This window comes from Eucyclogobius newberryi, unplaced genomic scaffold (genome assembly GCF_026437365.1).
Source record: "Eucyclogobius newberryi isolate DKJ021-1_F unplaced genomic scaffold, fEucNew1.0.hap1 SCAF_16, whole genome shotgun sequence".
NCBI classification, from domain to species: Eukaryota; Metazoa; Chordata; class Actinopteri; order Gobiiformes; family Gobiidae; genus Eucyclogobius; species Eucyclogobius newberryi.
Window position 1 is genome coordinate 13,083,886 of NW_027315790.1, and position 122,842 is coordinate 13,206,727.

The following is a 122,842-nucleotide window of genomic DNA, read 5'->3' on the forward strand; positions in this document are numbered from 1 at the left end:
TCAATGTATTTATTTATACAGGAAAATCCTAATGAGAAAAGTTCTCTTTTTCACGGGTCTCTGCTAAAACACAGCACAGAATAAACAACAAACACAGCATATTAAAACACTAATAATAGATTCAATAAAATGAACCAATACATAAAAACACAATTACACATACAATATGAGATAAAACTAAATTAAAAGTGCATTGGTACTGTGGATAGTCCTTGACCAGTTCTTTAAAATCCTTAAAAGTCATAAAATGATTTAATTTAAAAAGTCTCTGTGTTTTGTTCCTCAGGGAGGGAGCAAAGTTGCTGAAAGCCTTTTTTCCTGTCTCTGTATTGATATGATGGGACTGTAAGATAAAAAATGCCCTGAGACCTCAAACGGTGAATACTTGCACTGATGTGCAATAAACTTGATAAATAATCAGGCAAAATGCCAGCTAGAGCCTTATACTCAGCCAGGCAGGTTAGACACTACAACTTCTTAGAGCCTTTGAGACTAGGCATTTTCTATTAACACTAGAAATGAGCTTTTGAGACTAAAACACGCAGAAGTGTTTAGTGTAACACCGTTATAGATCACTAATTGGACTGGCTGTGAATGAATCCCCTGATTTAACATCATTAATAAGTTGAAACAATAAGTTGAAACTTATTAATGATGATTAATGGCTTTGTATTTAAATGATCCCTGAACGGATTGAGACAAAATAAAAAAGAGCTAAAGGGCTAAAAATCTCTTTCTGTTTTGCTGTCTGTCATTGTACATCCTCCTCTTCCCTAAGCACCGGCAGAAAGCGCAATGTTTCTTCTGATCTAAGGCGCACTGTTCGAGACTCACAGGGCAGGAGCTCAGAGAGAAACTACAGGTGCAGTGGTTGCAATAGCACCCCCTGATGATTGGCTAGGGAACTGCAAGGAGGTTCATTGGTTGCTGGTTTTGCCTTGAGTAAAACCAGATATATTCTAACAGTCCAGATAAGTCCACATGACTACAACTGAATATTTATTTGCAATACACTATTTATATTATAATAAACTGGTAACATTGCTTTCCATTGTTTCTGCAGTAAACTATGTGCCTGAAGGTAAAATTCCGGGGAACCTGAACCTGCGATGCTGAAAGCACTGAGCAGAAAGCACATTTATCACTTTTTTTGTACTTTTTTTGTACTCACTGTGGTGGATTTTTGGCAAACAGAGGACAGACAGAGAAAATGACCACCCCGGGCTGGATTAACCTGTTACCACCCACCTGTCCGCCGGCGAACATTTTCTATATCTCAAATATTCTCTTACATCATCACTTTTATTTCCGTGGTCAATACCAGCAAGCCATACATCATTTTAAAGCTTATTTTCTCAACAAAACGAATATGTCATTGATTTACATTGAATAATATGCCCCAAGAAGCAATTGCCAATAGTTTGTGAGAAAGTCTCAACTTTTACAAACGCATGTCCTACCTGTTTGCTGTTTATGACGGACGAAACGGCTTTAATTCTGTACATCCATGTGCTCAGTCTGTCCGTAAGGAATCATTGAAAAACAATATCCACTTGTATTTTTCCTGAAGTTATCCGATTTCAAGATATTGTCAAGTAAACAAACTTTTCTTCGTTTCTCGCCGGACGAGAATGCGCTTGTTCGGCGCATTTCTCCGTCCATAACAAATGACTTGTTTGACCTATAAGATAATGTTGGATATCCTTCTTTTCTTCAGATTGTTACCTACAGAATGAGACCATCCACCAATTTTTCTGTCCACGGGTTTGTTTGCTACAGCCTCCGCAAAAAAAAATGCGCCGCTTGCGACGCACATGTATTAGTCTGTTTACATCTAAACAGCGCCGCGTGCGAATGACGTAGCTCAGATTGATTGACAGATTATTCTAGCCAATGAAAATAGCTTTAAAAAGAGAGGCGGGACAAAGGGCTGATTGACACAGAATCTTCTGTATTCCCGTGCGTAAGGCTCAGGGAAGGCTGTAAAGAGCCAGATTTCTCGGCAGGATTTTGCGCATAACGTTTTCTGATTTTATTAGCCTTTTGGACGTGCATATTGTTAGATATATGTATTATTATACCAATACAAAAATAAAATAAAAATAATATATATATATATATTTTTTTTTTAACCTCTATATGGGAAATTCATGGGTAAACTCATATTTACACATTTTCACATATTTTTTTTTTAGCAGTTATAATTGCTATTAGTGGCCTACAAAACATCAAAATGTATGTTTTATGATCATAGAGGTGCTAAAATTGTAATAAAACAGTTTGGCACAGTTGGCACATATTTGGATCACTTGTTCCGAATATACTTTTTGATACAAAAAGGTCAACAGCACCAAAATGCCTGTTCCTAGAGATCTGAAACTGTACACAGTTGTTGTCAACAAGATAAACATCATGTACAGTGAACAGCATATGCACACAATGAAGTATGTCATGCTCAGGACCATTACAAATTGACAATATTCAGGAGAGACTAAAAAAGGATGTTTTGTTTATGTTTGGGCCTCTGTAGTGCAAGTTCTGAAGCCCTAACAGTGTCCATGTGCACATCTGCAGAAACTAGAAGGCCTAAGCTTTCTAATGATGCATCACACTTGCATGTGGAACATAAGATCCTCTTTTAATAAGCAATGCCATTTGGGTATGTCCAACCATTGTGCACAGGGCGAAAATAGGTGGATGGTAACAGGTTAAGAAGACTAAACATACACTGTAGGTGCCTAAAAGTTTGCTGGAGTTATAGTTGGATGTGCAACAACTCATGGTTAAACTTGACAATATTTAAGGACCAAATGGAGTTCACGCAGAAAAACAAATACATTTTTCCTTGTCTCAGAGGTGGGACTGGGCTTCATTTGAGTGCGTCGCGGGGATTCTGAAGTTAGTTATTGTTGTTGCACCATGTTGCTGTTATAGCGCTGCATAATGTGCTAAACAATTATTACTATGGCATATGCCCTGTTGTCCATCGCCAATGTGTGGGGTCATTATTTTCACATGTAGAAGGTGACACCTGCTCGTATCTGTGTGTCTGTGTGTCTGTGTGTGTGCGTAAAGTGATGCTCCATGGGTACTAGAGATGCGTGTTCCCAACAAGCGGATCCTGCTCCAACCCGCCCCGCGTCTACGCCTATTAAAACATTTGCAGTTTGAAATGCAAAGTTATTTTGACTATGATGACAACCTACTATATGTCTATAGAGTCTTTCCTTCACATCCCCTCTCTTTCTCTCTCCCACTCGCTCGCTCGCTCGCTCACAGAGGGCAGCGGAGCAGAGCCAGATGTGGAGGCAGACACAGGTAATCAGTTCACATAGTGAGATCTAGAACAGGGATACACAGACATGTTCTCTACATGTTAAGCTGTTTTATTACAATTCGACTCAATTTTACGGAGAAACTAGTCTGATGAAGAACTGAATTTAGACGCGGCGGTCAATATTTTATAACCTTGAAGAAACATTTCTTGGCCCAATCCAAACCACGAGTCACAGATGGGTCTTGATTTCATATCAAAAGATACCGGTAGTAGATGGTTCCAAAAATGATATATAAACACATGCAACTGTGTGCAAAAAAACTGCACCCCCTTCCAAAATTCCATTCCCGGGACTATGCTTGAAAGAGTGAGTTTCTTGACAGTTTGCACTATCATGCTAATTGTGAGTCCATGCCCAGTAAAGCACTTAGTCACTAGTGTTATAGTCTGTTCTATCTGTTATACCAGGCCTAGACTGATTTTGTGAAGTGTTGGGTTATCACAATGTCCTGTACTGAATACTATGACAAATGTCTGTGGTCAGCTCTAGTGCAGAATCCTGATCAGTATTTTCAAAGTAATCTAATGATCAAAGTAATATAGTGAAAATACTGAATACTGAAAATAAATAAACAAAAAAGTAAGTAAGTAAGTGGAAATCAAACGTACCAAGCTTCATCCTTATAATAATAGTGCGAAGGGGCCTCGAGAATCTCTCAGCCCCAGGGCCTATAATATCTTAAGGCGGCCCTGACTGTACTGCATGTTTTTAAGACACTCGAGGTCTAGAACATTTTAATAAAGCTATACATTTTTGTTTCATTTTTCTCTTTTAAAGTTCTCACCTTTTGTGTTAGTAGTGGTAGTAGTAAAAAGGTTGTTTTGCATGGACCACAACAATGGACCACGCCTGGGCAAATGAGGGATTGAACAGACTGGCACATATCCAAAAGCGATTAGCATCATTTTCATAACTGTACTGAGAGCCCCATGTGCATCCCTTTCTCCATGCTAAATTGTTCTACAGTTGTTAGTAAAAACATGCCCACACCATTAAGCCATAAATTACAGCGTTATTATTTCAGATAGTGGCCTCTAATGAGGTTTCAAAGTCCAGAAGAGGTCCCTTTAACAGACTCTGTGGGTTTGACATTTTAGATGAGCTCCTGTGACAACTATTATAATGGCACAGTCTTTGTTTCTAAGAAAAACAAAACTGGAATAGGCCTTAGTTATTACATGCACATAGCATGTAATTATCCAAACTTTAGATTAGGGTTCTCCATGGTGGTCGACAAACCTATTGGCATATCCAAACCAGCCAGGTGACAATAACAGAAGAAATCAAAATGACAAAAAGAAAATAGGTAGTCATATAATACTCAAACAATACTTTTTTCCAACTCAATTCTCTCAGAATGTACACGTGGAAAGAACACTGAGAAAAAGTGCCTATGCAGCAGCGCCACTGGAAGCATCCACCATATAAAAGACTGGGCTGTCCTTAAAGGTTAATTCCACTTTGTTTTCAGAATACTACCACAAGATGACTCATGTTCTTCCACAAAGATTATTAAAGTTCTGCTTGTTTACGTTTGAAACTTAGAGGACCCAAAACTTTAAATGTGAATAGAAAACCTTCTATAGTATATATACCGGTACTTACAATTGATTCCCCAAACCCGACAGCAGTAAATTCTAGGTAAATCCATGACACTTTGTCATAGTCAGTAATCTCGGGTTCTTAGTCATACTGTACTCAGCCTATGTTTCATCCACCTTTCAGAACACTGCCTTTGTTCCTCATATTTTTTTTTATTTCAGAGCCTGGTGTAATTCTTCTCCCTTACTCCTGTCTCATTCATTGCAAATCTTTGCGGTGTTCATTGCTCTTTATTTCCCTCCATCTTAATATTTCTTGTGATTTGGCTTTTTTCATATTTCCTATTACTTTAAGTACACCGAGAACAGTGTTTGGACTAAAAAGGGTTTTACAGATTTGGACTGGCAGATTTGTATGAGCTCCAGTGTGTACAAGTTTGAAGAATGAAACACTATGAAGTAAAAGGTACCATAATCTAGGGGTAGAAGATCTATAAAAACTTGGATAATATCACAATTAATATGCATAGTTACAATAGCAAATATATAATTAAAAAGGCCCATAAGAGATACAGAAAAATACAGTGTTGTCGATAAATTTATGGTCTATTTAGGCTTTGTGCAATACTTGAGGTGCAATACTTTTTTGCAATACTTCTCAACCAAGACATTTACACTTGGCAAATTGTGTGCTGCCTAATTTTATTTTCTTATTTGGTTTTTAGTTTTACGTCAATTTCCCCTTGCGGATGAATAAAAATTATTCTGATTCTGATGTGTGTATTTATTTATTCTTTATTTGATAGGGACATATACAACACATTTATAGATTAACATATCACAGTTTATAGCCATGGCTAAATTGCAACACCAGTCCCTCAGAGGGCTTTTAACAGATCAGAATAATAACTATAAAAGCAATAAATACAGTGGATATGTCAAGTAGACCGAACATAAAACTGCAATATACATTCACACATTTGCGTTTTGTCAGTCCCCGCAACCATTTCTGATGCCTTGTTTAAATAATCTCACCTGAAGACTGTTATCGAGGTAATGCAAAACAAGACTCTAGATATTCCTTTTTGCCCATATCGCCCAAACCATCAACCACCTCAACCTTTACATCCGACTTCTTTACCACCACCTATATCCAAGCCTCAGAGAATATAAGTTCCCCAACAAAGCTATCCTACTCTTCCCTCATTTTAAAACTTGATTGTATAATTTACCTACCAACCCTGAATGGCAAAGCATCAAATAAATCAAATACAATTTAATGTTTTCCTCTCCATTCCATTTAGTTGGCCTCATCCAAGGTGCACGTACATGGGTATTTCGAGGAAAAACATTTGCGGCTTGATTAGACTAGACAACATAATAAAAAAATAATGAATGTAAATGAAAACCATGTGAGCTCAAAAAGCCACACTCACATTCTGCTTTCTGCTATTTTCTGGTTTAATGGGATTGGCCCCATGCCACTGGTCATCGCCATCCTCCGAGCTGCTGGAGAGTGCTTTGGGGCTGAGCTTACCCACTCGCCTCACCTGCCTGTATATTTTCTGAGCGACAGGCAATATGCTAATGACCAGGATGAAAAAGTGAGTCTCCGGGTCTTTTTCCCTTTGAGCCTGTAGTATCGCTGTATGTACGAGTGTGTGTTGGGAAATGCCGGGGTATCCAGCTGCTCTCTTGGCCAGTGCAGCCATTACCGAGCAGCAGCAAGGCATCAGAGCATGACACACACCAGCTGGAACTGCACACACCTCCACTGAGAGGCACAGGCCCGAGCCAATGAGACATGGAGGCAGTGAGAGAGTGAGAGTGGAGCGAGGAATGGGTGAAACAATGAGGGACAGAGGTGCCAGGGCCCAGACGAGGAGATATAGCTCTTCAAGATTTACAGGCAGGCAAGAACATGTGAGATCCAAATGTTACAGTGACCTCCGTGTCATCTTATGTGAGAAAATGTGTGTCTTTGTGCGTGGGTGTGTGCAGGTGAAAGAAAAAAAGAAAAGAAAATGTCCTCCATGTCATATTGTCATGGTGACCACAAGTGCTTTGGCAGTGGCAATGTCCAACGCAGGTGGGTGTGTACATTGGTGTTGGCAGGAAAGCAGGAACAACTAGTTTAAACTACTTTCCTTATTGTGCAAAATCAATATGTTTGAGGTCATAAATCTGTTGTAGGAATGGAACATCTTCAAATGTATGCGTGGAGAGTTTCATGGATCGCAGCTGACCCTTCTCACCCTGGACATGGACTATTATAGCCACTCCCGTTGAGCAGGAGGCTATGGAGCATTTTGACCAGAACCTGGTGTTGATTTATTTATCTCAAGCAGTTATTCATGGATCAGGTCATAGACTTTCTTCTGATATAAAGAATTAGAAGGAAAAAAAGTTACATTCTTGTAGTTACTTCTACTTTGAATGTATCACAAGTTTTTCTTTTAACACAAAATATCCTTTGCTCAAAAGGGCATGAAGTAATAATTATTGAATCCCACCCCCATCATCCCCCATCATATGCATGTAATATACATTTCTCATATACTTCCTGTACATGACTGAGCAAGTCCTATTGTTTACAAACATAATACTATCCACCCACAATACTCACTAAGATACAGTTTTACATCCCCAAAACAAAACTCACATGTTTACATATCCAAGAGTGTCTCGTGTCCTTAGATCTCATATTCTAGTTTATACTGTAAAAAATATAATATGTTTATGCATTGTTTTCAATTTGTGGATGCTTTTGCATTGCTTGTGCTGTTTGACCCCACACACAGACACACAAAAACTTATCCACAAGAACAGTTTTTGCATCTGTCACTTCAAATGACTTATTTCGACAGTACTTTCCTTTGCACCTCTATTTTTATTCCAACATCTAATTTTATGCATTGTGAAATGTTTCACGTCAATTAAGGGTCACAACGCTTTCCATACTCAACAACATTCAAACGCTCAAAATGGGTTATAGAAAGCCTCAATTTTCCATACCAATATATGTATTTATATGAAATGTTATTTAAAATTTACATTCTGATTTCTTTGGTCTGCCAATATGGAGTTGTAATTCAAATAAAAGACTACTGAAGTATTTTCTACACCATTTTTGTACAGGATGGTATAGTGCAGGTATATAATAGCAGAGTAAATAGCATGACGTTAAAAATAGATATGTTTTTCCACAAATGCCTATCTCTTTCCCACACACAGCCCCCACAACCAGTACATTGTCCACTATATATACACCCCCCACCTTTAATGCCCATTATTTAGCTCACCATCTCTCCTCTCACCGGTGATGAAGAAAAACATTATGCATGGAACAGGGATGGATGGAACAGGGATTATTCATATGGTAAGATGAATGTATTTTCTCTCCTCTCCCTCATTCGTAGGCCTCGTCCATTTCTCCCTCTCTCATTTCATATTCCTAGGTCCGGCCACATTATTCCTGCTCTCTTTCCTTCTAGGCGGCTGTCTGGCGGGTTGACATGAGACGATAGAGCATTCTGTCATGGTGTTTTGGAACACACAGAACACCACTTTTCAGCGGAGGGACTACAATGGCTGGCATGCAGGGAGGCAAACGGCAGCTTAAGCCAGGCAATCTCGGCAGGCTTCTGTCTTGGTTTAAATGCCATTGTACTAAGACTGGAGACTTGTTTTGTTGGCTGCATTTTAATGAGAGTCTCACTTTTCCTCTGTTATCAAAAAATACATTGAATTTGATACTCCACTGTTCTATAACACATTAATTAATTTTATAAACAACTCAAGCTGGACAAAGTCATTTTCATAGCATTTCTTATAGAGTATAGGCTGTAATTACGATGATTGATTTCATAAAACAGCACAACAAGTATAGCAAACTATTACCCTTTGTAACCTCACTTTGTATTGTTTCATAGTTAATGTTTAGTGTGGGAGACATATGTTGCTACACAGTTTTTGTTTTGTTCTAAATATAGTATACAATATTACTATTAAATATACGACTACAGTCACAACATTGATTTTTTGCGTTTACACATTCAGACACTTGACACTAAACCAGGACTAAACCCAATACTAAAAAAAAGTGTGAACGCATCCTAAATTTGGGTCTAATCCTGGAAGTAAACATGGACTAGACCAGGGGTGGGCAATTATTTTTCTCCAAGGGCCCTATTCGAATCCAGGCAAGTAGCGGAGGGCCGGCCCACAATCATTGGTGTGAAAAAAAATATATCAAAAAAATTAAATCACTTTTCTGTCAAATATAGGCTATTTGAATGTATTATTTAATTCCTTTCACGTCATATGTATTAAGGATACAAGTGCTTTTTAAAAAATATTACTTGGCATGTTTGGCGGGCCGGATTTTGCCCACTCCTGGACTAGACCATGACAAAACCAGGACTCAAACGGGACTTGACCCAGTTTACATTAGAACTAAACCTGCTCAAACAATCTTTACAAAGTTCTCTGAATAGTGCACATATTCTCATACATGTTGACTGGGTGTTTACAGACTATAAATGACTTTCTGACAAATAATAAGCAACATATCTTCCGCCCTCACAGCTATGATTGCCTTTCAATATTGTCGCATACTTAATTTCTTCATCTGCACCCACCTTGCCTTCTATTTACCTGATTCAAAGCTACGTGCTCGTGGTGGCTGATGCCAGTGCCATCTGTGTCAGTCAGGAGTGGCCTATTTAAGGGCAGCTAATTCATCACGGCCTGAGCGCTTACATAAGGCACATATAATTACCCCCCCAACGCAAACAGACCCTCTATGTCTGTGATTTATGGCCATGTCAGGGGAGAAGAGACATACAGGTAAAGTTAGGCACATGGGGCAAGTAGGAAATGGAATAGGTAAGCAATGAGCAAAGCTATCTAAAACTTGGCTTAGGAAATGTATGGTTTAGAACATGATTAGGGAATTTAAAGGTCCCACATTCTACCCTAAAGCCATTTGTGATCATATTTTTTTGCACTGTGCGACACAATCTGTAACAAATACCACTTATTCCTTATGGCAAAGTCTCTTAACCGGAAATTAAAACAAGTTGGCTTTGGCTTATTTTTGGCTCCTCTCCGCGAGCAGGCTATATCCCTCTGCCGTGGTTAAATACAAGCATACAAGAAAAATAAATTGTGTTCAAAGCAGATCTAGGTGAAACAATGCAAAACAATAATTTTGTACACATTTTACAAAACTCTCGATGGGAGACATAAGTGCATTTCTGGTGTAAATCTTGCTTATAAAGTCAAGACAGAGACTTCCTGGAGGAGTCGTTGGCAAACTCCTCCCCCGTTTCAATTGATTAGATCTGCTAAATGCATGGGTGAAAGGAAACAAATATGTTGGGGGTTGTTTCAAAACATTTAACTTTTTTGTTAGAAACCCACAAAAGTAAAACATTTAAGGCTTTGAAGGCACATACTTTATTTTGAGTTGTGTTGCTGGATAATGTATTCAAAGCTATTGTTAAACCTAAATGTGGTATCATAAATAACTATTTACCACTCACATAAAAAAAAAAAAAAAAAAAAACATGGTTGAAAGAATATGTGCTACATTTTGCTATAGATTGTAAAAACGTAATTTGTATTTGGGGACACATCTGGTCAGGCAGATAAGGAGATAAATTATAGAGTTTTTTGAAAATCACTTTTTTATGTATTATCATGTATTGACAACCCCTCTTTTAAATGCATGAAACCTGAAATACGTTTTTCCCATTAGTGCCAGTAATCCAGAAAACAAAATCTACTCTAATTCTTTCATTACTTATATTGTCTCATCTTAAGCCCAGGATAGGCACTTTTATTTACCTCTGCATGTCCTTGTGTTCAATCCCAAAGGTTCATTGCATTTGTTCTGAAAACATACACTTTGACTGTTGATGAACGTGCAGCTATTATTTGGGCAGATCTCCCTGTGGTCTGAAGTCACTTGTGCATGCTATTGTTGGGCAGTGCTGCTGCTGCAAGCTGGTGGAATGACTGCACAGAAGAGAGAGAGAAAACAAATAAACCAAAAAAATAAGAGGAGAAGAGAGATGGTGGAGACAAGAGCAACAATGAAAGATTTATGACAGGCATTGAGAGCAGACGGAGGATTTATCAGACTATTATCAACCAAATCACCCACACCAAGATGTATCTGTTGTGTGTACTCAGTGAGCTGGAGAGCTGGAGTTTGAAGCCGGACTATAGCCCATCCAGACCTCTTCAACCAAATGTCCAACCATATTTTTACTCTTTTACCCAACCAGTAATGGCCCCCTTACACCTGGAAGGTTATGGTTGACTACCAGGTCCCATGTTTAAAGCCATTGTGCTCTTGGGCAAGACACTTACTTAACCCCCCCTTCAATTATGAATGTGATGTGAATGAGTGATGATTACTGGCAACCATGATTTTTAATGTACATGAAAACCCAGAAGAATACAAAACTAACTTTAATGGCATTCATACTACTGTCCTGTCCTGAAGGTTTCTTTTGACTGGTGAGGTAGTTCATTCACTTGAAAACAAATCAATGTGTTGTATCCATTGTCATGTGCATAGGGACTGTCCTATTGCTCAAAAATCTAACATTATTGGTCTGAAATCTGCAGAGCATTGGCGTCCCACTGGATTTCAGAACTACGTATCTGGGCCTCAAAACAACTGCCATGGACACACTAAACGGAATTCTTTGGAATATTCTTCTGGCAGTAGAAAAAAAGGCCATCACAATAAATTACATGAGAAATGACACAAAGTGAACCGACAAACAAGGACTGGACCAACATTATAATTCTGACTAAATTGATACATTTAATTGACTTTGGATCAAATCGGATCATTATGTCGCTCTCTGTGCATAATGCTCTCGCTCTCTGTGCAAAATGCTCTCGCTCTCTGTGCATAATGCTCTCGCTCTCTGTGCAAAATGCTCTCGCTCTCTGTGCAAAATGCTCTTGCTCTCTCTGTATATGCTTTCCTTCTCTGTGTATATTGCTCTCGCTCTCTGTGTATATTGCTCTCGCTCTCTGTGTATATGCTTTCCTTCTATGTGTATATTGCTCTCGCTCTCTGTGTATATGCTCTCGCTCTCTGTGTATATAAAATAAGATATTCCTTTATTGTACACACATAGGAAATTTCGTTTTTGCAACGCAGGTAGATACAGAGGAAAAGGACAGATAACTTATAGGAAGTTTAAAAAACACTCTTAATAGAAAAACTCTTATAAACAAAAACTCCTATAGACAGAACCTCTCATTTCTTAATAAGGAATGGAGGGGGAAAATAAATAAAGATAAAATAGAATAAAGACAGCTTGCGTACGACAAAATAATACTAATAATAATGGTAAAATAAACACTCTATTTACATCAGTTATATGCACATGAATGTGACATTATTGCGTGTGAGTACGACAGTAATTGCACATGAATATGACGGTATTGCACATTAGGTCGGTATTTCACATGGTTAAGTCAGTATTGCACGTGTTCAGAGCTAGCAGTGTTTGTTATAAAGTCTGACAGCAGCAGGAAGGAAAGACCTGCGGAGCCTCTCCTTCACAAAGTGAGGGTGGATCAAGCTGTCACTGAAGCTGCTCTCTAGAGCAGACAGAGTGTCCTGCAGGGGGTGAGACATGGTCCAGCATAGATGCCAGGATTGCCAGGACCCTTCTGTCCCCCACCTCCTGCACCAAGTCCAGAGCGCAGCCCAGGACGGAGTTGGACTTCTTGAAGACTTTGTCCAGCTGCCTCCTCTCCCTCTCTGTGATGCTGCTGCTCCAGCAGGCCACACCGTACAGGAGCTGATGCCACCACAGAGTCATAGAAGGTCTTCAGGAGTGGCCCTGAGTCTCCTCAGGAGGTAGAGCCGACTCTGGCTCTCCCTGTACAGTGCGTCTGTGTTATGAGTCCAGTCCAGTTTGTGGTTCAGATGAACACCCAGGTACTTGTATGAGTCCACTCTCTCAATGTCCCGTCCCTGGATGTTCACTGGTGAGGGGGCAGTGGGGTGGCGTCTGCGGAAGTCCACCACCATCTCCTTGGTCTTCCCCGCGTTGATGAGGAGGTGGTTCCGCTGACACCAGTCCACAAAGTCCTGCGCCAGTCCCCTGTACTCCGCATCATCGTCGTCCGTGATGAGTCCGATGATGGCAGAGTCGTCAGAGAACTTCTGCAGGACACAGCTGTCCGTGTCGTGTCTGAAGTCTGCAGTGTAGAGGGTGAAGAGAAAGGGCGTGAGGACAGTGCCCTGGGGCGCCCCCACACTGCAGGTCCGAGTGTCAGACACACAGTCCCTGGCTCTCTGTGTATATGCTCTCGCTCTCTGTGTATATGCTCTCGCTCTCTGTGTATATGCTCTCGCTCTCTGTGTATATGCTCTCGCTCTCTGTGTATATGCCCTCACTCTCTGTGTATATGCTCTCGCTCTCTCTGTATATGCTTTCCTTCTCTGTGTATATTGCTCTCGCTCTCTGTGTATATGCTCCCGCTCGCTGTGTATATGCTCTCGCTATATTGTCTAAAAAAAATGAAAAAAATGAAAATGTATATACAAAAAAGAAAAAACATAGGCAACCTCTGTCGAGCTTTCTCAGCGTGACATTGTATTTGCTATTAGCTGCATTAACATGTAGAAAGCATGAAAGCAACTATACATCAGAAAGCATTTAAAGTGTTTAATGCTACAATAAATATAAATAATACATATATTTTTACCCTCCACCTTGAAGGCTCATGAGGGAAAATGCTAATGCTTGACCTATGTATGTAGATGTTGAGCGCTTAAGGTCAATGACAAGCAACACAATTGGATATAATGCCAAAGCGCCTCTATGGATCACTGAAGAATGAAATAGGAATTGCATGCAAAACATTTGCGGTAGCTTCCAGTTAAGTCCAATGAACCGGGTTCATTGGACAACAGGCTCAACACAAATCTAGCCCTCCTTCACATCTTTGCATTTTACTCCCATCTTTGCCTATTTGTACCTCCTCCATGTACCCTACAACCTGTATATCAGCGTTCAGTTTGTAACCCCAGGCTCTTAATCAATGGCAGTACTTCTCAGTCCCTGCAACGTTTTTCTCCAGCATCCCTCCCTCACTGCACCCTCCCCACCACCCAATCCTCCCCCCTGTTCAAACCCTAGCGCCCTTTTGGAGAAAAGCAAGGCACCTAAGGGTGAACAGGTTAATGTCTTGGCAGTTTGAGATACGCTTGTGACATTTCAATCCGGCATCTGTTTTTATCGTGGCTGATTTAAGGAGTGTGGGGTGAGTGCTGCTGAGGGGCGGGGAAGGGGGGTATAATGGAGAGAGGGATAGAATAAGAGAAAGAAGAGGGGGGAAAACATAAAGGCGAGACCCCCTGGGAAGACTTGGCGACTGTGGATTCTGTGGAAAAGTGCAGGGCAAGAGGACCTGCATTGGAGGTTGGGTGGAAGTGCATGGTTATGTCTCCCCCATGTGGTTGGGAGAGGAATTTAAAAGCCACTGCAGTGCGTTACATATCTGAAGCAAAAAGAAGTCTCATGGAGTATCTTGTTCTTACGATAAACTCTGAATGCAGAAAAAAAAAAAGGAGAAAAATTATGAAATGATTGAATAAAAATCTGTGAATGGCAATGTGGCAAAGTAAGCGAAACAAGGACAAATGTGTGGTTTTATTTGTGTGGTTTTGAAAGGAAAAAAATAAAAAAAAACAGACCTATACCGAGGCCACAGAGTTAGAGAGAAAAGAGAATTGATACTCAGGAGAGCATGGGCGGCTTTGTGAGCAGTAAAAGAATCCCATACAAGAAGCTCATGAGATTTGACCAAGAGAAAAGATGAGAAAAAACAACTCTGAGTGGGCAAGAAGACTTCCAATGAGAGCAAAAAGAGGCAAGAAAGAACAGATCAAGCAAGGGAGCGATATGACAGAATAAGTAAATTAGGAAGAATAGTGGTTGGGGGGGGGGGGGGTAGCAAGGGCTTTCTATGCCAGCAAAAGGTCCTATAAGCATTTCTTTCTCCTATCCAAGAGGGAGAGACTTTTTTATTTGATATGAATTCAATAAGCAGCAGACTCGATTCGTGCCTCGGGTGTAATTACCAGCGGAACAGCGGGGGCCATTGTTCAGCGCGCCACCGACTAAACGCTCCCCCCGCTCGCTTCCAGGTCAGCACTGATCTTGTCAGGGAATGTCAATTATCGTTTTAAAAAGCGACATAGGACAGAGTGTGGCAAATAAAAAGGAGATAGAATGAGGTGGAGTTGTGGGGGTGGATTGTTTGAGATATCTTTAAAAAAAGGCAAGTTATAGGGGAAATATTTGGCCAACATCCCAGTTTAAGAACAGAAGGAGGAAGAGGAAGAGAAATAAGGCTATAGGCTAGAATACTAATGTCTTCCTTACCAGACTCTGTTATTAGAGGGAATGCGGACTGTGTTTTGCCAAGTCTACTTCTTTTTATCTCGGTGAGCTGACAATGACCTGGATATTTAAGTGTGAGCTTTGATTTATAAGAGGTATGAAATAATTATTCAAGAATTTAAGTAGAATGAAACCTTGTGACTTACAAATTATTGGACCAAACCTTCACTATTGTCTTTATGACTTCATCTCTTTTGTCCCTTGCATTGTGCACCTATTATATTCAGAGCTGAAGCTAATCCACAAGCCCTTTGAGATACTAAAATGAGGATCAATAATCAACAAGTTTCCTGACCGCATAATACTCCTGGTGCTAGAATCTGATCGATGTGCGTCTTCAAGAGCAGCATTTATTTTGTTTCACACCGCTATAACAGTGGTGTTTATTTATATAGAATACTTCAAAGTTTCCTTGCCATGAGCACATTTTCTTTCCACAGTTAACTTTCTGACGTTCTTTGTAATATAAGTGCTGTTAATCTGTGTCGTTGTTGCTCTACGTAGTGCTTGGTCACTTGCCATATCATTCTCATATTGAATACTTGATCAATATCCATGGCTAATGTTATTTGATGAGCTCGGGTCTACAAGGTCCTTCACCGTGACTGTTATACAATCTATACATGACATGCTGCTATTGTCCATGTTTGTACAGGCAACATTCATTCAAGTGTCTCTTATAGAAGCCACACAATTATTGATCACAGAGAGAAAACCACAGTTCAAGCTATAATGTTTTTTTGTTTATAACTGTAGTTTTGTTGTCATACATTAAAAAACATGTTGCAAACTATTTAAAAAAAAATGACTAGTGTACATTACATGAGTAAGGCCTTATTTTATTTATTTAACACATTACAGTTTTTGTTTTCTTTCTTTTTAAGTTTGTTCTCTCATCGAATCTCCCAAACCACGAAACAAACTAGAAAGTCTAATCTGCACCTAAATATGTTATTCATCTAATCCACTTGCAATCATATATTCATAAGGAACACTGTATCTTCAATGATTATTTTCTCATATGCATTTTTCTCCCAAAGACATCAAAATCAGCAGACTTTATAAACGTGTACTTTCAACAGATCTTACTGAGCGATTTGGTGATATCTAATTCCAAGCCTGATTTAGTAACATTTTAACACCAAAAACTGAGGAATTTAAATGTGTGAATAAGATGTCCAAAACTATATCTGTAATACTTGCAAAAATGCAGTAAAACACTTAAACCAGGCTCTGTTTCATATTTGAATGTCCTTAATATGTGCAATTCTGGGAATTGTTACATATAACATGCCTCATTTTTATATGAAAATATGATGAAAAAAACATTTTCACCTCACATGTATGTGAATATGCAATACCTTTAAACATATTTATTTGTCCTACTCACCTGCAGTGTCTCACCTGAACTGTCCAGGGAAACGATTCACAATTCTTGGATCGGCTCCAGAATACCCCGGTCATATGGGAACAGATTCAAGTCTTCAAATATTTATGCAAATTGGTGGTATGGTCCTAAAGATTTACATACACACCAGTGACAGGACATGTCTAATCTGTTTCTTTTTTCTATTTGCTGCTTCTAAAACCATTGGGTTAATTTACAATATTTAGTGTTTATGCTTTTCATAAAATAAGTGAGCTTCTGTCACCATTTTTTTAAATACTGCTCCCCATATACTTTCCATCGCTCCCTTCTCCAAACCTCCTGCACTCCCCCATCCCCCCATCCCCCACTGCCCCTCATGGGTGCCAGTGGGAGTGGTCTGCTGTGGATGTGCTCTCTGAACAAACAGCCGGGTAAACATCATGAAACATTTAGTGGAGGCAGAGCAGCTCTCTCTAATTCACGCTGGCATCCCCGAGACGCACCACAACATCTGCTCCCCCAGCTCGCCGTGCAGCGGGAGAGTGCGCATCCCCACTGAGTGTTAGCAATACCGCTATGTGGCCTCTTATGGCTGTCAGAGGGCTTTACTGGCTGTTTGGGATGAGAATCGACAATAGATGTTTATTGGCAAGAACTTGGCAATGCAACAGCGATCACAAAAGTCATATGTGACGCTAACTAACACCGTCTATGTTTAATCAAATACTGTTCAGATTTGGGGCGGCCTGGTGGGGCAACAGTTAGCGTGGACCTCACAGCAAGAAGGTCCTGGGTTCCACTCCAGGGCAGCATGAAGCCTTTCTGTGTGGAGTTTGCATGTTCTTCTGAAGAGGGACATGCACATCCAAAGTTGAAGTACATAGCCAAAGAAAAAGTCTTCACAGATAAATTTGTATTATCGTGCACCACAAGTCAGTTTGTATGTTTGCATGTTCTCCCCAGGTTTCCTCTGAGTGCTCCAGTTTCCACTAAACCACTAAAAACACTTCTGGGGCCAGGACTCCCCTCTCAAAGAGATGACACATTTCAGTACAAATTCATGGTTAAATGAAGGTCAAATCTAACCCATAAACAATACTTAATGAGCTTCAAATTAATACAATCCTGTGCTTTAATTTGACATATTTTTACCACTTATGTTTTACATGACATTACATTTTACAGTCATATTTGTCAAACAAATATTGCAAGCATTTATCTGACTGGCCAGGTTAAATGCATATGCTATGATCCAAATAAAACAGCTATAGACATGAGTAACTTCATGCAACATTTTTCTATGTAACAACAAAATTACAGATATTACCGGTATATAAATAGAGCCAGACAATTACATTAAATATATTTGAATCCATATTTTTCCCCACCATGCATAGACAGGGTTTTTTGCAACACTCTTCTCTGTGTTGTGCAATAAATCAGAAAATGAACTACTTTGTGTCTGTGGCTGGGGAGAGCAGAGGGAGGAGAACAAATGAGGGGATTAAAACTCCCGCTCTCGCAGCTGGAGGTCTGAGACGATGCTTGTTCTGAACAAAAATCCTCCTTACGTTTCTTTCAAACTCCTGGCACCAATGACAACACTTGTGTTCTCACTGTTTATAGTTATTTGTGGGAGCGGATCGCCTCGGGGGCCGGAGGGGAGCAACACAATATGCTCGCAGATCTCACCTGCATGTCAAAAGTATCAGCCGTAATCCCACTTACTTTCTGCTCATGTCACACTGCTATCAGGCATTTTGTAACTTATTGCTCCTGTCAGTCCCATGCGAAGGGCTTTGTCGATATTAGATTGTGATGTTATTCATACAAAAAACTTTCAGTGATGAACAACATTTGACAAATAGTTAGACAAAGTATTACTGTTTCAGTTTTATGCAGCTGAAATCTGGAACAGTCTTTCTGAAGATGTGACAAAGGCCTCTCTGACAATGTTCAAATCCAGAATAATAAATAATAATAAATAATAAATTGTTGACTGTGCATATGACTGAAAGGATTATATGTTCTTTTATTTAAAACATAATTTAGAATGATGTTTAGTGTTTTTATTTGTATTGTGATTTTTATGCGTCTTTCTTTCTTTAAATAACTACAAAGTGTGGTCTAAAAATAAACTGTACATCCCTTGTCTGTGTCTTTTTAATATATCTGGATATATTTGAAACTCAAATAAAATAAATTGAAAACAGAATACAATGTTGTAATAAAATATAAAAGAAAAAAAATGATGATATGATTGCAACAAAACTGAAGTTAAACAAAATACTTGCCCCTCAAAAAGACAAAATATCTGATGAGAATACAATAGAGCCCAGCACACAGTAAATATTTTTTAACTGTTACACTGCACACAAAGGAATGGCCCGTAAGACATCGACCTTTTGGATTTTTGTGTGGACAGCTTCTTTTCTTGCACCCTGTCAGTTTCACAGTGGAATATCTATTAAAAACAATGAATAATGAATTAAGGCACATAGCCTTACTCCTTTTTAATAAAATGTAGCAAGCAGAGCAGCTTATTCCGTAATGTCATGGATAATTAGCCGCACTGCCTAGACCACCTTCATGCAGTAATCTTAAGAGACCTAACCTGCATTCTTTTTCCCTTTGTTACCTCTTATAACACCTGCTTATCTACAACATTTTTCCTTTAGCAGCTTATTTCCAACACTATGAGTTTGTTTGAGGTGGTAAAGCAAGAGAATCCCTTTAAATAAGCAGCATAAAGAACATTTCCTGCACAATACAGATGAAAGCACCTTCTCATCTCATTGTTAGTATGTATGATATAATTGAGACTGTACAAAATATGTTTCTTCAAGCCATTATTTTAGTTTTTAGAGAGAGATTGACATTGAAAACCAGTTTTGCATACAGTAAATATTCCTCGCAAAAATGATCATGATATTTTGGGTTTGATATATTTGATCCTGCAATTCCAACCACTCTCTCTGGTGTTATAGCAGATGCCATTAAGACATTTGTATTGAATATGTCCGTCTAAAGGTGGGAGGTGTATTGTTGTGTTGGAGACATACATATTTAGAATATCGAGTAAATCGTGATGGCCTCAAAACGAGCTGTGTGAAAATGAAATAAAATCTGCCCTTCTATGGTTTGTTTTATGGTTCATTCAAGTTTTGGTGTACTACTTGAATTTACAGACACATTTTTGAACATTCCTGACAGCCAAATTGTTTTTGAGAGATCAAAATTGAAACAGCTTTTCATTTTTCTATCCATCATAATAAATGTTAACAAAAGAAAGGAGTTCCTGTAACGTCAACAACTCGAGCCGATCGGTCTCTTGACACAAGACTCGCTCAAATGGGAAGCGTGTGGTGTAATGTAAAAACGTCGCTGCTGTTTCAAGGTGTGACTAAACACAAAAATGTTCAAACTAAGGCTGGTTTAAACACAGTGGCACTGAGTTAGCAGGTGTAACAACGCTGTGTGGCCTTCATCGCACACAACAGCTGGGCACAAACTTTACACGGCGATCAATGCAACTAGGCCCTGTTAGAGAGGAGATCGATCAGCTCAAGACTTGATGTGGAACAGCCTCTTTTCTGGCAATATTACTCCTGGCTTCTCTCTGTTTGCGCTCCTCGCTTCTGTTTCGCACATTCATTGATATCCGGAGATGCTAGCACACATAGTAGCGGAAGGGTCAGTGTGAATCCCCGGGAGTCCGTCTAATGACCAGAACAATAGGGGAAAAGAAATGCAGGCATGGCTAACAGGCCTGGAAGTGGAAAATATCACCTGTCAGGTTTGGGGAAGACGAGTAAAGAGGTTACCTTCTCGGTCCTCGTAATTAGTGGAATCGTGGATGCAAAGTTCATTCTCCCGTGAGTGACAGTTTGTAGTTTTAAGTTACAGAAATACAATTGCAATTATTTGTTCTTCATGGCAACTGTTATGCTCAAATGCATGTTTCCAAAGCATCGGCTGATTGACTGTTGTTGGTGATTATCCACTATTTCCCTACTGTTACGACGCAGAGATGTTGACATATTTGAAGTCTAAATGAAGAATAATCCCTTTCATCTTCAGCAAATCTAATTTCACTCAGCTAACTCTTTCTTATTTGAAATTCACAACTGCTAAACCAATTATCACTCGACTGTCTACATTTAAACGGATCCGTCTTTCTTGTGATTTGGTTTTGAAATTGAAATAGCACAGCGGCAGTGCCTTCACTAGTTTTACGCTCTATCCCCGGCTGAAGCAATTCTCTGTTGTTCGGACCAGATTTTTAGCAAGCAATCAACCCCAAAATATTCTGTCTTGAAGTTGTTAAAATATAACTTAATTGACAGACACCAATACCTACGTCTTCATCTACACATCCGGACAGATTGCTGACAAAAGACAGCTTTGGGCATCAGAGTGTTTTACCATCTGTTTTGTTGCTCGTTTCTAATTTCACCTTGTTCATTAACCCAAACACTTTTTTATACGGTACGGTCCGCTTTGGAAAAACACAGCGTTACTGAGGCTGGAAATGTTCTGTAGATCAGTTGGATAGTTGCGTTTTTTCTATGCTAAGTACCCATCAATCAAAGTTTTAACATCAGTGAGCTATTCATAAAAAGTACACACCAGACCGCATTATTTGAGGAAATCTCGCATGAATGACAAAGGGTAATAGGTCTGGAGGATCAAAAAGCCAAGGGAGCTTATTGTATCTACACTTCTATTCTCCACCTTTTCTATAAATTAAATACAAAGCACTCGGAGGTTCACTTGATCAGCTTTGCGGCATAAGTTGCCTCAAGCTTGTTCGCCTTCTTGTCAGAGGTTCTGCTTTTAAAGGGAATAGAAATTCTCTCAACCCAGGAGAGTTGGGTAAAGAAGTAATCGTTTGAGGTAATCATAAGATCTATTCTGTGAGGAGACCAAAGATTGCTACAGCGTATTGAATGGTAGGTGGGAAATAACTGCAGGCTTTTAATATAGCTGCAATTTCTGAAGTGTTGTAATTTTTTGACATTTCGCCCTTTACTTTTTCCCAGCATAATTTTGACACGTTTCCTCAACGGCACTGCACAATATACATTCATCCTGACACTAGAGAGGCATCGAGTTGGTCATTTCGCCCTGTTGTTCCCAGGCAGATTGATGTTAGCATAAAAGTAAAATAAAGGCAAACATAACCGGAAAATGGACGCATAGTATTAGTAGAACAGTAGTCAAAGTGATTTACCTCTTTTTATTACTGGAACATCCATCTTTTAGTATGAAATCATTGCACACCCTGAGGCGGAAGCTTTGCTCTGGTCAGTATTTTAACATTTTTACTGAGCGATATGACCATCTCTTCATACTTTGCAATAGAGATTTTGATTACATTGTACTTGCAATTGCTTTCTATATTAATGCACTGAACATAAACAATAAACACATTCAATCATTGCCATTTAAACACAGAAAATTGTTCATTTCCTCTTCCAAACTCAAAATCCACATGCTTTTTCTGACAGATAATGTGGACCTCTCGATTAAAAAGCCAAAAGCTGATCCCTGACGATTAGAAATGACTGAACTGACTGATTGAACGTGATTAAAATTCAGTTCAATTCACACAGCACAACTTTAACTTTAACAGCCGCGTGTCTCCCGTGTGTTGCAGCGCGTTACCTAAACGCTGTAGACAGAATTACACGCAGTTTTAGGTTGAATGCACGAACAATTTAGTCAATAAAGTCCGACCCCTGCAGAGCCACTGATTGCACAGTCCTAAAACAACCTGTTCTAACACCTCCTCAAACTACTGCAGAATGTTATTTTGTGCTGAAGCCAATTACAGCCATTACCGTGGAGGACGTCTCTGCAGATAACAAGCGCAGAAGGAAGCACAGTCTCGGCCCTATGTTAATGAGCGGGCGATTTCATTAAAGCCGCCATCATGAGCGGCCACCCTTCTCCTGAACTCCCGGTGTCCCGACTTGATTTGATTAACATAAAAAACTTCTGGCATGGGGCTGATTTGCATTCACGCTCCACTCTGCTTTCCAGTCTGGGAAGCCAGCCACTTGTGACAAGCGCCTACATCGAAACCTCTTTCACGACACATTCTGCTTCGTAAAATGCATGTATATTTGGAAAACGGGAGGTATTTCAAACGCGGCACACAAAAAAGTTGATTGTAGTCGCTCTGACACAAGCTAAAGAGGTTTTTTTTTTTTTTTTTTACATTCCAGTCTCCAGTTGAGTTAATAGAGCGGATAAAAGAGACAGGCATATGGATGACAGTTTACAGCGGCGATATACACCACTCATTGGTGATATCGATTCGCTGATAAAGTGGAGGTGTCTGTTTGCATGGCCCGACCGTGCACAGACTGGCTCATATTGATTCAGTCTGGCATTTGCTGTAGTATGTTTTTAGCATGTTTTTTTTTAAATCTTATCTCTCTCTCTCACACACTTTTTTTTTTTTTTTGCATGAAGCCCCAGGTGAATGGATTTGCCAGTATGTTATTTGTCTTTCTTCAATATTTGCTTTTGGGCTGTGCAGACACACTCTATGAACTTGTTGACAAAGAGAAACAGTCCTGCTGCTAAAAAGGTAATAGGTATTCTAGCTGTGTTTTTGTAATCTCTTTAAGTGCTGTTTGAATTGAAAGCAGATTGCAGGCTCGACCAGCCCCTGGCAATTAATAGGCAAGTGTCAACATTCGACCTTGACAAGGCTTAATCCTCCTCTGGCCACTTCTGATACGGAGAGCATCACTTCTGTGTCTGTTGTATTCATGCAATGTATTGTTTTGAGAGAAGTACACATTTGTATCTACGCTATTGGCTTTGAAATAATAGTGCTGATATCATTTAAGATTAGTATACACGGCTTTAACAACTTCCAAATCCACGAGATTAGATTTGGAGTACACACTCGGTTTTGTCAGGCCAGTAAAGATAGTTCTGATGTTAAATTCAGAAATGTTTGGTGTATGGTGAAGAGGTGAAGAGGAAAACAATCTTACATTTAGAGATAGTCTTAAAGTCTTTCTTCAAACATGTTTTTATATATTAATAAAGGCATTTTATGCTTATAATGTAACACATTTCACATATATTAAATCCAAATCTGAAAAATTGATTGAGCCAGGTTTAAATTTGTATCTTAATACGTTGACATATTAGATACAAAAAAGAAAACATACAAGGGAGATTTTAGATGTCTTATTTAGTTTTTGAATAAATCTAACTGAAAAATGACATATATAAATTATATGTCTATCTATTATAATATATAGATTTCCAGATAAGAGCCGTTTGATGTCAAAATGTCTGATCTATGGATGCAAGTGGATTTATTTAAACAACAAAACATATATAAGTGCAGATTGGACATTGTTTTTGCCTGTGATGTCTCGCTTTAAAGTCTCTGTTCAAGCTTCACAAAGTTTGCAATGTCAGGAGATTTATTACAGTTGTCATTCAAATACATGTTGAAGCACTATTGTAACATTCTAAGCAGGAACAGGCCAACTCAATGTGCTGAACAGTAATATAATAGTTGTAGGCCACGTCAGAGCTACACTGTGGCTCATATTTGAGAAAATCTGGACACAAACTTCCCCCACTCTCCAAGTAGTGTCTTACGTGGCTGGTCATGTGACAATAGCATATCAACTCTTTCCAGACTCCATGGAAAACTACAGCTACTGTACTGTCTTTGCTCTCCAGCCTCCAGCACGCCTCCTCTGTATCTGTCTTGTTCTCATTAGACTGTGTCAGCATATTCCATGGACCCTCCCCCACTTCCTTACTCAAGCTTTTCCTCAAATGGAAAAAAATAAGAAGGGGAAAACTTTGTTGTGCAGTTTGAACATGTGTCACTTGGCTAAGTCCTCGTCAGACCCAGCGTGTGCAGCCCTCCTCCTCCAGCCTCTTTTAGCCTCTATCTCTAACCGTTTGCTTTATAGATCCCATTCCCTGACTTTATTGTGCACTATTTTGTGCTTTCCTCCGATGTCGTGACAGGCAAATTAGACCTTAGCAAAGCATTACGGCGTACTCATGTGTGGTGATGTTGTAAGTTAAGTCAGCGTTTGCTGCTTTTGCAGCAGCAGTGGGAGTTTCTCAACCCAATAGCGGCGCTCTGACTTTATTCCACGGCTTATTGGGGCAATAATGCAGACCAGCAAACTGAGAAGCCCCACAAACACACACTGTTTTATTTATACTAAGCCCGGGCTTTGGTTACATTATCAGGCTGACAAGAGCTGATGTTCTGTGCTAAGCCAATTTACTGGGGGTGTACTGAAGCCTTTTAATGATTATCAAAACAAGTATTACACTAATTCACTGGTGTGTGCTACAGTGGCTCCCTGTGACCATTTATAAGCATTTGCAGCTATCTCTTTCCTTACTGATTGACTGATTTATATCTGCACTCGAGCTTGAAATAGAATCCACTGTTCTTTCCAAAAAAATAAAACGTCTCTCATGCACGGATTGCACATTCCCAGCTTTGTGTGTGTAGGAATTTCTGCATGTGTATGTGACTACAGTGCACACCAAATGCAAGGTTCAGTGACCCCAAGCGAGAGGGCAGCCATTGTATTCTCTACTTTGAACTATTTCTAAAAACCTGACCAACGCCCACCAACCCATCTCATTTGCCCCTTGGTCCTCATTCCTCATCCTTTTAGGGAGCCACAGGGGCATGCAGTGGAAATAACTGAGGCAATAAAGACACTGCCAGGATCCATCCTCCGCCTGCACTTCACACAGTTACTGAGGGTAGACGGAAAAGAGCGGAGGCTGCGGCTGGATTGGGCAGAAAAGAACTGGAAAACTAGTGCCACCGATGAGAGAGGCAGCGGCGGCTAAGACGTTGGAGGTGTGTGCTTAGAAGAAGATGAATGAGGAAGGATGGGGGTAGGATGGTCTGAGGAGAATGAAGATGGAGGACTTTGAATACTGGGAGGAGAGCTATGGGAGAGGAACATTTGCACTCACATATGGAGCTTTGATTGCCCGTCCTGACTGCAGGGTGTCTATGATGGGGAATCGACCGGGCAGATTCTTCAAGGCACCAGGTGCTCTTCCATCATATGTCCTACAGCAAATATAGAAACATCTATGAAGTAGAAGTTTTGAAAAAGTTCTGAGATGTTTAGGCAAGGATAACTACGTGTTTGTTAAAACTACACTTTAGTAGTTTATTACACTAACAATGATTCCGGCTTACAACTACTTCATTCATATCCTTACCATAAAACCTTAATTTAAGTAGTTACTAAGTCTGATACTAAGACTTAGTAACTGTTTGTTCATTGTGAATTAAGTCTTTATTCATGCTTTATTAAGGGAAACTAAGTTGCAGCTATTAACAGCTTGGTACTTATTTAGCCAAGGACGATATTATACAAACTCATGAGATTATTTCTTAATCGCTGTAAGAACGGTCATGGATGGAGAACTGCTTGGTCTGAGGTTGTACAGAACAGTGATTTCCAACCATTTTCTCCCAACGACCCCTATTTTACCTATTTTATCCATCTTATATTGTCTTATAAGGGCAAATACTGTATAAGGAGTTCCTGGTTAGTAAAGCTGTTATAGTAATGGTAGTAATGATTATACAGAAGCAATTAACATGTCATTAAAAATTCCCTTACGACCTCTTTTCTAAGGACCCTGGGGGGCCCCTGAGAATCTGGGCTGACCTTTAAATGTGTTGGACGGATAACAGTTTAGAGCTGCGATACACAGCACTCATTAGTACTGATATTGATTGATTGTACGTCATCTGCATGTCTTCAAAGATATGTACGTTTTTGGCCTGGAATGTTTCACAGTATGGCTTTAAATGGATCTATCCTGAGACAGGCCGGTGATGAAATGGGTCAGATCTGTGGAGAGCGATGAACCCTGCACACACAGCATTTCGGAATCGTTTGGAGCAGGCCTCGCACATTGTAAATCGTGAATATTCTCCAGCACCATATGATGCCACTTGACATGCTGGGATTTGGAAATATGCCAAGAACTCCCACAAAGGACAGCGAAATACTGCATGCTGTATGATTGTTTACACATACCACACCAATACAGCTAAACATACATACCCTAAGCCTTGAGGAGTTGAGGAGAACAAATACAAGGTAGAACGATGGAAAAGTGTTGTTCTGGTTTAATTTACGCTTTGATTGAAAGTATCACAAAGAGCTGCTTCAAAGCTGAACCAGACCTCTTTGGCAATGCTCTGAAGCTCCATGGCACAGCTAGCCTTGGAAGACAACCACACAGATAACCATTTGAAAAGAGGCCAATTTCATCTCGACCCGTCTCCCCTGAAGACCCACAAAAGATAGAGCTGACATCTTGGCTGTCAATCCCTCACTGAAATTTATTATTCTGCATTATTATTTGGTTTTGTTTCCATGATGAAGTGTTTATTATTCTGTCTCTCAGGGTTGTCATCACAATTTAGTCCCATCAGGCAGGAGGGGAGTGTGAATAGCTCATATGCATGTGAACTGGAGCATTAACATCAGTCTTCTGTGGAGCTGGAGTTACATGCTGCTCCATGGCCTGATTTCCCTTGTTCAGATAGAGACGCTGTGAAGAATCGGAAGACAAGACAAATCTGTTACCCATATGGAGCTCTCTGGAGGCCGCCGAAATGACATCCTTTCATGTATAATACAGAAAGTCAGAAATAATTGCATCGTTCTTGTCAATCCATATTCACTTTCTATTTCTTTCCAGCCACAAACACGCCTTTGAAGGAAAAGGTTTAGTAATTATTAAATGCACCGCTCGGCCGTATTGACAAGTTTGAAGCAGGCGCTATAATGCAGAAAGCTTTGGCGAAAAGATTTATCCCGACTTCTTAATCAATGGCCCCCGCATTGATGATGACAAAGTAGATCAGGCCTAATAACTACAAGTCGATTATGAGAAACAGAGAGGTGTTTCAGTAGGAATGTGAGCAAACAGCTTCTTCTAAGTGGTTTTACGTCTGTTTTTGTTACAACCGTGACAACAGGATGTGATAAACGACAGACGAAGTCGACACACGGGAAAGGGGGAGGAGTTTTTACAGAAAACATCACACTGCACAATAATATGGAAACTCAGACATAAACTCTAAAACAGTATAATAATTTGTTGCCTGGATATTTCAGAATGAGATATTTTTTGTATTTTCAAACAGATTACTTTCTTACGAGGGAAACAAAAAAAATATCTCAATATCACAATAGCACTCTATATGAGATAGATGGTGAATGAACTTCTTTGTTTCACATGTGTCAAAGAAACAAATCTGAATGCACGGTATTTTTAGAGTGTGTATTGTGGATCCCTCTAGAACTCAAATCCTATCATAAATAACAAAGAAAATGCACTTAAATGATATTGTTCCTTCTAGCATTTCTTGAACAATAAGTCAACATAGTAATTCTTGTGACTGGCCTAGTCTTTTAGGCATGGCAAAGTATACAAGGATTATATAGATAACACTTAATAGATACACTTATGTTATGCAAAAACTACTAATTTCATCTGTGCACTGCATCTATCTTGTATATCCTGTAGTTTAGATATTGTATTTTTGTCAATTTGATTACCATTTATTTTTGCTCTTTGTTCATATACTGCAATGTGGGAGCAATGTGGTAAGGAATCCATGATGATACTTATGCAATCTGCTTTTTAAATAAAAGAAAATATGTGAAATATACACAAAATAAATCCTAACTAATTGCAAGATGGGTTTTTGGTGTTCAAGGTATTATTTATAGATTATTTATAGGTTACATAGTGCACCTTCTCATTCGGACCAGAGTATGCAGTTGTTGCACCCTTGCCTGGTGTGTGACTGCATGAATGGCCACCTTATTAATAATGCAACATCTAAAAAAAAAGCTCTATAAAGACAAATGCAGGATCACTTTCATACTCAGTGAAAAAATGGTGTTTAAGATGCTGTTTTATGCATGTATTACCACATTGTACATGGATTTAGTCTGGACATTTGAGCCTCCATTGTGCAGATAACATGATATACCAGAACATTTACACACAGAAACACACGTGTCTCCATTCTCCACATGTCACACAGGCTACCATCACACGGTTTAAATACTTCCAGCCTGTAAAGTAAAAAAGGTTACACCCAGGTCAAACATGAGCCGACAGCTACAGAGTGAGCGCTTGCACACGAGAGTTTGTTGGTCTGAGCAAGCGTGAGAAAGAGGTGAGGAGGAATCGTAGACCACGGACAGTAAGGGAAAAGTGTGCAGCGCATATTCAGCCACCAGCCAGGCCCCATAAATCAAACCCCAAATAGACATTTATTTAACACCAGAACCATTTATTTACAGACAATAACTGTAGGATTTATGTGGCTATTACAGAGTGTTTCTGTATGGTCGAATGTAGCGATCAAGGCCAAATTCCAGGTCTAATGTAATAAAAGCCTGTAATAAAATAATATTCATACCAAGGACTTGGCCATCAATCAAAAGTATTTATAGTAAGTTCATTAATTATGTTTATGCATATATATAAAGGTAGCTCGCTATAAAATACATGTGGTGCTGTCATAACAGAGAATTATATCTGGTGTCAAAGGTGAAAAGTAGCTAATTATCAAGCTGATTATTCTCAAGGTGTCGTAAGTATAAGTGTTGAGTGACTTGTCATGTTTACAATTAGTGATCAGAGGCAAAGAGCTCCAAGGTACTCGAAGTTTTAAAAAAAACAACTACATTCTTCAATTCTTGATTTTAATTTGGTAAATATGTGGCGACTCTCTTCATAACCTTCTTGGAGATGCAATTGTTTTGCCTGGAATGTTCAACTGCATAGCATAAAATTCCATCATCTCCATGGAAACAAAGAGATGACACCATTAGTACCACCACGTACCATGTACCAAGATGTTACATTATGTACTTTCCACGTAAAGTTTGTGATCTATACAAAGACATAGACATTTTGCATGTTTATGGAAGTCTGTGTTTTGTCCCTATATATACTTTCAATAATAATTCCACGTATAGATTTATTAGAGTTATTTTGAGGAATAAATGGTAGATACGTAAGCTAATGCGACATCCGTGAGCTAATGCAATACTGTCAAAGTAAAAGCAATATCTCGTGTTGTTTATTTTCTCTTTTCGAGTACTTTCTCCTCCTCTGTGAGATGACTCTAGAACTCTTTCCTCTTGCATCATGAATCAAACAATAAGAGTTGGTGGCGATTTGGATTCAGGTGATACAGTGACGAGGTAGATGGTGAAGACGTATGGAAAAAGTGAAGATGAAGAACGGCCTCAAGGAAGCATGATGTCATTACCTTTTCACCGAAGGAGATCCCTATGAGGGGTTCAGCAGAGGCTCTGGAGGAGACAGACTGAAGGAGTAATCGGACACCCCGAGACAGACGGAAAAGTGAGTGAGAGAGAGAGAGAAAGGGTTCAGGCATTTGAGCGAGAAGGGGAGGGGAGGAAAAGTTGAACAATCTTACGGCAAACTTTTTTTCTTCTTCTTTCCCGTCACCCAGAAAGAAAGAAATACAAAAAAGGACATAACTGGATTTGTATTGTACTGGCCTGTCCCAGACCAAAGCCTGCCTGGATATGTCGTTCTACTAACTACACGTGGAGCTAAACCTGTGGATCTATCAGTCATTGAAGGTTTGTACTGTTTCTTGACCGCTTTTTCTTAGTGTCTTTTTGTTTTGTTGTTTAAATATAATGCAGTGGATACAACACCTTATGAGGTACGTTAAGTCACTGTTTCATTATTTTCCCTGGAAGCAAAGTCCATAACGTTGCAATTGATCATTTTAAATTCCCATAGTGTTTGAAGTCAGATATTATAATTTGATAACTAGAAGGTCAATTGCTGTATATCTATGACTATGCACCTACTAAAAAAGCGAGAAGCCAGTTTCTGACTACCATGCATTCCAAAATACAAATAAATAGGCAACTTCTGACAGCAAAAAGCTATGTTACTTATCAGAAAGAAGCCACACTAACAGCTGTTTTGTACATTACCCAGCAAGACCCTTGTTTGGGGGGGATTTCGCATCCTGTCTGCACCCCCTTCCCCTACGCAAAAATCCCAAAGGCTCATCACAATTGGAAACAGGCAGACTTATAATCTGTTGCTTGCATGTAATGTGTCTCAACCGCTTTACACAACGGTGAAGGTCTGAGGCTTTTTGCAGTAATAGTAGGGAAATCCTCAGTCTCTCGGGACAGTGATTCTCTCGCAGTGACAGATAGTTGTTCCTTCGCCACAGCCCCCAGGGAATGGAGCCCTGTAAGCGATACAAATCGGTGTACTCGAATTTAACTACATTAAGAGGCGCTCGCTTAACCTGCTGAAGTGAGAATATGGAAAGTTTAACTACAAGCCGAACACAAATGTACTTTTAAATGCTGCCGCCGACGCGCAAAGAAAAATAAACCGAAACCAAAATGAGCAATAATGCCTCTTTGTACATCATGATAATTACATTGTTATAGTGCTTTACATTCAAAGTGCAACAGAAAAGTCATCATTCATTCATTCTACAGCCTGTGGGCGTAAGTTACCTCTCTTGACACAGCTGCCCTGAGTTTGACTGACACAAAAGAGGCGTTCAATCTGTGCAATCGGCCCAGTTGAGCACAAGACACTCACAGACTACAACATATTCACACATAGGCAAGCCGGGTGACATTTCTAGCCCAAACACACAACAACAATCAAGAAAAGACAACACCAACAGTAATAAAATATTGATTATGCATTTGTTGAGTACTTTAACTTACAAATAGTGGAGACAAATTCAAAACAGTACGCAAATACATGTGTCAAAGTAGCTTAAATGTTACTTGTCACTATACCTAGCTCTAATGTGTGGTTTGACCCTGGAGCTGAACATATACTGTACTGTACATAAACCTGGAGCCAACTTTGCTTATGTCATGAGAACAGGACTCTCTTTACATCACGTGTACAAGCAAAATGGAGCTTTTTCTGTGCCTGGAGTCTCTGTCTGTGCTCACTGGCAAATATTCAAAACCGGCCTTCATACTGGAGCTAGTAAAAACTTGCTGCAGCTGCACTTCAGTAACTCTGGATAATAGTGTGGTGAATTTGCCAAGTTTCCATTTCCTTTACATCAGTCTCTTTTGTATTATTCGACGTGATAAGGTTGTGGCTCGTCTCTCCAAACGCACGATTTGGAAGATGATTGATTTTCTCTCATTCAGTGGTGCAAAAGCAAAAGTCAAGGGACAAAGTTTTATCATCACTACTGGAATGCACAGCTAGTAAAAACTTGTTTCAGAAGGTTTTAGGGTGTTGTTGTGGTTGTCCTAGTTTTTTACAGTCTTTGTAGCTTCCTCTGCCTTCTGGTCAATAGTAATGAAACGATGATATCAAAGCCCCGAGGCCTGTTAAAATATACTCTTCTGATGATTCTGTCGGGACAAGCCTGAAAAATATGGCTTGTTTTGAAGGCAATCCAAACATCTGCTATCCATTGGCTGTATTTATCTCAGACATTTTCCATCACAGTAAATGCAAACTGAAGAAAATAAAGTGGTGAACAATGACAGAGGGGTCGGCACGACTTCAAAACGATTGCGGGTTGGACTTACGGGTTGCTGTTTTACTTTGACTCAGTTCAATTGAGGTCAATTTCTTGTGCGGTATAGAATCTGCCCTGAAGTCTCTCTCCTTCATGACTTTATAGCATGCGGGTGAACAGGTAGCACTGAGAGTTGTTCTTCACAGCCAAAGAAGTTCAAATAAAGGACTTGCATTCTTCTACATTATAATACCTTGGATATTTTGCTTCTTGAATACCTTTTTACATTTTGTAGAGGGCAAAAAATACTTGCAAATTGAATAATAAATTGTAGAAAGCAGTCAAAAATGAAAGCAAACGTGAGGGAGTGACAAATATTCAAAGTACTTTATGTTATACGAACAGCCTACGTGTTTTGACACTAGATGTGCCTCTACGCAATGTTCCCTGGTCTCATCCATGAAGAACACCTGCTATTTTTGCAGATCCCTTGAAGTTTTATACAGTTTACATCTGCTTGCTAATTTCTGTGCAATGTCAATATGCTGGGAAAAAAAACATATTACAAATAATAAAGTGCCTACAACAGGTTGGGCCACTCATTGAACTAAAATGCGGTTAAGATAAATGTACTTTAAATTTTGTTAAAACTTATACAACCTTCATCCCATAATAGCTAGGTTATTTTACTTCCTGTTTGTAATTAATGACATCACACAAGGATATTACCCAGCAACCACTCAGTCAAAACTCATCTAATGATAATTTGTTTTAAATTTCATATATAAGAATGTATAAGAGCAGCTTTACTTTGTTGAATTAGGGTCAACATGTTGTTTCTTTTGTGCAAATTATGCATAAACTTTAGATGGAATGAGTGTCATGTCACTTCCTGTAAATTTCTACAGATTTTTACATTTTTTTCCACTAATAGCTACTTGATTTGTGTAAAACTATATAATTTACATTTACAACATGTATAAATACAAATAAATAAATAATGATGAATAAATAAACTCCAAACTAGAAAGCCTGTCATATGCACTTAACTAAGGTATGCTTCTTCTTCTTTTAACACCAGGTGCTCTTACTTATCCATTCTCGAGTCCCTCTGGCTGCATTATTTTGCATGATGAAGTCAGAATGGAAATATTTCCCGGCTACATCTCTATTCACCTGCACCTGTTCAGGCCCTGAGTATTTATGAATATGTTTGGCTGACTTTATGTGTTTATGTACAGCTGTGCATCTACTTACAAATGCATTATGCAGGCCGTCAGCACAGTGCAGAATTTCAGTCAGATTTCCTCCTCACTTTGGCGCAGAGATCCAGAGCTAGAAAACGTGCTCCTTCTGAGATTTCAATAGAGGTCATGACTCAACACGCCGATAAGCAGCTTGTTTTCTTAGCCCAGCTCTAAAAGCACTCTGAGCTTGTGTTTGTGGGTAAGACTTGCTGAGATTGGAGGCAAATATCCTGTAAGTGAGCTGTCCATCAATCTTCCTGCAGCAGAGGACAGAGAGTGTGTGAGAAGGAAATGGGGAAAAAGAGAAAAACAGTACAGTTTTACTACATTGTAACTTTAAAGTGTGCTCTTATTGGACATATAAATACATAGTCACGGACGCAAATTGTTCAATAAAGCTTGTCTGCGGATGCTGAAGTTGTAGTTTAGTGCAGTACATGCCATGTTGAAGATGAGTCCAATTCATAGTCATCAGTATTTGTAATGACATCTGTATGCAACAATTTAACATATAAGATAAGATAATCCTTTATCTTATCTTATATGTTAAATTGTTGCATACAATACAACTATATTGTATTGTATGCAACTATATATATATATATATATATATATATATATATATATATAACTATATGCATTATTGACAATATTTCTGGATAGATGTAATAGTGTATTAGATGAAGTAGCTCTACATTTTAGATAACATCACAACATGACATCAGCCAACAATATTTAACACTGTTGGTGGGCAGCTAAAATTTATATTGTTAAAATGTGGAATTCTGAGTTTTTAAGTCTAGTTCTATGAGAAATCATCAAGTTCAACATTTGTGAATTTACCTCTGAGATATTTCATGGAAAATTCCAATGCAATCAATATGGAAAAGTGTCTCTTGATCCCCATCGGAGGTTATGACCTTATCACATTCTAGAATTTGAAAACGACCTATTCAAGTAGAATTATGGCCTGACACCACAGGCAAAACTAATTGGCTCGAGCCATGGAGTTCCAACAGAATGGAATGCTCAAGGCAAAACTAATTTGATTTTTTGTTTTGTTGGTTAATTTGGTTCTCAACACAGACTTTCATATGGAAAGAACAACAATGTCTAATCTGCTCTTGTATTTTTGTTTATCATTATTTAATTTAATCCACTCACATCCATAGATTTATATGGGACATTGTAACTTCAAAGGTCATTTCCTTAAAATGCATTTTTTTTTTTTTATCTCATAGGGACATAATGACTAAACTTAACAAGATTTTGACAGAACATTCAAAATAATTTGTTGATATCTAATTCCGAGCCTGATTTAAGTAAAAAAAGGAGTTGGCAACATTTCAAATTGTGGGTCAAACAGCTGTATAATTTAAATGTCCAAAATAGGTAAAATGTTGGCCATTTTTAAACATACATGCCATAGTTCTGTATGAAAGCTTTGCATGATGAAGAACTTGTAATACAATAATTTATGTGGATAAACTACAGAAGTTTCAAATTGATGTCTTTAAATTTAAGTTTTGTTTCCTGCAGTGTGTCTCACTTTTTGTTTACTCGCTTTGTAATGTTTCATATCTCTGTAATTACTGGGCCAATTCACATGAAACAAAAATTGACACAAAGTTCACTATTTCTGTCAGCATGAATACAGAAAATGTTATTTTTTTATATTTCAAAATAGTTTCAGAAAGAAATGCCTTTATTCAACTTCAAAAGTGTGATTGTTGTCAATAGAAAGGACCTTGAGCCATGAGATTAATATGAAAAGGCTCATCATTTGTGGATTCTTTATTTCTTTCAAAAACAGTGAACATGTCCCTGCCCTCCATTTGCAATGATAACATCATCTGACTCTTCAATGCGAAATCAACCTATTTGGATGAGTATTAGATTTTGTTTTAGTTGTTTTGCTATAGTGAATCAAACAGCATGTATGTTACATAATGCAGTGCTTTAAGTGTTGAGTAATAGAAAGATTTTTATGGTCTTTTTAGTCTTAAGTCTAATCATAAGATGGACTCATGAAAATAATAAACCCTCACAACAAAACTGTCCAAAAAAACAGTCATCCATCTGTGCTTGGAAACAGTAAGCACTTTTCTTGTGCTTCACATTTGATTTGATTTGAGTCACTTTCAGTGCTCTGACTCTTTTGTAAGTGACGGCAATGATGATGAAAAATGCAACAAAAACTGCACACAGGATGCACCACAAACTCTGGAATGTGTTTTACGCTATATTGTTTGTGCAGAAGGTCACTGCAGACTAAAGAGAGATTAAACTGCGGTTGTGTAAATCCATGGTTGATTTGGGTACAAAACACTGAATCAAACATTTAGCTAACCAATTAAGCAGCACTTTGCGATGAATGGTTTTTGCTTATCTCTTCGCAGGTGCCAACTGAGCATATGCAACTGAGACACTGCGACTAAAACAACATCAATCAACCCTCAATTGTTGAAACAGAAAGCTAGTGAGCAAATGAATTGAATGAATTGTCTTGCATGAGGTTTACTCAACATTCCCCGTGTACCCAGATCATTTAATATGCCAGGATGTATTTTGAACAATAATTGGCAGCTATACAAGATGTTGGAACTTGTTGATGGTCGCCAGTGGTTCAGTCAAAGCAATTTATCCTTTTGGAAGTTTGTGAATTGGTAATTGTTTCCCTTCCCCGCATTGGCCGGGCGCTCCGTGGCTTACCGGGCACAGGGCCAGCTCTCCGTGACCTCACCCTGCACTTCTGCCTTTATCGCCTGAATCCAGCTGGGTGGCTCTGAAGCTGCATCCGGACCTTAGAAAAGAAGGAGACATTCACTGTAGGACATATTAGAAAGGCTATTAAAAAGGATTGGATTACTGCCTGATAATAACGGCAACGAGGTGAAACTTTTCCTTCAGCATGTGCTTTCTGGACGGATGCGTTGTGCGCTATGTACTGCGGGCGCTTTCCTATTACTGTGATCATAGGCCATGAAGCCTGTAATAATGGTTGCAGCCTCACTCTCGTCTTAGGCTTTGATTAACCTTCCAGAGGCTTAACACAATACAGACACACAGGGAAATTTCAGTTAACAATACTTTTTGGTTCTAACAAAGGCGTTTACAGACAGAATGCATTTTTACTCGGAAGAGAAAGTACTGAAGCAGCCAAAGTTGAGTTTAAGGCTATATTCACACCAAAATGTGATTGTTATCTGATTTTTTTTGGCAATGATGTGAGCAATAAAAGAGAAAAGAATCAGAAAGAAATCAGATGATGTTGCTGTTTACATATAATTTCAATAATCTCACTAACAAACAGAGATGTGATGTGCACATGTAACCACAGCCATCAATAATAATAATAATAATATTTTTTTTGTTTTGTCAGTTGGAGTAGCTTATCAATATGAGTGGATTATGATTACACCCTTTTCTTCTTCTTTTCCTGTCTTTTTGAGTCCCACTGCAGCCGGACAAGCGTTCACAGTGTGTCCTCAGTCAGACGGAGGGGCACGACATTATGAGAGCGAGCCCCTGGGAGCGCCGGGGTCACTGCTCCTGGCAGATGGGACAGGTGTGGAGCGTGGAGACAGCCTGCCTGCCTCCCCGGCTGCATTAGGCTCCAGCTCTATCATTAAACAGGGCAGATTTATGGTGTCCAAACGCTCAAAGGGCAACACCAGGTCACAGGGGGTGTGTTTATGCTACTGAGGGAAAGGCCTAAGTCTTGTTTACATGCATATTGTAGGGCAGAGGCATAAAATAATGAATTACACACTTCATTTGTTGAATAACTGTATGACTAGTGTAACATAACTGCAGAAACAGCACTGCAGTAGCTTGGCAACTCAACCAATGTCTCTTTGCTTGTAAATACTAAGATTTTTGTATTCATTAAAGTGTCATTTCATACATACCGTAATATATACTATACATGTTGGTAATGGTAAGTTATAGTCAACTGCAAACGTCGGCTACTCTTCCAAAAACTGTTGTGTAAATAGCTGGCTAATTTCTCAAATGTTTGTGAAAAAAGTGGGGAAAATCTTGCATCGCATTTTTAAGTATTTTGTCTCTTGTTTGCGAAAAGCCAAACATTTAAACACAAATCAGCGCTTAAGTAGTTTGACAAACCATTTAGTTTCATGTGCAAAATGCTGGCTTACTCTGCCCATCTCTGATAATAAGCGATACAACTTTTTCAGGCTACATTTGATAATCGTTCAGACGCGCTGTAAATTCTGATGTGTGTGTCTGTTGTGGAGCCACGTGGAAGCATCTGCTACAACACAAGCACGAATCCAAGCCCAATCGTCTCCAGATGTGTTTGTGTGTTCCGGCCTCAGTGAATAAAGCGCTGTGCATGTAAAGCATCTCGCCTCTTTTTCTTTGCCTCTGCAGTGTGCGATAGCGATTGCAGCGGCTGAACTTTCTTGTGGAGTTGTTGAGTGGTCATTTGCCGCATTCAAGAGTGGGTGTGCATGCATGAACGTGTGTGGGTGTCTCACAGCTGCCCGGCGAAAGGCCAAGCAGATGGACAGAATAATGACTATGATCAGACTTTATAGAGTAACACTCCTTAATGAGAGACATTAAGGTTAATTCGTATGCCACTAACAAAGCCTGAATCATATCACATAATTAACACACCGGCAGTGACTGACTCATAAATATACATCAACGCCTATTTAGGAGTCAAGCCGAACTCGCAGCTGTCGACATGTTGTGGATGACGGTGGAGTTGTAGTGTCAGATTTGGAAGAAGAGTTTGGCTTACTTACAGAGTTTTTTTCTCTTTTTGTTAGAGGAGTGGAACCATGTGGCTTCTCTGCTCATCATTGATGCTGCTGGCGCTTAGCATCGGATCATGTGACTCCATGACAGAAGCACAAGGTGAGTTTACTTCTACACAACGCCCTGGAATTTCAGCTAGTGTGCAGAGAGGGATTGCCAGGTGTGTCATGAAATGTCTAACCCAAGTCAAATTTGAGTAAACTAATTCACATTGTTGATTTGTGTGATGCAGGGGTGTCCAAACCTTTTTCACTAAGGCCAAAAACTACTCAACTTTGTTCAACATTTTGAATTTGAAATTGTTTCGATGAGCCTCCACAAGACTTGGAACATTAATATTAGGTTGGTATAACATCAAAATACGTGAATATTTTCCAATTTTATAGTAAAAAGTCCTATTTTTTGTTGTTTGGATCAACTTAGGAGGAAGCCGAAGGGCTAACAAAAATTGGTCTGAGGGCGGCATTTGGCCCCCGGGCCGTAGTTTGGACATGCCTGATGTAATAAATAGCGATTTTGGAGTGCACCGAGCAAATTTATGAACCAGAAAAGGCACAAAAGTGTGAATTTTTAGTGTTTTAATGTTTTAACAAAATAAAAAAACGCTTAACGCATAAAAAGGTCAATATTGGATTTAATAGGTCAAAGTTGCATTACTAAAAAATTGCAACTGTGCAGCAATGAACACAATAATAATATACAAAATAAGAAAACTATGGCCTTTTATTGATTTCTTGCACAAGAGAGCTAAAAACACAGAGAAATAAAAATGTGGTTAAAACAGTTTTCTACCAAAGCAACACTCAACCAGCATCTGTCAATACAAAATAACTAAACAGAGCGACCTTTTTTCAATTTTAACTTGAACTGGTGGTGAATGAAATTGCTGCAATCAAAGCTCAAATTGTTCCAAAAGATTTAACATGTTTTGCGCTTATTTTTCAGCATTTTTAGCAATGTTAGAGATGTTCATGTTCACCAAATAAACCAAAAGGTTGAGGGTTAATACCATGCCTTCTTCACTTGTTCTGTGCTTGGACAAGACACTTCACACACCTTGCATTGCAGCTGTGGCAGAAAAGCTGATTAAATCCAATGAGTGTGACTAAAGAGTGAAGAAATGATTGAATTATGTGACATGTATCATATACTTTTTATGTCCATATTTAGATGTTGTTTTAGAACTTTTCCTGTTTGTTGTATATCCAGTTTTCAAAGGCAACTTATATGCTTTTTTGTGTGTATTGAACTATAACATAAGTGGATCATCAGTTTACGTCTTGTTCATTGTAAATATTAATTTAAATCGGCTTGGTAATAGAAACCAAGAGAGATAAGCTCCGCCTCTTCATACTGGCATTTTAACGTAACAAGCAGCAGATTTCCATTTCCATGTTGTTGTTTTTTTAAATGGCAACGTGACATTTTGGAACCCTACATGTATCACTCTGAGTCTTCATTTTTCAAATAATCGCAACTAAGCACAGGGAGATGGGCGGAGATAGGGGAAGGGAGGAAATATGAATGTTCTGAGCACTCAAGCCTCAGTTGCTGGACAATACAGGATTACTCAAACATGCGGAAATCAAGCTAAACACAGCTTTGAGTACAATAATGATGAGGAAGCAAGTTTAAAAGCTTGTTAAAGTTGAATTGCATAATATGTCCCGTTTAAAGGTAGTTCCTATATTCACTGGAGTTCATTGACTGGACTGGAGAACTGTTAAAACTTTTCTCTGTTGGTCATCACACTTTAAAAGCCATTGAGGTCTGCTGCCATCTGACTGTGTTTCCCATTCGCCCACAGGCTGCAGTCACACAGAGCATAATGACGGCTTGTGAAGCGAGTGTTTGTGGTTACGCTGTGGAGAAGCATTGCATGTAACCAAGTGCTTTGTGGTTGTACTTTACTCAGTGCCAATGCCACACAAAGAAAGGCTAAATCTACAACGTTTTCCTTATTTATTTAGTGACAAAAAGATGATAGTTGCTCGTGTCCCCTGAAGCTCAGTTTGTTCCCTCTCTCTTTGTCGGTTGGTGGGGGGCAGGCTTTATTTTCCACAGCTCTTGGAGATCAGAAGTGTCCCTTGTGGGAGACCCTCAGAGGGGATTTTTGTGAGATGACTGAGTCAGCTAGAAGCTCCCCTGGGTCTTCTCCCGCTCAGTAGCTCCAAAAAAAGTGCTTTCTCAAGTGCAACGGCAACATTTTGTCCAAGCCAGCAGCTCACACTCGTGTATGTTAGAGTGTATTTTTCAGACTCATTCAAAATGTGTTCTCACTGCTAATTTGCTGACATTAGTATAAAAAAGCAGGTTTAAGTAAAACTAGGACTGAGGCTCAGCAATGTGAAACTGAACATAAGTTAAAAAAAAAAGCCATTTTACTATATTTAACAAATGCTTTATGTTTTAAATTCACCTCTTATTCTGGAAAAGGCTTTCAGATACTTAACTACATGTTAAATTACATAAAACTTTTCTTTAGTATCAGAATTGAGTTTGAACACTAACACAGCAAAAAGTATCCCATTACTAATACAGCATATTAGATTTTAAGGTAAATAGAATTTTCCTGAACTTTTTGAAAGAGGTCAGTGTAATTCCTCGTTTGTTCAGGAGTGATCCATCATCGGAAAGTCATATTCAACTTCAATCCATCATTTTCAATCTGAAGGAGTTGGTCTGAGTATAAAGTCTAGCTTCTCAGACCAGCTCCTTCAGATTGAAAATTAGTTTCGGATGGAAGTCCAAACGTTTTGATTTTAAAACATTGTCCCGATGACTACCATTAAAAGTGTGTAAGTTAAAAGACTGCCTTATGTCACATCTACTATTTCACTTTCTCTTTGTTTTCTGACTATTTCTGTAAAATATATAGAACAATACGAATCAGTCTCAACTTCAATCCATCTTTGTCACCTACAACCTTTACATCTTTACTTTGCATCCAGTGTTTGTTCGTGTTGTGATTATTGTGAGGAAAAAAAAACATCACGATTTCCTGATTATTACTGAGACTGTGTGAAATCTCAAAGTTTGTGACGAGCTTTATGAAACTAAACAGTCTGAATTACAAAATAAAGTAAATGTTAACTATAGATGCAATTAAAACCACTTAATTTGCATATACAATTCACCCTGGAGAGACAAAGAGACCACGAGAATGGACTGTTTAGCAAGCTTTATTCGCGAGTTATTTGGCGCTCAGACCCCGGCGGAAGACGTTGCAATCATGGGCACTCCATTGTTAAGAGGAGGTAGAGGATGAGGGGAATGCAGAGGAGGAGCTGGGGAGGTGGTGGGTCGCAGTACGGTTTGAGCGGTCGAGCCATCTGCCTGAGGGCTTAAATGCGACCGCCTGGGCGCTGATTGGGAGCGGGGAGGAGTCACTGAGAGCGTTGATTGGGGATGAGGAGCGGGTGCGGGGCCATGATGCAGACGCCCCCTGTCCTTCCATCCTCCTTCTTGGCCGGGAAAAACTGCATAACCTCTTTGGGATAAGCGCAGAAACCTGGGAGAGTCCATGGTGAAGTGAGGGATCTGACTCTCACAGACGGACAGGCGGGCGCCGCTTGAGTGCGATGATGGCGCTGGGGAGCGGGGTCCTTCCATGGTGGCCTTGATGTAGATGGATGGAGTTAGGTCTTCCAGGCTGAATTTACGAAGGCTTCATTTGTCATAATGAATATTTTTCTAGTTCTTACAATTATACTGGGCCCTAGCTAATCCCGATTATCAATTAACCGAATAATCTTGACATCCCTAGTTCGTCCCAGTTGTAACATATCAACCAAATCCATCTTTCTCCCCCATTCCAAACTGTTTGCACATGACATTTTTCTCACACCGGCTTACACCCCACAATTTTACTCCTCTCCACTTGTGTACACAGTGTTGCTTCAAACACGCTTACTCTCCACTCCATTCCTGTGCCAATAGATTTCCTTCCACCTGCTCTCTGCTCTCTGTCCCCATCACAACAAAAACAACCCAAATCAAATCTGTGCACACAAGTAACCAGATTGTGCAGGTATGAAAAGCCCATTAAATAGGTTTGTGTCCATGTGTCCGTTTATCGTCTGTAAATTTGTCGTAGGTCCAGTGCTGGTCCAGTGAGTGAGAGCTGAACGCTGGCTCCAGGCTACATTTTGAAGTCTTGCTGTCTCTCTGTTGCGCTGCTATCTCTGGGAAAACAACCAGGAATGTTCACTCCAGTCTGCCTCATTTGCTCAAAAGCACAGCAGCTATCTCTAACCTCTCCCTGCCTACAGTTTGTTATTCTCCCTTCTCATCTCTGCAGCACCTATGGGCTATTTTCTGTCATTTTGGTGAATCATTACAACAGCACCCAGCATGCACCTATCCTGACCAGGTTTTTATTAGATTCCCAGTATAGAGACTTTCATCTCCTCTCCACATCTGTGTGATTACTGGCGAATGTCACAGTACAATGGAACATTTAATAACTAGCGAAGCCTCGTGTTCTTGTTGCCTCATTTAACACACAGAGTAGATGATGAAATTATGACATGTTGAGTTATAGTTTTCAGTATAAAGATCAGTATTATATCAGTAGGAAAGATAAACAAGTCAATATTACCATTTCCATAAAAAAACATATTGAAATTGGTTTGGAGGAAAGAAAAACAAAACCCTACAGTCTGAAGTGTAAGCCCAAGAGCTTTTATCAACTTAACATGTTATTCCTGTTTTTTTTATCAGGTTTTCTAAGGCTTTTTTGGTCAGGGCTCTAAGATGAATTGAAATCGCAATTTGTATGGACGAAATTAGCAAATTAAAAAGGCTGCAGTTTTTAATATCACGAACAACAAAATGTCCTGAATAATTCTTTTCATTATTTTATTAATTTGTCAGTTTAAAAGTCTATTTCAGTCTTTTTCTGCTCTGTGATGGATAGCACATATAGCCTGCCATAGCCTTGTGAGTTAGATTCCTACATTGTCCTGTCCAAAACAACCTACGAGTCAAAAAAATATAAACATTTAACTGACAATTGCAAAACATTTTCCCTAATTTTCCCGAATTGTGCAGCTCATGCCGTTTTGTCCTTCAGCTGGGTGCTCCGAGTTCTGACTAAGGCACAACCTTGGCCAAATACAAGCAAATAATCCTATGGGAACTGCTGGATAGAAAACACTAACCACATATCATTACGTGGGGCTGCAAATCGATCTTAAAACACACAGGCCTTAAGTGGGATACACATCGATCAATATAAACACAGGAAAAATACACAGAGACCACCATTCAAGTATAAAGCAATCCAGTTACATTTACAGTATCGCAGGTCGCTAAATACGAATTACCATAAAACAAATACTGATATGTATAAGAAAACATAAATGTGACAAAGACTTTCATAGAATATAGCTTGTGCATTTGACTTCAGTGTAGTTTCCTATTTCGCTTCTGTGGCGTAGCGTTTAAGGAGTGCTCCTGCAGTGTGCTTCAATGCTGTCAGAGGTGGTATTATTACCTGCTTTGGCAACACTCAGACACATCCCATCAAAGAGGAAGTGAACTTAGCCAAGAAGACTATCCATTCACTTCAAGCTGCAAGCAGATTCTAGAAGGATCCTGGTGAGGAACTCCTTCTCTGTTCTAATTAGCCTGTGAACAAGCAAATGTGCTGGTTTGATCACAGCTTGAGAGGAAAGGAGGTGCAACTCCATACGATCGCGCCTGCCAAAAGTGGCAAAGTGCTGGAAACTGCAAATCATCTGTCTTATGAGCAAATATTTTGTATTCCAACAAATCAGATGTTACTACTGAGATGCCGCTCCCATTTCACACAGCGCAGTGAGTAGGCCATCAAGTGCTCCGAGGGGTACCAGACTGTTATGTATGGTAGTTTGGATTGAATGACAGAAAAGGCTATTTGTGCATCAGCTGCACTGTTCTTTTTAAAATTAAACAGGGAGCATATAGTAGGCATGCTTCATAATTTCAAAACTAACTATAGGACTTGAGTGTCGCCGCTCTCGCCCTCCAAATCAAGCTGTGGGCACAAGCAACTCCACTAAGCCACAGTTTAAACAGACGCAGACGGATCAGGGCCATATTTGGGAACGGTTTTGGGAACGTATTCTACAATCTACATGCAGAAAAACAGTCTTGAGATGATGAAAATCTGTCTCATATTCAATTAGAAAGAGTGAAAAAGAGCAAATTAAAAAAGACATGCGATGCGTCCATCTGGCGTGGCTTCACCGTGGAGCCTTCACTGTGGAGCCTTCACCGTGGAGCCTTCACCGTGGAGCCTTCACCGTGGAGCCTTCACCGTGGAGCCTTCACCGTGGAGTCTTCACCGTGGAGCCTTCACCGTGGAGCCTTCACCGTGGAGCCTTCACAGTGGAGTCTTCACCGTGGAGCCTTCACCGTGGAGCCTTCACCGTGGAGCCTTCACCGTGGAGCCTTCATCGTGGAACCTTCAAGGTGGTGTGTGCAAAGCCAGAGTGGTTCAACTCCTTCCAAAATGTCTAAATCGTGTCTTTTTTTAATGCAAAAGAGAGCGTCAATAGTTTGCCGCCTGTAGTGTTTCTAGAGCCTCGATCTGTTCTGCAGACGAGCAGGAGAAGAGCTTCAGGTGACGCTGGAGCAGGGCCGGTGCAAGGAAATGTAGGGATTGTGGAGGGCCCTTATTCATTACTAAGAAAATTATTTATTATCAATATTACATCTAAAGTTCACCAGAATTTTTATTTGAATTAGGACAGTGCTTATTGATCAATGTGTCAGCAACAGTTTATGCATAAATATGCCAGAGTTGGCACGATAGCTAAATTTCATCCTAAGGCAGGTAAAAAACGCTTAACATTCACAGAACAGACAAGACATTCCCAATACAGGAAATGTTATGATTGTGAGGATTAGGACTATGATTTAAGCCATATTAAAAATTAATGTCACCATAAGGCAAAACCCCGGCATATTTTTTAGCTGTTCTAAGGGGGAATGTGGGCGGCACTGAGCCTTTCTGCTTGGGGCACGCAAATGGCTTGCAGCAGCCCTGATCTTACAGGTGTGTTTAATGTTTTTTTGGCTTGAAATTTTAGGTTCTAGGCCAATTCAAGACAGCTGTTTGATGTAAGAAGAAAAACAAAATGAATTATGACCGCAAAGTCAATAAGCAGTTAATTCTTTGTCTTCAATTCTTGAAGAGTGAGTCTGGTCGCCCGTCGCCTCGAGTCAAACTCAAAACGTATCGTGCAATCAGATGCGTTTCTTTCTGTGATGCAAATCCACCTGTCAATCACGCCCATCTGCACTCAGGGAGACATAGTGACTGTACAAAAATACAGAGAGATACCATTAAATTCATTCTAGCAATTTACTGCAGACTGCAAACATTAATAAAAGGTCAAGCCTGTGTACCTTCTGCAGGTAAAAATCAATGGATGATGATACATGATGTAACATAAAAGCTGAAACAAAAGAAAAAAATAGATATTATTTTTAATGAGGATGTCAGGAAAAGGGCAAGGGAGGGACAAGAAGTGATAAATTGAGTTTAGGGAGCCGAGACACATACTTCTGCTAGCGCTTATGTTGTTGTTACTTTTAATGGCAGTTGGAGGCCGACCGAAAAGATGCATTTACCTCCACCTCCTGTAGTTATACGTCTTCTGTAGTTGTACATCTTCAAAGTATGCGTTTTATGCTATACCGTAAAAAAAACTGAAAAGGTGCATTTACCGCCACCTACTGGAGTTGTATGTCTTCAAAGTGTGTGTTTTACGCGGTTTGGAAAAAAAGACCAAAAAAAAGAGAAAGAGACAGAAAGAAAGAAACTACTAGCGCTTATAAACTAAACAAAAATACTATTACTAGTATCATTTTGTTATGTTCTGAAAGACATTTACTGCAGGCTGTCTGTTGCCTTTTCACTTCTTCGTAGCAGGAATCAATAGTGACCTTCACACAAAAGCCGCATCCAAATCAGACCTTGAATACAACTTTTGGCATTGTGTTGTCAAATCCATGAGTCCAAGTAGTGCATTTAGCTTTTACCCACATGTACAAAGTGAATATTAATTTAAAACAAACATTATAATAAGGCAGTGGTTCTTTCACATCAAGTACACCATAAGAACATATTTTAGCAGCACCACATCTAAAACAAGACTATTCTGAGACATTATGGCACCTCGGAAAAAAGGTGTGGAATGTGGGAAGGACTTGGAAGACATTAAAAAGACATTGAATATTGAAATGTCAAAGAAAAGGTCATGTCTAAACAACTTACAGGAGGAGATCTAAGGGCTGAACGCTCTAGTGAAAGAAAACGACCAATCATAATGCAACTTGAACAGCGTGTGCAGGACCTGGATGCTACAGAAAGAAGATATCTATTTCCTATAGAAACAAAACATTGCCAGGGTCAAGCTTCTAAAAACATGGCTTATCCACCTCACAAATCTATACTAATTCAAACTTGGACAAAGGAAATATGAATTAAAATCTCTAAATTCATAAAACAATTTAATTGAAGGGGTATCAAAGTTTGAGAAACACTGGGACATATCTTCAAATGTATTCAAATCATACATTTGACCAACAGAGCGAATTTGCAGAGTGAAAGTTGCATTTACAAGGTCTTGCATGCACATAACGCTAAAACAAAAGGTGGAGAAACTGCTCAGAGAAAATCATTACGAGTTATTTCTGTCTAATGCCTTCAGCACCTTAGCAGTAATCGAGAAGACAAAAAGAGTCTGCCCGGAAGAACACCTCGCTCATAGCCTGCGCCCTTGTCCTCAAAGAGATCAATTAACTGTGGAAGGCAGTAATTCACAAGGTCTGCTTCCACCTGTACTGGGGCGACGTTCTCTTCACATCTCACATCTCCCCATGGTGCTGTGGCAAGGCACCCTGACAGACCACACTTTTCCCCCTAACCCCGTCTGACAGGGCAAGAACTTATCCATCAACTGGAGGCTACCCCGTCTGACAAGCGCGGTGCTAGACAAGTCGTCAAACCGGGCTGTGCTCCTCTTTGTACAGTTTTGCCATCATTTCATCTGTTTTCCCCTCAGACACGCCTTCTCTTTTCCAAGTTTTGAATCAAAGTGCTTGAAATGTATGTTGGATCAGAAGAGACGGGATGAGTGACATTGAAATACAGCTCATAAATACTCAACTATGCGTCTGATCTCGCTCCTACAGATGAACTGTGCCCGTCCGTGCAAGTGGATGAGTGGAAGTTCCCCCAAGCGACCAGGCAAAATATCACAGGTGACAAAACAAGTGTACTCTACTGCTTTGATCATGTTTTCTGTTGAATTGTCTGTTGATTGTTATCAGGGTACTCCCAAATAATACTGAGATAGTCATTTTCATCTATACCACCCACCCTTACTTGCATGTAAATGTGGTACTTTCTCTCGGATAAAATGACTATATCAAGTGCAGTTACTGAAAATATGATCCAAGGGCCTGTTTCTGATTATGTATTTCACATGTATGGACACAAATATCTAATCTGCATAAACTCCAATCCGTTTTCCTGCATAAATACATATATCAACACGATCACTGATGTGGCTTCGTTCGTGTGTTGATAGGGTTTAATCTGGTGAGGCTCTTCTCCCTCCTCAAAAGTCAAGATGTAAAAAAGATCCGCAATCCGAAGGGACCGGTCACCCTGCGCCTCGGAAAGACTGCTCTCGTCCGCCCCACCGAGTAAGTGAGCCTCGCAACTCTGCAAACCACTCAACTGTGAACTGTTCCTTTCTGATAACACGGCAATGGACGCTTCAATATGACAGCATTCTGCACTATTATTCGAGCCAAGGACAAACCCAGAGATACTTGATTAAATTCCCCACGTATATACATATATACGCAGCGACTGATACATTCATTCAAAAGTCTGACAAATACCATACCAATGTGGAACATATTGCAAATAATGAATCAGAAAATGCTGTTTAGGTGCTAGATGACTCATTAAGGCCATGAACAATTATGCAGAACATGATTCAGGGGACAGGGTGGTTAAATAGACTCTTTACTGTAAACAACTAAGACGTGAGTTCCAGCATTGTTAACTCCTCCCCTCAAAACTGTATACAAACCATTCCTTTACCAGAGCGGTGTCAGAACTGAAGAAGCTGTACCTTAGTTTCAGTTTGTTGCCATTTGCAGTATAAAAGAATCACATTGGAAAGAGATGCTCAAGTGCCCTGCATTCATGGAAACACAAACCACATAAAAAGACCATAAACAAAAGACATTATAAATGTATACTTTAGAAAAGGATAAAAAACAATGAAAGTGCCTGTTGGACATTACTACCTGTGGGAAGACACTCCTGCCATGGTGTGATGTAGTTCATTACAGGGCATGATAGCACTTCCCAGATGGAAGAAGTTCAAATATGTCACGGGCAGGATGATCAGATGGGTCATTAATAATTGATAATGCCTGAGAAAGAGGTTTATAAATGTCCTCCAGGACATACTTATTCACGCATTCACTTTAAAAACTATCTTCCACTTAGCCGGAGCTGGATCGCGGCGGCAACAGCCTGAGCAGGGAAGCCAAGACTTCCATTTCCACTCACACTATAAAGTAATCTAACCTTATTTTGGTGATTAAAAAAATAAAAACAGGTCCAAATCAAGACTGAAACAAATGTAAAGCAGAGGTGCCCAAACCTTTTTAATCAAGGGCTGCAAACTGTAACATAGATGAACGTCAATGTCAACTTTTTTTCTATAGCACATTTACAACAAAATCAGCTGTCCAAAGCGGTTCGCATGCACAATTCATGGTACAAATGCAGATTACTTCAAATATAATTACAAACACAACGGTACAGATAATAGCCAATGCAAATAAATGTGTCTCAAGAGCAGATTTAAGACTCTAGTGATGGAGCAGCTCATTAAGCGGAGGTCAATACCACTGCCACCACGCAATCAGATTCTCAAGATCAGGTCTCTCTCACATCAAACTGTTTGTTATGGAGGTTTTAATGGTAGAGAAATCCTCATAAGCTGACTCTGAATTGTATTTAGATTGGTTGATGCATGCATGTTGGAGTAATCGCTTTGCATTTGAGGCGTATGCCACCTATAGCCTTTTTCGATCAATATTGTACTTTACAATGAACAACAAAATAATGGTGTGATATTTCTTAAGTACCGGGAAAAATATAAATCAATCAATCCAAAAAAAAAAAAAAAAACATCATCTTCATTAAATACTACTAGAAAATTGCCAGTGACATTACCAGCTGTCATAGCATAAGCTGAGAACCTGCATTAGACCATAAGAAAAAGCATTGCCTCTCTGCAGGACTTTGAGCTGGTGTTAGCCAGAGTCAACGGGGTCTCGCTTCTCATGGAGTGTGTTGAAAGATGAAGGCGGCAAGTAGGCCATCCCATGGTGCATCGGGCTCGCAACGCTAAAACATTCTGCTGGGGTGATCCAAAGTGTGAAAAGCAAGGGCTCTGTAAACCACACACCATGCTGACTGCTTTTTCAGAGCACACTATTTCCAGAATGTTTTTCAGCTTTGGTAGCGTTATACTACTGGCTCTAGTCTAGACAAGATAAATGTAAATATAGTCAAAGCGTTTGAACTTGTTTTGTGATGGAAGAACATGTCAATAATAAAAAAGGGCAAAGCTCGGTACAGCGTTCACATGCTGTTATGGGCTCATGGATTTTATGAGGTTGTTTCACCGTAAAGTTGAATGTGTTCAGCTTCTACGATGATATCAGAATTTTTAAATCTGTAAGAACAACTATGATTTTGCTGGCAATGGTTGTTTTACTAAATCATTTTAATAACAATTTCAGCAACATAAAAGTAAATGCAGAATGAAAGCTTAAAGCAGTGGATACAATCTCCCACTACAATGGTTCATTGTTATTTTAGTGGATTATTTGACAATGTGAGATACGAGGGTTCATAATGTAAAAGTGATAGTATTCAAAGCAGTGGTGAGTATACAAGTAACAGTGGCACTTGTAGTAAAGGTATCAGAAGTAATAGTATCCACTGTTGTGGACCAACCAACCTGCTATAGAGGTTTGTGTTATTAAAGTGAGAGAACCAATCAATATAAACCCGTTTCTATTCATCATTGAATGTAGTTTCAGGTAAATTGTACATGCACACTTTTCCTATTGCCAATATTGTTGCAGTTCATTCAAACTTGAACATTGCTGCTTCTCTATGATTGACCAATGATTCATTGTTAAAATGTCTAACTTTTTTTTGGTAAAACCAACAATTTTGAAAAGCACCGCAAGGCAACCGCTGTTGTGAGTTTGGGCTTTCAGAAAATTAAATTGATTAAATTGAAGAAAATAATTTGACTCCTGAGTGGAATGGGGTGGATCGATGGGCCAGATTGACTAAAACAAGGGCTAAATTGATGAAACCTGATATGTAAATGAGTTTACTGTGTGATGATGTGAAAATGTACGTGTACGCTTCTATCAGACAACAGACACATACTTAAACTTCAAAAACCTCATAGTTAGGCCAATTTTTCTTTTTTTTTTTAAATAGAAACTTGACCGAGAAGTCTGATGTTTTTCCAGGGATCTGCTGTAGCCACTCCTCCAGTTTGGGGATCACTGCCCCGAGTGTTCCGATGACCACACAGACAACACTTTTACCTTCACCTTTCACGCATTCTCCAGCTCTTCTCCTCGGTATTCATCCAGTTTCTCATGTTCCTTTTTCCTGATGTTGCCATCACATGGTATTGCCACGTCAACCACGACAGCTTTCCTCTGCACCTTGACCACCACCACTATGTCCGGTTGGTTCTCCATTACCATTTGGTCTGTCTGTATCTGGAAGTCCCAGAGGACCTTGGCTCGGTCGTTCTCCACCACCTTTGGAGGTGTTTCCCACTTTGTCCTTCGTCTCCAGCCCGTACTCTGCACAGATGTTTATGGCGCTCCATGTATGCTGTCCCTGCCAGCATCTTGCACCCTGCAGTTATGTGCGGGATTGTCTCAGGGTCCTCTTTGCACAGCCTACACCTTGGATCTTATTTGGTAGACTTTTTTCTTTGTTCTTGTGGATCTTGTAAGTTCCGTCCTAGATAGTGGCTCTCACGATCATTAGTCCTCGGCCTCCTTCCTTACGGCTAGTGTACATTCTCAGGGTGCTGGATTTGGGGTGGAACCCTCCATGCATGGTCAGGAGCTTTCGTGTCTTAACATTTGTGGTCTGTATCTCTCCCTTTAGCCACCGTATAATTATATGATAACTGGCAGGGCGTAGCTGTTTATTGCCCAGGACTTGTTCTTGCCATTGAGCAGGCTGCTTAGGACTTGCCTTACACGGTGGGTGTAAGTATTTGGCTGTTGCCGCTTTCCATCCTCATTGTCTGCTATTGTTCATGTGTGGAATTCCTTCCCTCTCTTTATCACTATCTGACCTTAGTTCTGAGTCTATTTCTCGCCTGCTCTTAGGGTACAGTTTGATGTCATCCATGTAGAGGAGGTGACTGATGGTAGCTCCATTCCTGAGTTGGTATTCATAGCCAGTCTTGTTGATCATTTGGCTGAGGGGGTTCAGACCTCTGCAGAACAGCAGTGGGGACAGAGCGTCTCCTTGGTATATGCCAAATCTGATGGACACTTGTGCAAGTGGCTTGCCAATGGCCTCAAGTTTGGTTTTCCACAGCCTCATTGAGTTTGTCATAAATGTTCTTGGAGTCCTAATGATGCTGTACATCTCCAAGCATTCAGTCATCCATGTGTGTGGCATTGAGTCGTATGCTTTCTTGTAAACAACCCAGGCAGTGCTCAAGTTGGTGTGTCGAGTTCTGCAGTCTTGGGCGACTGTTCTGACAACCAGGAGTTGAGTCTTTGCCCATATCTGTCTTGATACATCAGACAGCACGCGCAAAACATTATTATTCACCTTTTCTCCACCTCAAATTTCGCACTGAGAGAGGCACAAGTCTCAGCCGCACAGGAACGAACAACCAGTTTTGCACCTGTCCAAACGCTTCGTAAATATGGCCCTATATGACCACATGGTAATATTTAAGAATGCATTTTGCGAGGTAACTGCTGATGTGATTTTGGGCACTTCAAAAATAATCTGAAATGAAGGAATTAGTTTGAATTTAAAACATTAGTGTGTTGTCACTTTGTTGCAGACAGTTCCTTGCTTGAAGGCACCATAAGTCTTCCTGCCAAGAAGTACACTTCAGTCAAAACACGTTGTTTTAAAAATATCCAGCTGTTGTTTTTTTTTATGTACAGAGAAATTCTAGAGAAAGACTAGAAATTCAGTAACAACGTCTGACATTTAAAAGTTAGCAGACATTTTTGTTCTGCCTCCAACCAAGCAGACACAGTGTAATCATTTATTGTAGTCTTTTGTCTTGGGATTTTTGTCATTTTTCAGAGATTTATAATTTTAATGCGAGAAACGTTGCTGTCAGTGAGCTTTCTATTTAACTTCTTTGTAACTTCTAACTCTTTTTCAAAACATTCCAAACTTCAATTATATCTTGCACTGTATTCTCTGCAGACTCTTGGCAATGATTTTTAAGTTTCAATATACAGCAACACAACCCAAGTTGAACTTGCCGAGATCAACACAGAACAACACCTATTAACAGCAGTTAGTGAGGATATGCTCAGGTTAGCCACAAGCTTTTGAAATTGCAGAAGCATTAACTGTGTCAAACTGTGGAGGCGGCGAACAGACAGAACTTTTATGGGATGTGAAGTTAATTTGCGAGGGTTAAAGGTTTTTATGTTGGAAATAAGTGCAGAACAAACCCTCCGGCGGTTGCGGTTACATGAAGGGTACATAATTACTGTATTTGTGGATCTGGCAGCAGCAGTTTCAGTGTCTGCTACGTTTATTTATTCTCAATGGTCATATAGTCTCTATAGCATAAACTATTCAGTGTCAGTGCTATTGATTGGCCCGACCAAGAGTGCAATTGTGTGAAGTGAAAAAACTGCAGAAGCCTAAGCAGTTCCAAATAAAGCCGGCACTACAGGTTAACTCACATGCACAAATCAGAGCTATAAAAAGGTAAACCCACCCTATGGGAAAAAGCTCTTCATCTAAATATCACATGGGTGACAAGGGGTGGGCAATATATTGAAATGTATATATCGTAATACTGGTCGTTAATACTACAAAAAAAAAAAAAAAAGCTGAAACTTTCAAATCGGATTTTATAGTGATATATTATTTTGCACTTTTCTGAAATTTCAAATTTCTCTTACACTTAAAAAAGTCAAAAGACGTCCAAGAGATATAAAACATTTTTTTTGTCTTTATTGTACCCTTCTAGTGACTGACATAAAAAGTATGGTTACGTGATTGGTCACTGGTCGGTGTCGTGATTAATCTGTGGTAAAAGACACAAATTGTAAATGCTGCAGTTTAGGAAAATGTCATGGTCATGAAACTATGCAATATATATGAGCTTCTGTTGTGCATAACATCAACAAATCCTGTAATTTTGATATTCTAAACCTGTTCTGAAAAGCAGCTCATAGCAATTCAGCAGTTAGCATTGCAGTCTTCTCTTGATTGTGTTGAAAATAAAAAAAACTGTGACTGATTTCAAAACAGAAATAGCAAACTCAGCCTGAAATACTTGTCAAAACTATACTCATCAAAAAACGTTCAGCCCTAATAGAAAGGGAAGTCCAAAGTCTGAAAAAAAAAAAAAAAAGGATTCAATTTGGCCCCTGGCTTGGCTCACAACTCCTCCTTCTCTCACCAAAAAAAGGAAATATTAATGCATGTTTGCTTTTCCTTCTGGACTCTTCTATGCAAACACTTCCCCTGTCATAACCAATATCGCCAATAATAAGCATCTTGCTACGTTTATGTTCAAATCTAAGTTTTCCGGTGCATGTGCATTAGTGCATTGGAGCCATCCCTCTGGTCAATACTGCATATTTCTTTAGCGTAGCTGTCTGTTTTGGTAAACCTCTTTACTTTTACATTACATCCCCACGGTTCTTTTACATTCTAGGGCTACCATGGAATAAATTTGTGGTCGGCCTTTCAGTACCTGTATTTCTTCCCTTAAATCTCATCTCCGAGGGCCTTCTTAGGTTCAACATTTTCTCTTTCTCACCTTTTCTCCCCACTCCTCCAGCTCCTTTGTTTTGACGTGCTGTAGTTGGCTGTTTTTCCCTGGGATCTTCTCTCCGTCATAAATCACTGTCACACCACTTCTAGGAGAGGGAAACTGGCTGCCAGCATCGACAATTCAGTGAAAATGCATGCGCAAAGAACAAGAGAAGGGAGAGTGAATATTTCAAAGTACTCACCTAACTGTGTACGCATTTCACTGTTTGTGGACCTCTCATGTCTCGGCTCTACCTTCTCCCAGGCGAAATTGTGCCTGTGTTTTTCCATGCTAAGATGCCCTTGACTGAAAACTGGAGGGATGAGGTGTGCCGGACTGGATCTGCTATGAAAATGAATGCCACCGGGTTATATGCAGCAGGCTGTTCCATTGAAGTATAGCTGCAATGACATACAGTACAGAGAGGAAAAGGACCCACCACACCAAACACTCACTCGCAAAACAAAGGATGACTAAATCATGAGGCGATCAAAGGGGTGAAGCCCAAAAGTGGTCGTAAATGTTCAAAGGGCTGACTCACTGAAATGCTAGTGCCTTCTGGTTATTTTCTTGTCTTAAAACTACCATGAAATCATCCAAAGAACTAGATGACATTCAATAATTTTCCATTTATCCGCATGACTAAGAACAGGGTTATTTATTTGATTATACCCTGTCCAAGCTAGTTTCTGTGTTGCAGGTCAAGGAAAAAGCACTCTTTTATGAACCACTGTCACTAATGTTCAACTGAATAAAACAAATATTGGTCTACTTGTGGTGACGAGTTTGCATGTTAATCACAAGGGAAATGTTCAAGGTAACTGTGTATTAGTAGAATCTTTACTTTTGTCATACCTTTTTAAAACCTAATTTTGAACAGAGTAGAATATGCAACAAAGAACAGAGTGATGAAGTTACGGGTCCTAGGCAATACATAACAAACATGACTGTAATGTTGTGGTTGAGGTGTTGCATAAAAAAGGGATTTTTTATTTATTTTTTTATTATAAAAAATGTGGTCATAGTGCAAAAGAAATGTTCTTAGTGAGCTATTATTAGATTCAAAATGGGCACTTTACCACAAAAGGACTTTTCCACTGGGTGATCTCCTTGTTGCTCTGACTTTTATAAAAATGGCTTCACAGTTTTCTTAAGGGGACGTGTGTGTCTGACCTTTTTGATTTGTGTTCCAGTCAGGTGTTCCCTCGTGGCCTCTCTGAAGAGTTCTCTCTAATCTTCACCTTGGCGCTAAAGAAGACTGCCCTGCGGGACGCCATTTACCTCTTCCAGATATCTGATCAGCGAGGATACCCACAGGTGCCGCCTGCTGCCATTCTCACAATACTCTAGGACGTCTTTATCACAGTCTTATGATTTTCTCTGTGGTTATCTTCTTATCTTCAACCCAAACCTTTGGCATTAAACACTGTGTCCTTTTGCAATGTGCACTACTTTCTGCACTTTTACCTCTTCTGCCCTGGTGCTGTGTCATATTATGTGACTCTCAGATAGTGTCTTTATGTTGCCTTTTCAAATTGTTTAATCTAATTCTTGTAATACTGTAATTTCATATTCCGCCAGACACAAACATGATGGGATTCAAGTGAGAGTTTACGTCTAATTGTAGTCTGTTTATCACAAGTACTTATTATTCATACCTATAAGTAGTGTTTTTGTTTTGAATAAACAGACGTAAATTCCTCTTAAGAAGATTAAAAAACATTAAGTAACTAAACACATTTAATGTTTGTTTGGACTTAAGATAAGTTTCAAAAGAGCCAAGCCAATTTACAAAGTGAACAGACTTTGCAAATTCAACTTCCAAGCACATTTTATCGAAAATAAAGAGTATATTTTAGGTATTGCTTTCACACATCAACAATTATAATTGAAAATAAAATATGTGTCTGAACATCCAGGATAATCGTTGTTTGATCTTAAATCAACAAAGAAAATGGGAGTGGAACACAATTTAATGCTTGCTAATTTGACAAGTGCAGGCTGTCCAAATATGATCAAACGCAGGGCAATTTAAAGAACCAAACAGAGTGGTTGATAGAAGCAGTTTAATGATGCAACTTTATCAAGCAAGGACTTTAATATGTGTTACTTGTTTCTTCTGATCCCTTGAGTTACATAAGGCTCTTCTTCCTTGTCAGAGTCCAACAATGCGTGTGTTCCATGACAAACCACAAGAGTCTATATCATAATCACGTCTGGGATCAAATCTAACTATGTGTGATGGATGGGGCCGGGCTACCTCATTAGAATAGAATTACTGGTCGTGGATCTTGACTGTGTGGTTAATCCCTCATTGCGTTCCCTCCTTCCAGACAGTCTTCTTATTTACTTGTCAAAAGCACAGACAGGCAATTGTATACGATGTGGATTTCAGTCCGTAATGATCGTTCTGTTGTGAACTTAGCTGTCGGTGGAACTCAACGCTCCCGATGCCACCCTGTCTGTGCGGGCCGTGGGAGCGGGCCCGACGTCCGAGCTGGTGAGCTGTGACTTCAGCGGGGAGGGGGTGCAGGCTCTTCTGGACCTGCGCTGGCATAAGGTGGCTCTGGGCGTCCAAGCGGGATCGGCCACGCTGCATGTGGACTGCAGCTCGGTGGAGACCCAGCCCCTGGAGCCCCGACGACCCGTGCCCACCGATGGATACACTCTGCTGGGGGTGCGGGCCGCTGATGCTGCCTCTGCACAGGTATGAAAAGATTAAAATTAACATGCATTTTGATTAATGAAACAATGCAGATTATGGATGGAGGATGGGGCTTTTTCGTTCAGATAGAGTTATATCAGTTTAGGATGATTTGGTTAATCGATAGTTGTGATTATTCAGGTCACAATATAACAGTACCGTAGAGGTCTTTTTAATTACATAAATGCTATTTTGTCTAATCAGAAAGTTATATTTTAAACAGCTAGTTGATAGTAACAATGGAAATTAAAGATTAAATTCAATATTTCACAGTAGTTTAATCGTTAAATTGTGTTGTTTTACTCTAACAATAATTGTAACACACAAATGTTATGTTGTGACAGTTTCCCTACGTCACTAATACAGCAACAGCGGTAAAGCACAATACTAATAATATCATCTAAAAGTATATTTTCCGCTGTTCTAAGATTAAAAGTTTGATGTATTTTCAAACATACGTTGTCATTATGCAAGCCTGGCTCCACCAAAGTAAAAAAGCCATTTCTTGCAGAGTAAATTAAGCTCTGATCATTTAAACAACCAAAACATACAATAATACTGATCCTTTGGTATATTTATTACATCTAAAACACCCATTTTCCACTGCCTGACAAAAAAAGCAGTGTGTATTCTGCGCTTTATGTGGACTAGTAAAAAAATTATATGAAATGTTTGTCATTTTTCACTTTTACGAAGAACAAAATAAAAAGAAACAAAGTATACGTAATCTAAACATATCACATTTTTTGTAACTTCTCAAAAACCCGCTTAACATAGTAACTGCGGCTGATGTGGCTCACTTTCTAAACCTCAGGCATTTTCGTAGCTGCAAAGGTCCTATACAGCCATGATTAAAAAGCAGGAAGATTACCAGGGATAAGACAATCGCGAGGAGGGACCATCATTGCAGTAATCTCAGCGCTTAGCCTCAACGATCAATTAACTGCCATAGTAAAGAAACACTTTACTGTTTGTTTGCTCACAACTTTGCCTTAGGTTCTCTTTACCTAATGTTTTTTTTGTCTTTCTAGATGGACATTCAACAGGTGATGCTGTACTGTGACCCAGCACTGGCCCTTGAAGAAGCCTGCTGTGAAATCCCTGGAGCTCCGGTGAGATACATTACTTTCAATTTCACACAATAACGCTAAAATAAACAATAACCAAAGACGAAAGATTGCTAGACATCCATTTATTGAGAATATTTATTTTCTTTTGCTGGTATTGATTTATATGCCATTAGAGAGTGCACTATATTGTGAACTGAATGTAATATACTGTATGAAAGGACATTAGAGTAGGCCTGGGTATTAAATGTAAAATGAAAATGAATAAGGAAAAAGGTGAAATGTTGGTTTATTAATTGATATAAGCAAAAAAAAGTTAGATTTTTTATTGTCAGTTGTGCAGTAGAAGTCACGTGGCTTACAGGGAAAATGCTTGGATCTATTTTTCAACTTTTATTTAGTATGTTTGTGTTCTGCCAAATTCCTGTCTGGATTCGTGCACCAGACGTCTTAACAGTTTAAGATGTATTCTTTTTTCCCAAAATACACACAGGGCAAATCTGGGAGTGTTCATTTTGAGGTAAAAAGTCCCTGCAGGAGAAAGGATGGAGTACTGCAACATTTATTAGGATTCGGGGGCAAGTGGAAGCCAGTCTTGTTTAGCTCAGGGCGAGTGTGCTGCAGGGCTCCCTCTCAGCTGAGTTTAAATTCAAAATGAGAAATGATGACGCATACACATGTACGTTCAAAAACAATCGCAAATCACAATTTTTATGCATAAAGCCCGGTGCTGTTGAAAATAGGATGGCGTTCATGTCAGAATTATGCTCTCATCACATGTGAATAAAGAAGGTTCACATTTGTTTTTGTATTTCTGTCACTGCAGTGTCCACCAGAGGCCTCCAAGAGCCGCCGTGCTGCTGAGAATGACCTACTGGAAAATACTTTTAGTCAGGTAGAAAACCTTTCTATTGTTGTTGTAATTACAGTATTATGCAAATGAAGCTTTGAGAAAATGCAAATGAAACTGGTGGAACAGGTGCACTTTCTGGGGAAATCTTGAAGCAGTGTGTGTATTGAAAATATGCAGGCCAATAAAATGTCACATAAAGCTACAAGCATCACATGCTCTCAGCCTTTACATTCCAACTAATTTTCTCTGAACTGGAGCGATTCTACATAACGTGCCTTTCTGAGTCTCCCATCCTGTATGGAAATCATGCATACCTAAGTGTCAAAGAAAAGATCTGCACCCCACAGTTCTACTCGCACGTGCGGCGCTGCTGACAGCTTCATGTTTATGGAATATTCTATTGCTTTAAAACTATATCCAGATAACTTTTTTATATGGATGCATGTAACTCTACAGACCTGTGTAACCTAAAAACATGTCAGCCATCACATTCCCCAGCTTCCACATCAGCGTCGGCCTAAACATTGTTTTACTGCCCCACTATCTATTCTGGACACATATGGAAATTGCAATAGAACGCAGCGATCCATCACACGTGGCTTACATACGGCTGACAAACCACTCACTCCCTTTTACAGCCTTGTTTTTGAGCGAGGAGATACTTACAGTGGCAAACTCTCCCTGCCCTGTAACACATTTATAGCAAACGGCAGATCTGTCTGGAAAATCTCAAAGTGAAAAAGTTGTTTTCTTCACTGCTTCCATGCGACTCGCGTTCACTTCATCTGACTGGTAGCGATTGTTCTAAATGTCTGCAGGCTACAGCCAACGCATGGCAACTAGAACCTCGTGCGGCACGCGGGTGAAGATTGTCATTTGTTACATTTATCCAGTACAGCATAAAGCCAATTTATTTGATGCTTTTCCCTCGCTTCATATTTCATACTAATAGCATCTATATCTAATTATCTATTCATTAAAGCTTGGTTTCGTCTGGGGAGAGTTAACTCATCAATTCCAGCGATGTTTCCAAGGAGACTGATAATTCAGGAAAGCTGTCGTTACTCATTTCAGGGCTCGTACTTTTGGTTGTAGTTCAAGCAGTAAGATGTTGGCAGAATAATTGGTAGTTTGTAGTAAAGTAGTAGTTTAAAACGGACTAAATACAGAAAACTATTGCAAATTATTTGATTTATTCTACATTGTGTATGCTGTTGCTTTTGTAATATACAGGTATAAAGCTGTTTTTGAAGAGCTTTTATTTTATTTTCTAAGATATCGTAGTTATTCTCCTTTTGACTAAGACTCACCGAGTGGCACGAGTTATTTTTGGTTCTTTTTGACCTCTAGTGGGCATAGGTCAAACGTAGGTCGGCTGTTGAACTATGCTATGAAAATATCAACCCCGGTACGCAACATGCAGCTCTGGATAAAGGGTAATTCATATTGTTGGTATGTGGGGCACAGCTGCTCCTGCCTTTTGAGGGATTACAAATTTCCGTCACACTGTTCCTTATCGCGCTGCACTGTAAACCTTATCACACCGGCTTTCAACTCTCCTAAAAGGTCACCTAGTCCTCTGAAGACCACAAATAATTCTGTGTTTTACTGCCCACTCCTCTAGCCTTCTTTTCTTCAGTGCAAAACTGCCTCAAGGGTATTTTCTCTATGTTTTCATCTTTAAGACGCACCTCAGATATTTAAAAGGCCTTTTTCATCCTTGCATCTTCTTCTTGGCTTTGTGTCCTCATTTACAAAGTTGGCACAGCAGGGCACATGTCTTGTATTTGCCCGAGGACTTTACGAGGTACTGCACTTTACATTTCGCTCCTCTGCCATCGCCTTTCATCTTCAGCTCTCCCTGAGAATACAAAAATAACCGTTAATGACCCACGCGTGAAGCCAACTTGGCCCTCATTTCGACTGTCTTTGTTGTGCTGTTCTGATGCAACTCAGAGTAAGAGCGCTCCAGTCGAGTGGGATGCGCTGCAGATGCAACAGGAAAAACAACAGCTTGCCGTTGCCAGGGTTGTCCTATGACATTTATTGGAGACTTCTAAAAATGCAGATCGCTGCTATTCCTGGAAGCATCTTTGAGATGTGTGTGCGTTGCCATGGAACCACAATAACCTACTGCACGGTGCACACTATAAACCGCTGCCAACAAGTAAACACAATCAAATTTGTCAGAGGATGCAAGCCGTGTCTGCCATGAAGCTGTCACAAGTCATCTGCAAAAAGACAACAAACACTAAACTCTTCTCCTGCCTTAATTCCACAATTGTTTAACCTGGCACTGCATGTTTGAGTCTTTTGACAGTTTACAAACTCACATAAATCTACAATGTCAAAATGAAGCCTCAGCGGTCACAAACTCAATAGCTAATGATTAATCTAATGGTGTGGCTTTACTGTTAAACAATAGGGGATTTACATGAAAGCTTCAATGTTAGACTGTTGTCATTTGAGCATTATCGGTGTGACTAGAAAGTAGTATTGCTGCATTCATGTGGTCCTCGAGGTACTTGGGGTTCTGAAATGAGAAGTCGGGGTTCTGACTGTTTGCATTAAGCTGCTTTTATCCGGGAAAGTCTGGATTTAGATTTTTCACCGATAATTAAGGTCTTTAACAGCGCTTATTGGAGCGTACTAATATTTGTTGTTAGCCTCCTAAAAAGTCAAACATTAGCCCATTTGTTTTGGAGCAGCTAACGTTGTACTGACGATTAATGAAACAATGGCAATGAGTCTTTCTAGCACAAATCTGTTGCTCTTGTGGTTCGGATAATTGACAGTAAATCTCTAAATGTAATAAGGTTTGGTCGAAGAGCTTAAATGTTTAAAACAAATGAACAAATTGGAACATTTTGACCATCTCCACACAGCAAGTGACAGTCAGGTGCAGGAGTTTTTAATCAGAGTCAAATTGTATGTATAGATTTTGCTAAGAGTATCACTTACATGTACATACAATACTTCCAATATATGTTTTTAATGCATGTTTACATTTGGCTAAATCTGACAAACTTGATTAATATCCTTTTACAGGACTTTTTTGGCTCTAAAGATCTCGGACAGAAGGTAAGAGCTCACACATTTCAAGGCGCCAAACACCACATTCAATTCAAAAAAAAATATTCGACATTTTGAACAAAAATCTTCAAAGCTCAAAAGTTATGGGTTAAAACTTGCACCCATTTCCCCTCTTCCTGTTTTCAAAGGCGCACAATTTCAAGTCTAAATTGACATCTTGCGTGAGACCGAATCCTTTTCTACCGCGCTCATACAAAAATACCCGGGTAGTGCGGTATAATAATGTAGACGTTTCTGCACAATTCCACTCAGGGAACATCCGTGTTGCGTGGGGAGCGAGGGCGGCAAAGGATGCATTTGTCGGTCCTGTCCCTAACACGGCCTGGGATGCTGACTGACTGATTTACACCTCATTATGCGCAGTACCTCGGTCCTGGGAGTTGCTTGTGCCTATTAATTGTGTCATTCACCTACGACTATGGCCATGTGCAGTTCACAAATAGAATACAAAACTCTAGATGCATCATTACGTGGCTCCTGCGTGTGCTTACTAATGCGGTCGGACGTCTCTCCCATGGCTTTCGTCTTCATGTTATTGCCTTGTTCTGAGCGTGTGCGCCTCCACCTGCCACTAGGGGCACAAAAACAAAGACTTTTTCACAGAACTGCAGGGTGAAAAAGGCATATGGCAAACTGAGAATAACATGATGATAATACAGGCTCGTCCGGTACTAATTTACTGCGAAAAATGATTATTATACTGTGGTTAAAAGAAATGATCCTAGTGAGGGGTGAATTTGGCTTTTAGAGGACAATCTTAAGGCTTAGTCAGAAACCAATTTTCATCATTCATTTCATGCTGGTTTTGCATGTCTACTGAGTTCTCTGAGACATCCCTGGTTTCTTCATTATGCCATTGTAAAGCTTCAAAGCATAATTATTTCCCCACTTCTCAAATGCAGTTAGTATTGTAGCATGTAATGTACAGTTATTTGAGGTTTAGTATTTAACATAAACTTCAGCCTATGTTTCCCTGGAATGTTTCTGATCCACACAACAATTAACTAAATTGTTGCTTTATTCATTCTTCTTAATGTCCTATATGGAAATTAAGATTTGTGTTTGTTTAATTGTAGTAACTAAATGCTACAAGCCTGTTTTAAGATGCACTAACATTTTAAGGAGATCCGCCACAAGCTTGTCTCCATGGAAAGGTTTTGCTATGCTGGAAATATTCAACAGTTTGGCATTAAATTGTGTTGGGGAAAATACTTTGAAAATGTATTCAGTTGCACCAGTAATACTAAATACCTGCAAGAAAATGTATAATATATTTTGGAATGTATTTGGTTACTTTGTCTAATCAGAGTACTGTATTCCGATTACTTATATTGCATTGTATTAGGATTACATAGGATTAAATATATATTTACTGGTATATTTAATAGTTTAATGACGTTTGAAACCTAAATTTCATGATGAAATACCACAATGTATTTTTCTTATCCATTAGTCTCCACAGATCTGCTTGTCTTGATGGCTATAGATAGGTTTAATGCCATACTAGGTGAAGCAATAACATCTCCATGGAGACATGCAGATGGCTGACAGAACCCTCCACCAGAAAAGTTACATAGTACACATTTAAAGAGTTAATGACACAATCGTCACGTTAGAGGTGCACAACATGTCACAATCAAATCGATATCGCACTTTGAGTTGGTGCTATTATCACATTGCAAAGGCTGTAATAGAATATTCGCTGCAAAGAACAAAATATCCCGTCTTTCATAGAAAAATACTGTTGTACCTGTAAATTAGACTTCTACAAACATGTTGAATTAGTTTATCTGTTCATATTTCATTCTCTCCGATGTTAACGTTCCTTTCGTTGTTTACAATTTTCAAAAATCCAACTGCATTGTAAGAAAAATCACACTTAGACGTTTTCCCCCTCTACATGTGTGCAGCCGTAATCACCTGCTAATAGCTTTTGCATATGCACAAGAAAAATACACAATTTCTCGAGTTTAATTCATACCTCAAAGCTTTGAGCGCCAGTGTGCAGAGACGCGTGTAGTTTATAGACCTGCCAGGCTGTCTGCTGACGTTTAAAGTGGGATTACTTGATCACGGGAGAGTTATGGTGGACCTTGGAAAGAGTGACTCATCACAGCTATACCTTTGCCAGTCCCTGATGTACTGTGGGCTGCGTGCATGTCACCAGGGGCCTCTTGTACCGTATTACACCTGGAAACGTGCACACTTCCAGCTCTTCTATCAACACAGAGAGGGGCAATCTGCTTCAACTAAACACGCTTGAGTTCTGAATTACACCTCTACTTATACCTATGCTATTATGCGTGTGTGTGTGTGTGTGTGTGTGTGTGTGCGTGTGTGTGTGTGTGTGTGTGTGTACGCAGCAGCTGGCAGAATTGCTTGTGTGCTTTGGGAATCAGACATTCTTATTGATCTCCATCTCTCCCCTGCAACCTGCTGCATGTGGGCTCTTTTACTTTTGGTAACAGTGCCATCACCTGGAGGCTGCGTGAACTGCGTGAACTGCGTGAACTGGTCCAGCAGCAGTGGCACTCAATGCAGCTAATTTATGGTGGCACATAAAGTCAGAATTCCACAGTTTCTTTTTAGTGCGCTGGTTGTTTACTTCTTTAAGAGAGAGGGGAATGTGCGGATCGATGCACGCTACGTCTTATGAGTTAACTTGTGCGTCAAAGGCAGGCATCATAAATGTGCTTATGTAATTGGGTTGCAGATTGTAAATCTTGGAGGAGTCACTGGAATAAAAGGAGAAAAAGGCGAACAGGTGAGTGGTAAAAACACAATGTTGCACGAACAATAGAATGTCACGTCTTTGCTAATACAGGAGGAATGTATGATGTCATCACGTGTCCAGGCACGCCACACTGATTTAATGTAAATATGAGAAACATTTGATAGCTTTGTATCATGACATGAAATAGACATGAAATAGTGCTGCTCTGTTATCCTATTTGTATGTATCATAGAATACAAAACCTAATCTATAGGAGGCCCATTCTCTGAAATATTTAGATTACAACCTTGTGTTTAAGAATATTGGATCTAAATTACATTTACATTAAATTCATAATGCAGTCCTTTGCTGTGTGTTACTGTTTTCTAGACTTAATTGAAAGGTTTGCATCTAAGACATGTGGCATTATATCAACTTTAAATTAGCAATGCTGTGCTCAATGCAGTATTGGCAGAATCATTTGTCTGCTATCCTTAAGGGCAATTCAGCAATTAGGTATTTATTTACTGCCGTCTAAATAGTGAATGTGGTGCTAAATATACCACTGTATTTTAACCTATTGTAATCTTTGTTATTACTTCCCCTCTCACATAAGAAATCACTTCTTTATGCCCCTTCTGTTTTAGGGTAATGACTGCTCTGGCTCCCCTTCAGGTCCTGTAAGTCACTTTGCAATTTGTCTCAGTCCTGCACACTGCACACAAAATATAGTCTTGTAACTTGGCATGCAACACAGTGACAGTGACAGTTATAAACTGGCAAGGAAATTGGTCTATGATAATACATGCCAACTGTGTGCCTCTAACCTTAGTGCGCCGCGGGACCCAAGGGCCAGAAAGGAGACAAAGGCGAATCGGTGAGTGCCAATCTTCAGACAGGTTACAGCAGCTCATCCAACACTGCACCATCCCCTGCAGCCCTCTGGTCTGATCTTTATTCAAAACCTCTTTTTTGAGCATGTGGTCCCAACATTAATTATGCAACAGAAGTGTGTGCTTTGTGAGTTTATTTACTGGTGAGTCATTTGCCTGTTCGAATATGCATGTATCTGGGAATGTGCCTAAACCTGCAACATACCAGCCTCTTCCATCAGTCACTGCATTTCCCTTGACTTATTTGAGAGCTACTTCGAGTTCTGAAATGATGGCTGGGTGCAAAGGACAAACTAGCCATCAAAATAGATGTAATCAGGAGCTGTTACACTGGCGAGGGTTAAATAATATGTATTAAACATTGCTATATGTGACGTTTGTTCCTACTGAGCATTCAGTCACCAATGGAAAAAAAAACAAGTTGCATTGATTAAGACTAAGATTTTGTCCCAAAAGTTACTACATTAAAAGTAAAACAACCACAAAACAACGTGCAACTTACTTCTGGTTGTTTTTGTGTGTCTGTTTTGCCCAGACCATTGATCTGAGTCTGTTCTCTGTCCACAGGCCGGACCAGGCAACTGGGGGGAAGCACTTTTGAACAAGGTAGACTTTTACTTATAAAATATTAAGGTTGAGCCTCAATGGGACGCTCTTAAATATTCTTTATATTATTCCACTTTTTCTCTGCAGGGTGAAAAAGGTCAGAAAGGAGAGATTGGTCCACAGGGTCTCACTGGCACTCCAGGAAAGGATGTATGTATGCTTTCATTTTGTACTTAATTGTTTTTTATTTAGTTGTAAAATGTGCAGCATGGTAGTTAAAGCTATTCACAACTTAGAAGAAGTACTCCATATTGCTGTTGGCAGCCTGTAAAGTGCATTTTTTATTTCCCTAAAGGGAACAAACGTATTCTATCAGGCTAAGCAGAGCATTCAGTATACTTACTATATGGCATTACTCTTTAAGCTCTCATTGATATGTGAGCCCCCTTCTCAGGGCCAGAGCGTTAAGTCGTCCTCCTAATGCATGTTAGATTAGGCTAGGGCAACAAAGCTTGCACAATCAATGCTGCCTCATTTACTGTGCTGTTCGTCTCACATAGGCAGCCTCCCATTCAGGAAGACTTAAACCTTTTAATCTTCGCTGTTCACCATAGTGATCCAACTAAGTTTTTAGGAACAAATTACAACGTGTGTGTGTGTGTGTGTGTGTGTGTGTGTGTGTGTGTGAGTGTGTGTGTGTGTGTGTGTGTGTTTGTGTGTGTGTGTGTGTGTGCTCTAAGGTTGAGTCCCAATTGTATTTGTCAGGTTACTAGTGCATGCCTTGGGCAGATGGAGGACAGATTCTCTTAAGCCAACCATCCATCCGACAATGGGATGTGGCTTAATTGAAGCAGCCTTTCGGATGTACAAACAAATGAGAACAAAATATGCACTGACATAAGTAAAGTAAAGCATTTGAACTCTAGAATGAGGTCATGTTGAAAACTAGTCAGAATGAACAGTATGTTCAATTCATGGCAGTTCAACTATTGCAGCCCCAGTCAAAAGCATAATACAAATAATGTGATGGTACAATGCTCAGAGAATCAACTAAAAGTTTGTTCTTGGTGCTATTACCTTGGCAGAGGCTTGACTATTTTTCATTCCAGGGACGAACAGGTTCCATTTGTGTAGTGGGCCCTAAAGGACAGAAGGTCAGTCATAAACATGAGTTAAAACATTGGTCTTTATTGTGTATATAATAGATTAGCCTTACAGCGAGTGTGTCTTTTCAGGGTAAACCGGGAAATGTGGGTCCAGAAGGATTAGCAGGAGAGCCGGGTCAGCCAGGACTCCCAGGACTTCCAGGAGAGGGCAAACCAGGACCCCCGGTCAGTGCCTAAAATGAAATCCATCAACTCTAGGCAGTGACAATATGTTCTGTTGTGATGAGGTCACTGCAAAAGATCACCGTTCCACTTGTAGTTTTCTTGTTGTCAATTACAGAAACATAGAAAAACTGCGACAAAGGTTTCAAAAGATGTATTTTTGAAACATGTTTGACAATATTAACTTTTTCTGTCCCATCAGGGCCCTCCTGGTCCTCCGGGGGATGGGAAAGGCGAAACGGTATGTTTATTTGAAACATGATAATACAATGAATGGGAGACTTGATCAGGATATTATACTTACTGTAGTTAACAATAAGTAATTTATTTTTGGTGATAGTTTAATGCATATTTTTCTCAATCTATTTAAGATACTGTAATTATAGAGTAGTGCTAAATGAATCCCGCAATCTCTTTACAGGGAGATTTTGGACCTCCAGGACTTGATGGAGTGCCAGGAGATCCAGTGGGTCTATTTAAACATTTATCAGTTCTCGGTTATGCATTCATGAATCACAAGATAATAAGTGTATTTCATATGATTATAATGTAGGGTCCAAGAGGTCCTGGTGGTGTTAAAGGAGAGAAGGTAATGCATAACAAAAGCATCTTTTATCCATTACAGACCACACTTTCTGGGCTGCATCTTACCTGTCTGTTTTATGTCCAGGGTGATCCATGCGAGGTGTGCCCAGTGCTTTCAACAGACCTCAGTGACACAGTGGCTCTTCAGGGGAAACCCGGGCCCAAAGGTGACCCTGGACTACCAGGCATTGGAGAGAGAGGACTTATTGTGAGTATATTGAAAAGACCTGTGTTAAAAGTGAGCATCTACTTTTTAGTTTTTCTTGGATCGTAATTTATTCTTTTCAGCATTGTAATTAGCATTGACATTTCAAATATGTTTTTTATTTGGCCTATTAGAATGCAGTAAATCTTTGGTCTTTTGGTATCTTTATTACACTTGTACTTTGCTGTATCTTTATTACACTTGTACTTTGCTGTTGCAACACTGAATTAACCTTTTTGAGGGGCAAATAAAAGTTTTCTTATCTTTTACAAATGCTATTACTTCTGCCATGACTATTCAATTCGATTACAGTTATTTTTGCAAGGCCCAATATCACAACAGCAGTTGCCTCCCTGAGCTTATCAAAATTGTTGGTTTTACCAGCAGAAATCAAACAATGGAACAGTTGGTCAATTATAGAGAAGCAGATTAATCAGTCTTCAAAGGGATTAAACAAATGGATAACTGTCTCATCGACCCCTGTACTTAGACCATTCTTCTCGGCAAGGAAAAAACACAAAAACCCAGTGGAAAAAATAGAAACTTTGAAAGAACAACAGTGAAGAAGAGATCCTACTGCCCCAGACAGAGACACATTTATTTGCAGACACTACTGCTATTCAGAATCAGAATCAGAATCAGAAAGGAGTTTATTGCCATTGTCAATGAACAAAATCCACAAACATAGGAACTAGGGCTGGGTATTGCCAAGACCCTTGCGATACGATACGTATCACAATACAGGGGTCACGATACGATGCTTATCCCGATACTTGTATATTCTTATACAATTCCTTCATTACGATACGTATCCCGATAGATTTTTGAAAAATGGGTCTTAAAAATGTACCAAATGGGTAATGTTTTTACTCTAAATAAGAAAATGGATGAAATTTCATGTTTATCCACAAAGCACTTATTTATAAATCCATTATAATCTAATAACTTCATACATCCAACTGATCCAAATAGAAATATAAGGAACACATTCTAGTAAAGTATTGCATGTTTCTTGCCAAACAATTGGCCTGGTCTGAACATGCTGAAGTAGCATCTTCTGCACAGATCAGTGTCTGATCAGGTCCACAGCTCCTTCTCACCTCGACCGAGAGGAGCGCAGCACAAACAGCAGATCAAAAGTACTATTCCACCTCGTTTAAAGCCTACGGGCCACAAAAATCTGACAAAAAAAATAAAAATAAAAAATAATTTAAGAAAAAAAAATATTGATACTGTGACTCAATATCGATATGCGTATCGATACGGAGTTCGTGACGATATATCACCGTATCGATATTTTGAACACAGCCCTAATAGGAACTTGTCTTGGTGATTCGGTGCAACTTAAAACAACTATTGCTTCTTCTGCTACTAATTTGAACTTCTACAATACATCTTCTTCACAGTACTGCTTTTGAATTATAATTATTATAATTGAGGGAATCTAACTGTGGAATGCAAGCCTAATCACGGTCTCATCCAGCATCCAACTGTGGCTATTTTATGTATTTCGTCTACAGATGCAATGACTTTCATTTCTTTATAATTTAGTGGGTATGTTTCAGCAAGTCTAGTGATGTAGAAAATGTATTCTTTGGATCACTGGTCATTTAGTTAATGTCACCTCCACATGTAGCACACACTGCATCCCTGCTACTCTCATTTCTGCCCACTCCTTAGCACAGCAACGATATGATTTGTGGAGAGAGGTATAAATCTACTGCCTTATGAGATTCTCCGTGCAACGATTTCCAATAGCGCCAGCATCCATCTGTCATACCTGGTTAGGGCGGATGGAGGGGATGGAGGGTAGGGCGGGTGCGCGGGTAACTTCTTTTCAACAAAGTCTCAGTTGATCTTAACCAATTCTCATTTTCTGTAAATTTTTCTTCTTTTCCTACAACAGGGGCCTCAAGGAGCAGACGGCAAAGCAGGACAAAAGGTACATGAGCTTCAATCATTCATTTTCACAGCACTCCTACATTATTATTCACGCTAACATGCTAGATGAAGTATAACTAACCCCCAAAACAACCTCATTCATAGTGATCTATAATGCACTGGCAAACCTTGTCTTTATGCATTATGAGCGTTTGGACGAAGTAAGCATTTTGTTTTGATTTTCAGGGAGAACATGGATCTGATGGTCTCAAAGGTGAAAAGGTAAGTTACCCAAAAATACCTCGATATCACTTTGATATTGGAAAACAAACAAAATGTTTATTTTGTTCCTGACTTTGTTTACAGGGTGACGCGTGTTTGGCTTGCCCCACTCTGGGTCAGCTGCCTGCTAACCTGCTGCCTGGAGTCATGAGCCAGACTCTGAAAGGAGAGAAAGGTGAAGCAGGGACAGGTCAGAAAGGAAACCAAGTGAGTCTGAGCGCTTTAGGTTTAGATTAGAAGTAATGAAGTTTCACAGCAGAACACCTCCAAGGTGAAAGCAAAAACAAACAGTGTTATCTTGTTCAAGTGTAAAGACTTTGTTCTTGTGGTGAGAGATATAATACATAGGATGCTGAAAATTGATGGATAATTGTTTTGCTTGACAAAAGATCTATTGCTGATTTTGTTTACCTGCTTGTGATTGCTTGCATGTGTGGGCAGTGATAAGAAGCCTCATTAAAGTGATGCATTGTCTGCTGTTGTGCTTCACAGGGGGAGGCCGGCGCTGTGGGCTTACCAGGGCCTGGTGGAGAAAAGGTATGTTCAGGAGTTGGCCACCCCCATTAACACAGTGTTTAAGCTCTCACAAGGTGAACCCACTCTGTCGTCTTAACAGACTTTAAAGAATGACCATCCATAACGCATTCATTTTAGGAGATAAAGATGCAAGACCTGGGGTTTCACACTACATTTTAACAATTTATAAAATATAATAGATTTTACTTATACCCATCTTACTAACTTGTCTGCAGGGCATTGCAGGGAGCAAAGGAGCTGATGGAAAGCCGGTGAGTGAATGAAAACATGACAGAACAAGTTCAAACATAGTGACACTTTATATAATAATTATGTTGTGTGTTGTGCCCATACGACAGGGAAAGCCTGGACAACGGGGGCACAGTGGCAAAGATGGACAAAAAGGAGAAAGGGTATGTAAATATCTATGTAAGTGATGTAGGGCTGGGCTGATCCTTGAGACTATATGCAAGTTTCTTTAATGATCTTATAAAACACACTCAGGCTGCAAATTATTGGGGCAATATCACCCACCCTCAATGATATCAGGGTGTATTCACGTTTTATTTCATCAATTAGTTTTATTTCATACATATGTTAATGTGTTGGTGTTGTCGCCACAGGGAGATCAAGGACTCCCAGGACTCCCAGGTCTCGGGCATCCTGGTTCCAAAGGAGAAAAAGTACATCAGCTTTGTCCAGTTCTTTGTATAACATCTTTGATAGGGTTTTTATAAGCACATCAAAAATACTGTTTGTCCTAGGGCGAGTGTGGTGTGTGCCAGCCATCAGAGGTCGGTGGTGGGCCCCACAATATCAGACCTATTGGAGCTGGTGAACGAGGCCTTCCAGGACCACCTGGGCCTCCAGGCTTTGGAGCAGAAGGCAAGCAGGTAACTTGATAAAACCAAATAAATATGATATATCTTTTCTGGTAATTCTCACAGGTTATGTTCACCTTCTAGAAAATAATAATTAGATTGAGGGAAGGAGACAGAAATATCAAAACCGAAACCCCACAAATGTTGATTCTTATCAATAAAACCATAACAAATATTATTTGTTTGGTATTGGCTTCACAAACTTGACAAATTAATCGTATGACTTGAAGACGTTTCAGCTGACAACAGTTAGGTCTTTTGTTGTTGAGTAATGGGACGACTTTCTAAAGAGAAAGTAAAACAACTTTAGTTTATTTACGCTGGCAGGGAAAACATTGAACTTTGTGCCAGTTTTTGTTACATGAGTAACTTCAGAGTTGTCAACCATAACTCAGGACAACATATCTGCTTTTTGACAGTGAAAAGACAAATTTGACCATAGGATTCTGTCATCAGCTCAATTTTTAATTATGCACATTCAAGAATGTTATGAAGCCACGTGAACACATTGTGATTGGCACTTTGTAATGATTCAACATCTGTATGAAGTGAGTACAGAATCTTCTCTGAGACTTTGGGACAAAATATGCCAAGTACAGAGAAATTACCCTTGTGAATGCACCATGCTTTCGTTTATTGGGCAAATAGGTTGTAAAGTGGCTTCTCTGACCACAGAAGTGCTGGTAGGTATTATAAATCTCTCTAGGATCCCGTCATCCCACCCAATTACATGCTTTATGCCTATGCGGTTAGTTTTATGTCAACAATTATTTTAGGCTAAATAGACACCGGCTTGTGTTTCAAGATGACTGCCTATGCATATTAAGTATGTGTATACCGTGTACGTGCATCCGCATGCATTAAGGTTCACATTTTATGTGTATGCACAGGGCCAACCGGGTGCTGCGGGTCCTAAAGGAGAAAAGGTACATCTTTTATTTGTATGTTTTAACTTGCTGTGTCAGAACTTGTTGTAACACAGATTATAATGTACATATATACTACTAAAGCACCACCAGTATTACATATTTTAAACTACAGAGATAAGCTTGTGTGATGTGAATAGTTTTGTGTCACCAGGGAGAGGCAGGAGAACAGGGGGATAAAGGACTAGATGGTGTCCCTGGAGTTCAAGGTTTTGCAGGAGAGCCAGGACAAGATGGACAAAGAGGCTTGAAAGGAGAGAAGGTATTGCTTTTCCTCCTTACTACTTCGTAGTCCTGGTAGTTAAACTTACTGTTTCTACTCAAGGGTGATGCTTGCACCAGCTGCCCCTCGGTGGGTGCTACAGGAGGTGAGGGCGTATTTGTCCCAGGTCCCAAAGGGGAGAGAGGCGAGCCCGGTCCACCAGGACAAGGGAAACCAGGGAAACATGTGAGTGGAATATATATGAGGTTATTATTCAAATCCTCATAGATTTGTTCACTTTCAACTGATATGTTATTCCCAGGGCTTACCAGGCCCAGCAGGTGTTCAAGGCACCCCTGGTACTAAAGGAACCAAGGTATGAAAGGTCATAGTGTTACTTTTGGAGAGGAGATTAAGTATATGCATTAGTTAGAGTTTTCAATACTGTTCTATTTTGTCTTCATAGGGAGAACCTGGTCTTGCTGGAGTTGGTCTTCTGGGGCCTCAGGTAAAACCTGAAAGTTACTTTCACAATTAAAGGAACCGCACACATACATACATACATACATACGTACATACATACATACATACATACGTACATACATACATACATACGTACATACATACATACATACATACATACGTACATACGTACGTACATACATACATACATACATACATACGTACATACATACATACATACATACGTACATACATACATACATACATACATACATACATACATATGTACATACATACATACGTACGTACGTACATACATACATACATACATACGTACATACATACATACATACATACATACATATGTACATACATACATACGTACGTACGTACATACATACATACATACATACATACATAAAAGTTGTACACCATCTACTAAAGCCTGTATAAGTCATCACTGACACAAGTTTACAGTTGATGGGTTTACAAACGTGTGAGATGCTAATTGTAGCTCATCTAAATCTTAGGGTGAACAGGGACCAAGAGGGCTGCCTGGACCTGTAGTAAGTTCCCCTATTTTAGAACATTCTCTTCAGTGCCGTATGATTATAATGACATTAATCATTTGTTTAAAGGGACCCCAAGGAGAGAGAGGATATCCTGGCTTTGAAGGAGAGAAGGTACTACTTAAAGCAGAAAGGTGGATTTATACTGTATTTGAAATCATGGAATTATATATGTACCTTTACTAACAGGGATCCAGAGGAGACGCTGGGCTTCCTGGACAACAGGGGCCAATGGGGCCCGCAGTTGAAGGACCTCCGGTGAGATCAAACTTTTTGCAACACTAAAAATAGTAATCATGGCCTTTTTGACATCAGCAGAAAAGGTTTTGAGGTTTATGACTAGTTTATCGCGCCTCATGAGCAGCCTTAAGGGTGGCACAGTGGCCCAGGGGCTTGCTTTGCTCACAGCGAGAAGATCTGTGCAATTTTCTTCCAATCATTCTCCAGCTAAGTGGATTTGACTTGGACAATAGGTACGCAGTATTCGTCGGTTAATTTTCACATTTCACTTCATGCATCTACTCATTTAATCCTAAAAGAAAAAAAACTGTTACTTATTCACAAATTGCCATTCTGCCTCTTTAATTTTCACCCCTGAACCATCCATGTATGTGCCCAAATTGTGTTTACTTGCACAGACTTTTACATGACTAATTTCCTCTCCTCTATTTAACCACAGGGTAAAGATGGAAAACAAGGTCTTAATGGGTTGCCAGGAGCAGAAGGAAAGCCGGTAAGTTTGTCCTTTTTGTTTCTCAAATGTGACACTAATTGGAGTCACTTTTCTGTTCTTTTGCATAAGAGATTTAAAAAGATGTAAGGGGGATTTAAGCAACAAACAAGATTGGCTGCCTCTGTGTTACCATCTTCAATTTTCTTTGAGCTTCTTTGGGAATTGTCCTTGATTCAGGCATCGTTTGTAACCAAGAATGCCCGTTTCAATCCATGACCGCGGCAATGTCTGCTTCCATCTCATCTGCTGTCCCCTCATCTCCTCCCAGCTCAGTGCCCCACGAGCTTTCTTCTGGAACAACAAATATGGAGTAACTAAATGTTTCTCTATGCGTGTGTGTGTCTTCTCTCTCTTGCAGGGACAAGATGGAGCTAAGGGGGACAAGGTAAGTCTAGCGTTTTGTTTGGATGACGGGATCTGGAGGGGTTTGAGTATAAAAGAAGGAAACAGATGGTAATCGCTGGAGATAGTTTAGCGCCCCCCTGCACTTTCATATGCACACTGAATTGAACATAGGCATGCACAGAGAGGCCTCTGGGCGCTCATGGAGGAGCAGAGGAGGTGACAAGTGTACTGTGACTGAAAGACTAGAGGAGTTTGGGGCCCTTAAGACAGGAAGAGAGTGTGACTATTAATTACTGCCTTCATCAGAGCTACCGTCCACTGTGTGAAAGAGAAAGAGAGAGGCAGCGATGACAAAGTGGCAGAGGCTGTACTGCAGGGAAAGCAAAGACATTTCAGACTGAATTCAAAATACCGTATTTGTGGAAGTCAGTGCATCTGCCTCTTTAAATCATACTGAAGCAGCAGTTGAAGTAACAAAATAATACATGTCATGATACTAAGTATGTCACAATATTTTCAAAATAATCTTCTAAAACTATTTAAAACCATTCTGATGCTGGCTGAAACCAAAAAGTCTGTTCAATGGCTTCACCTTCATTGAATCACATAACAGGAAAATGACAAAACAACACTTGTCAAAGCATCCCTTGGCTATAAATAAATTGGAAAAGTGAAAACGTTGCTTCATCCATCCCATCTCCAAACCCTGCATCTGTTTCGGTAGTGTTATGTTATGTGAACTATATGTGCAGGTTTGAAATAAAAATTGTATTTCAGACCTGCACATATAGTTCACATAACATAACACTACCATATAATATGTTATATGTTTTGAGTTGGCAAAGATCACAGCAAACTATACCCAAACACAAATTCAAATGATTTTTAAACTTAAAGTTTGGTTTCTCACATTTTAGTCAATTAAGACAATGGTTAAAATAATGATACACGTTTATTAAACTAAAAGGCAGAGAGTTGGCCTAGCTTAAAAGTTGATTGCAAATTCACTTGGATCCTTGTTGTTGTGTTGCTTTTAATGGCAGTTGGCAGCCAACTGAAATTGTGTATTTACCACCACCTATTGTAGTTGTCCGTCTTCAAAGTATGTGTTTTACGCTATACAAAATAATGAAAAAAAGAAGTGAGAGAAAGGGAGACGTCAAGAGATTGGATCTTATCTTTGTGTAACTGCTTCTGATGTATATTTTAGGGTGAACCTGGAGAGTGCAACTGCATAACCCCCTCGTACACGGGAGTGGGCGGACCAGTGAGTATATGCACTGAAATACTAACACACTGAATATACTTACAGCATGTTACCACTTCATCGTATGTGCACTATTTACCTTGTACCTGAGTCACTTTTATCTGACTGACAAAGCATACATTACCAGTCTGTTGCCTCCCTCTGCCTGCTGAAACAGAGACTACTTTTTTCCTGGTCTGATTCAACTGTCCTTTCCTTCCAGGGAGCTCCAGGAACTGCAGTAAACATGTGGCAAGCTGGCCCTCAGGTGGGTACAGTCAGCAGCTTCATGATTTAAGCTTAAGTGCTATTAACTTACAAACATCTCTTTTTGTAGGGCCCTCCTGGACCCCCCGGCCCACCAGGAGCCCCGGGAGTCCAGGGAGTCACTGGAATCCAAGGAATCCAAGTAAGAAGATCATGGACTTCATTAGCTTAATCCTTTGTTCAATTCAGCCACCGCTCATTGATCTGAATTGAAATACAAGCTACTCTTAAACCTGCTTGGGCAACATGGGAGTCTTGAGAAAGACATTAACATGCTTAGCATCATGATCAGGACATGTGCCATAAACCATGCATGTAGGTGATCAGCCACATGGCCCGTTATGACCCTGAAACTATCAAAGGACCAAGGCCAGGTAAGAGACCCAGACTGCAGACTGAGTGGGTTCTTAAAGAAGGTGCAGGCTTTCAGCATACTTGCGCATAAGGACACATATGCATGTAGGACATGACGCACTTGTAGGCTTATACTGTCCCTGTATTTAAATGTGAAAATACTAACAAAGCTTCAGCCAGGCTTCACTCATGAGTCATCTGAGCAGGCTGGGCAATGTCCTTCAAGACATAAACAGTTATTTGAAGGTATGCCTCTGAATGATTACACCCTCATCCACACGGCTATTGTACATTACAAAACAATCAAGCGCTCCTTCAAATAAAGTGTTGCTATGTTCTGCTTGAATAGTCAAAGGTGGCAAAGACCAGGTGTGGTGCTCAGGACTGGAGGAAGTGGTGGTGTCATTGACTGTACATAGCCTACCTTTAATAAGGAACAGCATGTGACCCTTTGACTCTGCCTGTACCACTGGTGGAGATGGGAGTGGTTAGCCTTTAGCAGGCAACATCTACCTCAACCACTGCCTTCTTTTTAGGGTATCCCTGGAAACGACGGGATACCGGGGAATCCGGGTTTGCCTGGAAAGATCGTAAGTAAAATTAGAGCAAAAACAGAAAGATCTTATGAACAAAGCAGAAAATAATAAGTATAAATTCATATGAAAGAAAATACTTCAATTTGAATTTGTAAAGATGGAGCCGTTTTTTTTTTACCCGTAATTTTACTTTTGGCTAATAGTAACCTATAAACACCTCATGTTTATATTTCCCCCTGTGCTGTACATGAAATGGTAGATAACCATACATGTGTAGTGAATGTGCTTTTTGTGGGCGGTAGAGGTGAGTTACCAACAGCTAATCATGCACACCACACAATATGCTGTGAGTTAACATGTTTGTTTATTTGCCTATGGCCCAACATATTTTTGGTTTATTTTATCTCAGCATATATTCATAAATGTTATCAAAATGTATTGATTTGTATGTTTAAAGTCTATACATTGTGGACATGAATATAACACAACATTATACATTATAGAGACTCTTCACCTCGGCAGTTAATGCACTGGACCACTGTTGATTGCACTCAGTATACAATATATGGTGGAACATTAAATTGTGCCCCTCTAATGGCTTCTCTTTGAACAATGTCAGATGGGTTTGTAATGAGTTGAAACCAGGCCAGGTGCTATTGATGGACTATTTTAGTGGATAGGTCCCGAGGCTTTGTTAGGGAGTGAGCAATTTCATTTATTTTAGAGCATATGTCTATAAATTGTCTTTACTGGGACATCTTAATGGGACTTTTGGATGATTTTTGTAGAGTAGTCGACTTTTAAGTTAAAACCTTCAAATGCAGGTCTACTATATGTCCCAATCCTTGGTTCCAATATATTCTGCTGTTAATAGCCAAATTATTTTTAACTTGTAGTCTAATGTTTGATGTCATGTAAAAGTAAACAAACTTAAATTGCCACTTTATAGTAATGGTTTTATCTAATGGAAAAAAAAATAAAAAATAGGGACTTTTAACAATGTATTGCACAAAACAAGACCAACACCATTTAAAGATTGAAGTTTATATGTTACGTTAATATTAATTGATTTGACCATGATTACTTTTACTGTCAAGAAAACATTGTCTGGGGCAGTTGAGTGTTAAAAGATACAATACACACTTGTCTTTCTTTGTCTAGATCCCAGTTGGAATACATCAGCTGCCTCAAGACGCCTCAAGCACAGATGTAAGTTCAGTAAAACTGTTCTCTCAATGACTGTTAGCACAATGACACTTGAGCGGGGACAGTTTTTGTTTGTTTAAAAAAAACAAAAACAAAAACTGTTTATCAGTTTGTTCACAACTTAGGAGAACTGTGTTGGGGCTGTTTCCAGGGCTTGCCAGGTGTCCCGGGTACGACAGGTGCCAAAGGAGAGAAAGGAGATCAGGGCAAGCCTGGTGTAACTCCACTGGACAACTGTGATAAGGTATGATTGGGTTCAATGGGGAAATTTGGCTTGAGTATTATGAGCCTTTATTTTTATGCAAAATGTCCAGTTATTATTTGCCGTGGTTTGGCATGCAGTAGATCCTGTGCAGGTGTACTGATGCATAGTGACAGTTCAAAGTGAAACATATTACATTGATTCAGCACACACAATGGTTGGTGCATTATGTTGGATGCACTTTTTCTAAGCCTGAATAAAAGAGGCAGTAAAAGCATGTGAAAAGTAAGAATTGCATAGAATATATAACTTTTAACTGTCTAAATCCATGCAATGTATGTTTCACTTTTTGAACTTGTAGTATTAACTTAATTTGATTATAGATTAGCAACTGTTGGACTCTATTTTTGCCAGAACAATTCCTAAAATCCTCTCCCATCTTTGCAGTGTTTGGAGAAACTGCAGAACATACAGGCAACACAAGCGGTCAGATAATTATTGCAAATCTCTTACGGTTATGTTGAAGAATCATGACAATTAAATATAGTATTCTACTGCTCATGTTCATTACAGAATAGTGAGTCGTACATGGGACCACCCGGGATTCCAGGAGTGCCCGGATCACCAGGAATAAAGGGGGAGTCGGTAGGTATTCCAGCTACTTGTCAACCAAAAAGCTTAAACTAAGCTTAGACTTATTTAGTTCCGTGTCCACAGGGTGTCCCGGGAGACAGAGGGCCGGCTGGAATACCAGGGAACATGGTGAGGCTTCTCATTAAGATCAAATTGTTCCTTGATGTAAAACACTTTAGGGTAGTCTTGAAGGTAGAAAAGCATCATCTAAATGTGACCATTTACTATTTACTTAGCAAGACAAAGTCAGATAATTTCAACTCAAACCACAACACACATCCAAACAGATTATTGATCCCCAAGTCTGTCAACGTGGTTCCTATTTTCTCATTTAATTCCCTTTATATTAAAATATCTGCCAATAGTAATACATTTGTGTGGATCTGAGGCTTTAAAATCGGCTTTTCTTTAGTGAATGAAAGTACTTGATCTCACCTGAGCTTATGACTGCAAGTCCTGCAAGCTCATGATATCAAGTGTCAAGGGGAAGCTGTGCTTGTAACCTTAATGCATTGAGCCCCCTGCTGGTCTGTCTGTCAGGCAGAAAAGCACGATGATATGAACACGAATCTTGTATAGAAATATGGAATGTCATTTTTTCAGATCAGGTACAATCATTTTCCACCTGCCTGTGTCATGTCATGTGACTTATAATTTACTATGTATTAGAAGGTAGCTTCTTTCAATACAGTGCCTTACTGTTGCTTTATACTTTTGATCCTCTTATCCATTTTTGATCTTGCTGATCACAAGATCTACAGTTTTAGCAGTCATCGGAAATAAAACATTGATAAACTCTATACAGTTTTTTTTTTTTCAATCCCCAACAGATTACAGACTAATCACCGTTTCTAGCCTAACATACTTCATTGTTATATTAAATCTGTGTATTTTTCCATACTACACATTGATTATTTTGTGTTGTATTTTCCTAGGGACCCCCTGGTTTCCCTGGTCCTCAAGGTCCATCTGGTTCACCCGTAAGTTTTTAGTCTTCTCAAATGTGTTTTTAGTGAACCTCTCTTATTGATACACTTGTCTCCTAGTTTCCTCTGTTCTTTATTGATAGCGTTTTTTACATGTTTCTCTGCTGTAGCTCAATTATTCCCCTGTCCAAGTGATGGAGAGTGGAGGTACTCTGCAGACAGCCCGCCCCTCTCCAGATTTATTGTTTTAGGAAAATTGTGAGGCTAAATGTGACTGAACACTGTGTGAAAACCATTTGCATCATAGTCGAGCTTTGCAACAGGTTCTGCTTCTTGCTGTGAGCACCTGTTGAGTTTGACTGTACTGTAGCACGTCACACTGCATTATGATTTAAGTTTAATTTGCAAAAACAGGGCTTTTAAAAAAAATTAATCCCTCTCTTTTTTTTATCAAAGCCATTGAACTTTTCGTTTGTTTATATCACTGGTGGAATATAGTAAGACATTTTCTTCTACTTTTTCAAACGAGACATCTTTTTATTTTACTGTAAATCTTCAATTACGTCTCAAAGTCGGTGTTTTATGGTCACCAATTTGTAAAAAAATAGTTATGCCATAATAAAACTGATTATTCCATATCCATTTCATATCTTACTGTATTCTCATCTATTGTTTAAACACAAACTGTATGTAGATTAATTTCAAAAGCAGAGATTTAACGACAATCATTGGTAGTTGAGAAATGGCATCATTGTACTTCTAAATTAGACATAAAACATAGACACAAAACGTGCTATGCAGGACACATAGTAGGTCATTGTGACATATTCTCACCAAAGACTAAACAAACAACAGAAGGAAAGCTTTTTAAGCTGTTTAGTCTGATGAGCTGATGATACTACTCATATTCTACTCATGATGAGAAAAATGATTAAATTAAATTCCATAATATCTGCTGCAGCTGAAGGAGGAATGTACCTGGTCATCCATGTGGTATTGACAGTCCTTGTTTTATTCACAGCTGCACAGTTTCTTCAGAATTTGCAATCCATATTCCCTCATTTACCTCTCGGTCTTGTTTCCAGGGTCAGAGGGGGGAGCAAGGGACACCCGGACTCCCGGGACTAAAAGGAGAGCAGGTTTGCACTGCGTGTTCTGAAAAATAAATGTTAAGTTATAAAATGTTCAAAATACTACAACCAACATATATTTTATGTACGTTAAGGGCCCTGCGGGAACCTCTGGATATCCAGGAACCATGGGACCACCAGGAATGCCTGTAAAGTCTCCCCTATTTCATAAAAATGTCTGGTAGTCAGCAAAATTGAAATTAGTTGTTCATTTCATTATCAGGGACTTAAAGGTGAACGTGGAAGTCCGGGAAGTGCCGGGAGTAATGGAGAAGCAGTAAGCAAATCAGTATTGGAAAAAACATTAACTTAAGGTTGTGGCAAAAAGACTGCATAATTTGTCTCTCTTTTTAGGGTGCTCCGGGCAGCGCAGGGTTCCCTGGACCTGCTGGTGCACCGGTTAGTGTTGAACTCTAGTTCATAAGGCTATGTATTGTGGAAAAGGCACGCACAAATACAGGATGTATTGGATTTTGTGTTTGTGTCTCTTGCAGGGCATTAAAGGAGATACAGGACCAGCTGGGCCTGTTGGGCCCAAAGCCGACCAAGTCAGTATGACAAGCCTCAATGAATGAACATAATGGAAATGTTCTCATCCTGGCTGACACATTCTCAATTGTTTATAGGGATTCCAGGGACCACCAGGTTTCCCAGGACCTCCTGTAAGCACAATAAATCAGTGTATACTATTATAAAATATATTATAAGTCTTGTCGCAGCTTGCATGTATGTGTTTCAGGGCGGACCTGGACCTGCTGGTAAAAGTGGAAGAGAAGGGCTTCCGGGACTCAAGGGTGAAAAGGTGAGTTCAGACTCCTCATTTATATCACTATTCACTTTGTATGGAAGAGTTTCTTTCTTGAGCCATCTACCATTTCCACCCAACACTGAACACTGAAGAGGTTGTATGTTCACTGTTCTTTACAGGGAAATGATGGCCTCCAAGGATCTCAAGGGGCCTCTGGTCCCCCAGGCTCACCTGGCTCTCCAGGGTTAATGGTAGGAGCATCTCTAGTGTCTACATGTTTCTTTCATTAAATAACAATATGGTAGCTCTTGAGTTTTACTGAAGCTCTGTAATGACAGGGCCCTCCCGGTGTTGAAGGGCTCTACGGAAAAGATGGAAAACCAGGGCTACGTGTAAGTTGTATGCGTTCATTTGTATATGGGCGCATCATTGCCTAATGAGGTATATGTAATATCAGAATTCTTATCATAGTAAAAGTATTTTATTTTGGATTTTACCTTTTGTTGTTAGGGTGAAGCAGGGCCTGCAGGCCCAGTGGGACCACGGGGAATCCCAGTGAGTATCCTCATAAATGTGGTTTAATTTTTAACTCTCGCTATCATAAATACAAATGTACAAAGCCCAGGTGCATTGGCTATCTTGATCGTCTAATATTCTGATTAAGTAGCAGTTGTGTTTCATTGATGTCTCTCCTTAGGGATTCAAGGGTAAAAGTGGTCATACTGGGTTCCCCGGAGCAAAGGTTAGCTAATAAAGTGTTTATTTTTGTTTATTTTACTTTTTGATATCTGGTTTCATTTATATGTGCATTTCCGAAAATATAATCAGAATTATGTGTTGATTTGTTCAGGGTGAAATTGGCCCCTCGGGTCCTCCTGGACCACCTGGCCGGCCTGGTCATGAGGTGAGAACTTTGTTTCAAGATATAGAGTGTTGCTGTTCGGCCTAATAGAAATAGTGCATATACACTATGCAATAGCGTATGTGCTGCTTATACTATAAAGTCAGAGATAAATCTAAATGTCAAGTTGTGACCTGTTCAGGGTGACCCTGGTACTCCAGGTCTACAGGGCCGACCAGGACCTCCTGGACACGCTGTAAGTTGGTGTTATTTTGATTTAACCCACATAATTTTTTTCTCTCAATTTCAGCACAGCTGTAACAAAAAAAAATATTCACTTTTAACAGGGTTCCACAGGCCCAGCTGGGCCCCCTGGTCCCGCCGGTGCAAATGGAATGGTACGTTTATCTAGATTTGGCTGCTGGTTATAACACCTCTGCCTTTTTTTTAAAGCTTATGTTTGGTGCCGAATTAAAAAAAAAAAACAAATATATATATTTGAAAAATATGATATAAAACTTTTTTACTTTTTACTTTTTATGAACAGGGTACCAAAGGAGACAAGGGTCAGGCTGGTGATAGAGGTTTACCAGGCATGGGGGGACCTCCAGGGCCTCCTGGACATCCGGGGGCATTGGTCAGTGACCTCTTCTGCTCTCTTTATCTATTACAAAACTAAAAAACTGTGTTGATGTGCTTGTTAAAGTGGCTTTTTCTTGAGTCTGAATTGGCTCTTGTGTTTAGGGCGACCCGGGCAGTGATGGTGCCGCTGGTAAAGATGTGAGTAATTGAACATTTGCGGCCATTAGAATCAGACAGCTGTATTGATCTGGTCTTCCGTACATCCTTCATGCCTTTGACAAATGGGAACTGTTTTGTCTTCTGACAGGGAGCTGCGGGCACACCAGGGGACACTGGACAGACGGGTCAAAAGGTAGTGCACACTCAGCATGCTTCACAGTCATACAGCTATGCTGCTTCTCCTCTAACCCTTATCAATCCATATACTGTGTTACTCTCAAAGAGGCTCAGGTTCACCCACTATGCTGGATTTATTTACACAGGTCATCAATTCATTCAACGCAATAAATTATTTTACTATTCCTTAGATTATTCACCTCAGTTCACACTGGTCAGAGTTGGACCCCTTGCTAATATTCAGTAGGTAACTCCTGTCGGGTCTGTCTGAGACTGGGTACAGTGATAAAGTTATTCTCTGCCTCTGGGATAATGCTATTAAGCATGAGGGGAGATGCTGGATGAGGCTATTTGTCATGCTGACAGCATGCCATTGTCAGGGTTTTAGCTGCATAGAAGAGAAGAACAGAGACAGAAGATGAGGATGGACTCTTCTATTCTTCTGTCCTCTCTCTATTTCAAGACCCAGCTCTTTGTCTGTGACTTGTAAACATTAGACGTCCATTATGGCTGCTTTGTTCTTCATAAATCACTGTTGCTAATGCAGTGCATTTTTTTTTTAACCAAAAAGGCAAATAAACATAGTTTTAGTGAAACAATCAATCATACTTGTTGATTGAAGTGGTTCTCAGACCAGCTCCAGCTGACTGTAAATTACTTTTGGATGAAAGTTAAAAGGTTTTGATTTTAAAACCGTGTCCAGATAACTTCCATTGAAACGTTTTCTGCTATGTATTACCATCTATGAAGAAGCTGCGGAAGTCAGATCAGTTGACTGTAGAGTATGTCAATAAAATAAATAATCTCATTAAAAGTTAGAATTAGACAAAGGATGCAATATTACTTTGAGTATATGGCATTTATTGATACTTTATATGATGTGTATTTTGCACAGGGCGAAGCAGGGACCCCTGGTCAAAGAGGTTCACCAGGTGAAAGAGGCAGACCGGGGCCTCCAGGAGGTGGAGGGTACCACTCCAAAGACGCACAGCCCATGATGGGGCCATCTGGGCCCAGAGGCGAGAGAGGAAGCCCTGGAACCGAGGGTGTCCCTGGTCCAGCTGGGTCACCAGGAATACCAGGAAATGATGTGAGCTCGCAAAAGACTTATTGTGTGTCGCTGTTTTTTGTTTTTAGAGCAGTTTAGATTAATTCAAAAGGGGACTGGGACAGTTACAGTAGCCAGTGGCAGCTCCAGCTGCTCATATAAATAATATATATTTTAATTAACTGCACTGATTTATGTTGGTTCTTATAATTTTCCCATTCTCTTTACCTATGCAAGGCTGTGGTGAACTACGACGAAATCAAGAACTTCATACGGCAGCAGGTTATCAAGATTTTTGATGGTGAGATATATTATATTTGAATATGTTTATTATTGTATGTTGTTTAATGGGCTCTCATTGTACCCCTCTTCAGAGAGAATGGCCTACTACATGTCCCGGATGCAGATGCCAGTAGAAATGGCGGCATCTCCAGGGCGCCCCGGGCCTCCAGGTAAAGATGGGGTCCCTGGCAGTCCAGGGGCTCCGGGATCCCCCGGCATGCCAGGACACATCGGCAGACAGGGCCGGTCTGGTGGACAAGGACCAGCTGGTGAGCCTCTTTCATGAATGCTTTTGTTATTACTTGTCAGAGCATATTTCTAATATGTCCTATGTGCCCAAAGGACCACGAGGACAACCAGGAGAAAAGGGAGATAAAGGAATTGGTGAAATGGGAGATATGGGACCTCCTGGTGCACCTGGTAAAAAAAAACTACCTACTATTAATTTGCGTTTCAATCAATCAATCAATCAATCAACTTAAACCATAAACTTACAATAACATCATCAATACAAGTAGTTGTTTTTGTGAAAGATCTAGATTAAGAGAGCTTTTGACCAGTATCACACCCCGCCCTGTTTTAATTGACACACAGGGCGTGGTGCTGATCACCACTAGCTTCCATTGAGGATTGAGCATTTATATTTGTTTATAACATTATGTTCAGGAGCAGCTCTATTTTGTGACAGTTTATGACTGTAATCAAACATTTTAAACGAGACAGAAAATTGTTGTACCTTTTACCATTATTAGTTTTATCACACTTCTCATCTTCTCACACTCATCTCATCACAGGTGTTCCAGGATCTCCAGGTTATGGAAAGATGGGACCGCCAGGATCTGTAGGCCAACAGGGCGTTCCTGGGATTCCAGGCCCTCCCGGAGCAACTGGTTCAAAGGGGAAAGACGGTCGCTGTAATCCAGGGGACTGTGCGAGCCATCAAGTAGAGTACAGTCCTAAAGGCCCTCCTATGAAGGGCCCCTGGTAGTCTCTGGACGGAGGGATCGAAGGGACTAATGCAATGAGACACGCTAGAATGACACAAACACAGGCTTCACATCCCGGATATCAATTAATCGGACATAATTATTAAAATAAAGCAGCTACTGTCAAGCACCCCACTCAAGGGCCACACTGGAACAAAGGCCTCTTCCATCAACCAGCAGTGTATTCTTACTATAAACACTGCAAGTCTTTTGACTGTTTTCATTTTTGTGTTTTTATCACTTTCAACAATAATTCATTGATGCTTAGTACTGTCCACTAGGCCGTTACTGAATGGAATACCCATAATTTCTTTGGCATCCATTTTACCTATAAAATGTCAATGCTCTGGTACAGTTAATGGTACAAATCTGATCAATATGTATATATTTTATGTATATATGTGTGTTATGGATATTTTTCACCTTTGTAATATTTGACAAAAGGCATAAATACCCAAAACTCTGAAATGCAGCTATGCAATTAAAGGTCTAAGATTTTTCCAAATAAAACTTGATTTTTGGCAAATTATTTATGAGAAAATATGTATTTGTGCTTGACCAATTATTACCAATATGTAAAAAAAAGTGAAACATCCAGTTGAAATAATATTCTAAAGTTGAACTTAAAGCCACCTGTCTCAATCACCACAGTTGTTGAAGTGAAAAAGGAGCAATATTTATGGCCATTCATTATGGCACGCTCGGGCATTTAGCCATGCCACGCATAATGAGAGTATTCTCATTCAACAGAAAACACCAACAATGTGTTACCGCTATTCCAATCATTTTAAAATGTAAAAATAAAAGTAACTCCAGTGAAGCATGGCTATTGGCAATTATAAGTCACTAATGCATCCATGTGGATGCTTAATATCATTTCAAAGCTTCTGATTAAAGAGGTGCTATCAAACAGCAAGTCACAATGTGGATTGTCCATTTCTTTGCTGAACAACTGTGCAAAACTGTTTGTTGTTAGTATGTTAATATAGCTTCACGTGTGATAGAGAAAAAACATGGATTTTACAAAAGGTTCCTCTTTATTTGTCTGGGCCCTGAACAACCAGAAAACAATCATATTACAGATGATTAAGAACAATAAATAGCTTGTGTTCATATACATAATTCAGTCATTTAATCACTGACAGCCTGTGAAAGTCAACAGTGGCATATTGAGACGCTGAATCGAGTTGAGAGAAGTGAAAAACTTTTAGAAGTTCTTTTTATTACTCGTTTAGGTCATTCACAGGATTTTTGTTGGAGCATATCGTAACCCATTTCTTTTTCTCTACATAATAATCAACACACATTTACAAAGATTTACAGCACTGCATTGTGGGAGATGGGAGGGCTTGTCAGGATACACTGTTGCCAGGCAACAAGAGCAAAGATTAAGCTAGTAGTTAGTTTCTAAAATGAGACTTGGGTAGAGAGTGGGCACTGGAGAACTCGTGAAGTAAGTAAGGGATTTGACATTACCTTACAGACAAAATGGTCCAATTATGCATGATAATAAAGTACAGTACATATTTTGGTGTCCTTTATTTGTTCTGGTAAAAAAAAAAAAAAAAACTTTGTCTGGTTAGATGTTACATGCAAAGCTTTGTGGGAAGAAAAGCACCTTTAACCACAATAACCTCAGATCCCTCGTTCTGAAGTGGGGGACATCAAGAGCACTCCTTTTTCAGTGCTGAAACCGGAATTTGATATGTGACACTGGCATCATCCAAAACACTGGAAAATTTAGAAGGCAGTGGGAGGCTGTGAGCTGCTGTTGTCATGGTGATGTCTGGGATTAAGATAAATAAATCCCACCAGTCAAAATGTCAGATTGTCACTTACGAGCAGGGCACTGCATCCTGTCTGCGTATGGTCCCCTTCACCTGGATGTTGTCAATCTACAAGAAGAGTGGTCTCTCCTTTGTCCATGTTCTTTGTTTCTCTCCTATTGTCACACCTAGTGCCAATAAGGCCACTCTCTAAACATTTGGTCCTTTGATCCTTCCTGCCTCCTGTAGTCGTGGAGAGGTATACGCTGATGCAGCCAAACACATAGCAGCCTCACAGTATCCAGGTAGACCTTGTGCACCGGCTCGACCAGGCCGACCAGCCTCTCCAGCTGCTCCCTGAGGTCCTCTCTCCCCATGCCGGCCGTCCCGAGCCACACCATCGATACCAGGAGGACCTTGGATCAACAACAAAGATTTTTTCCGTTAAAACAAGATTAAAATTAAAATATTTACATTTTTAGCCAACTTGTCCACTACTTAAGAAGATTTCCCCTTATTAAAACGGACCATTTGTAGCTCTAAAACGGGTCTTAAGAACTTTTTGAGTGGTATCGGATTATACAGATGTGTCCCCTTCTTAAAATAGTGTGCACTGTTGCAATCCTTTTACTTTCAAGAGCATCGGTTAAATGACTGGAGTTAATGGTGCTTTTAAAATGCCTTTGAAAAGACTCTCATGTGGCCAGTATCAGAAACGGATTTACATCCCAACTTTCAAACACTTGAACTCAAGTGCATTTGGGCAGAGGGTGTTACCTTGAAATCCAGGGGGTCCTGGAGGTCCTGGATGGGGTTTACCTAGATCTCCTCTCACTCCCTTTGCTCCCCTTTTACCTGTTGGCAAAGAGCAGTAGTTTTGTATGTTCAGCCTGTGACTATAGGCCATATATGTTTAGTGGCAATATTATTCATAGTTATACCTTTAAGTCCTGTGTTTCCAATTTGTCCCGGACCGCCAATAATTCCTGGAATACCACGAGGACCAGGCAGTCCATGAGGGCCCTGACCACCAGGTGCACCAGGAGGACCAGGGGGCCCTGGGGGTCCCATCACACCTGCTCCACCAAGCACTGCTCTCTTGGCACTCACCGCCACTGCTGCTAGCCTCTCTGCACGGAATAGGGTTCAGTTAATGAAAGGGCACATTATGTTCCTATTATTGCTCAGATAAATGTTGAAACAATAACTACATTTGAATCGGTTCTTATACGTCAAAGTTCAGGTCTAGATGCTCACCTTGCAACATCTTCAGCACCACCTCAATGATATGCTGGTCTGATGCATCCCGTCCCTGGAGGAGAGGAGCATGAAAGATGACAGGAACACAGCTGCTGTCTGCTTTGGTAATCTGTCTCTGCATTGTTTGTGCATCTGTACGAGCTTAAGGCTTTGATTGAGAGAAACGCAGACTTACCGTTGATCCTGGAATACCTGGCATGCCTGGCACTCCGCGCTCCCCATACAGTCCCCGAGGACCAGGCAGCCCAGGTGGACCTTGATCTCCCAATTTGCCTGGGTCACCAGTTGGCCCATTGTGCCCTAGATCACCCCTAATTCCTTGCTGTAAACAAGTACATGGAGTAAATCATCATACAACTTTACTCAACAATGCAATATCAGCATTTTGCTTCAGCAACAACTGACCTGTCCCTTGGGTCCAGGTTCCCCAGACATTCCCTGTAATAGCAGGGACATTTTTTCACAATTGTATCAGAAATTGTAATAATCTAGTTGCGTCATCATGTTATAGGAACTTGTTGGAAACCACATGTAATCATTTTACCTTTTCACCTTTCTCACCAGCTAGACCTTCGACACCTGGGTCACCCTTAAATAGGCAAAAACAAAACAAATGTATTGGAAGTAGCTTGATACTTTAAAAATATATACTCTACTATATCAAGATTAATTACCATATCTCCCTTTGACCCAGCCTTTCCTTGGAAACCCTGGAAGAAATACACAGTAAGTTTGCATGTAGACAAAAGATAAAAAAGTACTTTTATAGTAAGTACATTTATTCAAGGTAGCAAGATCAGAGAAGAGTGTTTGTAGTGCTAAGAAAAGGAAATGGTTGCTTAGATATAATTTTACTTAAATGAACATTATGGCTTAATATTTGGGTAAACACTGCCCCCATTGGACAAGTCTGTGTATCCCAAATAAATGAAAAGAGGAGATTCAGGATTGTAGTGTGAGAGAAGCTGGTGTAAGAGAAGTGGATACAAAGGATGGAGCTTAAATGAAACTGCAGAAAGAAAATGACAGAGAAAACATCCACACCTTGTCTCCTTTTGTTCCACTGAGGCCTTGCGCTCCTGGAACGCCAATGGGTCCTCGCTCCCCTTTACTACCCTGAAGGCACACAGTTTCAAATATGTATAGCAAAAATACACACAAAAGAATTCATTAATATAAAACGGGAATACAAAACGTAGACTTACAGGCTTGCCAACAGGTCCGGCATTACCCACAGCTCCTCTTTGGCCTCTGTCGCCCTGTGTTAAAGATTATAAGCTCCAACTTCAATAAGAATTTGACCTCATTATTATTGTTAATGCTAATATGTACCTTTGGCCCAGGGATTCCCTCCATGCCAGCTTCTCCGGGAAGACCAGGCTCCCCCTAAATCATAAAGTATAAATAATAATGGCCGATAGGTATACAATGATACTGGAAGCTGAATAGTTCATATGGTTGTTACCAGTGGTCCAGGGGCTCCAGCCATGCCAGCATGCCCTCTGGGTCCAGTTTCTCCCTAAACGAAAGGCAAAGTATAAGTCACAGGCACAAAAAGGAAAAACTGGACCAATATGTATGTTTCTGATGGTTCTAAGCACACTTTGAAGTACACACGTTGACAAAATGTGTATATTTGTACCGTGTTTATGGGGACATAATAGATTGCGTTCACGTGACATCAAAACATAATTTCCTATAGTTTAAAATGGGGCAGAATTCACTGTTTAACTGTCAGATTGTAGCTTTCATGACCTGGTTTATGGCATCTGTAATTACTGAACCTATTCACATGAAACAAAAACCGGCACAAAGTGTCATGTCTTCTCTGTCAGTATAAATAAACAAAGAAGTGCCATTATTCATCTCCAAAGGCACGATTGTTAGAGGTATAATTGTATGTTTGTGGAGCCAATCCCAAACAAATAATTATTATGTTCAACATTTGTGGATTTCTATTTTGGATATTTCTTTCCAAAACAGTGGATAGAGTTACACAAGTCCCGCCCACCATCTGAGATTATGACATCATCAAATTCTAATACGTGAACGCAGCCTATAATGAAGTTAGAAGCAAAATGTGTTGATCAAAAACATTTACCTTGTCACCAGGTCCACCCTTTGTTCCAGGGCCTCCAGGTAATCCCTAAAACAGAAAACATACATTTAGTCAATTTTTGTATAATAGTTGCTAAATTATGTTTTACTATTGTAACTGATAAGATTGCTGTTTTAATTCCTTTCACATGCATAATTGTGTGATTAAGTGTACATGGGGTAAATGTCAGGGTAAGTGTGTTTGATTTTGTGGCAGTTTGAGGCATTGCAGTGACCGTACAGCAAAGTGCCGCTCATGGCCCATTACCCTCTCATCAGAGCGCCGCACTTCCTCAGACACACGCACACACACACACGCACACACAGGTCTGTAGGCTTGTGTGGGTGTGTGTACAGCCTCTGCTATGATTGTGATAAATTAAAGGTCATGGGACTGTTATTTCAAGGTGGTTTAAATTCTAAAGTGCACAGGTGATCGGTCACCGTTTCTGGATAACTGCCCAGAAAGAAAAACACACTGTGTGTGACGTGTGTGAAATGTTAAGCTGCTTTTCACCCTTTGTGCACACAATAATCAAAGTAACAATGACATAATTGTAGTGTTAAAACTACTATCGGTACATCGTTTTAACCACAACATATTTGACCATGTATTCATCAACTAGATCCTCCATTATTATATAGTTATAATATTGAACTTTTGCCAAACATACATTTTAAGCATCACATACAACAATACATTTTATATAAATTTAGTCAGATATCTTTTTGCGTCGTATACCATGTATACACATTATGTTTGGCAAAGTAGTAGGGCTAACGTTGTGCTGTGAATAATTTATAATCGTTCAATAATAATAAAAAATAGAATTCAGTCACTCACTGCAGCTCCCTGAGGACCAGGTGGGCCTGGTCTGCCTGCCTGGCCGGGAGCTCCCTACACACAAGAAATCAGCATTAGAAAGGCTCCTGAAGTCAAAAATGTTGCTCATATCTAAGGCTGGTAACCCCTGCCTTGATTCCAGGAATACCAGGTGTGCCATCCTTTCCATCAATCCCCGGCAGACCCTGTGAGAGCAGAGCAGAGAAACTTTATTTGCTATTCTCGTCAGCTATCAGCAGACCCGCATGGTGCTGGGAAAACTCACATTCTCGCCTTTTTTGCCCACTGCTCCCTGTGGCCCCTGGATACCGCGGTCACCCTGCACAACAGAAGCAAATCCATGTTATGAGTATGAGTATTTTCAGCACACAGCAGGATCAAGCTAACTTTTTCTGAGAGCCTGGCAGAATAAACTTTTGAAAATATACCTATACTTTTAGAAATATTTCACTGTTTCACTCTTTGGTTTTCTACTCCGCCTGTCTCGAAGCCCCTTTTATACGGACTGTGTTCTCTATCTCACTTCTCTCTGGCAAAAGCAAACCACCTCAATTTGGCCTTGTGGACTTTACTTTGGAAACATCAAACATGACTAGGCCTGAGCACTCTTAAATGGGGAAGAGATTGCTTGATCCTTGATTTAAACTGAAAAATATTGACTGAGTACTTACTTTATCTCCTTTATCTCCTGGTTCGCCGGGAGGTCCTTGGGGGCCCTCTTCACCCTGAAATGAAGTTTAGACAGAATAAAGCTGAGTGCGCGGTCCCTTTTATTGCTGTGGTTAAATATAATTCGTTGAGTGGTCTTACTGGAGGTCCAGGAATGCCAACTGGTCCTGTGATGCCCTTGTAACCGCGAGGCCCCTGTTGAATACAAATACAAACCCTTCAATTTAGATAAGCAAAGGTGGCAAGTCATTGTGGCCCACTCGTCACTGAGATAAACACATAATTAATGCTCAACTCACTTCCATCCACTAATAGGCAGTACACAGAGTTCCCAACACCACTCTCGCTTTGGCTACGCGCCGAGGGTTGCTAACTTGGCTAACGCGGCTAATGTTAACAGTAAGACGGATGGCTACAGCGGATCATTAACTACAGATGGAAGCACCGTGGACCCAGACAACCCCAACTCATTAGAGGAGGGGAGAGATTTGTGCTAGCATCATTTCCATATGTCCCCATTGCTGGTAATGGATGATGTTTGTGCAGCAGGGGCAGGTCTAACTGTGCCTCCATGGAGCTCATCTCTGAGAAAGAGAGCAGCCGCGTGCCCAAAGAGAAAGAGGACACAAACTTTTATCATCATTCTGTTAAATAACATGCTTACCGCTTCAGCTTTAGGACCCATCATACCGGGGTAACCTCTGAGACCCATGGGACCCTAAAAAACAAAAGGTCAAGTGCACAAATTAAAGATGGTGGACCGCTAATGAAATGGGAATTAAGATTTTAAATAATGCACGTACTGGTGGTCCCGGGATGCCCTGCTCTCCCGAAATGCCAGTCTCTCCCTTGATGCCCTGCACAAGAATGAAGAAATGAGAACAGGATGATTAGTTTGGTTTAGCTCCACACACCTGCAGAACACGTGCAAGCAACAGAATATGATGGATAGAAGGACTTTCCAAAATGACACTTTGCATGGGTATAAAGACAACTTCAGATTGTCAGTGTTGCTATTTCTATCTAAAGGCTTTATCATATTTTCAAATATATATAAGAAGGAAATTTAATTCAGCTGCAAACCATGGGGATTTTTTATGCTAGATGCCCTCCCTGTGTCACTTTACAGGAATTGTACAGTGCGATAGTTATGGGAACAGTATATGCCTCGATTGTGTATCTTGCTGACAGCCCCACTGTAGCTCCCATCATTTATTCCCCAGTAATACTTTCAAATACACATAATTGATTATTACTATAGATACAAATTGGCATAACTGGCAAAGAAATGCCATTTATATGAAGTGCATTCTCTACACTCCAGCTGTCTGGAATGAGTGTGTGTAAACAGCTGATGATCACTAGACTGGCCAATCTGAACCTCTGAACCTAACGACAAGAGGCGTGCTAAGCCACAGTGATGTGTTTTTGAGCTTTTAAGTGCAGCTTGAAGGCTCCGTATGTGGAAAGATCACAAGCTAATTCTTAGGGGTCGGCTGGCTGTTCTCTGGGAGCCCACAGTGTTCTCATTAAGCAGGCTGAAAACAGAGAGGTGAGTTGGGCCCGCTGAGCTGTGCCTCTCATCTGCCTCTTCATGTACCTGCTCCACTGCACCAGCACTGCAGGCCAGGGCTAGACCTGACTAATCGCACCCAGATTAGTGCCAGTCATGTGCCGCAGGAGGCTTCATTAGAGCTAATCCTTGCACATGGGTCATGTGTGCTGGGCAAGTGTGCCAAACTGGCTTCATGGAAGGTCTAGACTAGAGCAAATCTCCATTTCCGCAAAATCTCACACATTTTCAGAAGAGATATTACAATCTATTTGGGTTTTAATCGAAGTTAGATAAACTATAAAATAAAACTGGTTTCACAATAGGTCTACACTCTAGATGTGGTCTCACTGCTGCCTACACCTAAGAAATGCTGACTGAGCAAGATTTTTTGCTAACACCAAAGTTCAACAGACATTTGTCACTTTACATACTTACTTTACATACTACACATAACGAAGATTATATTATCATCATGTATCATTATAATTTTAGTTAGCTCACCGTCTTGCCAATGCTTCCAGAGTCTCCGAGAATACCAGCCCTGCCTTTGTGTCCCTGGAGGAAACCAGTTTGTTAGAATCACAAAACATTCTTATATTGTTTTTGGTGTGTTTAGATATTCACCTTGACTCCTTGTAGGCCTTGTGGGCCTTTTGGTCCAGCTGGACAGTTAAGAGGACACTATAGTAGAAAAAGGAAATACATGTTACGGAGAGGAAATGAATGTGAGACTGAACTGCATAAGAGGATTGTTCTTACCTGGAAGTCTGCGCTTCCCTCTTCTCCACCAATGAACTTTCCAGGTGGACCCTGAAGGTGGAAGTCAAGTTAGATATTAAGATAAGAGAACATTTATTCGTCCCTGTGATAAAATGTAAATATATGATTATATTTGTGTGTTAAAGGTTATCTGCATCATTAGCCTGGGGGGAGGGAAAGGCATGTATTTCTAATAACATGTGTGAAGATGTTGTAGAAGCAGCCGTGAGGAATGTTCCTCCCATCCTGGGGACCAGATGGGTAGAACATTCACCAAGGTTTTTATCTCTAAAGATAATACCAAAGAGTCGTAAAAGACAAGTGCCTTGATGTGAAGCTGACCAATGAGAAATGTGACCCGCCTTTTTTATGTGTGATTTTAATAAAATGACTTGTAAGAGGGAGGAACGCTGAGAGTGATTTTGGAAAGTCGTTCAGGTTGCCTACAACATCTTGACTCGGCTAAGCCTTCCTCTCCCTTGCAAGCCACACAAAAGACTGACGTTTCTGTGTCGTTTAATATTCTAAGTTGAATTATGTTCTCTGACTGTTAAGTAATAGCATTGATTCATGTGTAATTTCTTGACAGTCCCACAATGGGGAAATTCCAGTTGCAACACAGATTAGGCAGAGAAACACAGATTAAATATATAGCAGTGAAATAGTAAGTATTTCGAAACAACCTCCAACTATAGCCTGTATGGCAATGTTGAAAGATGAAGGGTCTGAGAACAAAAATCCTTCACCAGCATTTTTATGTTCATGAATACAAAATGAAATAGTACCTCAAGGGTTACAACCAATTAATATATTCGACTTTCACAAGTAGTAGACATTTTCAGATTTTACCTTTAGTTCCTCTGTGTTCCCTTGTTAGACACATAAACCTTATATGAATAGGGTTCTATCTTTTATTCAATTCTTTGTTATGTGTCTGACTTTTAGTGCAATCAAACATCGATCAAGGAGGAAAGTAGAGCTTTATAAAGGGACTAAACAAGACTGTAGTGTATTCAAGTGTGTTGAACTACAGTATTTGGACGTTAAACAAAACATATCATAGCAAAAGTAGAAAAGTTTCTAGGTGTTTTAATAGACTTGAACGTGTGAGCACATTATGACTCTTCGAACAGTGCTGACCCAGCACGCTCTGACTCCATCCTTCTTCCTCTCCCTTCATGGGCCAGATACAAATTAAGTAGGGCACACGCTTTCACACAGCAGTCAGAAAAGGCAGTCCACAAATATAATGGGAGGTTATTTACTTATACAAAACCAGACAAACACACTCCCCTGGACCAGAGCAGCATGTTTCAGTGGAAACCGTATTGCAAATGTTCAAAGACCGCTCCCAAAAGAGAGAAAATACAATGGCTTCAAAGCGCTTACATCCAGTTTGGGCATTGGGGGAATATGAGCAATCCATTTTGGCCAAGCAGGTTCTTCTACGACTACCTTCAGTGCACTAGTATTTGTATGGAAGGGTTGAGGAACAGATTTACAGTGGATGTTGAGAAGATTGAATCCACAATCTTACTGTGAGGGAGAAATGTTAACCACTGTTCAATCACACCCCGGTTACAAGAAAAACAACATTGTGAAATGATGTGTAGTTGTTTATCACTTACTGGTTTCCCAGAAGGACCAGCAAGTCCAGGAGCACCAGGTGGACCCATGAGACCCTGACAAAAACACAAAGAGATAAGATTGAGGATCCTACTGTGCACATCCTACTGTGACTGTGAGTCGCATGCAGGAAGAACAACATGCTTACCTTAATTCCAATTGGCCCAATCTCACCAGGGAGACCGATTGGCCCCGGAGCCCCCTATACACGCACAGCACACACATTACAATATGGCAGTGAAAACAGAAGCTGGAGGGATGTATACAGTCACAGTGTACAGGTACTTACTGGTAGCCCTGGAAGGCCCAGTCCCTGTTTGCACAAAGAAGACAAACACTTGCATTACTGAATATCAAGTGGAATCAGTCCATCAAAGTATCAATTAATATTTCTGGAAGTCAATTAATAATATTCCCACTAATACATAATAATCCATACTGTGTCAGAGTACTGGGTAAACACAGCTGGAGAAAACAAAGACACAAGACACACAGCTCCGCCCTTGTTTGTTACAGTTAATTATACCCACGTTAATGAAGGAACGGGTCCACAGGGCAGGATGTCTTCTACATGTACAACTGAACCAGATAGAGAGCTAACCAATGCTGTTTTACTCAAGCACAGATGGCCACTAGACAGTCACATAGATGGACATAGTGCACCATCTAGTGGATAAATGTTGTAAAAATGTTTCCTGTGGCGCTTTATGCATGAATTGGTAATAATGAGGTGAACAGCCTTGTGCTAACTGGTAAAGATAGATTAATTTAACAAATTAGCTACAGATTATAATGTGAAGAAAATTAGAGCTGGGCATTTAAGCATGAAAAAGCAGCTCTGGAGGTCGCCCTTTGAGAGCAGCTGGGGTACAGTATGTTTATGAGGAAGCTAATTTGACTTCAAGTGGTGCCTAAATTGTTACACAGTGTGGGAGTCATTATTGTACAGTTAGGGCTCAATGGAATGTACTTGATTCTTAGAATATGTTGTACTGGGATGAAACATACTCACAGGGGTACCAGGCTCTCCAGTTTGTCCAAATTTGCCCTATACAAATGCAGATTTATGTTAATGACATTTTAAATAATGAAAAAAAAAAATTCAACAAATACTTAAAAATGGAAAATATGGAACTTGCCTTAGGACCTGGACTTCCAACAGGACCACGATCCCCTTTAGCTCCAATTAGACCCTTTGTGAAGAGGAACAAATTATTATTATTATCATTTTAACCTGAAATAGTCCAAATCCATAATACAGTTGGATTAAAATTGACAAATTAGGATAACAGGATTCCAGAGCGGATTACAGACTAAACCTCTGTGGAATGTAACGTTTTGGAGTGAGGGTTTTTAGCTGACATTTTGCAGGGAAACAAAAAAAAAAGAGGTGTGTTTTATGCGTGTACATTCTACATGTTGTTAAAGCCAGAATTAACATACATCAATGCCATTCTCTCCTGGAGCTCCATCAACTCCAGCTTGTCCAGGCTCACCTTTCTGACCCTGAAAAAGGAAAGAGAAAAAGTAATAAATACAAAATAAATAAATCTCATTCTAATTGTTGACAACATTGAAGGAAACTTACAGGAGGCCCTGGAGGCCCAGGAGGTCCTTTGTCCCCCTGATGATTAAAAAAGTTAATAAATACAGGTTACATGCTATATAGTGTAAACAAAGTTTTTAATACAATTATTCTGTAAATTCTAACATAATACACATCAGTAAAAAAAGTATTATATTGTAATCAACACAAATACTGTTTTTTCAATATATGAAGTGTATTAGAGCAGTTGTGGCTGCAGAATCCCCTGTGTTTGTGCAAGCTGGGTCCCAGTAACCCTTAACATCACAAATATATCACATTACTGTGAAAAACTCCTCAGTATTAGCCCAGGTTTCTCTCAAAGAGCTCTCTCTATACCTGGAACAGAGCCCCATTGTGCCCTGCTATTTTTGAAATGACTGCCCTCTGCAGGTGAGACTTCAACATTACAGATGGAACTCTGAAGGTATCAGTCCTGCACAAAGCGGCCCTTTGTGACCAACCTGTTGGGCACTGTGGATACTGTGGATACTCACATCTATGCCGTCTGACCCAGGAGTGCCAGAGGGACCTGGGAGCCCAGGCTGGCCCTGAGGTCCTTGTGGACCTCTCTAAAAAAGAAAAAGACGCACATAAATATTCTGCACAAATAGTGTAAAATGCATGCAAATGTAAACTACAAATAATTAAAACAAAAAACACACACACTTTGAGTGACATTACAAGACTATGGAGTCAGTAAAAAATATGAATATACTGACAATTTTAATCAATTTATAAGTGTAAAACACTATTGAGAAGAATATATAAATTAACTCTACAGTCAAGTCATGTGACAATAGTCTTCAAATTCACTGTTCAGTGAATGCTGTTGTAAAACTGTATTCACACGGTTTGAATTTCAGTTAAAAATCATAATGCTGAATAAAAAGGAAAATCAGCTTTAAAGGATGTTATTGTAAAGGTGAGGGATGAAACAGAAGATTCAGCAGGAATGTGGAGGGAGGGGTCATGTGACCAGCACCGTTTACTTCCTTCCCCTCACCACCCCCCACTGTCCAATTAGGCATTTCCAAATCCTCTGATCTGTAAATCCACTGAGATGAGAAAAGCATTTTTCCACAAATAATTCCACCTTCTTCCGAGATTTTCAATTGATGCAAATATGTCCAGTGAGTTGCCGTCCTTGTAGTTCTCACATATTGAAGAAAAGTTTAAGTAGTCCAAGATCCATCAGAAAAAATAATCCATGGGAAATACAATAATCCATAATGTCCCACAGAAGAGACTCCACTGTACTTGACTTGTTGCCTAACCTTTAACCCAAACAACCTACATATTTTACACATCTGACACATTTCACATCACCAAACCTCTAAAACATAAGGCTAGTTTTCTCATCCCATGTCCCCCTGTGCACTCACCACTTGGGCCAGAGCCAGGCACAGGGCATGCAGCAGGACCCAGGTCTTCAGCAGGGCAGAAGGAGCAGCCATGGTCCCGGTTTGGCCCTGTTCGTCTCTCCTCGGTTCACCAAATCCTCGCTGGTCGCTCCTCTCTGTGCTGCCTTATTCGTCTGCGGGCCGGCACAGTGCAATACTGGTGGCGCAAAGGGGGATGGGGGGTTGTGTGCACTGCCTCGCAAAAAAAAAAAACTCTGAGAGGACTGAGGAGAGCAGTGAGGACAGCACAGGCTGGTGGGATGGGGGAGTTGAGCAGGGGAGTCAGAGGTGGGATACAAAACCAGCTCCGGTGTATTTACCAATGTGGCCTGTCCATGCCTTCTGTGCTAAACTTCTGGATGAACAAACAAAACTTATTGCTATTGCTCTATGTCAGGGGTGGGCAATTATTTTCCTCCGAGGGCCATATTTGAATCCAGGCAAGTAGTGGAGGGCCGGCCCGCGACCATTGGTGTGAAAAAAAATAAAAATAATAATAATTAAATATCAAATAAAATATAACTTTTCTGTCAAATATCGGCTATTGAATCTATTATTTAATTAATTTGACGTCATATTTATTAAGGATACAAGTGCAGACATGCCCAAGGAAAAAAAAAAAATCTTTATTATTATTTATTTTTTTAATATTACTTGGCATGTTTGGCGGGCCAGATTGTAAATACACACGGGCCGTATGTGGCCCACGGGCCGTAGTTTGCCCACCCCTGCTCTATGTGAACAGCTTTGCCACAGAAACAGCCTAATAGAAGCAGTACTTGAAATACTATTGGCTAAAAATTGTATTACAAATGATTATTATTTTTCTTTTTGTGACCTGTATAATCAAGAGTGTCTGTGCTGTGAGGGCAAAGGGAGAAGTTTTATTTGAGTTTTTACTTGTGTTTATTCCAGGATTGTCAGAGCAGACAGAAGGATGTTGTGTTGGGGTGGACAATACAGATCAAGCAGTTTGCCAAGACGCAAACTCAGTGTGTCTCGGTACAGGTCTCTCAAGACAGTGAGACCTGTACCATCTGGTAGTTTGCTAATGCTTGTTTTAAGTTTCCTCAGTCCCTTGTCTTGTGGGCAGCTTTAATGTACAGTTAAATCATTCCCATTCATTATATATATATATATATATATATATATATACATATATATATATATATATATATATAGCCACAAGATTAAAAAAATAAACACATTATGGTGCGATTCAAAAACAATGAGAACAAATTAGAAACCAAACTTCTGTGTGTTTTGATCAAAACCCAGGTCAAAAAACAATCCAGATCAACATTCATAGACCTGCAGGCCTCACTGACCTCAGTTAAAACGGGATATATTATGCTAAATTGACCTTAATGCGCTTCTAACCATGTTTTCCCTTCTCATTTACCCACTCGAAGTTGTATTTCATGTTATTCATACATGTTAGAGTTATCTTTATTCTCCTGCAGTCAAGAGGCCATTGCTCAGAGTATTCTTGTTTCCCTTTATCCCTCAAATACACCCATTGCTCTGCTCCGTCTTTGTTCAGCACTGCGCGACACCATTATGACACAAATACATAGAAAATAATTATACAAAACCTCTGCTTTCTATTGTGATCTGTCTGGCAGCGCAGTGCTTTGTTGTGAGGACGATTATGAGGACATTCAACGAAAAAAGGCCGGCAGAGAACAGCGTTTACAGCCGGCGGTCAGTAGACTTATTTCTGTTATTAAGGTGTTTTGAATCATTATTGCTAATTAAAATGTCAAGAATAAAATCATATGATCCTAGACTGTCCTTGACTGTCCATTATTTGGCCTAGTGAGACAAACATTGAACTTTTTGGAGATTGTGGGGCTTGTTACATCTGTAAAACTGACACAGCACTTGAGAAAAAGAACATCATGGCCACAGTCACACGTGACGGTGGCGGTGGGATGGTTTCTGGCTGCTTTGTTGCTTCAGGACCCGGGCCAATTGCTTTCACTCAAGCTCAGACGCTCTTGAGTTCAGGATAATGACCAGACTTTGAGATGTTGTAGTTTGACCCAGTTCATTCACAAAAAATCTCCAATATGGCCGAGTTAAAACAAATCAAAAAAAAAACGTGGGACAATATGACTCCACAGTGATGCAAAAGACAGTTTTTATAAGCATTTGGTGTCTGTTTTTTTTCTGCCAAAGTATGACACTTTTGAACACAGCTTAAACACCTCTATGATTTACCTTATCAGTAAAGTTCCATAAATTGCTTCCTACCTGAGTCTAAACCATTTACTTTTGGCAGAATACTGTTGTTTGGCAGCCTCACTCTGACTCCGTGTTCTGTTATTTTATTTTTTGTGGCTCTGCAGATAAAAAATAAAATAAAGTCATGGACCAAGGGAGTTATGTTTAAGGTTTAGTTTTGTTTATGGTCTTGGTCTTGTTTTGAGCCCATACATTTTTATGAAAGTGACTAACATTTTATGATTTGAATGGCTGCTTTTACTTTGCTTATAGTGCCATCTAGTGTCCAATAACAGAACATGCCTCATTCCCACAGTCATCAACAGGAGCGTGTTGAAGCTGCAAGTGTCATGGGAATTTCATAAATGACCTGACAGTGACCCCTATGGAACATAAGGTACATTACACCAAGAAGGGCAAATACATGAATGTCCACTAGATGTCAGCAGAGACACGCTGGCAAGCTATTCACAGGAGAAGATGTTACTATGGAGACTGCAGCATGTGAGGCTTCTCCAATTTGAAATCAGGGTTGTGAATGCTAACAGGAAATGAATTAGTTGTAAATTGAGATTTATGGCATGCAATGAGGAACACAACAAACTCCTCATGAACACCAAACAATGAATTTGGCTCGGTTTTGGCCTCTATTTAGTCATTGTTTTTAATTTGTCGCTGTGCGTCGACAAAGAAGTACGTTTGCAATAAAATTGCTCCTATTTCTTGGTGAATTTTTATGCATATTTGATTATGTTTATTTAGATAGGACTTTTCTAAACACTAAAAATACGCTACACAAATGGGAAAACGATCAAAACAAATCAAGCAGCAAAACAGCTTAAAAAAATGGGTATTAATAAAGTTGTAACAAGTATCAGGAAACAGTGTGTATTTAGTGTACTCTAGTGTACTTCTTATTAAATGCCTTGGATGACCCACAGAAGGTTTAAGGTTGATGCAAAAGAAAATATCTGGATAAAGTCACAATTGAAAGTACAAAATGTGCAGAAGACAGAATGAGTCTTCTTCTTGCATGTAGGTGAGAGAAGTAGCAACAGAAGTGTTTTTAGCTAGAAGAAGACCAGGACCACCCCAGGACCACCCAAGGACCAGCCAAGGACCACCCCAGGACCACCCCAGGACCCGCAAAGTCAAGTCATTAGGTTAGACACCTTCATAAACATGCTATATTAATAATGAGAAATGTCTTGCCCACTATAATGTGGGTCATTGCACAGTTTATGCAAATGGTATTGATTATCACCCCGTAACCAAAGTAACAATAGTTTATTGTAGCCCAGATGGAATAACTGATGTTTATTATCAACATCCCTCACACCGATTTAAATGTTATCTGCAAAAGAAAAGTGTAATATTGATTGATGGGTTTGAAAGACATAGTTGAAATCATATCACCATAAACTAAAGTCTATGTTGCCTTGCGTTTATGAGGGAATAACATTATAGAGTTAAAGGTTGAGAAAAGCGTAGCACATTATGGGATATTAAAGCTACACACACACACATTTAAAAAAAAAAACAAGATAAATCATCTTACAGAACGGGCAGTAAATGCCTTCTTAGAACATTATTCAATTGTGTCAAACAAAGTGGTTACAAATGTCTTCTTTCCTTCTCTGAAAAGCATCTTTGTAAGTGTGTTTTCTCCTGCAGGCTCTGTTAAAGTAATTCTCTCCTTGTGCATAGTCTGAAACTGCCAGGTGAGAAAGTGCTGCTGACTGAGTTGATACCTGACTTGAACCTGATGTAGAGGCGAGACCCAGCTGTACAGTGAGAACGGCCTGAACTCAGCAGCTGACAGAGCGATGGCTGTGGCTGCTGCAACGGAGATTACAAAAAAACACATCACTTAGCAGCCGCTGACCCCAGTCTGAGGAGGGTGAGGTGTTCCTAAGCAACGCACTATACTGCACAAATCACATGACTGACACCTCACACCGCTGCAGTGAGGAGGCAGGGCACAACATAGAATGTCTACATATATATATATGTATATTGTATCTATTGTTTATCAAGATGTAGTCTCAGTGCTGGGGTGGTTGGTAAGAAAGTAATTAAAGTATCTGACAACTAACAACTTACCATTTTTGCATTAACAATAATAAGGAAATGGGTTCTTTATTAATCACTGAGTTGCGTGATAGACATTTAGTAATCAGTAATGACAGCTCACTAGGAGGCAGATGATTCAGAGAGGAAATCTATAAATTAAAAAGCTAAAAAGAATGTAAAAGTGTTTGTCGGGCGCTGAATGAACAACAGAAACGTGTAAAACAAAGTGAACATAACAAATTGTGATTACTTTGTATCTATGAGGCGTTCCCTTATTGGGATTTGTGTCAGCACCCCATCTACTAGCAGCAGAAGAAATTACCATGGGGAAATAAACAGAAGCTAGCTGGCCTCAGACATGCTAATGTTAAAAGTGCTGTGAATTAGCTCTGGCTATAAGCACTGAGATACAGAAAGTCAATGTTTTTGCATTTGTCCCGGTAAATAAATACATACCGGTAAATGTAATGTAAGCGTGCAGTTGTAAGGAATGCAATTTGACTTATGAGAAATGCTCAGAACGAGTCTGGAGAGGATTTATGGACTTAAAAACAGCAGATCTCCCGAGCTCAAAGTATGACATCACAAACCTGAGATAGTTCTTAGGACTCATCAAACAAGAGTGCATGAAATGAAATTCAACTCAAGGTATGTTTTTTTTTAAAAGGCCAATTTTACACCTCATAAGTACAAGTGAGGACAGAGTCAATATATTTGTACAGATTCAGCCAGCATATGCACACGCACCTGGTTCCAGCGTTTGATGTTGGGGCGATGAGAGATGTGTTAAAAGCTCACAATAGCCAGCACGAGCAAGAGCACTCTGCAGTACGAACGTGACAGAAAAGAGTGCTTTGTTCACTCCCTTTTCTATAGTTGCGAAACATTTTGAGATAAATGCAGAGAAGTCAAGATAAAGCTCCAAGAGTCAATATAACATACAATTTGGCGCCCTGAAAGCACATGAAAAATGTATTAATACTGGAGTACATTTTTGACAAACCCACCACAAGATTACACTCATATACTATAACCATACATTTGACATAATCGGCAGCGTGGGGGGACAAGTGCTTCCTGCTGCTGTCACAAAGAAAAAAATAACTGCGGAGAAGGTGAGAGGGCGTGCATTTTATGTGATTCAAATTCGGCAGTGATGGCAAACACGCAGAGCTCCGTCCTGACAGCATGGAGGATGTGGAAGGTGAGGAAACATGTACCTTAAAGTGGTTATAAAAGGTAGAAACATTGCTTGCCAGTACAAAAACATTTGAAACTGAATAAGTAGCAAAGACAGGTCATTATAGTGGAATATATACTTATACGTACACAGAAGGCTTGTTGTGCCTAATCTCCATGCACAACATGAGGAAGCCCACACATATGCATGACAGAACATAGGACAAATTATAGTAAGTATAGAGCTTTGCAGTAAAAGGAGAACTAGAGTGGTTCTACAAACACAAAACATATCAAACCAAGGGGTAAGTAAAAAGACAGTAAGAACATGACACAAAGCAAGACGTGTTCAGTGCATCAGTCATGAAACGTGTTACATTACGAACCCTCTTACTCTGCTGACGGCAAGTACAAGAGGTGATGCTTATTATTGTGGCAGATTTAAATGCCATTTAAATAAGATAAGATATTCCTTTATTGTCCCACATGGGGAAATTACATTGGTGCAACGCAGGTAGATACAGAGGTAGATACAGAAGAACAGATCACTTATAGGAAGTCTGAAAAACACTTTCAGTAGAAGATCTCCTATAAATAAATAAAAACTCCCATTGACAAATAAATACATAAATACCATTGCATGTGATCACGACAGTAATTGCACATGAATATGTGTCACGACAGCACATAGATTGCACATGAATTTCACAGTAATTGCACATGAATTGCACATGAATTCCAACAGCAATTGCACATATGACAGAATTGCACATGGTTAGGTCAGTATTGCGAGTGTTCAGTACTAACAGTGTTTGTTATAAAGTCTGACAGCAGCAGGAAGGAAAGACCTGCGGAACCTTTCCTTCACACAGCGAGGGTGGATCAGTCTCTCACTGAAGCTGCTCTCCAGAGTGGACAGAGTGTCCTGCAGGGGGTGACACTCATGGTCCAGCATAGATGTGAATCTAGCCAGGACCCTTCTGTCCCCCACCTCCTGCACCGAGTCCAGAGCACAGCCCAGGACGGAGCTGGACTTCTTGATGACTCTGTCCAGCCTCTTCCTCTCCCTCTCTGTGATGCTGCTGCTCCAGCAGGCCACACCGCACAGGAGGGCCGATGCCACCACAGAGTCGTAGAAGGTCTTCAGGAGTGGCCCTGTCACTCCAAAAGACCTGAGTCTCCTCAGGAGGTAGAGCCGACTCTGGCTCTTCCTGTACAGTGCGTCCGTGTTATGAGTCCAGTCCAGTTTGTGGTTCAGATGAACACCCAGGTACTTGTATGAGTCCACTCTCTCAATGTCCCGTCCCTGAATGTTCACTGGTGAGGGGGCAGTGAGGTGGCGTCTGTGGAAATCCACCACCATCTCCTTGGTCTTCCCCGCGTTGATGAGGAGGTGGTTCCGCTGACACCAGTCCACAAAGTCCTGCGCCAGTCCCCTGTACTCCGCATCATCGTCGTCCGTGATGAGTCCGATGATGGCAGAGTCGTCAGAGAACTTCTGCAGGACACAGCTGTCCGTGTCATGTCTGAAGTCTGCAGTGTAAAGGGTGAAGAGAAAGGGCGCGAGGACAGTGCCCTGGGGCGCCCCCACACTGCAGGTCCAAGTGTCAGACACACAGTTCCGGGCTCTCACAAACTGGGGTCGGTCTGTGAGGTAGTCCAGGATCCACTCTGCCAGGTCACACTCCACACCAGCCGTCTCCAGCTTGTCCCTCAGGAGCAGCGGCTGGATGGTGTTGAAGGCACTGGAGAGATCGAAGAACAGAATCCTCACAGAGCTGCCAGGCTTTTCCAGGTGAGAGAGAGCAGTGCAGCAGGGAGATGACGGCGTCCTCCACTCCGATGCCAGGCCGATATGCAAACTGCAGCGGGTCCATGGCTGAGCTCACGGTGGAGCGGAGGTGGTCCAGGACCAGCCGCTCCAGTGTCTTCATCAGGTGGGACGTGAGAGCCACTGGCCTGAAGCTGTTGAGGTCTTTGGGGCGCGGTGTCTTAGGCACAGGTACCAGACAGGAGGTCTTCCAGACCTGTGGTACCACCCTCAGCTTCAGGCTCATGTTGAAGACATGCTCCATAACTCCACACAGTTCATCTGCGCAGGACTTAAGGAGCCTGGGGCTGATGCCGTCAGGTCCTGCTGCCTTCCTCACTTTAATCCTCTTCAGCTCACTCCTCACCTGTGCTGCTGTGACAGTCAGTGGTTGGCAGGGGGACCGTGTGCTATGCTTTTTGGTTTGGTTCAAAGAGGTTTAACCAGGTTTTGCCAGCTCATGCCGAGTTTGTTTCTTATTTAACCCAACTCCCACACCTCAAGTAGCACCAATTCTAATTTATTTCCCATGATATAATTTTGAGCTTAATGGCAGTACCCACACATTTAAAACTGACACATGATTGATATCTGTGAAAAATACTGTTCAAAGAGTGATAGATCCCACTGGAATGACAACCCACTCAACCAAAAAAGAAAATCAAGGGGTACGCTAATTGTAATGTGGCTCGTAAAATAAAAATTAAAAAGGCATAATTTCATTTCAGTTTCTCTTTTGTGCAGCCATTAGTTGGTTAAGGAAGAGGGATGGATTGACGTGTTAAGCTAAAAGATGCAGAGTTGTTTTACAGCTTTTCTTGTTGAGGGAGGATGGCGAGCTGAGAGTGAGAGGGGTCAGTCGCACCTTCAGATGTGGGAGGACTGGAGAACGTTCTTCTGGAAACACCTCACACAAGACAATCAAACTGTCCCCTGAGAGAGCCGACCTGCAGCACAGAGCACCGGCTAATGTTTTATGGAGTGGGACGTAATTGAGTTCCATCTAAAACTAAAACAACAGATATACAGTAAGTGTCAGTAATGAGGAATGAGGTTGTAAAGGTCAATTTGACACATTTATGTTTTATGGTAAGGTTTTGTTTTATTTTGGTAACTTCCTGTGTAACCGGAAGTGATTGTAAAACGGAAGTCTGCTTGACACTAAAGAAAAGACGCAAAGTAAATTGAACAACGGTAAACGGACAAACTCAAGGATTTAGCTACAGTCGACAGGGGAACAAGGTCTGTAGTGAAAACGATTGTATACATGAGATATTTGAAATGTTTAATGGACGAATATGTTGTGAAAATATGGTACTAATGTAATGAGCTAGAAATACGGTGATTTACGGCCAAAAAATGTTTTTTTTTTATTTTGTTCTGTCTAGCTCTTACGTTGGTTGAATGACACGGAAAGGGAGCAATAAAAGACATTTAACCATCAGTTCTGGCCTTCTCAATTCGACTGGACGCTACAGAGGTTATATTTGTAAGTGAACTAAATAAGTCAGTTAAGTAAATAAACAGTCCAGATAAAGTTTTGGAAAGTTGAAAAAATGTTTATTAAGGTTTAATTTACACGTAGAGTTTGGTCATATGGTCCAGGTCAGAGCAACTATATGTTTTATGTTCTGGTACTTTACAGAAAAGTAGACTGTAGTTCAGCATGTGGTCCAGAGGAGTATTACATAGTATTTTTGAGAATGAGATGGAGCACGTTTGTCCAGTCTGGCCTTCTACTTTGTCAATGTCACTTAAAAATATTAAAAACATTAGGCGGAACTAAATGGTCCAAAGTTGAGGCACTATAGCGGTCACTCCATTCAAAGCTTATTTTGAAATGACACAATCACAAAATCATTACAGTTCACACAAAGTCTTAATATGACATTTTCTCACCATTTCAACAATTTACTGCAAAGCTGTTGTCATAGCAAAATGCCTGATCAAAATCCATGGTATGTTTGTGTGTGGATTGTGTGACATTTTATCTTATCTGTGAATTATGGCAATTCATTTAAATGCAGATTAGAAACACATCATTTTTCTGGTGTGAAAAGTGTCTGTTGGCGACCAGAGTCCTGCTGGAGAGTCGTTGGCCTTTGCTACTCAATTGGATCTGCATCACGGGTGATTACAATGCACTGATGTGATTAAAGCTGTTCTAACAAAAGTGTTTTCATTGTTAAGGTCATCAGGGCGCAGAATCAGAGCTATTGTCTGGGCCGCGCTGACACATCCTCTCCGCCCGGCTCTCTGTTCCCGCCTCTATCTCACATTATGTGCATCTCTGCATTACAGCGATTTACAGTTTAGGTGTGAAAGTGGAGCGGCGAGTTTAGACCAGAGGCACTTTTCATTCTATAGTGCGTCTGCAATAAAGTGGCTTCGTTCATGTTGTCATTATGGGATATTGTTTGTAGAATTGAATTGTGAATAACGCTGTCACATAACAAAATGTTGGAAAAGCTTACTTTCCGGATGTACTGTATAGCAGGATTTGAGACTAGTTAATGATAAGCAATGGGAATATACACTCCCTGTCCCAAAAAAAAAGTCACCACATGGATTCAACAGGATAACTGCTGCATGGGTGATGATCTTTCAGCTGCATCATGGTATTTAAACTCAGTAGCTTCTTATTTCTGAAACAACCATGTGGAAAGACAAATCCCGTGGTCATGGAAAAGATGTGAGTGTGTTTGAGAAGGGTCAGATCATTGGCATCGAGCAGAGAAAACATCTAATGAGAAGCAGAAGCTAATGTATAACAGATCTGAACCCCAGTGAGAGTGTTTGAAGCTGAAGACGACTGTGCAGTGGTCACTCTCTGACATCATCAATACAAGATCAACTGGTGAAAAATAATGCAACACTGGATGGAAATAAATCTTGTAATATTGCAGAAGCTTATTGAAACTATGTCACAGTGAATGTGTGCTGTAATCAAAGCTAAACGCGGGCCTACGAAATATTGCGAAATATATCTTGTGTACCCCTTTTCATTATTGTATTCATTTTCATTGTATTGATTCTCTTAAACACTGCAAATTTAATCACATAAATGTATAGTGCCATTTTATGTGAAAGCTATAAATATTAGGAAACATCACACACAATATTTAAGTGTAAAAACACAGCAGTACATGACATTTTAAACAAACAATTTTAAAATTTGGAAGTGGGGCACAACAGGAGATATTTAATTATAGAATGATGCAGATAAGACTTAAATTTTGGCTATTATGTAACCACAAACAATGATGACCAAAGGGTCAGGGGCCCTGGCTGAGCTCTCTGTGTGTAAAAAGAAGCACACTTTTCACACTTAAAGGCTCATTTTGCAGGATGTTGTGGAGACATGCTTGCATACATCTGAGAGCCCACATACTGTATGACTTTCTCTGAAACTCAACTCATTCTAAGCTTCAGAAATCACCTTAAAAACTTATGGTAAACTTCCCATGCAGCAAAACACACACCCACACTCTTTTACTTGCAGAAAACATCTTTGAAAACATGGGGTCATGTCGTGCCGTTGAGCCAGGAGAGGATCAGAGACCAATTCACTTTATTCTATTCATACCAGAAGTACTTTGCAGTCTGATTAAGAACTGTCCTAATTCAATGGCTGCAGTCATTTTGATTAGTCTGGTACTTTCTATTGGTGTTATTCAGAATACAGTTAATTTTCTAAAATAAATGTGTTATTTGATAATGAAACTTTGAACTGCACTGAATTTGTGAGAAATAAAGAAAAAGCAGCTCTTGTAGTGAGTGCAATTTCTAATTCAAATACAATGTCATGTTATTTCTTTACATTATAATAAACTGCAACACAATGAATTATTCTAAGTATTCAGTTATTCTGATTAGACCAAGTCACATTTATGTTACAAAAACACTATAAAGCATGTATTCAGTATAGATACATTTACAAACTTAAAAATACTAAAATAACCCTTAACTATCCCATAATCAAATAGGTGTAACAATTCTGCTAACGTTCTTTATCTACATTTCACCACAAACACTGCTTTTATACTTGTTTTCTATAGCAGTGTCCTTTTATAAACATATGGTTGGTATGTACGTAATTCCTTTCCACGCCGAAGAATTTGATCCAGGAAAATGTGCGTTCCGTGGTGGAGGAAATAAAGAGAAGACCAGGTACACAGCCGCCATGTTGGCTCAAACTCTCTGAGCAGAACAGAGCCACAAACTGACAGATGTGAGACCCAGGTAAAGTCTAATCACTTTGCATTTCCCCTCTATTTCAGCATCAAATGGCAAACAGTGATTTGCATATACTCTTGAAGGAAGTTAAAGACCTGAAGTTTTATGTGGTATTGCGTGAGGTCACCAGCAAAAACTCGAGAAGCCAATTAAATGCAAATCAACCGTTACCTACTGCGCCCGGAGGCAGCGCGAAATGCTTTCAAAACATCTGCTACTTCGATTAGTGAGATTTGATTGACGCAATAAGTTGACCATGGCGTCTGACAACAAGCTAATTAAAACACAAAGCACAGATGGGACGTCGGCAAAGGCAGAACGCGGCAGCTACAGATCAAGGCTCTAAAACGTCATGCCTTTTTGGTAGTATTAAAGACAAATAATCATGTATTAATCTGTGTGATCATACTTTTATCTGCAACATCAAAACGCCACAGTAAGAAATTTGTTATCGAAGGTTTCATTTAGAAAACAACGGGTGCACATAAACAGCTTGTAATGTGATTGTCTTTTCATTTTGTTTATGCCCAGGGCCTTTCACTGAATTTGGTGTTTGGTGTTTTTAATTTGGATGTATATTTTTTGTTATATCTTGCTGTACTCAAGAGCTTTAAAGATTTTGGGCTAACATGTTTGTTTAATTGCTTAAAAGTGACCGACGGTGGGTTTCTCTCGTCGCCAGCAGAATCCTGCTTGTGCACAAATTATCAGCGTTGCATACGCAATATTGTGGAATTAGTTAAACGCATAAACAACATATTCCACTCCAGAAACAATTGATCATATCTGAATCAGCAGTACAAAAAATTGCAGTAGAAAAGAAGCGATATAGTTGGCCGTAATCATTGTCTCTTTGCGTTCTTGGTTTATGCATAATTTTGTTTAATTCTAGGTGTATTTGAGGGTCCTTTTAGTTGGGTTCAACATATTCTACCTGAAGATGCTGAACCACACCAGCAGCTGGAGTCCTCCCTCTTCACACACCAAGTGGAGAAATACATACTTCTGCAGACACAAGAGATCATGGAGGTCCATGATGGATGTTCTATCCAGGATTTTCCACAGTGATCAACCTTAATAATTGTTAAGGACCTTAACAATTATTAACAGATATTAACAATTTTCAAACAAATTTGAAACTAAATATTGTATCTTTTGATTGGTGGAAAGTCCTTTATGAACATGAAAAGTAAATGTTCCAAAGAGCACACAGTCATTGACCCCTTATGGCTGGATCTGGTAAAACAATAGCACAAATGCATATCATTTGCATTTATTTCATATTAGGGCTAGGTGAAATGATTTCTCGTGTTGATCTATCAATTTTCAAAAAAATGTACTTTGTCTAAATCAATAAAAATGGCTATCAGTATTAATTTAGTGAGCATAAACAATACAACCTTATAATTATTGCAATTAAATATCAATGAATCAATCAAATTAGATTAGAAATGACTGAATCTCAATCTCATCTTAAATGTGATTATTGGCAGAATTCCACTTCAAATATTACAACATTTCACACAAAATGTACAAAATGTAATCACTGCAAAAATACCTTAGCATCACATTTATATAACGTCTTGCTAAATGACCTCAAAACTAGCCAACAAACTAAACAACTACATTTTAAACTGTGCTGATGATTTGCTTCTCGCTTCCCTTTGCTTTATTTTATGACGTAATCCTCTCTGATCATTTGCCCTCCCTCCCCCTCTCTTTCTTTCTGGCCACACAGCGAGGCCAGATGTGAAGCCTGGTGTTCAGTGTGGTGCTGTGTGGTTTGGGGACTAGCTTGTTCAATCTGTGCGCCTGGATTGTTTCAATAAATAACGGCTGCACAGTTGTTAGTCAGCGCCATAAAAATCACGCCGGGGGGATTTATGGTGATCGTTTGTGGGAAGGGGGTGTGGTTTTGGGCATCCACACATATTCATTCACAGAGTCAGATTCCCCTGTTTCTCTATGAAGTTGATGATGAGGATGTTTAGTATGCAAACTCATGCGCCGGGTGCAGGAATTGCAGGTGTTAATAAGATATTTCTCCAGTGGCTTGCAGTGGTGTTTGTCACTGTCACATAGATTCAAGTTTGAAAAACCTCTTCTGCCACGAGTTAAGGGACAGACGGCAAACTAATGCAATGATTAGACGAAATAAAAACAAGGATATGTTTTGCTCCAAACGTACTTGATCTTTTTACTTATGAAACTAATTCAACACAGCATAGAGTTTACAGCAGTGTTGTCACTTTACTCGATTTGGATACAAAAAAAATAATAATGTCATATTTTTCATTCAATATAATGTATTTTAAACACAAAATAATAGTGCTTTCTTGTTTCCATGTAGTCTCATAGTAGTTATTGATAAAACTCAAGATCATTCTAAAGCTGGTCACATTTTTTCCTGTTTATGTGACTTTTTTTTAGTATCAATATTTGTTCATATGAGCATCTAGTTACTGGTTTTAGTATTTGATTTTTGATAATCCTGACAAGCTTTTAACCCTAGTTTATATATATATATATTTAGCTTTTTTTGGTAGGTCAAGGTCAAGTTTTATTTATATAGCACATTTAAAGCAACAGAATAGATGGAAAGTTAAAGCCACATTTGGAATATTCTCCACAGAGTGAGATATGTTTTATGCCATACTGTGGAATATTATAGCTAAATTAACAATGCAACCCAAAATGTTTTGCTTTTCCCTGTGTATGAAGACTTAATTTGGTGCAATCAGTTGCTTTCTTACGGGTTTGGGAGTACAAATTTGAAATATTTACCAAACCTAAGAAGTTGAATAAGCTTTTCAGCATATAAATGACTATACAAAGGGATATATAATTACCACAAAATGACTGAGACGGTAACAGAACATTGCATTGCGCTAAACTCCAGTGGAAACTATACAGAATGAATGCTGTGTACACTGTTTTATTTAAAGCTATACCTCTGTGGGCTGCACTTCTAATCCTGACAGTTTTTTGGAGAAGAGGCTCTTGGCGCTGAAGGCTGGAGGCTGGACATGGCCGAGAAGTGCGGAGCATGCAGAATGAGAAGCCCGGTGGAGGGGCGGAGGCGCCTGGTCAGTGAGCTCCAGGTCACTCACACAACAGCGCCGGAGAACAGGGACAGAGAGACATACTCCTGTGCTCACTTCAACAGCTGCTGTCTGTGGGCACGCACTTACAATGATTATGTATAGTCCGCAATAATATGTGCAATGATTTCGGTGTTCACTGGCCATGTGTCAAAAACTTGCTCAATTTCCCCCCTCAACAACCTCAGTTGTTGACACTCTTTAGACAAAAAGTACAAAGACAACCAAAAATGTTTCGCTGTCATAAAAAAAGACTGGTGTTATGATCCAAATATTTCAAAGTCGATTTTGTCACCAAGGAAAAGGCCATTTATTTGACATTTGAATTCTGGTGTAGAGCAAACCCATTCTAAAACCAGTCACTAAAAAAATCTTTGATTGATTTGATTGTTTCAAAATTACTTGTTCAAATTACTATAGTTTTAATACTAGTTTTAGCATATTTTCTTTGTATTTGTTTCTTTGACAACCGCTCTTCTGAACTATATATACTTGTGTGATATTAATGAATTGTCGTTCTGAGAAAATGCTGCGAAAGAGTAGGAATGCAAGGTCAGAAAGGCATTTGAAGAAACAAAGCAACTAGAACTATTCTATTTTTTGGCACATAATTTATGATAAATCACCGTGCCATGTAGGCATAGACAGTAGCATACTTATTTATTTATTTTTAAATCTTGTTTGTGCTCCAAGGATTGTTCTTAAACTTTCCCACAAACCTTATTTTTTAACAATAAAATAAAAACAATCAGAGATAAATTAGATGAAATTACCCCCTCTATTAGCCCTGAACTAGCCCAAGCTGTAAATCTAACGTCCCATATAAATCCACCTGTAAACTTAGAAAGGTTCACAGCTGTTGATCAAGCAGAGATAACTTCAGCCATTATGTCCTCTAAAAGCTCAACTTGTGTCCTAGACCCCATTCCAAGCAGACTCCTCAAAGACATTCTCCCCCTAATTATAGATTCTATTCTTAATATGATAAATATTTCATTAGAAAGTGGTTATGTTCCACAGTCCTTCAAACATGCAGTCATTAAACCTCTTCTGAAAAAGCCCTCTAAGATCCCGACCTATTGGTAAACTACAGACCTATTTCAAATCTTCCCTTCGTCTCTAAAATCCTTGAAAAAGTTGTAGTAAAACAGCTTTGTCGCCACCTGCAGAACAATAACTTATTTGAAGTTTTCCAGTCAGGGTTCAGAGCCCACCACAGCACTGAAACTGCACTAGTTAAAGTCACAAATGATTTGTTATTAGCCGCTGACGATGGACTGGTCTCAATCCTGGTTCTGTTGGACCTCAGCGCAGCGTTTGACACCATCGACCACAACATTCTACTGCAGAGGTTAGAATGTGATGTAGGTGTTGGAGGAACAGCCCTCAGCTGGTTTAAATCCTATCTATCTGATAGGTTCCAATTTGTTAATGTAAACCAGAGCTCCTCACCAAGCTCTAAAGTAATTTACGGTGTGCCACAGGGTTCGGTACTCGGTCCAATTCTGTTTACTCTTTATATGCTGCCATTAGGCAACATTATCAGAAAGCATGACATTAACTTCCACTGCTATGCAGACGACACTCAGCTGTATTTATCAATGAAACCTGATCAGAGCGATCAAGTAGACAGACTTAGTGCTTGTGTGAAGGAGATAAAAACCTGGATGACACTAAACTACCTGCTTCTTAACCCTGAAAAAACCGAGGTCATTGTGCTTGGCCCTAAGCATCTACGAGACAATCTATCTGAGCAGATAGTCACACTGGACAATGTCAGTGTAGCCTCCAGTTCTACTGTAAGAAACCTTGGAGTCTTATTTGACCAGGAGCTCTCATTTAAAGCTCATATAAATCAAGCTTGTAAAACAGCCTATTTCTGTTTGCGCAACATAGCCAAAATCAGAAGAATCCTGCCTAAAAGCGATGCTGAAAAACTTATCCATGCATTTGTAACGACTAGATTAGACTACTGTAACTCCCTGCTTGCAGCGTGTCCTAAAAGCTCCATAAAAAGCTTTCAACTGGTTCAAAATGCAGCAGCAAGATTACTAACAGGAACAAAAAGAAGAGAACACATTACGCCAGTGCTGAAGTCTCTTCACTGGCTCCCCGTCGAGTCTAGAATCAAATTCAAAATTCTACTCTTGACCTACAAAGCCATAAATGACATGGCCCCATCCTACCTCAAAGATGCTATAGAACCATATCATCCAAACAGAGCTCTTCACTCTCAGAATGCTGGCCTTCTGGTGGTGCCAAGAGTCTCTAAAAGTACTGTAGGAGGTAGAGCGTTTAGCTACCAAGCTCCTGTGTTATGGAATCAGCTCCCGACCCATGTTAAATATGCTGACACAGTCTCTTCATTTAAGTCCAGGCTTAAAACGTTCCTCTTTGAAATCGCTTATGGTCAGAGTAGTTAGGAACAGAAACATAAACCCACAGCTTTAGCTACGCTGCCCTAGGAGTAACTATGCTGGGGGAAGTATGACAGCTTGAGCACTATCCTCTTCTTCTGACTACTTATGCTATCAAACAATATTTATTTTTTAATTCCACTTGCAAACTGTTCACCGCCTTCTTTTTCTTTCTCTCACTCCTGAGGACCTGTGGACCCAGATGTCCCTCTCCTGGTGAAGTGGTCCCTGCCCTGTGTGGACGGTCCCTCATCTGCCTGAGGAGTGGGTCCAGCTCGCCTCAGACGGTCCCTCATCTGCCTGAAGAGTGGGTCCAGTTCGCCTCCGACGGTCCCTCATCTGCCTGAAGAGTGGGTCCAGTTCGCCTCCGACGGTCCCTCATCTGTCTGAAGAGTGGGTCCAGCTCGCCTCAGACGGTCCCTCATCTGCCTGAAGAGTGGGTCCAGTTCGCCTCCGACGGTCCCTCATCTGCCTGAAGAGTGTGTCCAGCTCGACTCAGACGGTCCCTCATCTGTCTGAAGAGTGGGTCCAGCTCGCCTCAGACGGTCCCTCATCTGCCTGAAGAGTGGGTCCAGTTCGACTCAGACGGTCCCTCATCTGTCTGAAGAGTGGGTCCAGCTCGCCTCAGACGGTCCCTCATCTGCCTGAAGAGTGTGTCCAGCTCGACTCAGACGGTCCCTCATCTGTCTGAAGAGTGGGTCCAGCTCGACTCAGACGGTCCCTCATCTGCCTGAAGAGTGGGTCCAGCTCGACTCAGACGGTCCCTCATCTGCCTGAAGAGTGGGTCCAGTTCGCCTCCGACGGTCCCTCATCTGCCTGAAGAGTGGGTCCAGTTCGCCTCCGACGGTCCCTCATCTGCCTGAAGAGTGTGTCCAGCTCGCCTCCGACGGTCCCTCATCTGCCTGAAGAGTGGGTCCAGCTCGCCTCAGACGGTCCCTCATCTGCATGAGGAGTGTGTCCAGCTCGCCTCCGACGGTCCCTCATCTGCCTGAAGAGTGGGTCCAGCTCGCCTCAGACGGTCCCTCATCTGCCTGAAGAGTGGGTCCAGTTCGCCTCCGACGGTCCCTCATCTGTCTGAAGAGTGGGTCCAGCTCGCCTCAGACGGTCCCTCATCTGCCTGAAGAGTGGGTCCAGTTCGCCTCCGACGGTCCCTCATCTGCCTGAAGAGTGTGTCCAGCTCGACTCAGACGGTCCCTCATCTGTCTGAAGAGTGGGTCCAGCTCGCCTCAGACGGTCCCTCATCTGCCTGAAGAGTGGGTCCAGTTCGACTCAGACGGTCCCTCATCTGTCTGAAGAGTGGGTCCAGCTCGCCTCAGACGGTCCCTCATCTGCCTGAAGAGTGTGTCCAGCTCGACTCAGACGGTCCCTCATCTGTCTGAAGAGTGGGTCCAGCTCGACTCAGACGGTCCCTCATCTGCCTGAAGAGTGGGTCCAGCTCGACTCAGACGGTCCCTCATCTGCCTGAAGAGTGGGTCCAGTTCGCCTCCGACGGTCCCTCATCTGCCTGAAGAGTGGGTCCAGTTCGCCTCCGACGGTCCCTCATCTGCCTGAAGAGTGTGTCCAGCTCGACTCAGACGGTCCCTCATCTGTCTGAAGAGTGGGTCCAGCTCGACTCAGACGGTCCCTCATCTGCCTGAAGAGTGGGTCCAGCTCGACTCAGACGGTCCCTCATCTGCCTGAAGAGTGGGTCCAGCTCGACTCAGACGGTCCCTCATCTGCCTGAAGAGTGGGTCCAGTTCGCCTCAGTCGGTCCCTCATCTGCCTGAAGAGTGGGTCCAGTTCGCCTCAGTTGGTCCCTCATCTGCCTGAAGAGTGGGTCCAGTTCGCCTCAGTCGGTCCCTCATCTGCCTGAAGAGTGGCTCCAGCTCCAGTCTCCCTCGTGTCCGTCTGTCCGTCTGTGAGAGTCGGATCTCTCCTTTACTGGAACTCCTCCAGGTTTCTACGCTTTTTTCCCAAAGAGGTTTTTTTTGTAGTTTTTCCTGGCCGAGAAGGAGAGTCTAAGGACAGAGGACCCTGGGACATCGTCCCTCGCCACCACAGACATTGTCTGACTCCCTCGCCACCACAGACATTGTTGATTCATTTCTCCCTGTGGCCCTCAGAGGCAACTGTTGTTGTGATTTTGGGCCTTACAAAAATAAATTGATTTGATTTGATTTGATTTGACCTGGAACAAGGTATAAAAGCTTCTGTTATTCAGGACACATTATGCCTTGTTGGAGGAGGATTTAGTTCTTGTTTCAATATTAGAAGGTTTTGTTATTAGTTTAAATGAGAGTAGAGCTCTGGCCACACTCTTTCAGCATTCAGCAGCTTTTATCCAAAATGTCTTGTGTGTTTTTAAGGAACCAACTTGCTCATATGGTAATCAGTGGAGACTCCAAACAACAAAGACATAGCGTACAGCCAAACAACAGCATTTGTGTGTACCAGTAATATCAAACAACATTTAATAGTCTGACCAACTAAACATGTTCTAAAACTAAACAACCTCGTCATCACACAACACAACATAACTCTCCTTGGCAAAAGTCTGGAGAGGTAATCAAAGCTTGTATGTTTAGATCATATTTTTCATCCAGGACTATTTAATGACAGTTTACTCTTCACCAAGGACTAAACTTTGAAGTAACTCTGAGACAAAACAAGGAACCAGTCCTCAATAAAATCTCTGTCAGTCAGAGCCCTTCCCGATTTCATTACTCGTGTGTGCATGTGTGTGTCTGTGTGTGTGTTTGTGTGTGCGTGTGTGTCTGCGTAAAGACACACAGAGAGAAAGAGCGAGTCAATTTATCAACTCAACTGTTAAAGTTTGAGGTATATGAGATAAAACACAAAAAAAGGGACACATCTTAACCAACAATAAAATTAAGCGGCTTCAGTGATGGTTCGAATCATATTAGTGGGACTACTTTCCTGTGCGTGAAGTGGGGCAGCTCCATGTCTCCACGCCTCCTCCTGTGTAAGCGTACCAACAAATGTTTTAGGCATATGCAGTAGCGGACCGTATGGCTTACTTAACTTTCACCCCTGACAGAGGGTGAAAACAACTGCCATTTTGACGGACAGCCAGAGCAGCCAGAGTCTTTGATAGAAGGGTCTTGGGACTCCGCCCATAATGGTAATAAGTATCTTGAATTGATTGTGTTAATATGACTGTGCAACTGGACAAAGGCCATTTGAATTCAAGCCACGAATAAAACTACATCTTTATCCTTACTGTTTAAAATATTCCACACAAGCCCGAAGAAGAGCCAGTGCGTTTCTGGAATAGCGTAAAACCAGCCATAATATAATCCACTGAAACATTCTGTCCATAGCTAATGTAATTAAAGTCTCAATGCGCAATGAAGTCACCGATGTCCTTCGCTCCGGTGTGACAGAATATGGTACATGCACCATCCTTCTTCCCCAAACCGCCAAGGTACAATGCCTTAAGAAACGACTGGCCTTCTGTCATAAATATCACCAAATTCAGTGTGTAATGAAACTGCTCCTGAATACATTTGGGATATTTCCTTCAATTGGATAGAATGCATGTAATGTGAAAAGTTTTAATATAATTCTAAATGTGATTCCAAGGTCTTCTTTTAAATATTGGAAGGAAAAAGCTGGTGTCATGGCAATTTGTGTGTGGTAAGTGTGATTGTTAGGATAGATAGTACGGATAACAAGGAACAGGAGCCTTTTGCCTGGCAGCCTCATGTGAATGAATGAGAGCAGCAACACAAGGTTAGAGAGGCTCCAGAGGTCGACAGCAATACAATAACAAACATGCAGCAATAACAGCAATAACAGTGAAAAGTAATGCAATTAATAACACCAAGACATGTAGCTGTATGATGGTGTCAAGTGGTCGAAGAACAAGTAAAGACGACATATAGTACGCATAGCAAACTGTTTTGTATTCTGCATTTTTCTATTCATTTTAAATGTTCTGCACATTTTTCATTATTTTTGGTATCGAGTCGTGTTCCATTTTCCACTTACTTTTGATTTCCTGTGTGTGAGGCATCCAGGTGCTGGGCACAGATTCTGTGTTATTGCTGCCAACTGAGGCCAATTCACGCCGGCGCTGAATCAAATTATGCATTCTTTCAATCTGTACATCACAGTGGGTGGCCACATAAAACTGGGGCATTTTCCAGCTGTAAGTGGATTTTTAGTGGCAGATGAATGGGTAAAAGAAACCAGGTCAATAATTGCAAAAAGCTCATTAGAAAATGTTCTATGTATTTAAATAAACCAAAATGGCATATTATTGTTATACATCAAATTCTTGTGTAAATGCAACATGTATGCTATATCTAGATCTGTGAAATAGCAGCAGATTAACGACAAACAAAATATGCAGGATAAAAAGGCATATTTTGTTCCAAGACTTCAACACCACCTTACATTTTAGGCAGAAGAGTTTTAGGCAGAAGAGATGCCTTAAAATGCACATGTGTTCTCTATATGCACAGTTTTTCTGTGGCATGCAGACTGAGTGGAGTTTGGACACTCTTCCAGCATCGCAGCAACAGCTTTGTATTTCCACAGAGACTGGTGAGATTACAAAACAGTGAGATTTTGTGTCTCTAGTCCCTAAACTTTTCATTATCCTGTACATTCTGTCATTCTTCTAAATTAAGAACTTATAAAATTCCAATTTTTTTTTCTTCAAAAGACAATAGGTATTAAAAAAAAAAAAAACTCGGCAGTTACATGCAAGTTGACATATACAAAACAAAAATTTAGTTTCAAGAAAGAAATCAAGGCTGCATTTATATTTTAGAACAATTTGAGAGACAAAATTCTCTCAACAACAATATTTTCACAAGTGACTGATACATATGTGCTCCAGTTGGCCTGTGCTTGGAGCTCAGAGGCCCAGTAGATAACACAACACTCTGCTCCACTGCTCTGGTCTCCTCCACACTCTCGGAGCTGGAGCTGTGCGTTGATCAAAGCCACAAAAGGCCTTCAGGTGAAATGAGTGATAAATGAGGCTGGGTTAACTGTACTGTCTCTTGTCTGGAGACTCCGACGGGAACCATTTGCCTTTTCTTTCAGCCATAACAAAATACAAACATTTAATTAAAGTTTCAATGCACACTTTTAGCAGTTGATTAATGGAACTAGTACAAATTTACAGGTAACTTTATTTGTAATTAACCTAAAATCATTCTTGTTGCAGTAAGGCCAACTGCAATTAAGCATAACATGACTTTGGGGGATGTGATGACAATTTGTATCATTGTTTCTGGTTTAAAATGCCCATAAGAATCCTATGGTGTAACTCACTATTTAACTGTCAGATTGTAGATTTGTGTTCTGATTTATGGTTCATATCTCTGTAATTACTGGGCACATTCCCAAGAAACAACAACTAGCACAAACTTTTCTGTCAGCATGACTAAACAAAAGAAAAGTGAAATTGTTGTCAGTTGAAATAACTTTAGGATGATTGATGACAAGCTTCATTACTATTAATGATATGGTTCAATATTTGAGAATTTCTATTTAATTTGAATTAAAAAAAAAAAAAACATTTATCCCATCAGCACTATTAACTCAGAAATGAATATACTTCCTTGTAACTACAAACGTGTGATGTTGCAGTTCATATTGTGGCTGACTTTGGCTCATTATTTATAGATGAGTGGTAGATTAAATAGTGAAGCCACATAAAGCCTCTTAGTGGGAAGAGGCGCGTTGCATTAAAGC

General features: G+C 40.1%; 2 protein-coding genes across 4 annotated transcripts; one reads left to right on the forward strand and one right to left on the reverse strand.

Annotated features, from left to right (window-relative positions):
- Positions 1–30,203: 30,203 nt before the first annotated feature.
- Positions 30,204–86,739, forward strand: col16a1 (collagen, type XVI, alpha 1). Of its 3 annotated transcripts, XM_072447618.1 has the most exons (70): positions 30,204–30,384; positions 38,325–38,410; positions 47,498–47,566; positions 47,896–48,013; positions 55,614–55,737; positions 56,846–57,127; positions 58,156–58,236; positions 59,018–59,086; positions 62,093–62,125; positions 64,851–64,901; positions 65,498–65,530; positions 65,683–65,727; positions 66,311–66,349; positions 66,437–66,499; positions 67,399–67,443; positions 67,525–67,620; positions 67,820–67,858; positions 68,039–68,083; positions 68,171–68,206; positions 68,288–68,410; positions 70,314–70,349; positions 70,535–70,570; positions 70,655–70,777; positions 71,063–71,107; positions 71,323–71,358; positions 71,446–71,499; positions 71,710–71,769; positions 71,851–71,979; positions 72,858–72,893; positions 73,048–73,155; positions 73,219–73,341; positions 73,418–73,471; positions 73,562–73,603; positions 74,088–74,123; positions 74,196–74,240; positions 74,316–74,384; positions 74,806–74,859; positions 75,218–75,244; positions 76,415–76,471; positions 76,674–76,718; positions 76,788–76,859; positions 77,608–77,661; positions 78,769–78,816; positions 78,965–79,057; positions 79,463–79,501; positions 79,589–79,660; positions 79,733–79,777; positions 80,584–80,628; positions 81,660–81,713; positions 81,800–81,853; positions 81,928–81,981; positions 82,059–82,103; positions 82,199–82,252; positions 82,331–82,366; positions 82,444–82,506; positions 82,632–82,703; positions 82,791–82,844; positions 82,963–83,007; positions 83,150–83,194; positions 83,303–83,356; positions 83,496–83,549; positions 83,641–83,691; positions 83,841–83,930; positions 84,038–84,073; positions 84,183–84,227; positions 85,107–85,301; positions 85,497–85,560; positions 85,634–85,810; positions 85,884–85,961; positions 86,336–86,739. In XM_072447618.1, the coding sequence occupies exons 2-70, from the start codon at positions 38,335–38,337 to the stop codon at positions 86,527–86,529; spliced, it is 4,764 nt and encodes a 1,587-aa protein (XP_072303719.1). In that variant the 5' UTR covers positions 30,204–30,384; positions 38,325–38,334; the 3' UTR covers positions 86,530–86,739. The 3 variants fall into 3 exon arrangements, with proteins under 3 accessions (XP_072303719.1, XP_072303721.1, XP_072303720.1); XM_072447620.1 differs by lacking the exon at positions 77,608–77,661 and having other exon boundaries at positions 38,323–38,410; XM_072447619.1 differs by lacking the exon at positions 62,093–62,125 and having other exon boundaries at positions 38,323–38,410.
- Positions 86,740–87,545: 806 nt separating this feature from the next.
- On the reverse strand, positions 87,546–100,293 carry col9a2 (procollagen, type IX, alpha 2). Its single transcript, XM_072447621.1, has 32 exons — positions 100,074–100,293; positions 99,186–99,260; positions 98,692–98,727; positions 98,547–98,609; positions 98,243–98,296; positions 98,116–98,151; positions 97,393–97,416; positions 97,252–97,305; positions 97,106–97,159; positions 95,478–95,528; positions 95,343–95,399; positions 95,220–95,273; positions 93,967–94,020; positions 93,828–93,881; positions 93,305–93,358; positions 93,166–93,219; positions 92,760–92,813; positions 92,626–92,679; positions 92,495–92,548; positions 91,655–91,699; positions 91,019–91,072; positions 90,886–90,939; positions 90,759–90,812; positions 90,598–90,669; positions 90,228–90,263; positions 90,098–90,142; positions 89,959–89,991; positions 89,729–89,875; positions 89,551–89,605; positions 89,235–89,423; positions 89,071–89,148; positions 87,546–88,709 (listed from the first exon to the last, which is right to left on the reverse strand). The coding sequence occupies exons 1-32, from the start codon at positions 100,143–100,145 to the stop codon at positions 88,504–88,506; spliced, it is 2,076 nt and encodes a 691-aa protein (XP_072303722.1). The 5' UTR covers positions 100,146–100,293; the 3' UTR covers positions 87,546–88,503.
- Positions 100,294–122,842: the final 22,549 nt, after the last annotated feature.

Bases quoted from the DNA above. Each gene is read 5' to 3' on its own strand.
- col16a1 (XM_072447618.1), top strand. From the start codon at position 38,335: ATGTGGCTTCTCTGCTCATCATTGATGCTGCTGGCGCTTAGCATCGGA. The intron at 65,728-66,310 runs GTGAGTGCCAAT...CTCTGTCCACAG, and splicing joins AAGGAGACAAAGGCGAATCG to GCCGGACCAGGCAACTGGGG. The intron at 82,104-82,198 runs GTTAGTGTTGAA...TGTCTCTTGCAG, and splicing joins CTGGACCTGCTGGTGCACCG to GGCATTAAAGGAGATACAGG.
- col9a2 (XM_072447621.1), bottom strand. From the start codon at position 100,145: ATGGCTGCTCCTTCTGCCCTGCTGAAGACCTGGGTCCTGCTGCATGCC. The intron at 98,728-99,185 runs GTGAGTATCCAC...TTTAATCATCAG, and splicing joins CTGGGTCAGACGGCATAGAT to GGGGACAAAGGACCTCCTGG. The intron at 95,529-97,105 runs GTAAGTGATAAA...TTCCACCTTCAG, and splicing joins CTGGTCCTTCTGGGAAACCA to GGTCCACCTGGAAAGTTCAT.